At 47.0% G+C, this 123,359-nt stretch overlaps 1 protein-coding gene and 1 pseudogene across 1 annotated transcript; one reads left to right on the top strand and one right to left on the bottom strand.

Annotated features, from left to right (window-relative positions):
- Positions 1-2,366: 2,366 nt before the first annotated feature.
- Positions 2,367-58,384, top strand: ABCC12 (ATP binding cassette subfamily C member 12). The gene is made up of 29 exons (XM_032488184.1): positions 2,367-2,666; positions 3,164-3,319; positions 5,522-5,669; positions 5,960-6,193; positions 8,516-8,689; positions 9,125-9,272; positions 13,391-13,539; positions 15,951-16,058; positions 18,956-19,231; positions 23,103-23,174; positions 25,569-25,693; positions 28,710-28,782; positions 30,453-30,656; positions 33,997-34,131; positions 34,237-34,318; positions 34,393-34,467; positions 37,198-37,287; positions 37,976-38,079; positions 39,879-40,070; positions 40,698-40,924; positions 42,549-42,686; positions 45,856-46,012; positions 51,161-51,250; positions 52,973-53,162; positions 53,561-53,720; positions 54,702-54,780; positions 55,788-55,901; positions 58,019-58,183; positions 58,287-58,384. Exons 1-29 carry the CDS (start codon positions 2,548-2,550, stop codon positions 58,377-58,379), a joined length of 4,077 nt encoding a protein of 1,358 aa, XP_032344075.1. The 5' UTR covers positions 2,367-2,547; the 3' UTR covers positions 58,380-58,384.
- Positions 58,385-102,331: 43,947 nt separating this feature from the next.
- On the bottom strand, positions 102,332-103,381 carry LOC116666084 (annotated as a pseudogene).
- Between the last annotated feature and the right edge of the window lie 19,978 nt (positions 103,382-123,359).

Raw genomic sequence — 123,359 nt, 5'->3', positions numbered from 1 at the left:
TACTGTAGTTTTTGCTCTGTGGTTACCATAAGTTTACATAAAACATCTTATAATAGTCTGCTTTATGCTGATAACAACCTAACTTTTTACATACAAAACCATACCATTTTACTCCTTCCTTTTGTATTTTGATATAATAATTTACCTCCTTTATATTGTGTATTCATTAACAAATTATTTTAGCTATAGTTATTTTTAGTAATCTTGTCCTTTGCCTTTATACTAGAATTGAATGGTTAACATACTATCATATTATAGAATTAGCATATTCTGAATTTGACTATATACTTACCTTTAACAGTACTTTGTGTATTTTCATATGTTTTCAGATTACTAATTAGTATCTTTTACTTTCAGCCTGAAGAACTGCTTTTAGCATTTGTAAGGCAGGTCTAGTGGTGATAAAGTTCCTCAGCTTTTGTCAGGAAACTCTTTATCTCTTCTGCATTTCTGATTAGTATCTTTGCCAGATAGTGTATTCTTGGTTGGCAGTTTTTCCTTAATACTTTGAATATATCATCCCACTCTCCCCTGGCCTGTAAGATTTCTGCTGATAAATCTGCTCTTAGTCTAACAGGGATGCCCTCATAAATATCTAGCTTCTTTTCTCTTGTTGTTTTTAAGATTCTCTCTTTATTTGATTTTTGACAGTTTTATTCAAATATATTTTGGAGAGGCTCTCTTTAAGTTCCATTTGTTTGGTGACCTATGAACTTCATAAATTGGGATATCCAAATCTCTACTCAGATTTGGGAATTCCTCAGTCATTATTTCTTTAAATAAGTTTTCTACCCCATTCTCTCTCTCTTCTCCTTCTGGAACTCCAGTAATTTCAAAATTGTTTCTTTTGATGGTATTCCATAGATTACATAAGCTTTCTTCACTCCTTTTCATTCTTTTTCCTTTGTTCTCCTCTGTCTGGATAATTTCAAAGTTTTTGTTTTCCAACTCACAAATTCTTTCTCCTGTTGATACTCTCTATTACATCTTTCATTTCATTTGTTGTGTTCTTTAGATCCAGCATGTTTGTTTGGGCCTATTTAATGATTTCTGTCTCTTTGTTGAACTTCTCATTTTGTTTATGTATTGTTTTTCCTGATTTAATTGACTCTTCTTCCTGTTTTTTCTTGTAGCTCATTGAGTTTCCTCAAAACAGCTATTTTGAATTCTTTATCTTTTATCTTTACCTTTTGCAGATCTCTATGTCTTTGGAAATGGTTACTGGAAAATTACTGTTGTCTTCAGTGGTTTCATGGTGTCATGTTTCCTTGATTTCTCATATTCTTTGAAGTTTTGTGTTGCTATCTTCACATTTGAAGTAGGAGTCACCTCCTCCAGTCTTTACTAACTGCCATTGGGAGAGAAATATCTTCTGTCAGCCTTGCTAGGGGTTCTGAGGTTTTCTCAGATCTTCTATGGATTCACCTGCAAAATTGTTATTGTTGGACAGGAGGTAGGTAGGCAAAAATGAGGGATGCATTAGCCATGAAGTTGATGTCACTACTACATATATTCTTGAGTAAGTCTCTTCCCCTCTCTGGGCCTCTCTTCTGTACAATGAGGAGTTTGTAAAAGGTTACATCTGAGGATACTTCCAACCCTGCCATGCCATAGGTTTATTGGCCATTAAAACCTCAATGGGAATTGGTTTATTTTTTGTTTCTAGCTGTAAAAAAATCCAGAGAGAAACCATAGGATGGGAACTCATGTAATTATAATAGTGAGACTTCTCATTGCAAGTGACAGAAACCAACCCAGGATAGTTTAGTTTAAAAAGGAGAATTTATTTACAGGATATAGCAAGCAGAATGTCTTGGAACCCTAGGGCATAAAGCTATGTCTCAGGGAAGAACTGGAACTAGAATAGAAAATCTTTAGGAATTGTTCTCTATTTTTTGGGTTTAGTTTGAATGTAATGGTTGGTTTGTGGACTAGACAGGCACTTCAAAGAGTGTCCTCTCCACCTGGATTATTGGTTTCCCTTTGGGGCAGTGGTCACAGAAGTGGGTGTGGGTTTGTTCAGATGTGTATGGTCCTGAGAGGTGGCCTCATTGAAGTCCTCTGATCCTTGGGTGTGAAGATAGGGGAATGTGGATACACAAACTCCTGGGTATCTGAAAGGATCAAGGAGGAAAAGGGGATATATATGTGTGACAAACTTCATGCTGGGTCACACTAAGACAGATAATTGACCTTCTTGAGGTTCTTTTGCTAGGGCTAGGACTCAGATGTGGCCACGGGCTAGCTCCTGATAGAAAACCTGCAATAGGCTTTTCTGCTCCCAGTAAACCCAAAATGGGAAAGAAAAGGAACAGAATGTCCTTGCTAGTAAGAAAGGCTCATGGTGGAGTTGACAGATGCATAGGGCTTCTGGCCATACTCCCCTATAAATGTGGAAGGTAATTGGTGAAACCAGGTCTGAGTGGTTGGAGAAAGGGAGCTGGGTGAAGTAGGGGCTGCTTGATCCCATTCCAGAGTATCCTCATCTTTCTGCTGCAGAGTGAAGGTCCTTAAGCCAAGAGCCCAGGGTTCTAAACTGCCATCAAGATGGTGGGCGATGTCCCCTACCTTATCTCAGATCTGGATCGGCGAGGCCAGCGGAGATCCTTTGTAGAGAGATATGACCCCAGCCTGAAGACCATGATCCCAGTGAGACCCTATGCAAGGTAAACCATGAAAAGGATTGGAGGGAAGGAGGTAAATTCTTCTATCATGGCTGACTTCAAACTACCAGTGTGATGTCACTGAATGCAAAGTCAGGAAGAGATGCACAATAACAGAGTCTTACTCTATGTGGTATTTCTACCACATAGACTTACAGAATCTACAGATCATAGAAATTAGTAAAATCTAACAAAATAATCTAGCAAGCTATGAGTTTTGAGTGTTTAATGCTTTTATGTTTAACATAATTTATTTACATGTAATTTAATTTTTAATATTGGCTGTGTTCAAGAACTGACCTACAGAATTCCTAAAAATCTAACAGTCAGCTTTCTCAAGCTGGTAGGAGCTGGCCCAGCACACCACTGCTCATGGGACTGATGGATGTGAGTCACGGTCTGGAGGTGGCTGTGGTTGTTGCTGTATTCAAGAATTCCAGTCAGAGACTCGAGGCCATGACCCCAGCATCCTGGGACACTGAGCATCTCATTTGTCTCAGGTTGGCAACCAACCCCGTGGATGATGCAGGGCTGCTCTCCTTTGCCACATTCTCCTGGCTCACGCCAGTGATGGTGAGAGGCTACAAGCACACGCTGACTGTGGACAGCCTGCCCCCATTGTCACCGTATGACTCATCTGACGTCAACACCAAAAGGTACCAGTGTTTGTATGGGTCATGTCTAGAGAGGAGCCTACCTTGGGAAGGGTCCTGCGATCCCTTTCGTGTGCTTCCATTTCCCCGTGCGAAAATGGATGCCCCCGGGTCCTGGTGGCTCTTCTCAGTGGTTTATATCTCAGATGTGGGCTGGGCTGAACTTCCTGGCCCAATGTCTGTGGAGGTGAGGACTGGGGAGAGTTGGTGGGGAGAAAGAGCTGCTTGAGGGCTATGACTGGCGGCTTCAGGACCATTCTGGGCAGGGCTTTGTTTGTAGGAGCACTCCATCAGGACAGGAGTGGCCAGGATCTTACTCTGCTCTGTGCTGGTTGGACCCCACGGGGGCTGCTGCATGCAGTTCCAAGCATTGTGTTTTGTGTCACTTTAAACATTGTCCTTGGGCTTTCATATTAACAAGATGTTTAGGTTGAACTGAATGACAACTGCCGATATTTGACAATTTTGACTTGCAAAAACATAAATTTCATTGGTTCAACCTAATTCATATTCATGATAAAAAGGGAAAAGTGACAGAAGTGGAAGCAGTGGAAATATCCCTACCCTACTGCATCTCGACGCCCCAGAGATCAGCACTGTGACATGTTGGTGTGCATCTGGCCAGAATTTCCTCTTCTCTGATTAAACCCTCTGCTACCATCTTCTGCACATCAATGTTTCTTCCTCCTCCTCCCTACTGACAGGTCATGTTTTTTTCTCTGAAGAAAAAAATAAAGCACACTAACTATTGATTACCATTTTGCTATTTTCAGTTTACAAAGATTTTTCCCACAGCACAAACCCAGCAACTTCATTCTTTCTAACAGCTGCATTGAACTTTGAGGTTCTTGTCCTCAACAACAGGGAAGTGCTCCAAGCCCCTCTCTGTTTGTTCCTTCTGGAGCTCTCCTTCTCTTTGGCCTCATAAGCTTTAAGGGCTGGAAGTGCTAATCATGGCCTTGCAATTGCTTCTGCAATTGTGCGTCCCTTCATCTATGCCCTGCAGAAATCTCAGGCAGTGGGGTTTTCCAAAATCTACAGTCTGGAGACAGTTTCCAGGAAGCACAGGGAGCTCAGGGCTGGACCAGTTCTTGTGGAGTGCTGAGTTTTCCTTCTACCTCTGTCTGTTTTTAATGTTTCCTCCATCTACCCCACATCATCTTAGATCCCCGTTCCTTTCACACTACGTTCTTCTCCCAGGTGATCGTATCCACTCCGAAGGCTTACACACCAAACACACACTGACAACCTTAATAACACGCTACCTTCAGCCCATGCCTCTGAGTTCATACACCAAACATCCAACTGGACAGCTGAACTGGGATGAGTCACAAGCATCTTATATCTAAAGCTGCACTTGATCCTCAGCCCACAGGGTGACGTTTCCTCTTCCTCTTCTCCCATCTCTGCAAACTCCATTCCCACAGTTGGCCAAGCCAGAAAACTCGGATCCCTAATCCCCCTTCTCCTTTTCTCCCACAGCTAATTCATTAGTAAGTCCTGTGGTCTCCCCCTGTCCACCTTTCCTTAAACCCAGTGTCAAGTCACTGACACTTCCCACCTGGATGGTGACCATCTCCTGCTGTGTCCTCCTTGCTTTGTCTTGCTCCCCACCCCCAGAATCCACTGCTCTCATAGCAGCCAGATGTCCTTTTAGATGTATACAATGATCTTGCTACATCGGCTGAAAAACCTGCAGTGGCTTCCTTTGCACTCGGAATGAAATCTCAACTCCTTCCCGAGGACTGTGAGGTCCCATGGGGTCTGACCCTGCCTCGCCTTCTGGTGTCAGGCCAGCCCCTCTCTTGGGTTACCACATTCTTGTCGCACTGGCCTCCTTTCAGACCTCTGAAATTGACAAACTCCTCCCTGCCTTGGGGAAGATTTTTCTCTTGGTTCTTCTGTTGCCTCCATCTTTTTATCACAACTGGTATTCTGGGCAGGAGGAGGAGGAAATGAGGGCCTGGAACGTGCCTGGTGCCAGATACCAGCTGGTGCTGTGTCCAGGCTTTGCCTGCTGCTTCTCCCATGTCCCATCCACCCTGCAGAAGAAGAAGCGAGAACCCATGCTGTTCATCTGAAGCCACCACTCCTAGGCATGGGGGCTGTGCTAAGCATTCTTGCAAAGGTTTGTCCATCAGAGTAGATTCAAATAGCACGTAGAAATGTTAAGTCCCTTTCCTTCTTCCTGTTCTTCCATCACAGACTTCAAATCCTTTGGGATGAAGAGGTAGAAAAGGTGGGTCCTGAGAAAGCCTCTCTGGGCCGTGTGGTCTGGAAATTCCAGAGGACGCGTGTTTTGATGGATATCGTGGCCAACATCCTCTGCATTATCATGGCGGCCATAGGGCCGGTGAGTGGGGCGGCCCTTCCTCTGCCTTGTCTCCTGGGTCCCCAGACTGGCAAAGAATGTCATTAGTTACTTTCTCTACGAGCTGGTGGGTTTAGTACATTGTCATTATCCTTGAGTTCCTTAGGGGCGAATTTTCATAAAGCTAATCTTTGCCAAGCACAGCGGCAGCCCCTGAAATTAATTAAAAAGTTTGCCTCATAAAGTCAGCTTGCTGACATTATCCGAGACCACCTACACCAACCTCAGCCCCCAGTGGCCCTCTCCTCTCTCTCCATGACGCTGTTTTACAGACGGTTCTCATTCACCAAATCCTCCAGCAGACTGAGAGCATCTCCAGGAAGGTCTGGGTTGGCGTCGGCCTGTGCATGGCCCTTTTCACCACTGAGTTTACCAAAGTCCTCTTTTGGGCCCTTGCCTGGGCCATCAATTATCGCACGGCGATCCGGTTGAAGGTGGCTGTCTCCACCCTGGTTTTCGAAAACCTGGTGTCCTTCAAGACGCTGACGCACGTGTCTGTTGGTGAGGTAAGCTGGGCCAGAAGGAGCCCAATTTTAGAAAACTAAGCCCCAGGTTTCCTGAATATGCATGAGATGTGCTTCCTGAATGGAGCACCTGCCTCCCTTTTGTCTGTCAATGTCCTGCCCATCACGCCCCACCTCACTGCTAAAGGAGGTGGCGGGAGACTCAAAGCACCAGAAGAATTCAGAGAAAGGAGGGCTCCATTTAAGCTGGAGCAGTACGGAGCACACGCAGGCATTTAAGATTGATTGACTAATGGGTCTGATCACTCCAATTGTGTAGTGTTTGGGATGCCAAGGTCATAATAAAGACCACGCCATTTGGACTTCAGAGCTGACATTTTCTTAAGCCCTTAACCTTTAGCAGTAAATTCTTCACCCTTTACATGAGAACACTTCCCTGGCCAAGGGAACCCTAGGTGGTGTGAGATAAGGAAGAAGGCTTGCTTTTTTCTCACAGCTGGTCCTCCAGTTTGTTCAAAGCATCTGTATCAATTACGGTTAGGTTCAGTTGCATGCAGCAGAAAACCCCAAATAACAGTGGGTTAAACCAGATGCAGTTATTTCACTCTATAAAAGGAGTCTGGAAGAGGGAGATCCAGGGCTGAAGTGCGTGTTGCCGAAAGATCGGCCCCGTCCCTGATGAGCCATGTAACTCAGAGACCGGGTCTTGGAGCTTAGAAGAAAAGAGGCAGCTTTATTACTTTGCCAGGCAAAGGGGACTCATAGCAGGCTAGTGCCTTCAAAACTGGGAACTCACCTTGGGATTGGGGTGGGGTGGTTATGCAGCCATAGCCCAAACAATAAAGCTTCAGTAACAATCAACAGGATCATTTTCTCATCAGAAGACTTAGAATGGCATCACGATCCCTCCAGGCCACCAATTGTGTAGAGGCTAGCGGTTAGATCTCTTTACCTTGTAAGCACTCAAGGCGTGGTCTTGTCAGTAATTCAGGCTATTTTGTAAGGTTACAGTCCTGTGACCTCCTTGGAGAACTGACTCAGAGACCGAGCATGATTATTACTTTCAATTACTGGAATAAAGTAGAAACAGTTAGATCAATAGCTTTAGTTTTAGCATTAGGCTTGGAGCAGTAAGTAGCAACTGGTGGGTCAGGTTTGTTGACCGTTCTAAAGGCAAGCATAAGAATAAGCAATCTGTTAGCCTAAATGTGGCCATTTTATTATTCCTCCTACATGAGGACTTCCAGAACTTTCTCTCTTTCTTCTTCACTACCCTAGCACACGCTCCCATAATGGTTCAGGATGGAGGCTGGGGGTCTAGTGTTCCCACCCATGTTTCAGATAGCTGGGAGGAGGAAGGAGAGAAGAACAAAAAAAAGGGCTATGTCTTCCTCATTGAGTGGGTTCCCTTTAAGAATTCATCCCCAAAGTTCCAGTCAACACCTTGGCTTCTATCTCATTGCCCTTCACGTAGTCACGTGGCCACAGTCCTTCCACAAAGGAGGCTGGGAAATGTGGTCTTTTTTAGCAGGGCACACAGCTGCCCTGATTAAGCAGAGTTGAGCTAATAAGGAGAAAGGAGAGAGAGATACAGGGTGAGCTGCTGTCAACCTCGCCAGCATGGTCCTAAGGTGGTAATATTGCTCTTTAAGCCTTCCCTCATCTGGATTCTCAGTTCTAAAAGACCGGCCTCTCCAAAGTCATCCCAGAATGAGGCCCCGCAAAACTCACCATGTTGGTTCTTAGATGACCCCTGTGAATGAAAAATACCGCTAGCCACGTCAGTAGACAAAAAATGCTGAAGGCATCAAGTTATCAGCTGCTGCCGCCAGCCCCCAGTGAGGACAAGCCTGCAGCCCAGCCCAGCTTCTGCAGCCACTCACAATGGTGCCCTCTGACGGGACTCAGAACAAGAAAGGACAGGATACTGGCCCTAGATAGTAGGTGCTTGTCAAAGGAATGAATTCAATGAGCCCAATTATTTGCTCCCTCCTACACACAGAAGAGTGCTAAATTCTTTAACTAGAGATGTCTGGTTATCTTCAGTTAACAAGTAATCTTTTAATGTTCCAACTACTTGGTCTTTGTTGTAAAGCTCCTATATATCCCAGCTCCTCCCCTACCTCTTGGGAGCAGTTTCTCAGAGTGATCTGAGAGGCTGTCATCCCGGCTCGAGTCCTCCCACCAAATAAGACATAACTCTCAACTTTCAGGCTGTGCATTTATTTCACTTGACACCCCCGTCCCCCTTGAAGGCAGTTTTTCTCTTCCTTCCTCAGACCCCTCAGCCACTCTGAAAGCCTTCAGTTGAGGAAATGCTTGGGTGGCCCTTCCAAAGCCTGAACCCATGTGCTTTCTTTCCAGGTGCTCAATGTGCTATCAAGTGACAGTTATTCCTTGTTTGAAGCTGCCTTGTTCTGTCCCCTGCCAGCCACCATCCCTATCCTAATGGCAGTCTGCGCCGTCTATGCCTTCTTCATCCTGGGGCCCACAGCTCTCATTGGGATAGCCGTGTATGTGATATTCATCCCCATCCAGGTAATGGCCCGCCTTTGCAATTGACGCCTGTGTGTCACACACGCTCTCACCAAAGCGGACAGAAGGCTTCGTTCCCGGGGCTAGCCCGGAAGCCTTTGTGCTCACAGACTTGCTTTCTTTGTTGGCCCAGCATAGATTTTTTTAAAAAAACTTGAATTGGAATGCCCTGGGGGAGGGGGGCCATGCTTCTTCAATTTGTCAAAGTCCCCAGCACTTCCTTGCCTCCTGGTGATACATGCATTTGTATCACCTGCCCAGTCCCCAGGGGGTGTCCCCCAGAGCACCCTGGCCATGACTCAGGGGAAAGATTTGGCTAAGAATCTCGGGCCAACTCCCTTTAGAACTTTTCCTGGCACTTGTACACCAATCCCTGGATTTTTAGGCCAAATGCAACTCAGCAGTTCTCTCTGAACAGTGTTTGTACCTTGATTTCAGATGTTTATGGCTAAGCTCAATTCAGCTTTCCGAAGATCAGCAATTTTGGTGACAGACAAGCGAGTTCAGACAATGAATGAGTTTCTGACCTGCATCAAACTGATTAAAATGTACGCCTGGGAGAAATCTTTTACCAACACCATTCGAGGTAGGCTGAGCAGGTGCTTAAAGAACCACTTACCTCGTAGAATGTGCTTTCTAAGCGGTTCTTAAGGTTCCTGGGACCAGGCATTCTAGAAGTGGGCTGAAGGGACCCCAGAACTGGTCTGCAGGATTTTCAAAGGATTACAGAGATTTTATAATAGACCCAGACATCTGCTCTGGTGAACCCAGCAGGTGAGTGACATATGATTTCGCCTTACTGAAGCTGATGAATGCTTGTACTGTCCAGTTACCATCACAAAAATAACCCACTGAAGCATTATGAGCAGGAAAAGAGCCGTCTCAAGCTATTTCCTTGACTAGGCAGATGTCTGTGTGGACACGCGCATACGCTCACACTCACACATAAATCCCCTTCTGGCCTGCAGCAGCCTCGTCATGATGGGATGTCCCACTGACTTGACATGCTTTGGGCAGATACGAGAATGCGTATATAGCTGTTTTTTTCTTTTTTTAAAGATGATATTAAAGCTATTTCAATCAAATAAAAATGCAAATCTAATTGCAGGAGCATTTACATAATTGCTGACATAGACTCAGGTGGTTGGCCGGTTAATGATCTGAACCACTGTTACAACTCACTCTCTGGATCTACAATTACACTTTCAGACCAGCATGTAATTGGGTCCGAAGCTGTGCACCCACGTTGGAGGAAATGGCTTTAGAGCTTCTCCTTCTGAGCTTGCCAAAGGAAGTGGCCTAGGTTGGGACACTGGCAGCCCTCTTTGGAGACCCAGAAATACTTCCTCACGGAGTGAAGTCACCTCAGTACAATTGATTTGATGGGATTACATTTGATTATATTTGACTTAATTCAATTTAACTCAACTCAGTTGAATTCAAGCCAGTTTAATTCAATAAGTGTGTACCGAGTTCCTACTATGCGCAAGAGATGCAGGAAAAACAGATGTGGGGCGTGAGGAGGGCCGTGTCTCAGGCTTTGTTTGAGCCCCTGGGACAGGTCCCACCAAGTGTGGGTCCTTGGCTTCGCACAGGAAAGAATTCAAGAGTGAGCCACAGTTGAGTAAAGGTAGATTTATTTAGAGAGATACATCAAAAGGCAAGAGAAAGGGCATGAAGTGAGGGGGCTGGGTGCTCAGATTAGAGTAAAAGTAGGTACACACTCCACAGACAAAGTGTGGGACTTCTCTGAAGAAGTGGGAGAGAGAGAGGTGTTGCCAGTTTTTATGGGCTTGGGGGCTTCATATGCTAATAAGTGGAAGGACCAGTCTAACTAGCCTGGGGAAGGGGCTGGGATTCCCAGGAAGTTGGCCATTTCCCACTTTGACCTCTTGTGGCTAGCCTTGGGACTGCCATGGGCATGTTATTTACCATGTTAATATATTACAATGGGCATATAAGGAAGCTCAAGCTCTGCTAAAGTCAAATCTTGAGACTCAAGGTCTACTGGGGGTTGAATCTTCCACCATTTTGATGTTGATTGCTTTATCATTCCTTGAATGGCTGTGCCCTGCCCACTTCCTGTCTCACAAGGAAATGGGAACCACACAAAATAATGAGTAAAAGGGTCCCAATTTTTAAAAGTAAGGGACGCTGAGTTAACTAAGCTCAAAAATAGCTATAAGTTTGTTGGCGCTCCTTCTAAAATACATCTGAAATCTGTCTGCTTCCCTTCATTCCACCGCCACCCAGTCCAAGCCAGTATTGTCTCCCTGCTGGACCACGGCGAGAACTTCTACGTGCAACCCATGCTTTCCCACTTCCCCCTAAAATCCACCATGCACTCAGCAGCCAGAATGACTTTTTAAAAACGTCCATCAGATCCTTTCCCTCCCCCTGGCTTCTTGTCACACTTACATTATTCAAATTTAGGACTTGTGAATGAAATCCAGATTCCTCCCTATGGCCTCTTAGATCTATGCAGTGTGACCCCTGCTGTCCTTGCCGACCCCGTCACCTCCTGTCCTCACCCCTGAGCCCCACAGACCTGCTTTTTGAACAGCATCCATGCTCATTCACGCCCTGGGATCTGTGCACTGGCTGGTCCCTCTGGCCGGAATGTCTTCTGCTAGATGCTCATGGTGACTTTGTCTTCACTTCAGGTCTCCTAAAGCCAATGTCACTGACTCAGGAGGCCTTCTTGACCACAGTCCCAGGCAGGTCCACGCCCCACTCCTAATCACTTCACCCTGTTCATTTCTGTCCTATCACCCAGCACAACTTGTAATGATCTTATTTACTGGTTTGTCCATTTCTTTATTGTCTAGCTCCCCTACTGGACGAGCTGAGACCCTGTTTATACTTGTATTCCCCGGCCCCAAGCAGAGCACCTGAAGTACACTAGGCATCAGATTAAGATGGAGTGAGTGAGTGAACACATGAACTAATTATAGGATAAAGTGGAGAAACTGACCCAGGAGAAACTGAGAGGCACTCCTCAGGGGTGAGAAATCAGGAACAGCCTCCTGGCAGAGGTGGCATTTTAGACAGGCCCTGGAGGATAGCAGGGACGTGGACCCAGAGCTGGGGAAGCCCCCAAGGGGCAGGAGCCAAGGCCTAGAGGTGAAGATGTGGGCTGTGCTGGGGGAGTAGGGGGTGACCAATGTTCTCGAGGGGAAGGGCATCTGGAGAGCAAGCTCTGGATCCCAGTAGAACCGGGTTCTAATTCTGCCTCAACCACCTAAGAGGCAAGTCACTTAACCCGGTAAGACCTTCCTCCGCTGTCAAAAGGGCATAGTGATAGCTTCTCCCTTGTCATGCAGTGGTGAGAGCAGTCTGATGAGAGAGTGCAGTTCTCAGCGGGACACCTGGGCGAAGTCAGCACTCAGTGAGAATGGCTATGGTGCCGTTTTGCTAATGTGGCAGGGTTTTTGTGGAGGAGGCTGGAATTGCCGTTGAGCACTTTAAACACCAGGGGAGGGAAGCCTGAATTTTATTTGTGAACGGTGCAGAGTCAGGGGCCTCATATGGACTTACGGGTTTTTGTCTCTGTTCCTGAGATGCAGGACAGGGGCCTCAATCTGGCAGCATTCAGGCTGCCATATGTGTTTTGTTTGACCCCTACAGTACTTTAACTTTTCCAATTAGTTCCCAATGTTTAAAAGTAGGGAGATGGCTCACAAAATTCCAGATCTCAGACTTGAGAACCGTTGAGGCCCTAGGACATCCTCACTCTGGTCTTGCTCTCTGCCCCGTCCCTTCATTTACATGACTTGTTTGACCCCTGTGGGCATCTGAGAGTATGACTCTGGACACAGAGAATCAGATCAGAAGGCACCTTGGAAACCACCCAGCCACGGCAGTTGATGTGCCCTGAGCCCCCAGTACATGCTGACATACTGCTCGGGGCTGTCTGTGCATCCTCTCATTTAAACTTCACAACAGGGGCCCTTAGCACTCATTTGAAGGAGGATCTGGCAGGAGTAATATGTTTTTTGTGTTTTTAATTGAAGTTCAGTTGATTTACAATATTGTGTTAGTTTTAGATGTATAGCAAAGTGATTCATATATATATTCTTTTCAGATTCTTTTCCATTATAGTTTATTATGAGATATTGAACATAGTTCCCTGTGTTATATAGTAAATCTTTGTTGCTTATCTACTTTTCTAATCAAGATTTTTTTTAATTGAAGTGTAGTTGATATACAATGGTAGTTTCAGGTACAGCAAAGTGATTCAGTTATACATATACATACTTTTTTTCCAAATTCTTTTCCATTAAATGTTATTATAAGAAATTGAATATAGTTCCCTGTGCTATACAGTAAGTCCTTGTTGTTTATCTATTTTATTACTATATATAATATAATAGTGTGTATTTGTAATCCCAAACTCCTAATTTGTCCTTCCCTCGCCTTCCCCTTTGTTAAGCATAAGTTTGTTTTCTATGTTCATGGGTCTGTTTCTGTTTTGTGTATAGATTAATTTGTACTATTTTTTAGATTCCATATATAAGTGATATAATATTTGTCTTTCTCTGTCTGACTTACTTCACTTAGTAATCTCTAGGTCCAGCCATGTTGCTGCAAATATTTCATTCTTTTTTATGGCTGAGTAATATTCCATTGAAAATACTTTTTTTTTTTTAATGTTGGTACTTGCCACGCAAAATAAGACCAATGTGGGCTGTTTCTATTTCATAGGTATAAGGAAGAGGGAAAGGAAATTACTGGAAAAAGCTGGATTTGTCCAAAGTGGAAACTCAGCGCTGGCCCCCATTGCATCCACCATAGCCATTGTGCTGACATTCACCTGCCACATCCTCCTAAGACGCAAGCTAACCGCTCCAGTGGTAAGCACCTCTCCAGCACTCGCCTGCCCTGCACCCAGCTCTGGCCATACCAGGTGGGAAGCTCCTCCCCTCCTCTGCCCAGCACTGGCCTCAGAACACCTGTGCACAGTAGGCCGGGCAATGCCTGAGTTCCACCCCAACTTTTAGAACCAGTACTTGGGATTACAGGGAGCCAAGGAGAGCTTGGCACCACTTCCTATCCCATCTACAGCAGGGCCGGGGTGGTAGTGAACGTTGGAACACAATTTAAATTTGGCAAACCAAACTGATACCAAAGGAGCTCTTGGCTATTTTATTCATGTTTATTCATATAGAGGAGAGCCTGTGGACATTCTCTGGGTGGGAGGAGTTGTCAGCACTGGGAGAGGCAGTGTGGTGCCTGGATCAGAGTCCCCCTTGTTTAAGTCCTGACTCCACTACTGGCTAGTGATGACTTATGGCAAATTCAGTGAACCTCTCTTGCCTAGGTTTTATTATCTGTAAATGGGGTGATGACAGTCCCTGTGGTTGTGGGGACTGAAGGTCTTTTACACAAAGTACATGGGACAGCGCCTGGTACACAGTAAGTGCTGCGTAAGTGTTTGCTGTTTTCATTAGCCTGATGCTCACCCAGGCCAGGCATATTGGGGCTGAAAGACTCAGAGGGAGACTTGGGAGGAACATGAGGTGCTCAGGTTTTTTACAGAAACCTGAGTTAGAGGGGGAATGGCCCCTGACTGAAATAAAGCAAACAGCTCGGATATTAAGCCAGTGTCTGAGGGTAAGTGGTTGGAGGAAAGACAACAAAGGCAAGAAAAAAATGAGACAGAGAGAGGATGAAACAAACAAGGGGAGAAGTATGCTCACAGGAGAGGAATTACACCAAATATCAGGGACCTGGAGGGGAGTGGGGAGAAGTTTGAGAAGGCAGGATGTTCTTCTGGGGCATCCTTTGTGGGGCTGTCAATCCTGTTACTGCCCCGTGTTTCTTTGCGAGGTACTATTATTTTCTTAGTTTCTTCATACACAGTTTACTCTCTCACACTCTAGGGGCTTCAACCAAGCCACAAACCCAAAGCCAGAATGGATGGTAATGATCGAGGCACTGAAACCTGAACAGATGCTCCCCAATTTCCATGACTGCCGTCCATGATCCCAAACCCAAAACAAAAATTTTTCCCCAGAACACACCAAGCAAGTTAATTTGAAACCAAACTGAATGCACATGGTTAATATTTTCTAAAATGATGATTTAGAAGAAATCTAGACCAAGAACAAATTCCCTGACTGCAAGGCTTGTGTTTCATTAGCCTCAGCATCACTTGCGGTCTCCTCTTCTGCCAGAGCCATGTCAGTAGGAGGTCAGCCTTGAGGCACTGTCCCTTCAGGCAGCCCCAGGTGTTCTGCCAACCAAGGCCTGGGTTTCCTGAGCCAGGATAGTGCTTTGGGGGCTGGAGGAGCTGAGGTCTCTTTGGGAATCTGTTTAGGACCAGAGTGATGAAAGGAGCATCCTTCATCATCCTCTTAATGAACTAACTTGGATTAGTTGAAGCCTGGGGCCCTGTCCATGGGGCCCATTCAACAGCAGGAAGGGTCACTCTGGATTTGTCGATGGAAATTGTGTTATTAATTTCTCACATAGGTAATTAGGGAGAGGCCGCTAATTAAAAGTTGGACAGATAAGAAGATAAAATTTGAGAGACGAGATCATCCCCCCCTGGGGTATCCACAGAATGAGGAAACTTGTCTTCATTGAGGCTACATGATATTAGCCACCCATCAGGCCTGGCTCAGTGGGGCAGGCCCTAGGGAACGTGTGGGGGTGGGGTGTGATTTTTTGGAAATGGCAGTGGGACAAAGGCTCTCAAATCAGTCCCTTGTGTGTGTGTGGAGGCAGGGCATGGAGGCCAGACCCTGGGGGCAGGAGAACCAGCAGCCAGCCTGGGCCAGGCATGTCCTTCCTGGGAGCTTCCATCTGTAACCCTGGGCTGTGTGTGTTGTGGAGAAGGATACTCTGTCTCTGAAGGATCAGATGCCTCTGAAACAATGGAGGGAAAAGGATGATTTAGGGTAATCTACACAGGGTTTTGAGCAAATGATCTCAACCAAATAAGGATGTGGTATGGATGGAGATTTCCAAATGCACTCAATTTGAGGCCTTCTTCGGACCTTATCCCCTCTTGATTGACAGAACAGGGGGCTAAATTTCCTACCATTTTGGTGAAAGTCCAAAGGCAAAATAGATTAAGATGTTGATATCTTTAATTTGCCAACCCATGATTTCTGAGCCATGAAATGAGAAAATTGTTCCTCAGAGAATCCCAACTGTGCTACTGTTTCTCATCTCAGCAAGTTTAATCCCCATGGATTTAATGGTTCAAAGTTAAGACAACATCCCATCCTAAACTCTATACCTTTCTTTTGTTCTTCAGGCATTTAGTGTGATTGCCATGTTTAATGTAATGAAGTTTTCGATTGCAATCCTGCCTTTCTCGGTCAAAGCAGCGGCCGAAGCCAATGTTTCTCTAATGAGGATGAAGGTATAACTAACACTGGGTGAGTAGGGAAGAGAGATCTCCTTTTGGGGTGGGAAAATTCTCAGATAAGGGGAGGCTGTGCCAACCTATTGGAGGTCTGGGTCACTGGTTTGGTGAATGTTGGGAGCAGGCCCTCTGTTCAGTGTTGCTTACATAAAGCAGGATACAGGCCGAGTGTTATTAGGTGGTCTGCTCTATTAGTAAAAATGAGATGGAGTCTCCACTCGGGAAGAGGATGTTCCTGATTCTCAACCGTTTCTCCAATCTTAAGTTGGTCCAGGAGTGGGGTTTGGTTTGGTCTGCACGGAGCCATCCCCCCTTTGCTTACCTAGTTTATCCCAGGATGGGTGTGGTGATAGAAGGGATGGGTGTGGTGATAGAAGTGATGAGGAATATGGTGGGGGCGCCACGTTTATACACTCATTTAGTCACTTTATTCATTTATTCATTCATCAAAGATTTATTGTATGAGTCCCAAACAGGATCATCTGGAGGACTGCACCAAGGCACAATGTAATTAAAATGGCAAAAATTAAAGACAAAGAGAGAATATCAAAAACAACAAGTTACATACGAGGGAACTCCCATAAGGCTATCAGCTGACTTTTCAGCAGAAACTCCTCAGGCTAAAGGGAGTGGCACAATATATTTAGAGTGATGAAAGGGAAAAATCTATAAGCAGGAATACTCTATACAGCAAGGCTCTAATTCAGACTTGATGGAGAGATAAAAAGTTTTACAAGGGGAGAGGGTATAGCTCAAGTGGTAGAGCACATGCTTAGCATGCATGAAGTCCTGGGTTCATGCATTACCTAATTACCTCCCCTGCTTAAAAAATTTTTTTAAAAAGTTTTATAGACAAACAAAAGCTAAAACCATCAAACCAGCTTAACAAAAAAGGTTAAAGGTACTTCTCTAAGTGAAAAAGAAAAGGCCACAACTAGAAACATGAAAATTACAAAAGGAAAAAAACTCATTGGCAAGGGCAAATATACAGTAAAGGGTAAAGGTAGTAAATCAACCATGTACAAAGTTAGTAGGAAGATTAAAAAAGACAAAAGTCATAAAATCATCTATATCCACAATAAACAGTTAAAGGATACACAGAACAAATAGATGCAAGATGTATTTTCAAGAATCATGAAGGGAGGAGAGTAAAACTGCAGGGTTGTTAAGATGCATTTGAAATTAAGACATCAGCAACTTAAAATAATCACATATAAATATATAGATTGCTATATATAAACCTCATGGTAACCACAAACCAAACATCTGTAATAGATACATACACAAAGTGAAAGGAGTCCATACATAACACTAAAGAGAGTCATCAAATCACAAAGGAAGAGAGTAAAAGAAGAAAGGAACAAAAAAGAATTGCAAAACCAATCCCCAAACAATTTACAAAATGGCAATAAGTACATAACTACTCATAGTTACTTTAAATGTAAATGGACTAAATGCTCCAACCAAAAGACATTGGAGCAAATAAATGAATACAAAAACAAGACCCACATATATGCAGCCTACAAGAGACTCACTTCAGATCTAAAGACACACAAGACTAAAAGTGAGGTCATGGAAAAAGCCATCCTATGCAAATGAAAATCAAAAAAAGGGTGGGGTAGCAATACTTATATCAGACAAAACAGACTTTAAAACAAAACTGTTATAAGAGACAAAGGGCATTACAGAGTGATCAAGGTATCAATCGAAGAAGATATAACAACTATAAATACATATACACCCAACATAGAAGCATTTAAATACATAAAGCAAATATTAACAGGTTTAAAGGGAGAAATTGTCAGTAACACAATAACAGTAGGGGATGTTAACATCCCACTTACATCAATGGACCGACCACCCAGACAGAAAGTGAATAAGGAAACACAGGCCTTAAATGTCACATTAAACCAGATGATTTTATGTATGTGTGTGTGTGTGTGTGTGTGTGTATAAACATATAATGTTCCATCCAAAAGCAGCAGAATATACCTTCTTTCCAAGTGTGCGTGGAACAATCTCCATGATAGATCACATAGTAGGCTACAAAACAAACCTCAATAAATTTTTAAAAATTGAAATCATATCATCTTTTTTGACCACAAGGGTATGAGATTAGAAATCAACTACAAGATAAAAACTGTAAAAAACTCAAACACATGGAGGCTGAGCAGTACGCTACTGAGTAACAATGGATCACTGAAGAAATCAAAGAAGAAATTTAAAAATACCTGGAGATAAGTGAGAATGAAAACACAGTGATCCAAAATGTATGGCGCACAGCAAAAGTAAAAGCAGTTTGAAGAGGGAAGTTTATAGTGATACAAGCTTGCCCCAGGAAACAAACAAACAAACAAACAAATTGCAAACAAACAACCTAACTTGACACCTGAAAGAACTAGAAAAAGAACAGACAAAACCCAAAGTTAATAGGAGGAAAAAAATCATAAAGATCAGAGCAGAAGTAAATGAAATAGAGACTAAGAAAGAAAACAATAGAAAAGGTCAATGAAACTAAGAGCCGATGTTTGGAAAGGTAAACAAAATTAATAAGCCTTTAGCCAGATTCCTCAAGAAAAAAAAGAGAGAATCAATAATCAGAAATGAAAAAGGAGAAGTTACAACTGACACCACAGCACATGAGGGTAAAATGTAGCCGGGACCCGCATTCTCCGATGCGGGTGACCCAGATGGATCCTGTGGTTAAGGAGGCACCTGCCCTAGACAGTATAAGCAAGTACACTATTTTTGCTACAGCTTCTCCTGGGGGAGTATCTTCGGGATATCTTTCCTAGACGTCTCGGTAAATTTGCCGAGAGTTTGATTTGGGGTCACTGGAGGATTCTTGCAAATGGACGATGTCTGCCCAGTTAATTTTGTTTCTTTAATCTTAGAAAATTCTCATTGCTGAAAGCCCCCCATCTTACCTCACCCAACCAGAAGACCCAGATACTGTCTTGCTTTTAGCAAATGCCACCTTGACATGGGAGCAAGAAGTCAGCAGGAAAAGTGATCTAAACAAAGTGCAGAATCAGAAAAAGAATTTTCTCCAGAAACAAAGGCCAGAAGCATACAGTTTGAGTCCATCAGCCCAGGGAGTCACTGACCCAGAGGAGCAACATGGCAGCCCCAGATCGGTTCTGCACAATATAAGCTTTGTGGTGAGAAAGGTGGGTACGTGTCCTGAAGGTGTGGCCTCCATCCTTCCTCCTTGTGTCCCCTGGCCACAGCTTTCTCAAGGCTGAATGTTACTCAGTTTGAGCAGGAGGTGGTGGTGGGTTGTCTCTCACCAGGCTGCTTTTCTCTCCAAATCGTAAAACCCTGTGCATGAGCAATGGAGACCTGTCTTCAAGCTGAGAGAATGTGGTTGTCTCAGGGGTTGTACTCGTGCTGATCTTCAAATTCCAGGGGAGCTGAGAGCCAGGTGTGGTGCTGCATGGACAATCCGTTTCAGGTGGCTAAACCCAAACTGGGTAGCATTCATACATCTTCTCAGATTGGGTCTTAGTTTCACATCAGAGTCCTGTGATGGATTATAATAGCTGACAACGATGAACACTTTCCATTTTCCAGGCCCCTAATTAATTCATCTAACCACCCCGATAACTGTATGGGGGCATACTATAGTTATCCCACCTTATGCTTGAGGAAACTGGAGGTTAAATAACTCACCCAAGTCGCACAGCTCGCAAGTGGCAGAAGAGGGTTTCACACCCAGGGCGCCCGGCCCCAGACTCTGTGCTCCTAACTGCCATGCAACATTGCTCTTATAAACAGCAAAATAGGAGCAACAAGCAGCCCAGCAAAGGAAGCCAGCAGAGTCTGCTGAATGCTCCCCTCCCCTCGGGATCGGGGATCAGAGGACAGAGTCTTAGAGAAGCCCTGCCTTTGGGGAACGTTTGACCCTCTCTTGCACGTGGTTTTCTTGCCCTGGGAACTCGGCAGCAGCTTTCCGGGGGTGGCGGTGTTGATTTTGTTGCAGAGGGTTCAGCATTCATCTTGTGCCTAATATTTTAATCTCCCATCTTGTTGACTCACCCTTTCCCCATGCGAGTGAGCACTACAGGAGGAGAGGTGCTTGTGTGTTAATGTGATGCTAAGCTCAAGAGCTGGTGTAGAGCGATGCCTCTTGTAGCTAACAAGGCTGTCTGCACATATTCACTGGAAATGACATTCAGTCGGCTGAGTGCAGTTGAGCTCGGCTCTCGGTTCAGCCCCACTGCATGCAGCCAGCTTGCTTTCTCAACACTTTCCCCTGCCTGTGAGAAACAGCACCCGGGTTACTGCAACCATGCCTTCAGAGATGCTTCAGAGGGGCCTCAGTGAATGACTCTTGTGTTGTAAAGAAGCTGCCTGTTAGCCCTGCAATTGCCTTCCGCCTTTTCAGTACATTGGTGACTCCTGATTTATCATTAAGGACATGATCAATGTTCTGTAAAATAAGGTGAAGACATTGGGGACAGCATAGTGTCATGGGGATTAAGGCTCTGCCTCTGGAGCCTGGGGGACCTGGGTTCTGGTCCCAGCCACCCACTAGCTGCGTGACCTTGACAGTATTGTTTAACTTCTTGAATCTTGTTTCTTCACCTGCTCCATGGATACTTTAATAATAGTGCCCATTTCACAAGGTGGGTGTGAGGACTGAAAGAGACATCACACACAAATGCTAAGCCGTCGATAAGTCCCCGTGGAGGTGAGCTATTGTTGTGGCCTTTCCCTCTAACAGTCATGTCCAGCTTAAGTGCTGCCTTTAAATGTCCTGAATTCAAGGCATCCATGTTTTTCCAAATTGAGTACATGATTCCATTAGACTACAGCTTCCTTGAAGTCAGGGCACATATCCCTCTGGTTCACAGTTGTGGCTTTACATTAAGCCCAGAACCAGGCACAGAGTAGGTTCCCAGTAATGTTTTTGGAATGAGCAAATGAACAATGAGAAACTCAGAGGGGCAGGCCTTGTGGATTTCCGGCTGAAGACAAGGATGAATCTGGAAGGCTCAGATCCAGCCACAAGTAGTAGACAGGACGCAACAAAGTCCAAAGCCTTTCCCTGTATGGAGATAGGCTTGTTCTCCAAACACAAAAACTGTGTGTTCCCAACAAGTCGGATGAAGGAAATCTTCCACACACATTCAGACCCCAGAATGGAACATGTGCAGGAGGTTTCACTCAGCGAGGCTCAAGCTGAAGGGACTCTCTAACAACAATTTCCCCACATTTCACGGCATGTTTCCGAGAGCCAGTTTTAAGTTAAAGGCAGTTTGCATTGTAAAACCAAGTTTGGGCTGTGGCCTTTCCCTATATGGAGACGGGCTTGTTCCCGAACACAGAAACTCTATGCTCCCAGCAAGGCAGATGAGGCTGAGTCCATCCCTGTGGGTTCTTTGTCCCAAAGTCTCCATAATGCCCCTTTCCTTGTGGTCCTTTAGGTGGAGTTAAAATGGGTCAGCTTCACTTTCCCGCAGCTCCAGTGACAGTAAGGCAGGGACTGTGTCTGCCTTGATCACTGCTTTATCCCCAGGGCCCAGTGTGGCACCTGGTGTTCAGTAATGACTTATCCCAGGGACAGGCTGCAACCCTCATATGCTGGTGGTGGCAGGCAGGTGATGGGCCCTTCCGGCCTAGCTCATGGTGGGAAAGGAGCCATATTTGGCCCCATGCTGGGCATCTTTGCTCTAAGGGATCATTGGGAGCAGATCTTAATGAGAATGTTCTTAGATGTTCCAACAGCAGCATTGCAATATCTGCTTGAACACAAGAGTGGGCAGGTGGCCACCTCACAGTCAGCATGGACTGCTGGTCTGCTTGCAGTGGCTCCCCTACACGGCTCATTCCCTTGCCTCCTCCAGGGCTTACTTGAACATAACCTGTAGCAGATCTTGTTGGTGACCCATCCGTGTGTCCTGACCATCTTCCAACTGCCACATGAGCATCTATGTGCCCAAGGGTCCTTCCCCACTGTCCTCAAAGGGCTAAGATGTCAACAGCTGAGGGAACCACTCTCCAACACTGACTGTTGGCTATTTACCCCAACTCCTTTAGCCACTGGGAGGATAAAGGCACACTCAGTTTCCCAGATCCCTTGAATTTCCCAGGAGGGTCGAGCTTGCTTTGCCTCCTGCGGGAGCTGAGCTAACAGCACACCCGTGACGGGCTGCCTTCCCTGCCCTGTACCATCCCCCTCTCCCCAGCCAGCATCTCCTGCACCTCCCAAACATCTCTTCTCACTCAGTTCCTTGCTTCGGAGCCTCTTGCGGGAGAACTCAAGCTAAGGCATCCACTCTTCCAGTGAGACTCTTCATCCCCATCTCCTCTCTGCTTTATTTCCTGGCGTGCATCTGACATACTTTGTATTTTACTCACTTATCTTGTTTACTGTCTCCCCAAGTGAAACATAAGCCCCATGAGGACAGATCCAGTCTTGTGTCTGCCGTGCTCCTTGCTGGGTCGTGCTGTGGTTGGTGTTGAGAACAGCACCTGGCACAGAGCAGGCTCTAACGACGATTCGTTAGAATGTTAGAATGTCATTCACTCGTTAGAATGAACGAATACACCTGCCGCTGTAGAATAATCCGTGAACCCAACGTGGCGGAGCAGCATAGCTACTCAATCATTTCAGACCGAGCTGCTATGGCGGAAGGATGCTTTTAAAGTGACTTTTAAAAAGCACCCTGCCTCTGTTCTTCGAGGCTGTCATTATCCTCATTGTCCCTCTGGGTCGTGTGGCCTTTAACTTCCATTAGATTTGCTTTCCTGGAGTCCGGGCACAGACAGGACAAGCCTCATGTTCAGGGCCTGTGTGTCCCAGACCAGCTCAAGGCAGCTTCACGCCAGTGCTCAGACATGATTCCTAGAAGCCCTCCAGATGCTCCGCTGTGCTGCACAGGGGAAGGCACTTAATTAAGACTTGGGCTCCTGCATCCACCCGGGCTGTGTTTCGGGGCTGGGATCCGGTCCCTGCCTGGCTGGGCCAGCACAGTGTGGGGGCGACCCTCTAAGAACTGGGAGAACGACAGTGTCTTTTTTCTGTTTCCCTGGTAGGGGAAGGTCTTGGGAATCTGCGGGAACGTTGGCAGTGGGAAGAGCTCCCTCATTGCCGCTCTCCTAGGACAGGTAAGCTGTGAAGATGGAACCCGAACGTGACAATGGAGTGGCTCCCTGCCTGCCGTGTCTGGGGCCCTGGGCTCAGCCGCACTGGACGCTGTGCACACAGTTCACAGTGATTTCCAGGTCAGTGCGCTTGGCAGCTCCAGGCCCCTGGGCAGGCGGGGCTGGGCCTTTCACGCACCTCGGGTTTGCCTGCTGATGATGTGAGTTAAGTGGCGACAGTTCCCTTGCCCGGAGCTCCATCCTGGTCAAAGGAAAAGACGGGTCATTAAGTCCATGGCTTTCCCATGACATGCTTGGGCTGTGCTGATTAGAAGAGCCAGCCAGGCACCTTGATGGAGAAGGACCCAGGAGCCTGCAACTCGCAGTGACTTTAGATCCATCTCCTCATCCCCAGCGTCTGCCCACAGCAGCTGCTCAGGCAAGGCTTCCTCGAAGGAGGAGGGGCTGACTGAATGCATGAACCACAGCACACCTTGCAGTAGGAAGAGGGGAGACCTTGGGGTTCTCGTCCCTTGTCTGCTTCTTCTAGCCGCGTGCCCCCAGGAAAGTGGCAAAGCCGTTCACTGCATCCTCAGTAAATGAATTGTTCCCAGTTCACACGTCTTCTCATCCCAAATGAGTGAGAAATATTCTGGGAAAAAAACATTAAGTCCTCCTTCTCCCCACTCTATGTTCCCAAAGAGAGGGTTGGGCACCTGGGATCGCCTTTGCCTGCAGTAGAGAGAGGGGGATGCCAGGCTGAGAAGAGCCCCACCAGACCCAGGTGACTTCTGGCCTCAGTTGACTCATTTGTAGAAGGGGTGACAACTCCTTCTTTGTTTGAAGGCGGAGGTGGGGGCTGAGTCAGGTGAGCTGCTGGGATCCCTCATGCTCTAGGGGTGCCTCTGTGACAACCCTAGAGGCAGCAGGTGTGTTACAGGTGACCCAGCCCAATTCTCCACTCAATAACGTGAATCTGCTCCACCGCATCCTGTAAGAGATGAGCCAACGTCTGCTCAGATACCTCCAGTGATGGGAACTCATTATCTCATACCGGTTCCCTCTTTGGAGAGTTTTGATGTATATGGGAGCAAAATTTGTCTCTGTTTAACTTCTCCCCTTTGGCCTGCTCCTTTGGAACGTGCCCCAGCAAAAATAGAATTCATTTCCTATGTCAGGTGGTGGGATCGGGCCCCTCACGTGGTCACTGGGGAGGCAGGGTGGCAGGATGGGTAGGTGAGTGGGCTGTGGATTGCCTGGGCTCACCACCCGTCTCTGCCTCCTGCTCACTGTTTAACCTTGGACAAGTAACTTAACCTCTCTGAGCCCTGGCTTGCTCATCTGTAAAGTGGGGCTAAGGATGCTCGTGCTGAGGAATAAATGAGATAACGTATATAATGGTGGTTATAGGACAATTCCCGGCACCGGCCACAGTGACCAACATTTTATGTGCACTTAACCCAGTGCCTGACGCAGACCCGTTCATTTTAGCCGTCATCATTAGTATTACCGTTATTGTTAGGACTGTTCTCCCTTCTCCGAGTCTAATGCTCTCTGTCCCTTGGACCATTCCTGAAAAGAAATGGAGTCACATCTCTTGGCCACCGTGGCTATCCTCCTTCCCTGTCCCCAGCACACTGCCACTGCCTGATGAGCAGTCTCCCTGAGCACCACGGCCAGCCTCACACCGCCCCCCTCCCGTTAGCTACACACACAGCATCACTGCTAGCGTCTCCTGTTATCTGTTGAGGCTCACCGCGAAGGCCATCTGAAATGAACCTGTGTACTCCCGGTCACAGACTGGCGCCCGTGCATGTCTCCTAATCATATTCCTTGATGTTCTGAAAGTTCAGAAGTTCTGCAAGAAAGGAAATTTTCCACTCCTCTTGAAAAGTTAGAAACTCTGGCTGCATCAGGCCTGCATCCCTGCCTGGCACCAACTGTGCAATGAAATCAAGGTTGCTTCTTTAGGATGGGGCACGCTGGGGCCACCATCCCTGGGAAGGTGGAGGTGCCCCCTCCCGGGGGCCCAGCTGCAGAGGGCGGGGTCCAGCCACTGCACCTGGAGGCCTGGAGGGAAGGGAAGCTTTGTGACAGGTCCCCTCAGTGGACATCTTGTTCTAGCTGCACAAAGGCGTGTGGGCCAGTAGCAGCCCTGCAGACTGGGCCCTCCGGCAAGCAGGGCTCACCGTGGCCCCTTCTGTAATGTTCCTGCCCCACCTCTCACAGATATCTGACTTTGAGACCCCCAGGCTGCACAGCTGGTCTTTGCAGTAGGTGGACAAGACATCTCATCACCCTCTCACACCTTCACAATTAGTGCTCTTGGAATAAGTGGGTGGCAAGTGTGCAGTGGGCCCTCAAGGAGAAGCTGGTGGCGGTCTGGCTCCTGAAAGTTCTCTGGTGTCATTGCTTCAGATGCAGTTACAACAAGGGATTGTGGCCGTCCGCGGGACTCTGGCCTATGTTTCCCAGCAAGCGTGGATCTTTCATGGAAATGTGCGAGAAAACATATTATTTGGAGAAAAGTATGATCACCAAAGGTAATATTAACTTTGAAAGCGTGAGGCACTTTAGTATTTGGTACACTCTGCTACAGAGGCTGATGCCATTGGTCATGATAGCTCAGTGGGTTTCGTTAATGAGTCCTGAGGAAACATTCATCAGATCCAAACGGGTGTTGGTTTTCCCTGATCCAAGAGTTCAGGAGAGGTGCCTCCTGCAGACCTGCAATCACACTTGAAGAAATGAGTGGAATCGGCATTCAGCCCGAGTGCAGAGCTGCGTATGTTGTGAGCTTCTCTGTTATGGGGCATATGTTGTCTGAAAAGATGAATCAGGCAATTTTACTTTAGACCAAGTAACCAGAACTTTTGCTTGAAATCGTGAGCAGCAGGTATGCAATTAATCAGCCCTGAAAATTATTCATTGACGTCAGAGCTATCAGGATGTATCACTGCTGATGTCCCCAACATTATCTCATGGAATATAAACAAAGTTTGTTCTAATTTTTAAATACATTTGGATTGGTATCTCTATGTCTAGGCTGTAACAGCTTCCCATGGTTCTTTGCTGAATTTGGTGTGCTGCCATGTAGGTTTTCTCATTAGAATCTTGTAACCACCCATTTAGGGAGATCTTGGCCTCATGTTCCCATTTTACAGATGAAGAGGCTGAGGCCTAGAGGAGAGTCGACCTGCCCAAGGTCAAAGCTATTAAATGACTCCAGGTCAGCATCACTTGTTCCCTCAGGAACTACCTGACAGCTGAGTAACCCTGAAGACCCCCACCAAGTGCCACGATGCTAAAGCAAAGACCAATGAGTTGGTTTTACAAATCTGGCTGTCAGCTCTGGGCTTTCACATCTTATTGTCTGAGCCCACAGACTCTGTCCTTACTGGCTGGCATCAGACAGTGCATGGATTCCCAGCAGGCCTTTTACTCCCCCTCCTCGTCCCCGGCCACGACATCCTGTCCTCAGGAGGCTCAGGCAGGGAGTCCCTGGCACCAGCTGAACTGCTCTGTTCAGCATCTCCTGGCTTGCCTTTGCCTGGGCCTCCTCCCAGCCCTGCCTGGAACGGCTTCTCTTTCTGCAGAAGCAGACTAGAGGGAGGACATCAGAGAGCAAATATTTACCAAATAGCTGCAATACACAGGACTCTGCAGGACCACGGGGGACCCCAGGGTGGCTCGGATAGATCTTTGCCTTTGAGATGCTCAAGTCTGGAAGGGGTTGTAAGAGATGCACAGAAATGACCATGGGCCAAGGAGGAATGTGCCCAGGGTAAGAGGCTGTGCTAGAATGTCAGAGGCAGCAGAGATCACGAGAGGGAGTTGGGGTGGTGCTTGAACTGGGTCTTGAAGTATGGACTCATCACCCTTCATAAGTGGCATCTTGAGCAGAGGTGCCACTCCTAGGGTGGACACTGTGGCTCTTAAGGACACAGGAGGGTGGGAAGGAAGTTTAAGATGGGGGTGGAGGGCAAAGGGATGAAGACGTGCTGAGCATAGTGAAAGACTGGCAAAGGTAATAACATTAATTGTAACTACCACTGATGGAGAATTCGCATGCACCCAACCTTGTGCTCATGGCTTTGTGTATGTGTTCCCACTTCCTTCTCACAACCCAATGAGATCGATCAGCTTCATTGTATAGAGTGGAGAGTGAGGATCAGGGAGGTACAGTTCCTTGTCCAAGGTTACCCAGCTGGTTTCAAACCCAGGTTGTTCTGATTCCAAAGCTGTTGGCCTTCACCACCAGGCACACCGACCCTAAAGCCCATACAGGGGCACGATGCTCCGGGCATCTGCTGCCAGGACCTGGAGTGCCACCTGCAGGGCAGCTCCCCGTGATCCATCTGCTCACCCTCTTGCTGGTGCCCTCTTGGGAAGGTGTGTCTTGCAAAGCCTGAGGGGTGAGCCCGGCCCATTGTCATGCATCAAGGAGACAGGATCCCAGTGATGGCGATGATGGTGACCAGATCAGTTACTCTATCAGTCAGTCAACTATCAACCTGGTGAAGGCAGGCAGCCTGTCAAGGAAGATGGAAACCTGGGCCCCCAAGGCTGCTTGGCTGTGGCACAAGTTCAAACTGCTACCAGGTGCCCCAGGGAGTACAGAGCAGAAGCCAGTTCCCGAGGCGGCGGTGTGGGGAACCGCGATGACCTGTTTGTAGCGGAGGCTGTCTGAGTGGGATCGAGGTGCAGGGAAAACCAAGGAGGAGGGTGTGGGAGCCTCTCCTGTTCATCTCCCAGTTCCTACCCACTACTTATTGACTTCCTGGCTCCCTTGGTGTCATAAGTCCCCAAGGAGTGGCACTGGGGTCATGGCCAGTGCATCAGGGGACCCCCAGCTCTGCTGTCCTTTGCAGGACCCAGCAGCATAGCTGCTGAGAGTTGGTTGGGGCTTTGTCCGTCAGACTCCCCACAAACTGGCCTCCAGAGCTACACAGTGGGTGACGCTGAGGGGCAATACCGGGAGGCCGGGAGGTCCAAGGAGCTGAGATCCTGTTCCCGCTTGGTGTCTCCGCCCCTTAGGCGGCATGCACAGTGCCTTAGTGTCCTCAGCTGTCCCAGGGGAGAGAACCCTGTCCTCTCCAGCCTGATGGGAGGGACCAGAGGACAGAGGAGCACCCTGGAGCACATGCCAGAGTCACCATTCACAAGCACCAGCCCTCACCTGGTCCCTCCACCCACACACGTCTTCTCGTCCATTCATGGTGTGGCGTCTTCCAGGAAGCCTCCCCCAGTGACCCCGGCCCTCAGTGGTGACTTCCTGCTCTGACCCCTATGAGCAGTGGTAGCAGTTGGTGCCCCAGTTTTCCCTTCAGGGCTTTCATCTTTCTTGAATGGTGGGCAGCCTGTGAAGGGAGGGGCTGTCCGAGTCAACTCTGCATTAGGTGGGCAGAGGTCAAGGGGAAGCTGCCCTTGGACATCAAAGACGAAGCAATCAGCCACCTCCCTGCCTGCCCATGACACCAGAGAGCCTTTTGGACCACCCAGGGCCGCATGGTTGTGGGGTCTTTCTTGCCGTGCTGACTTCTAGCTTTGTGCCCACAGGTATCAGCACACAGTTCGTGTCTGTGCCCTCCAGGAGGACCTGAGGAGCCTCCCTTATGGAGACCTGACTGAGGTGAGCGGAGCCAGGAGCTCAGCCCCACTGCCGTGGATGGCAGCCCCACCGCCAGGTCCAACAGGCTGAAGCTCGGCAGGTCCCCGCTCCATCCACATCCAGGTGCCCCGGAGGACAGAAATTTCCCAGGAAATGTGGGAAAAGTCAGGCTCTACCACTCTGAATTCTCTACGTGGGTCCTTTCTTGGGTGGACATCATAATGGATGGGGCACTAATTCTACTTGTGTTGGGTTCAGCCTGGTGACTCCTGGGGTCACTCCCAATTTGCCTGTCATCTCGGAGAAGGTTTCTGGTGAGACCTGCTTCCTCACCTCGCTGGCCGGCTCTGTCTTCCCAAGACAGAGGTCAGGGGTGCAGCACTGTGGCTGGAGGCTCAGGAGCCCCTCTTGCCTCACTGGCTCTGCCTGCCCAGCAGTGTATGAGTCATCTGCAAACACTGCCCCTGGAGTGTTCTTTTAAAGAGCTGGCTGGGTCCTGGGCTGAGCTGGCCAGCTCAGGTGGCCCAGGGGAGTCACCAGGCCACCTTCTGTAGCTGCAGTCCAGGGCACCCTCTACAGTCTTCCCACCCTGCCCAGGACCCAGAGGAGCCCAGACAGCACAGGCCAGTTCAGAGCACTGTTGTTCTTTGCTGGTGCCTCAATGTGTCTGTGTCAAGGGAATGGCCACCACAGCCATGGCAGCCCTGGTCACCCTGCCAGGGTTTGCTTTCCCCACCCATACCCACCTGCCGAGGTGTGCACTCACCCTCCAGGCTCTAGACCTCTGCTCTTGCCAGTTACCACACTTCAGGTTCCAACTGTAAATCCACCCCCTTGAGGAAGACCTTCCTGAGTCCCACAGTCCTCAGTAATGTGCCCCAAAGTACTTGGTTTATGCTTCTCCATTGGCACTTGTTAAATTCTGCCTTGTGCCATTACTAGCTGTATATCTAACCACACACGCTCTGCTCACACGTGAGCTCCCAGTAGACAGGGATCTTTCTTGTCCAGCTTCGTGTGTCCTGCCCAGCGCTCAGCCCAACACCTGGCAGAACACAACGGAGGCTCACTCTGGGCTCAGCTGGATAGACTCACTTGAAGGAGGCAACCTAGGCTTTTCATCCTGTCAATAAATGCTTACTGAGCACCTGCTCTGGGCCAGGTGTGGTGACATGGCTTAGGGATGTGACGATGAACAAGGTAGATCTGTCTCTCATCTTCATGGAGCTTAGAGTTGCCTAGTGGGGGTGGGGAGTGGGTCCACAGGTCAATAAATAGAAAGCTCCCTTGCCCATCTGCTCCCAGCCACCTCTCCCTCCTGTTCCCTGTCCTCTCACCCAGTGCTTTCTGCTCAACAATGCCCTTTGGTGTTAGTGGTCAAGACGGAGCCCCTCCCTATGGGACTGCACTGGGATGGGGCTGTTGTGAGCCAGGTACCCCTCACTCAGCATTGGAAGGAGCTTTTCCCTAGTTGCCACCGCCCACCAAGCTTCCTGCAGAGGTGGAATCTTCCACTTTCCAGGGTACCTGGTGCGGCCAGGGGCGTCCAGCAAGGGGTGGAGGAGCTGGGATGTGGTAAAGAGCGGTCTTCAGAAGAATCTTGAGAAGCTTCAGGAAGTCCCTGTTCCCCAAGGGCTGCGGGGTGGGGGATGGGGCCTGGTGATGGACAGTAGCCCTGCCCCTTTCTGCAGATTGGGGAGCGGGGCCTCAACCTGTCTGGGGGGCAGAGGCAGAGGATCAGCCTGGCCCGAGCCGTCTACTCGAACCATGAGATCTACCTGCTGGATGACCCCTTGTCGGCCGTGGACGCCCACGTGGGGAAGCACGTCTTTGAGGAGTGCATTAAGAAGGCGCTCAGGGGGAAGACCGTCGTCCTGGTGACCCACCAGCTGCAGGTGACTGGGACCAGCAGGACCCATGAGGTCATTGGTGTGGCAACTGATGCTCACAGAGTCTTCTGTCTAAACCTGCTGTCCTCACCTGGACCAGGTCAGAGAAGGAGGAGGGTGTGCAGGAGACACAGTGATTGTCCCCCGCCACCCTGGCTTGCACGTAGCCCTGACTGCTCCTCTGTGTGCACAGCCCCCACTGTCCTACCTTTGGGCTCAGTGGGGCCAAGATGTTTCCTCCATCAGAGTGTAAATTCTCCAGAAGCAACTGACCCCTACTTGTAGGGTGGACACGAGGCACATCCTCCAGCTCTGGACCACTGATGGCCATGAGATGGGAAATCAGGTAGAAACATTCAACCCTTCCAACAGCAAGTGCTGGGCAGGTCTGAGACCAGGGGTGCCTGAGTGGGGGATGGCTGGGGATGACAGACCCTTTGATGAGGGGCCCAGATGCCCCTGGCATCACTCCCCAGGGAGAAGGGGCTGGAGGCCAGGACTTTGGGGCTAAGGCAAGAAGCTTCTCCCTGCTGAGAGCCAATCTCTCGGGCTTCGGAACACGAATCCTGCCCTGGAAAGGGACTGACTGAGCTTGCCCTGAATGAGCTTGAGAATCTGGCAGGGTGAGGACAGTTCTCACTGCATCAGTCTCACATAAAGGGTGCTGAATGCCTGGTCGGAATCCAAGTCTCTGATCCATCTTGAGATAAGCCAGGGTACCCCCATCCTATACAGTGAGTCCCAGAGGTGTGCATGTGTGTGTGAACATGCATGTGCACCTCCCGCCGGAGGAGACAGCCCACAGGGCTCACCTGTAATGAGAAGTCAGATAGAGCAGAGAGAGCAGAAGTCCTGTCTTCCCGCCTCTCCTGCCACCTGTGGGGAAAATGTTAAACAAGGGGTAAGAAGCAGGTCTCATGGTCTTGCAAAGGGTAAGTCAGTCTCGGGGAGGCAGGGAAGCCGGCAGCAAATGAAGTTGCCATGGCTACAGGATGCTATAGCCAGCATTGTTAGGATCCTCTGTCAGTGCCAGAAGGACCAGCTTAAAGAGGGAAAAGTTTCATCATGACTCAGGAAAATCAGGCTTTCCCATCGCTGTGGCTCTGTCCTCAGCCTCTGCCCCTCTTAGCTGAGGGCTTGAGTTCTCAGAATAAGCTCCAAGCATCTGGATTTCACATGCGGGGATTGCTTGGGTTTCCTCTGAGTGGGCACCATCACCTTGAGAAAGCATCAGATGGGCTGGTGCAGACAAGGGCTCCTGGTTCCTCAGCTGGTCAGGGGCCAGGGTGGAGGAGGAGGTTGGATTTCTTCTGGGCCCCCACGAGGTGACAGGGAACGGGCTCTCACCCAGCCAGGCCACTAAATGTGATGGCCACAGCTCTGCATCGCCTGGGGTCCAGTCCCTGGAGACCACGTGCAGGGGGGAGGCCTGTCCTCCTGGAGTCCTGTAGATGCAGAGGGAGACTCCTGGCACCTGACGGATGTGGGTCAGAGCTGTTCCATGCAGGAGTCCTCAAGGGGGAAAATGTGGTCTTGGCCCTGGTCCAACCTTTGAACCCTGCTCACCAGCAGTGTGACCTCAGGCAAGAACCCAGGAGGCCTCAGTCTCCTCAAAGACTACTTTTCACCAAGGTCATTTTATCTTACTTTTAGCATGTTGAAAAATGCAGGCAGCCACCAGATGGCGCTAGAATCTTAGTCCGGTTGTCCACTGTTGAGGAGGAGGGGCTCAGAGCCCCAGACCTGGAGCCCCTGGGCTTTTCCAGAGCATTTTTCTGGCTGCTTGTACTCCAGGGCCCACAGGCCATCTGAATGCTTCCCAGCGCTTGGGCTGGACGGCTGCTCTTCTATTACTGGAGGAAACAAATGCAATGAGGCTGGTAGCCGGCTGCTGAAATCCAATCCAGGGTCAGATTTTGTGAGTTTGCAGAACGAAGCTTCTCAGATCACACCTAGTCTCACTGGAGAGAACCGGGGCCTCCTCGGGAGCTTCTGGGGCTGGAATGCGAGCCCCCACACCCATGCCTCAGTTTCCCCAACTGGGAAATGGGCCGATGATAATGCTGCCTCCTTTCTTGACTGGCTTGTGGGAGATTGAGAAACAGGAGATGAGATCAGGCTTTAAAAGTTAGAAGATGCTGGGCAGAGGTGAGAGACGATTTTCAGGAAAAAGGCTCTCAGAAAGTGTCTCAACTGCACATAAAAGCCAGGCTGCTCCTGCATCGGCTGTTCAGGAAAGTGGACAGGAAACTGGGCAGCTTGGTCCAAAGGAGGCAGAAAGGCTGGAGCTGTCCAAAGCCAAGCAAGACTGCTAACATTTGGCTTTTGGGGCACCACCCTCTCCCTACCCAACACCCTACCAGATGCACAATGACCAAATGTAGCTACTTCTTTCCGGCTTTTAATCAAGAGCGTCAAAGGTAGATTTGACCTTGGGTGGACCCCAAAGCACAGGGGAAGACCTCTCAACTGTATTGCAAGGGTCAAGGCTGTCTAGGCTGAACTGTCTTAAATCTCAGAACAGCTTGTCCACCTCTAGGAAGGGCTTCCTGCCCTTAGATGGGCTGATCCTGTGGGGAGAGCTCAGTCTCATTCCAAAATGAAAGGAGATTCTTCTTAACAGCTCTTTGATCACAGGCGTGATATGGAAATGAAGGGGAATCAAATCAGAAAAACAGAAGTGCTTTGGGCAGAACGCAGGGTGCTATGGTTAAATGCAGCGATATTTTTATCATACAGACAAAGCTGGTGTGAACTCTTCAGGCCAGGTGGGGTGGCCTGGTGGCCGGGGAGCGTACCACGGGCTGGGTCTCCTGGGCTAGATGAGGATGACGAGGTGGGCTGGTAACGTCGTAACAGAGGGAGGCCGTCCCTGAGATCATACGTCCCCTCTCCGCCAAATCTCAGCTGCGGCGACTTGGTCAATTTCATCCTCCAAACCTCTGTGACCCGATTTCTCCACGAGGCAGCGCGTGCAGGGAGCAATAGCAGAGGAAGAGTCAGTGTGGTTCATAGTGGCAACCAAAGACCCCTTTGGTACTCATGAGACCTGTGGGCACTTCTCAGCTGGGGGCCGTGTGGCCTCCTGGCGGGCACTGGGCAATGTCTGGGGACACTTTTGCTTGTCACAACCTGGTGGGTGGAAGTGAGGGAGGCTGCTAAATATCCCACAGTGCACAGGCCAGCCCCCCACCGCCCCCCAACAAAGAATCATCTGGCCCTCAATGTCAACTGAAAACCCCTGGTCTAGATGAGCCTGGGACGCCACTGGATGGGGGGCTGGCATGGTGCTTCTCCCTCTTACCAGGGCAGAAGTTCATGGTGGATGGTTTTACTCTCTCTGCAGTTTTTGGAGTCTTGTGATGAAGTCATCTTGTTGGAAGACGGAGGGATTTGTGAAAAGGGAACCCACAAAGAGTTAATGGAGGAGAGAGGACGCTATGCAAAACTGATTCACAGCCTGCGAGGGTTGCAATTCAGGGTAACTCTTCCTACCTGGGTGCAGGACACTGGGAGACTTCCCCCATGATTTCTGGCCTGAAGTTCAGTCACCTGGCTTTCAGAAGAAATTTCATTTTGTCTCCAGGATCCTGAGCACATTTACAATGCAGCCATGGTGGAAGCCCTCAAGGAGAGCCCTGCCGAGAGAGAGGAAGATGCTGGTACAATCAGAGTTCGAATCACACCTCTCTTATTACCCATGGCTCACGTGTGGACACAGATCTCTCTTTATTTCTCACTCTAGTTGTGGCGCCAGGAGATGAGGAAAAGGAAGGAAAAGAACCTGAAACGGAATCAGAATTCGTAGACACAGAAGGTATTTACCGTTCATGCCTTCAATTACATACTTTTAAATATGTATTGAGCACCTACTTTTAGGGATAAAGAAGTGTAGGCATAGTTGTGTGTCCTTTCGGGCAGCTAGCATTATCTGGTTTCCTGTAATGTGAGCTTTGGGGTTCAACTCCCTGAGTCCAAATTCTGTTTCAACCACCAGTTTTATGACTTCAAAGCAAGACATTTGGCCACTCTGAACCTTATATTCTTAATCCATAAAATGGGGAAATAATAGTACCAATCTCATAGGTTCTTGCAATGATTTCGTGAGAAACTGTACATACAATGAATAGCACAATGCTTGACATACAGCAACCCTCGGTAGTCATCACTGTCATCATTAGTTGCAAAGATCAAGGCAATGCACAGAGATTAATCAGAGGCAAAAGCACACAGAAGAGATGTTCCCCACTCTTTCTGGGGGAGCACTGAGAAAGAATTGAGCAGTCGTGGGATAAGGTGGGATAAGTTCATTCATTCCTTCCACAAGTAAGGACTCAGCATTCTACTATGTGCCAGGCACGAAGCTGGGCTGGGGAGACTGGGGAGAGAAAGAAAATATGCCCCGTCCTCAGGATTTTTTCATCTGGTGGGGTCCATAGGCAAGTGGCTAATCATGGGAAACTAATAAGGCTAATGGGGAGCTGGGGTGGGAGTAACAAGGCAGGGAGGTCTTCACTGAGGAGGTGACCTTTGGACTGATCCTTTAAGTATATGTAAGAGTTTGCCAGAGACACTGTGGTGGAAAGATGGGGAAAGGAGAGGATATTGGGCCTGGAGCAAAGAGGATAGATGTGAGAGATGAGCCTAGCAAGGGTCAGACTAGTCAAGCTGCCTCTTCTCTGTATACACTGTTGCCTTCTGTCCCTTCATTCATTCAACATTTGTCGAGAGCCTACTGGGTGCACTGCCCCGCACTGGGCACTGAGAGGGCAGGGCTCAAAATGCACCTTCCTCCAAGTCCCCATAGCAAGGTCCCTCAGTCATGTGTAGCTGCAAAAACACCTTAGTATATTTCAACAACTTTAAGATGCCATCCACTTTAAGATCAGCATTATTTCATGTACTGCTTAGAAAGAATAGCCTCTGCCAATCAGACAATATGGCGTACTACCTAATGGGGCGCATCCTGATTTCAGAGATGTTAAAATGTGGAAAAAAAAAAGTGAGTCTTCCCATAGATGAAAGTTGGCACCATTAACGGTGCTTGTGACAAACGCATTTGGAAAGACAACATATTTTTATTGCTCTGGAGGTAGCCAAGGCTGGAGTGGGGAACCCAGCCGTCTCTTCCATGCTTTCTCAGGAAAGCTCCAGGCTGCCCAGAATTTGGGGCCCTGTGGAGAGAGTAAATCCTACTTGTCTGGAGAGAAGAGGGAACCTGGGAAATTAAATGCTTTGAGAGCTGTAGGAAAGGGAGGGTTGAAGGTGGCACTGCCCATAGGCCTGGCACCAGGGCACTTTCTAAAGTGGCTCAAGGGTGAACAGAGCATCAGCAGCACAACTGGCTGGGCTGGGCCCCAAGGCGGCCTGACAGTTCCTGTTGTGCCCCAGGGTGCCACTCTGCCCGCCTGAGGAGTCCTGTCGTGCTGCAGCCTGAGGGAGACACAATGAGTGACAGTCAGGCTGAACGTTTGCAAAGAAGCGCGTAGGTTCCCAGGCAGAGGGGCTAATGGCAGCTCTCTTCACCGAGGCACCTTTAAGGTCTGACAGCTTTCTCTGCCGGGGCAGGGTGCAGAGAGCCCGTGCACAGGGGTGCCTCTTTGTCTGGCTCTATTTATCTCTGTTTACAAGAGCCAGGTATAACCACAGCATGCTTCTCCAGGGAGGGGAGGGAAGAGATGTGCATTTGATCCTGGCTGCTGGGAGCTCCTAGCCAGCATCGCTGCACCTCCGAATGTGTTTCAATGAGAACTTGATGGCCATTGCCCCTTCCCCTTTGGAAAGTGGAGAGGACGGGGGACAGCCTTGTGGAGGGAATCAGGAGTCCACGCAGCAGCTGACTTGGGAGGATGCCCTGGGTTTCTTCTCACGGTGTGAGATCCCTAGTAGACGCCTTCTGGCTGGCCCCAGACTAGATGCTGTGGGTGCCCTTAGCACGTCTGCCCACATAGCCCAACTCCCAGCTTCCACACCTGTGTCTCTGGTAGCTGCCAGCCCTGGGTCAAGCTGGAAGTGCTGGGGAATTAACCACCCCGCCGCCCCGGGTGGAGCCCTCACCCAATGGCCAATGGGAGTTGGTGCAGAAATGTCCCAGATCCCACTGCATGTGAGAAAAACCTCTGATGTGTAGTCCTGCCCTGGCTGGAGATTTCTCTGTGCTGGGTTAGTCTCCTGTCGCCCAGTAGGGGGCGCTGCCTTGGTGAGCCACCTTTACTTTTAGTTCTGGCATAAACTTCATGTGTTCACACCCACCTTTTAGGATCTGCTTTTGGAGAACTAGACCAAGACAACTCCTGTCTCCCCAGGGATGAACACCTAGTAGGGCTTAATAAATATTTCTCAAAAGACTGAATGCCACCTGCCCCACAGGGCTGTAATGAGGACCAAAATAAATAAATAAATAAAATGAGCAAAAGTGTGTTGGGAATTTGAAAACATAGGGCGAGTGCAAGGAAGGATGGTAACTGCCCTGAGCGGGGGCAGGGGGTGTGCTGGAGGGGCTCCCGCCCCACCAGGGCTGCCTCAGGACTTCTGTTTGTCTCCACAGCTCCTCTGCACCAGCTCATCCAGACGGAGTCCCCCCGGGAAGGGACTGTGACCTGGAAAACGTATCACACGTACATTAAGGCTTCTGGAGGTTCGGTATAAAACAACGAGTTTCTTGATTTAATTTATGTTAAAAAATTCTTTTTTAAACAGTTGGGTTCACGTTTTATGGTTTCTGTAACAATTTCTCTATGCGAGGGTCCTTTCTTACAGCTTTTATTTTTTTTCCCCCTAAAAATCTAAAGTCTGATAATACAGCCTTTTAAATGGAATCATCCTTTATCTCCATTAAAGCTGCCAGACTCTTATTTATTGAAACTGAGCGAGCAGCAGCACGACCCAGCTCTGGTTCTGGTGAGACCTCGCACTCTAACCTCTGAGCACACAGCCTTCAGCTCGTTCCCCGCCTTCAACGCAAGAGTCCTGTCTCCCCGTGTGAAGCATACCTTGTAGTTTCATTCCCTGTCTCTCCCCAGCAAGGCTGGGTTTTTAGTTGCTTTTAAAGAACACCGAGTCACTTCTATTAAGTGCGTAACAGTGGTTCTTCTAATAGGTTGACAATTTGGACCCATTTCCCAAGCATGTGGAACAGACGTCCCTGTTAGGGGTTCAGGGATCCAACACCCAGATTTGTCGTGTCAGCCTCGAAGGTGGTTCCCAGGGGTGGGGGTCCTTTTCCTGCAGGCTTTGAGTTTCCCATCAGGGTTAGAGCCTGAGGAAGGAGAGCCCACTGCAGCCCCCTCGCCTCTGTAACCCCTGGACCTCTCCGTCCTCTGCAGGGTACCTCCTCTCTCTCTTCGTGGTGTCCCTTTTCCTCCTGATGATTGGCAGCTCCGCTTTCAGCAACTGGTGGCTGGGGCTCTGGCTGGACCAGGGCTCACAGGTGAGTTCCCCTTTGGCACTGGGAAATGTTGAGTCAGTCGCTGACGGAGAGTCTGAACATGCCCGACACCCCATGATGAGCCTCCCACAGCCCCCTTCCACAAGGCTGAGGTCAGCTGCTTACACTACACAGCTCAACTCCTGAAATCTCCTTTGATTTTGCAAGACAAGCAGGGCATGGGAATTTTTATGTGCCACCTTCAGATTTTAAAGAGTTGGCTAAACAGATTGTGCCAGGCAATCCGAGCGTGTCTGGAGTCACGCACGTGCAGGATAGGGTCAGTTTTGCAGCCTCTCTCTCTGAGGAGGAGCTGGGGAGGGAGAGGGCCAGGGAAGCCTAACACAGATTTCTGTCTTCTTGCCTCTGAAACTGGTATCTTGTCACAGACACTGTGTGGTGTCAGGGGGTTCCACCCAGCTCTGCTCCCCAGAGTCCCTCTGCAGGAACAGGATATGCAAAAGTCAGACTCAGTCCCTGGATGTGCTGCAGGGCCCTTCGGGGTCTTCTCTGCCTCCTAAGCTCTCATCTAGGCCAGGGCCGTCCTGAGAAGGACTGATAAGTCTTCTCTTGCACAAGCTTGCTGGAAGCTCTCCCAGCTTTTGGCCCATGGTTTCAAAGCTTTCCTGGAGCCCTGGGAAATGCTGTGGGGTTGCCTGCCCGTCCTCCAGGATTACATTTTGGCACAGTTCTGTTGCTATGACAACCAAAGCAAGGAGGCCCTGGGAAGACACAGGCAGGGGAGAGGCAGCTATAGCCCTCCTGGAGTTTGGCACACTTTCCCGAGGCCAGTCCCAAGGGGGGAGTCCAATAGGTGGTCTGCTCTGTGCAGAGAGAGAGCCATCTCTGGAAGGTCCCCCCCCCCCCCAGACCTGTGTTTGCTCATGAAGAGCCCTTTCCTTGGAGAGGCCAAGGTTTGAGCCAGAGGGGGGCCTCCCCCTACATATGGTGCTTCCCCAGAAGGCCCGTGCCTGGGGCGGCAGCAATGACAGCTGACCCATGCGCTTGCCCCACCCCCAGACACTGGGGGCGCAGCCCACAGCACAGCGATGCCTCCTCTTCAAGCTGGTCCTTTGGTCGATTAGCTCCCCAGGGATGCTTTTGCTTTTAGGAATGTTCATCCATCAGCCGCTGCCTCTGGTTTACATTTCCGCTATTGCTGTAATCAGCAAAATGGCATTTAGACGGAAGATGCTTGTTTGCTCCCCAAAGGCAATCTTGACTTTTAGCACACAGCTCAGGGAAACATGAAACTGCCAATGAAAACTCCCAGAGCCCTTGGTTCCCCAGGCTCCCTCCTCCCTGCAGGGGCTCCAGGCCTCTGCAAGGGGGCCCTGGGGCTGAGCCATTGTGCAGAAGAGCCCCCAAGTCTCCCCAAAGGCCCGGTGGCTTCTGCCAGCAGGTCCCTGATTCCCTGGCCTGTCTGGGCCGCCTGAGGGCTGCTCAGCCCACCTTTGGAATCCAGACTTTGTCGCTTCTGTGATGTTTCTGGCCCAGCATCACCTCTGGGCTCCCCAGCGGCTGCTCCACACAGGCCTGGCTTGTCTGCTTTGCTTCCCCCACTGACTGTGCAGAGCCTTGTGAGCTAGGGGCCCCTCGGGGCCACAGCTGCCCAGCAGGAGGACCCAGGCACAGCTCAGAAGCCCTCACAGAGACGTGATTTGGTTTTACCACCCAACTCACTCTTAACAATTATGCACCTGTTTTTAGTTTCTTCTCCCCGGAAAGACTCTCTGGAAAGTTTCCATTCTTTGGACAGTTGATCAACTCTTGGTTCTTCTTGTTTTCCTCCCAAAATGAAGTGTGGGCCTCAGGGCAACACAGGAACGTGCGAGGTCGGCACGGTGCCGGTGGACACCGGGCCGCGGGGGCACCAGTGGGTGTACATGGGGAGCATGGTGTCCGTGCTGCTGTTTGGTGTCACCAAAGGCTTCGCCTTCACCAAGACCACGCTGACGGCATCCTCCTCACTGCACGACCGAGTGTTTGACAAGGTACAGTCTCCCCCACCCCCACCCGCACTCTGGGGGCTGCCTGCACAGCCCGTTCATCAGTCAGTGGGGGTTACTGAGCACCTGCGATGCCTCAGACCCTGAGCTGGGCTAGCGGACAGACAGTGCTCATGGAGCTCACAGTCGAGTCTGGGAAAAGTCTTCCAGTAGCTAATTATCAACTATGAAGGCAAACTTCTGGGAGCTGTGGGGGTGTCACGGGCCCAGGCAGAGCTGGGAGTGAAGGTGAGGGTGGACAGGAAGGTCTCCCCGAGGACACTGCCCTGGAGCAGGCGTGTGCAGCCCCAGAGGGCTTCTCCTGCTCCAGAGAGCCCTGAGCACCTCAGGCCCCCTCTTCATTCTGCTGCTGCGTGCACACAGGTGCAGCCCACAAAGACACAGTGGAACTTGGCTTTTTATTGCCCTGGGGCACAAAATCTCTCCATCCTCCACGGAGGCTGAATCCCTCCCGCAGTCACTGGCATTCACGGAGGCCATGAGAGACGAGAGCATCCTCACTTCCCAGGGTCGCCCGGCACAAGTTGTTGGGCTCAGGATCCCAGCCCCACAGAGCGCTGCCTGTGGTCACTCAACACGCACTCAACCCTGATTCTCTGCTGTCGCCCGCAGGTCCTGGAGAGCCCGATGAGCTTCTTTGACAGGACTCCCACCGGCAGGCTAATGAACCGCTTTTCCAAGGACATGGACGAGCTAGACGTGAGGCTGCCGTTTCACGCCGAGAACTTTCTGCAGCAGTTTTTCATGGTGCTGTTTATTCTCGTGATATTGGCTGCTGTGTTTCCTGCTGTCCTTTTAGTCCTGGCCGGCCTTGCTGTAGGCTTCTTCATTCTTTTACGGTAGGTCCATGCACTATTTAAAAAGGAGCCCATGAAACCTATGCATATTTGGTTTTCCCTGCACAGTGACCGGGTCGTATCAGGTGGTACTGAGTGCTATGCTAAGTGGCAGACATCTGGCATTTCAGTCTCAACACAATGCTGAGTGGTGGCTAGGATTGGGAGATCCACTGGTCCCAGGCTGGGACACTTGCAACCACAGTTACTGTCTGGCTGCTGTTACGTTCTTAACCATGGGGCTCCATCATTCCCGCTGCAGGAGGAGAGAGGAGGCCAGTGTCAGTCTCTCTGACCTTTGGGAAATAGCCCCATCTGACCACTGATGCACTGAAAAGCCTCGGGCTGCATGGCACCAGGCAGTCCCCATGCCTGCTCCGCATGGGGAGAAGCAGAAGGGCAGCGTCGGTTCCAGGTTTCCAGGGAACCCGGCTCCTCCCTGTGCCTGGGTGGGCTGGGGTTCTCAGCAGGCAGCTGGGTGGACGACCTGGGTGATGTCAGAGAAATGCTGCAAGCTACAGTTTACTCGTCTCTAAAATGGAGATCATAGAAATATAGACTTCACATGTACCGGGGGGGTTCTTGTTAGGACCAATGAGGCTAGGCGACTGTAAGTGTCTTGTAAATGAACAATGGGACACAGTGTTATACAAGCTTTGAGCTTCCATAAAGCTCAGCAAAATGCTTATCATGCTCCCAGATGTTTCGAGCCCTGGTCTGGACACTGAGAGTCTTGAAGGAGGACCCCCATATTGCAAGGATTCAGCCAACAAATCCTGGACCCACCTCCACCTGTAAACCAGGTTGTTTTCACCCACTCAGAGCCGAGTTTTAGAAATATTGCTTTGGCCATAGTGTGGAGGGTGGATAGAGCCACAGAAAGATGAGGATGGAACTACAGGACAGGAGAATCTTAAAATGTAGAGTCTGAGTGAGAGATGAGAAATAGGCATAGCAGTCAGGGCAGCAAAGAGAGGTGGCTTTGGGAGCCATTTCCAAGATGGTCCACTGGGGCTGGGGGGGTGGGAGAGGCCAAGGATGAGTCCAAGATTGGGAGTGATGCGAAGACAGATGCGAGTGATCCAGGAGGAGGTGCAGTTGGGGTAATCAAGATGACAGGTTTGGTTTTGGTTGTTTCCAGTTTGTGGATCAAGTCTGTGGCTGATGCCAGCAGACAGTGGGACTGGTGGGCATAGGGACCCATGGGCAGAGAGGCAGACTCCGCATCCTTGGCTGAGGTTGGAGTCACCTTGGGAACACGCATGTGTGCCCTGGGAGCTGGGGGGCTGGGCTGTCACTCCAGGCTCCCATTTTCCCTTCGGTTGGACGCGTAAACATGGTTGGCTTATATTTAGGGCCAGCACTGTGGAGAGTCACTTCTCACGCGGTGAGGCACTCATGCCATGAGAAGCACTCAGAACTGAGACCACAGGGAGGAATGGCTCATACGAGACCCCATATCCAGAGGAGAGTGGTGCGCCAACCCCTCCTCCCTAGTGAGATGAGTTAGATGGCACCGTCCACCTTAGATTTTGTCTTGAGTGTGTCATTGGATCTGCATGTGCCGAGGGGAGCCCTGGGAGACCCCCCTTTGGGGCCCTCCTGGCCGCTCTTGGTTTCCCTGCAGCATTTTCCACCGAGGAGTCCAAGAGCTCAAGAAGGTGGAGAACATCAGCCGGTCGCCCTGGTTCTCCCACGTCACCTCCACCATGCAGGGCCTGGGAACCATCCATGCCTATGACAAGAGGGAAGACTGCGTCGACAAGTGAGTCCTGGGTGGGGCCTGCCCCGGGGCTTCCACTCCCTGCTGGCCCCCAGCGGGAGGTGCCGACTGAGGAGGGGAGTCTGGGCCTCCGATGGACTGTGGAAGGAGAGCTGGCAGAACCGAGGTGGAGCCCCCTTAGACACGAGGCCTTTCTCCTCAGTGTCTGCGGCTCCCAAAGGTTCCAGCTCATCCAATGACAACCTCACAATGGGGTTTTATTCATTTTGTTTTTTCGCTCTAAAAGTAAAATGTATTCAATTCAGGAAAATAGGGAAAAAAAAAGTTACCCACAGGACCCCAACCCAAATCCTGTTAAGGTTTTCATATGTTTGCCTTCCAGTCATTTCTTTTTTTTTTTTCTATTTCTGAAATACTTATAATCATTTTTGTCTTGTTTTATTTTTAAATAGCATTTTCACATTATTATATATTCCTTGTATGGATAATTTTTAAAGGCCACATTACATCTCACTTCGTGGGTGGACCAGTTTTCTTCTCTTTAAAATGTGGGGACTAGATAAATACATTTCTCTGGCATCCTCCAGCTCCAAACTTCTGAAATACCACATAATCACATACAATCACTGTGTATCAATCACAGGAGGCTCACAGTGGTAACAAACAGCTCCAGATTTTAGGGACTTAACACAATACACGTTTATTCTTCCTCAAGTCCCAACTGAATGAGGACCCACGGGGCAGGGGTAGAGGGTTCTGTGCCACACTCAGGTACACGGCCTTTCTCCATCTCGAGCTTCTCCATCCTGGCTTCTCCAGGATCCACTGGTCTAATTGGGAGATAAATGGAACGATGTGGGTGGAGGACCTCAACCCTAGTGAAGTGACTCATCATTTCTGCACACTCATTGGCCAGATTTTGGTCATGTGGGCTCACCTAACTGCAAAGGAGCCTGGGAAATGTAGTCCAGCTGTGTCCAGAGGAGGAAAGGAAAATGGATTGTGGTGAATCTAAAGCAGTCTCTGCCACATTGATGTTCTTTTTCCACCCCCATTCTTTCCTTCCTTAAAAACCTAATACACACTTCAAAGTGCATCTCTCTCTCTCTCTCTCTCCCCGGCCCCTGCCACCCAGTCTCAGTGTGGACCAGGCATCCCAGCCTGTCTTCAGCTAGTCCTGCTACTGGTTTAACCCGAACGGCATCTGTCAAGAGTCCTGCATCGCACGTGACCCCCCAGGGTCCTGGTCAGGAGTCATTCATCGACTCACAACAAGCAGAACTGAGTCAAGCCTTGTCTTCCCACAGATTCTCCCCCAAGGTTTCCATGAGGATCTTATAGGAGAGCTGAGCCTTACATGACTGATGAGCTCTACCCTCTTTTAACACTTTTTTTTCCTGTCATGAACTTTCTGGAGGGCTTGGGCTTCTGACATATATTGCTTTTGCAACCAAAAATACTACAGGACTCAAAAAAAAAAAAGGTTGGAGGTCAAATTCCAATGTGATCCCAGCCAGTGACTCTGTTTCTGCACAACCTCACCAACCGCACAGGTAAGACCGCAGATGACTTCTAAGTCGCTTAAGCTGTCAGTTGAATTTGTAGGCTTTAGAGGTACATGATAGTGACACCACGGTATCTGGAAGAGTATTTTAACTAAGCTCTGGGGAAACTAAGTTAGAGTGGAAACAGAAAGGAAGAGGGTGCTGCAGGGCCCACCAGGGTGTCCAGAGGTGCTTCCAGACAGAATCTTTTGAGTTTTAGAAGAGTTGGAGCAGCAGTGGCCGAGGGCGAGCCAGGGGAGGAATCTCAACTCCTTAAGGGTTTAAACATCAAAAGGTTTTCATTATTTTCTAATAATTTCTACCAGTTGATCTGAGGAAGCCCCTTTCCCAGCAGGTTAGAGGAACCTTCTGTGGCAACTGTGTTTGATATCTCTTCTGGTCAATGGTTAGCTGAGTTCAGTTAAAATTTCAATCTTGAATGTATCTAAGCCATAGCCTCGCCGCCCCCATCCCCTCAAGACTTGGAGAGCTCATGCTAGGCTGTGTGTATGTATTGTAGGGGCAGGATCACTGTTGGGAAGCCCCTGGTCTGTTCTCTTAAACACCCTCTCCCTTTTCTCTGAGCTTGGGAGCCTGGTTCTCAGAGGCTGGTGCAGGGGGATGGAGGTGGGAAAGGACACACCCTCAGTGACCAGTCTGTCTGGGGTCACTCTCCTCTCTGCTGTTCATTTCTGCCAATCCAGCTCTTCGTGCGTGGCAGGGGAGAGCCCCCAACAGGATCCAAATCCCTAGCAGCTCTGCCAGGCCCTCCCAAAGGACAAGCTGTGCCTGGGTCGTGCAGTGAGCTCTGTCTGGCAGCCTCATACTGCGTTCCCGTGATGTGGAGCCTCTTACCTCACACCGATCAGTGTCACATCAAGACCGCAGCCCCACACGCCAAATTCCATGTGCGCCCCCAACTCTAGGAACTGTAGTAATGGGCAGGACCCACCTTCCATGCATCTGGGGAATGAGGGACTCCAGGGATGGGTCTTGCCCTCATCCCTTGGTGGTGTCATCTCTGTCACTCTGCCCTGTGCTCCGTCTCCTCTTTGGCTTGGTGGACACGTAGCAGGGATACAAGATGCCAGCTTCCTCTTCTTGAAGAGACCTACAGCTTTAAAAGCAATTGCCTTGATTCTTCTTTCTCTGAATTGGGGAGGAGAACCAATCCAGCACCCTCCCTTCCTTCCTCTATCAGCACAAACATTGATTCTCCTTAAAGGCAATCTCCTCCACCCCCTACTCTCTTTATAGATCAAAGGAGCCAACGGTCATTTCCACAGGACCTTTGGGGGGTGGCTGACTCCAAGGCAAGGATCCTTTGAAGGTAGAGTGTGAGGTACTTAGCCTTGTTTGTCCTCAGCTGTGGGTTCCAGTTGCCAGTTTCTGGGAAAGACAGAAAGAGCCCACTCAGCACCATACTCGACTGCCATGTGGGATTTTGCAAAATACATGCAAATCGGAGATGCCTATGGTGGCCGATGTTGAAGATTATGGATACATGCTCATCTTTGTAAGGCAATCCTATGTAGGAGTGCACTGGCCCTTGATTAAAAGCTCCCCTTGCCCTATTTCTCCAGTAGTCCTGAGTCTATGGAAGCTGATCTCCTATTTTGTTGATTTATTCATTTTAGGTTTAAGATGCTAAATGACGAAAACTGCAGCCACCTCCTGTACTTCAACTGTGCTCTCAGGTGGTTTGCTCTAAGAATGGATGTCCTCATGAACATCGTCACTTTCATTGTGGCCTTGTTGGTGACCCTGAGTTTTTCCTCAATCAGTGCTTCATCCAAAGGCTTGTCATTGTCTTACATCATCCAGGTAACACCTAGTGCAATGTTGGGCTGGGCCTGGAGGCTCTGGCATAGAGTGTATCCAGGAGGGTGGACAGAACAAAAAACCCAACTCAAATGGGTTTACACAAGAAAGAGAGCTTAGTGGCTCATATCACTAAAAGGTCTGGGGGCTGTGTGGGCTTCAGGCACAATTGGATCATGGCCCCTCTTTGTCCTCCTCCTGTGATGACTTCCTTCATAATTGTACAGTGGTAACTGGCAGCCTCTGGGGGCTATAGCAGGAAGAAAGCTTTTCCTGCCCCAGCCACTGAACAAAAGCCCTGTGCTTTACTCTTGCTGGATTAATTTAGGCATCCCAGAACTAACTGGTGGCTTGATGTGATTGGGATGATTGGCTTAGGCTGAAAGATGGAGCCACACCCATCGCACCCCAAAGTCACACAGAGAGAGCAAAAGGAATGCTGGAGAGGCAGCCACAGTGTCCATGGTGAATAATTACTGACTTTTCTTCTTTGTGGCTTGGGTGTTTTTCTTTCAAAAAATAACAAAAATAGGGAAATAATAATAGGGAAATACATGACATTTTAGTCACAGTTATAAATCCGTTACATACATTAACTCATTTATCCGCCACAACAACCCTATGAGGTAGGGATACCATAATCTCCATTCTACAGGTGAGGAGACTGAGGCCCAGAAAGACATGCCAGGACCACACACCTGCATGTGTGAGCATCAGGATTTGAACCACGTCATCTGGGTCTGATACCCACCTAAGACTGCCTCTGCTTCTTGATACAGGCGTCACGTTTCTCTCTTTGGAAGCTTTTCCAATGCAGTCTTTATCCTCAGGGCTCTGACACCCCAGGACAGTGTTTCTGAGTGTGGGTCTGTTTCCATTAGTTCTGTTCAAGGCTGGGAACAGAATAATCTCTCTTCAAGTTGGAAACATTTTTCCTTTCCCTCCACGGTTCCTTTTTCTCGTCTTGATAATTTCCTAGTCTCCTTTCCCTTTGTTTTCTTTTTCTGTGACTCCTATGGGTTGAATATTGGACTTCCTGCATCAATCTTCTATGTTTCCTTCCTTTCATCTCAAGGTTTCTATATTTTATCTTTATTCTGGGAGTTTTTCTTCACTTGGTCGTTCAGCCGCTATTTTGAATTTAAAGTTTGTCAGTCACATATTCTTACACTTAATTTCCACAAATTATTCCTTAGTCTCTGAGTTTTTAAAAGGCTCATTTTTAGATAGATGCAACATATTTTAAAATGTCTCTGAGAACATTAATTAGAGGTTCATGCCCCGCCACTTTCTTAAACTCTCCTCTCTTCTTTGACTGGTATCTGTTTTTTTCCAGGCTCTTTGTTTGCTTATTTATCTGTTTGTTTATCTGGTTCTTGCTCTTTTCACACCATTGGTTTTGTTCATATGTCTCTTGGTCCATTTGTATTTAAGGCTGAGGAACTAGATTGGGTTTTCAGGGTTTCCTCTGCCTTTGTCTATGTCCTGCCAGGTGTCTCCTGATGGGGGAGGTCTTATAACTACGAGTTGGGGAGGGGATTGGACTTTTCCACAGGCTGGCTTCACTTCAGGAGAGAGCCAGGGAGCTGGCCTTCAGGCACCCAAGTGCTAGGTTTAAAGGGATTTTATCTAGGATACTATCCTGGGAGCCCTATTTGTGTGTGTGTGTGTGTGTGTATGTGTGTGTGTGTGTGTGTGTGTGTGTGTGTGTGTGTTGGCTAGGGAGAGTGTCCAGCTACCTCTGGTTGGGAGAAAGGAAGGGAGCAGAGGATATGGGTCCAACAGGAGGAGACGGCTAAAGATGGCCTATCAGTTGATCTCTCTGTGGCCCCTTCTCACCCCGGAACCTCTCTGAGTCCTGTGTGGCAGAAGGCTCTGGAAGCCCCCACAGCACACTCTCCCTCCATTCTACTGAAAGAGACTTCCATCCTCTTTCCATCTTCCAGAATGTGTAACCCTCTCATTCAATGCTATCTCTCCCCCAGCCCCTTGCTGTCTCTTCCCAAGGCTATTCCTTTTTGAAATCTCTCTACTGGCATTTTAATGGTATTTTGGAAAGGAGGAGGAAAAAAAAATATATGACTAGGACCATATCTTAACTGAGAGAAATGAGTTTTCCTTGGATAGGCAGTTTCCCTCATTGATGGATGGTTTTATTTGCTGTCGCCTAGTCACATATATGATGTTAAATAGATCCCCTTGGGCCCCTATACTTAGTCCCAGTGAAACAGCTTTCCTCAACTGAGGTCATGCCCTTGGGCGATGTCACCAGCCTTCCGTGAGACTATTTTCGAACATTCCTGTAAGGCTGGGAAGCTGGCACACACTGAGGTCTAGGGGACGCTTCTCCTCCAGCTGGTTTTGGGGCTTTCTTGAGCGTTAACCCCCTTTGGAGAACACAGAATCCAAGTGACAGAGCTTCCCTTGAGAACAGAGGTGACCCCCTAGGTCGAGGAGAAATTTGTCTGAAGTCCCACAGAGCAGAAAGTGAGCACAAAGTAACATCACATAACATCACGGAGGAGAATGAGCACTTCCTGGGGTCAGCAGTGTGCTGACGAGGGAATTCTAAGCCGCTGGAGCTGATACCCTTGAACTTAACAAAACACGCACATGCCCTTCTCAAGGGCAGGGGTTCATTCATTCATTCACCAGATGTCCACTGAGCACCTCCCAGAGCCAGAATCTCGCTAGCTGCTGCGGGTTCAGCAGTGAACAAGACAGACAGGTCCCTGCCCTCACGGAACTTACACTCTAGTGGGATAGTGAGGGATAGACAGTGGGATGGAAGAAAGAAGTGCACAAGTAAACAAATAAGATGACTTCAGAAATCACTGAAGCGTGATGAAGATAATGAGGCAGGGTAACTGACTGTCAGCGGGGAAGCCACATTAGACCTGATAGTCAGGGGAGGCCTCTGCTGGGAGGTGACTTCCAAGGTGATACCTGAATGATAAAGAACGAGCCAGGGAAGGAGGGGCCAAGGGAGGCTGGGGCAGGCAGGAGCTTGGTACTGGCGGGGGACTCAAGCTCCTGTGGCCTGAGCAGAGTGGTGGAGAGTAAGCTCTGAGGACTTGGCAGGGCTCTGTCAGCCGTGGGCAGGGGTGTAGCCTGTATCCTAAGAAAGGCTTTCTCACCTGCAGTGCTGTGGACACTTGGGCAGGATCATCCTTTTGGGGAGGGGCTGTTCTGTGTGTTCTGGGAAGTTAGCAGCCTCCCTGATCTCTAACCAGGAGTCGCCAGTAAAACTTCCTGCCTCCAAGGTCATGACAAATTAGACATTGCCCAGTGTCCCCGGGGGGCATAATCACGCCAGCCGTGAGCCACTGCTCAAAGAGAAATGTGTGTGAAGCTGGAGGGCAGTAAGGGAGGCCTGCTGAAGGGAGCTCTCGGAGGGTCTGCACCCACACGGTTCTCCACCTTGTCCACCTGCTCTGCCCAGCCTGCCTCCTTCCTGTTAAGGCCACTTGCTGCTACCCAGAGCTTTCTGAACCTGAGTTTGCCTGGCAGACTTCTTATCATAAATGCTTTGACACACACAGTTTTCCTGAACCACTGACCCCCCTGCCCCACAAGGCAGGTAACTCCCCAGCTCAGCCACAGCCTTGCTTTCACAACATCCTGGGTAATTGACATTCTTATCATTCCTTGAAACTGCCTGTGTCTCGTCCTGCTGGCCCACTCGTAGGTAAGCCCCTTGAGTGTGGGGTCTTGGGTATCACATTTACCCTGGGAAACCAGCCCCTGAACAGTGCCAGCTCACAGTCACTGCTCAGCTAGTGAGGAAGACCTGGTCCGGCCTCTAGCCCACTAGCCCGGCTTGTGTCAAGGCAGGTGCTGTTGGTGCCCACCCTCCTCCCCCAGGGCAGGCCAGTTGGCCCCTCACAGCTGCGGGCAGATGCTCAGTTCCAGCCCGAGGTGGGCGGCAGGCGCGGGGAGTCCTCTCAGCAGGACCACCCCAGCGGTGATGCCTGCAGGGAGTTAGTGGCGATGGAGTCCAGCATCCTCGGGACAACTCAGGTGTGCTCCATGCGGATACTCAGGGCCCCCGACAGAGTCGAGCTTTGGTTGCCCGCAGTGAAGCCTCTCCGGACACCCCTTCTCTTCTGTGCCTCACTTCTCCCAGCCCCTCCTGGGACTTTTTGGGTCCTCCTGGAGTAGGTTCCCAGGGCTGCTGTAATAAATGGTCATAAACGACTGGCTTAAAACCAGAGAAATGTATTCTCTTGCAATTCTGGGGTCCCGAAGTCTAGAATCAAGGTGTCGGTAGGGCCATGTTCCCTCTGGAGGACCAAGGGGAGAATCTGTTCCTTGTCTCTCCAGCTTCTGGTGGCTGTGGGCTTTCTGGGGCGTTCCTGGGCTTGGAGCTGCATCCCTTGGACCTCTGTCCCCACCTTCATGTCTCCTCCTCCTCTTCTCTGTATCTCCTCCTCCTCTGTCTCTTACAGGGGTACTTGTTGGATTTAAGGCCCACCCAGGTAATCCAGGTTGGACTCAAGATCCTTAACTGCACCCGCAAAGATCCCTTTTCCAGTGAAGTAACATTCACAGGTCCCAGGGATTTGGCCATTCAACCTGCCCTAATACACTGCTTGCATCCCAACCTCAGAATTGGCCGCTGGGGGAGCCTGGCCTCAGGTGGGCAACCTCCACAAGCCCCAGTCTAAGCCTGGATTTTCTTATGTCCCAAGCGAGCAGATGGACTGGATGGTTTTTTTCCGTCCTGACGATCTGCGGTGATGATGATTGGATTTAACTGCTTCCGGGCTGCAGGTGGGGTAAAGCGGGGAGGGCATAGAGGGGCGGGACCCCTCCAGGTGGCTGCAAAGGATGAACACCATGCAGTTCTGGGGCCCCAGGAGAATTCCTGCTCCACAGCGGCGCCCCACCTCTCCAGCCAGGAAGCCAGTGCTGTGGCGGATGACTCTCACCATCTGGAGTGCCAGGCAAAATATAATTACCATTTGTTTCCAAATACAAAGGAAGTGTTTAAAGGCAGAAACACCCCAACAGGAGTGTCTTTACATCCGGGCGCTTGGCTGGGAATGCAGGCCTCCTTTCTGTGTGGTCCCGAGTGAGCGGGAAGGGGACTTCACAGGGGCCCCTGGAGGCGGGAAGGGCTCTAACCGCGGCGCTTGCCCTCCTGCGCAGCTGAGCGGACTGCTCCAGGTGTGCGTGCGCACCGGCGCCGAGACCCAGGCCAAGTTCACCTCCGTGGAGCTGCTCCGGCAGTACATTTCGGTAAGAAATCAGTGCCTGCGAAAGGAGGAACCAGCTAACCCTGGTAGAACTTACGCCAGCGTTTTATTTTTTTACACGTGAAAGGGATCTTTTTTAAAAACAAAACAAAACAAAACAAAACTGAAATTGGACTATAATCTCTTTTCTTAAAACCCGTATTTACAATACAGTCTGAAGTCCTTGATGTTGAGGGAGGGGTTCCGTTTTAGCAGAATTTCCTCAAGGGTAACTTCTGGACACAGAAAAGAGAATTCAGTGGCTTACTTTAGTTTCTCGAAAGTAATATTTGATGGACTAAAATTGCGAATTGAAAAAATAAAAAAGCCTATTTCTTTTTTAAAAGCTTTATTTTCAACCTATAGATCCTGCTGTTCTTTGAAGAGAAGTTGAGTCAATTCACTCTTAAGGGCCTTTGAATAGTATCTGGCCCCATTTACAAACTTCATTAAACACTTTAAAAGGTTTTAAACTGCATTTTAAAATTTAATGCATTCCATTTCCTTTTTAAGTACCTTGATCATCTGAGTTAACAAACTTTCCTGAGGTTATATAAATCTAATAAATTAAACTTCTATATGTGAGCATTAAGTTCTCGTAACAATACCAGTGCTGTATACAAACAGGAAGTTTTTAACTTAAAATCACATTTAAATAAGTTATCCAATTATACACTTTAAATTAGAAGCACAAGCCTGAATATTATTAACTTTATGAATACTTAAAACACCAAATATGCAGATTCCATAAACTAAAAATATTACTGTTATAATTTTGCTTCTCTTAAATACTGTTATCATTAATTCTAAATCTTCTAGGGGTTAAAAATACTATCTAGGAATACAGTTATTTTCTCAACTAATCGTGGTTGACTATTGACCAGAGATTTGGGCTGGTCAGCCTCCCTAATGGGGAACACGGCAGCGCTATTTCCCCTTGTTAACAGGGACTTTATAATTCAGAGGAGGAGTTAGTCCCGAAATGCAGTCGAGTTGCTCTACTCCTTAATTAGACTTTGCATTTCCTGGGCTCTTTGGAAACTTAATTCCTTTTCCATGTAACTCTGAATTTGACATCCTGCACTATTGTCATCTCCCTACTTCTAACACCATAGCAACTCTTGTAGATGATGAAATTGTATCTAATTGAATTCTGCAAATCTCAAATCTTGGTCTGGATTTGTCACACAGCTTCAAGGTCACATGACTGATGCTTGTCCAGGCTCACAAGGCCCAGTATGAGGTACTCCTTATAGTTATCTGTCCCACTACTCACTATGCCAGAGCCACATGAATTTCTTTCTATTCCTCAAAGTCTCTAAGCTTATTCTGGCCTCAGGGCCTTTGCACTAGCTGTCTGTTCTGCCTGGAACAAATCTTCTTGTCGCTGGCATCTTTGCAGCATTCCAGGTCACAGCTTGAATGGCACATCCTTATAGATGCCTTCCTCAACCCTTCAGTTATTTTTACTCCCTCTGCCCCTTCCACCACACATGTTCCATATTCCATTACAATACTGTTTTTACTGTCCTCATTTCTCATTTCTTCTCCTGTTTATTATCTGACTTCCCCACTGCGATGCGAACTTCTTGAGTGCAGTGTCCTTGTTGGTCTAGTTCACTGCCAAGAATGCGAGTACCTAGAACTATGAATAAATGAATGAATGAATTACATGAATGGAACAGCAAATGGCTATTAGCCTGCCGTTTGTTATTCTGTTTTTCAGACCTGTGTTCCTGAATGCACTCTCCCTCTCAAAGTGGGGACCTGTCCCCACGACTGGCCCAGCCATGGGGAGATAACGTTCAAAGACTATCAGATGCGATACAGAGACAATACCCCTCTTGTTCTCGACGGGCTGAACTTGAACATCCAAAGTGGGCAGACGGTTGGGATTGTCGGCAGAACGGGTTCTGGTGAGGACGAGCTCTGACTGTTTCTTTCAGGTTGTTTTCTTTGTATTTCCACTGGGTGTGCTAGCTAAACCACAACAGAGGGTGATGTGTAAGTGTGGCAGATTGGCTGTTTTCCCCCTGAAATCTCTTTACTGTAATTTTTTGAATTGATTAAATGAGACTCACTCTGGTGAAACGAGGCCCAGAGGATGAGTCAGGTGCCAACAGCCCCTGCAGGGATGGGCAGGTTGACAGTGTGAGGGCAGCCGATTGCCTCTGCAGAGTGAGGGGTTTCTGTCTGCACAGTCACTGCCGCAGAGCCATTTTCATTGCACTAAAAATTCCCTTGATTAGGTACTCAGATATGATGAAATACAAACTTAATTTTGATTTGCTGTTTTCACATTTATTGCCCCCAGGAAAGTCGTCATTGGGAATGGCTTTGTTTCGTCTGGTGGAGCCCGCCAGTGGCACGATCATCATTGATGGCGTGGATATCTGCACCGTCGGTTTGGAAGACCTCAGAACCAAGCTGACCGTGATACCCCAGGATCCTGCCCTGTTTGTAGGTACAGTAAGGTAGCTGTTTTTGATCGTTGTGCACTCCTATTTTTGGATAATGAAATCAAACCAACAACAGCTTTGTGAAGCTCCCACATCATGGCTGGTCCTTTATTAACTACGCTACAGATAAACAAGAAGCTATGCACAGGGGAAGCAGACATCCCAGTTGGCCCCAGAGAGCCCTGGTTTGTGCCTGTGTCCCAGCATCCTATCAGGTTTAGCAATGGCTGATCCCCAAAATACCCCAGTTTGCACATTAAAACAGATAGTTATTCCATGTATGTAGCCATCCTTTGGGAAGTATGTCAATTCATTCCCATTAAGGAGTGAACAGAAGCTGCTCAAGTCCAAGACCAGTAGGGTTGCCACTCCTACAGGGCTCAAGATCTGATGTCAAGGTGCAAGGAGAAAACCACAGTGTCTCACTTGGTGCAGTGTGGCGCCTGCTCCTCTAACAAGAGGGACATTTCCTGCATTGAGCACCGGATGAAGTTGGGGGCTGTATTTAGAGTTGTGTGAAAAGCCCACTCCGTGTCTGGGAATGCTAGACTCACACCCTGCACATGAGGTGCTCGCCCTCTGCAAGGCCCCAAAGCTGCCGATGGAGCTCTTGCCTCTGAAGGCAGAGTGAACGCACCAGCGGATGGAACTGCTCACTCCCTCTCTCTCTGCTAAGAAGTTGCACAAGGTCAGATCTGCTCTGCTGCACATGGCCCCCAGAGGACCAAATGTGTCTCCTGAGTGCGTTGTTCCATGCTATCTCTTGGCAGGATTGGTGGTCTGCCCGCCTTGGTCTCTGCTCCATCCCACTGTGGAGTGGTGGGTCCTCAGTCTCTTGGCTTGAGGTTGGTATTTCGTGGACTGTCGTCCTGGGCTCAGCACTGCTCTTGTTCCCGTGGCGTCATCGCACACTTCTCCCCAACATGCTGTGGAAAATGTGCTCTGCCATCCTCTTGTCCTCAGAAATTCAGCCCCCTCTCTTTTCCTTCACTGCAGGTACAACCTGGATCCCTTTGAGAGTCACAGTGATGAGATGCTCTGGCAGGTTCTGGAGAGAACATTCATGAGAGACACAGTAGGTCTCTGGGGCTGTCCGGGATGAGTTCGTTTCCCAGCCCCAGTGCCCCAGATACCTGGCCCAGGTTTAAATTTGGCCAGCGGTTTATTGGCACCATGCATATCAGTAGAATGTAATCCTAACTTACCCCTTATTAAAAGCAACAATGGAGAATATTCCTTAGGCCACTGCCATGATTCAGTTGAGAGCTCTACATGCATTCTCTCAGTTGGTCCTGATTACAACCCTCTGAGGTGCGTACTCCTACCTCCACTTTTAGAGATGCAGAAATTAAGACTCAGAGATGTAACACGTGAGTAACAGAATGGAGGCTTGACCCCAAGTCCATCTGACTCTAGAGCAGATGAAGTGCCCTACTGCTCCGCCAACAGCCTCATTTACTTACTGAAACAGTCAAGCCCCGAGGAGGTGAGGGGGCGTGGCATGCTCCAGGGATGGCAGGTGTGGCTGGTTTGAGTGGACTGAACCAGCTGTGAGATGGGACCCTGTCCTATGAGAGTTGCAGCTGGGGTCAGCAAGTGAGCGTGGCCACCTCTACAACCCAGGGGGGATTTTTTTCCCCCAGGACTTGGTACTAAGATGAGCATCTCCCAAAGCCACTTGGACTTGTCGTGCTGGACAAATCAGACCCTGACTTACCTTTCCTTGTTGACCAGAAAACTCTTTCATCTCATTTCTATTTTGTCCATGGAAATAGGAATCCTGAAAGCCATGTACACATGTTTGTGATTCTCTCCAGCCATACGCACATCATTTGTACTCTTTTGGCAAGGTGTCTGCGGGGGTCTATGAATCACTGTGATTTAAAATTATTAATGACTGCCTGCTCCTTGGTCTCTCCCTGGTGGCTGTTGGCGATATTGAAATGACTGTTGTTCTGCACTTTCTTTTCCATATTAAAATATAGCCAGCTGATAAATGCAAGAGGAGGGGGCAATCAATACAGACGACGCAGGACAACTTTATAGATCGTCAGCGCGAATACGGCATTCTCTGTTTTATAGATAATGAAGCTCCCGGAAAAATTACAGGCAGAAGTCACAGAAAATGGAGAAAACTTCTCAGTAGGGGAGCGCCAGCTGCTTTGTATGGCCCGAGCGCTTCTCCGTAATTCAAAAGTAAGGAAACAGCACGAAAAAGTGGATTGGTCGAATTTTGGATATTTCCTGCAGCACCACTCAATCTGGGAGCTAGAGCCAGGCGTTTGTCTTTCAGCAAACAGAGAGCAATTGAGCCGTTTAAAAACTGAACACTTTCTCTTAAGACAAAGTTGTGAAGGGTAAAAATTGAAAAATAACACCCATTTACAGCAACAGCACCTGCCTCCTCTGGGCCTTTCCCCGGGAGGTCTTGTTTAGGTATTCTCTGTCCTGCTAAGTGGTCTGGGTTTGAGAAATCTGCTTCTTAACTTTTTCCCTTTGTCCTGAACAATTCTGAGGCCTGATAAACAGTACCCAGGATCTCAGAGAAGGCCTTCAGAATGCCAGGACGTGGGGACTGTAAAATTTATACTCATTTTTCTTAGTGACTTAGCCATCCTTGCTTACTGATTTCAAGGAAGAGGTTGCTGTTGCTTTAGAAATCCCATTCTATGAACCCTGATCAAAATGTAACCCATCGTATGGTGTTGCCAAAAAACTGGCCTCTATACCTCAATAGCCAAATTGAGACTTGGAGACAGAGTTTTGGGAGAATTAGGAGAGAACAGCTTTACTGCTTTGCCAAGCAGAGGGGAGTCACAGCAGGCTAATGCCTTAGAGACTGCATCCAGCTTGGGGTTGGTATCCCAAGGTCTTATGGAAAAACCACATGGAACTGAAAGGCGACAATAATCAGGGCATTTTCCGGGGCACTGTGTTCTTCTTAATCTTGATGAACCCACCTGGCATCACAGAGAAACTCTAGAGGGTCTGTTCTTCTGATGCTTTCAGCCTGTGACCACCTTCCTGGAACACACCTTCTGGGTTAAAGGATAAGCTATTCTGGGTAGAGAATGTATACTGAGTGGAGAGTGTCATGGAAAGGTTGGGGGCTGTTTAGCACAGATGCAAGTAGGCAAGTGAAGCAGAGGTCGGGGTTTGTCAGAGGAAAGAGAAAAGCAAGGGGCAAGAATTTTCAGTTAGAATGACTCAGCAGACAGCTTTAGCATCAGGGAAGCCATTTTGTTAGTTTCTACACTTGCAGCGCGTTCTCTGGATGCGCTAACGGCAGGGAAGGGAGCCAGCATGCATTTAGTGCTGACTGTGGCGCCCCACACTGCTAAGTGGTCTATGTGCTGCCCTTGCATTTCATACTCATAGTAAGATATAACCTTCTTTTACAGACGAGGAAACAGCCTTGGAGAAGTTAAGTAATTTAGCCAAGGGCAAGCAGAGTTAGAGCTGAGCTCAAGCCCTCTGACTGGCAAACCGGCACCGCAGCAGAAGGAATAATATCCCCCTCCCACCCCCATCCCGCAAAGATGCCCACGTCCTCATATCTGGAATCTCGAATGTGTTACTTTACTTGGGAAAAGGGGGCTTTGCACATGTGATTAGGTTATGGATCTTGAGATGGGGAGGTTATCCTGGATTACCTTGGTAGGTCCAGTGTAACCACAAGTCTTTATAAGAGGGAGGCAAGAGGGTCAGAAAGAGAGAAGATGTGATGATGGAAGTAGAAGTTAGAGTGATGCCAGGAAGGGGCCATGAGCCAAGGAAGGCAGGCAGCCTCTAGAAGCTGGAAAAGGCAAGAAAATCATTTCTTCTCTTGAGCCTTCAAAAGGAGTGCAGTCCTGACAATGCCATGCCTTTAGGACTACTGCCCTCCAGAACTGCAAGGTGATAAGTTTGTGTTGTTTTGAGCCTCTAAGTTGTACTAATTTGTTACAGCAGCAATAGGAAACTAACACAAGTGCTGTTATTGTACCTCATGCTGACTCATGTCAGCACATGATAGCACTAGATAAAGCCCATGAGGTGTGTCTTCCTACTAGTTTGTAGGATTAGAATAAACCGCTTATAAAAAGAAGAGTAAAGAACACACAACCTTGTTTCTCCAGCAAGTCCCTCTGCAGAAGATGAAGACGGTGTGATGTGACTTTCATTCTGTTGTTCTTTTTCTAACTTTTTGAGGTGGATACTTAGCTCATTACTTTTCAGCCCTTCTTCTTTAATGAATAGAGCTAAGACTATAAGTTTCCCTCTAGGCACAGCTTTGGTTTAGTGTGGCTTTCACAGTGTTCTTTCCTCCACAGATCATTCTCCTTGATGAAGCCACTGCCTCCATGGACTCTAAGACTGACACCCTTGTTCAGAGCACCATCAAAGACGCCTTCAAAGACTGCACAGTGTTGACCATCGCCCACCGCCTCAACACAGTCCTCAACTGTGACCTCGTCCTGGTCATGGAAAACGGGAAGGTGCAGGACGTTGGTGTCACCTCTCCAGAGGCTTCAGGGGTTTTGGGCTCTATGGTGGGTGCATATTGTCTGGCAATTTCAGTTCTTCTTCTCTGACTTTCAGGTGGTCGAGTTTGACAAGCCTGAAGTCCTTGCTGAGAAGCCAGATTCTGCATTTGCTATGTTACTGGCAGCAGAAAATAAACTCCGACTGTAAACATCCCTGCTGGGGCCACGTCAGCTGCTTTTAGAAGAGGAGGAGGCTATGTGAGATGGGTCAGTGCGCCTGCAGTGGGGAGGCCGTCATCTGGGCAGGGTGGAGGGCAGCCCTGGTCCACCATCCCTCCCATGCCAGGAGCACGGGCTGAGCCTGGGCGGAGCTGCTTCCCTGCCTTGCCCAGCGCACGCCTCCTGACCTCACTTGGAGGGCTTGGCTTTGTTCTGGGTGATAAACAGAGGCAGGTGAAGCTAGTAGATTAAAAAACTGCCCCCACGTCCTAAAACCCCAAAGGTCCCTCATACGTTCTCAAGAATACCACTTTAGTGCATGGGAGTGAAAACATTATAACTTTCAGTTAAAAATTGGTTAAACAGAATGGGAAAATTCCTAAGGTTGGCCTTTATAAAGGTTCCCTGCCTTGTTATCAAAAGGGAAGAGAACAGAGTTTTCTTCCCTCTTAACTCCTATTCTTGTGTATTTGGAGTGTGTGACAAGCCCTAACTACAGAGATCTGTAGCATGAAAGATTGATTGCAGTGTCTGGTGAAAATTTTTTTTAAAAAATCATATTGTATGTCCCATTTGATCTATTAGAATAACCAGGAAAACAAAATGTTGGAGTTTCTCTATAAATGACATTTTTATATCTTCTATATTGGTCATTAAAATGCAGTAGGAAATTAAACTACCCTGAAATGTTGCCTTGCAATTATTTTGCTGAAGATACTCTAATTTCTGTACTGTTTTCTGTCACAGAGCCTTGTTGCTTTCGCCATTGACTCAGTAATAAACCCCTACAGCGTTTCCCAAATATAAGTCTTTCTTTCCCACCTCAAGGTTTACTATGACGGAGGCAGTAAACACACAGTCCCAGCAGCTGAGGGGTGAGTGCTGCTGATTCATGGTGACATTTGGAAAAAAAAAAAAAAAAGAAAGAAAATTCAAAGGGCTTTTGTGCAGTGGTTGCCACAATCTGGCTGTTTCTCATTCCTTGGGATTGGAAGCACTACTGATGTTTCAATGAGGTGTCCTAGACCCGCCTCCAGGCTGAGCTCCGGACGTGGCTCAGGGCAGTGATGGCCAGTGAACCTTCCCCCCCTTCCCCTCCTCAGTCTTGGTCCCATGCCATCCTTCCAACCTTCCAAACATGGAGGAAGGCAAGCCTGGCACACAGCACTCAAGAATGAGCGACATGAGTGCAATGAGTGCATGACACCCTGACACCCTGATGAACTCATCTGGCAGGTCCCCCTCCATCCTCCTATCCCCAAGATAGATTTGCATGTTAAGGGTTTAATCTGGAAAGGCTGAAATTGAGGGCAGACATGCCATTGGCTAGCATCTCAAAGACTGGGCTCGTGGACTTTGCCTCCAACAAATCATTCTCCAGCCCTCCTCTGGCCAGGCCCTGGCAGGTGTGTCCTGGACCAGAGGGGAAGCAGGAACAGCTGGCTGCAGGTAGGTCTCCCATCTGATGAGCGTTAAGGCCCTGGCTAAGGCAATTCGACCATCAGCAGAGCACAGCAAGAAGGATGTGGTTGAAATGCCACGAGTGAGAGGGCTCCTTTCACGGGTGGCTCCCTGCCATGTTCAGATCTCTCCATGAAGGGACGCAGTGCGTCTTTGAACCGTCCACTGTCCTGACCTCCCGACTTGAGCCTTCTCCTATCACAGGGTATGACCCTGATCTGAAGTCACTGGGCTCCAGAACAGCTGCCCAGGCTGAGTGTGGCCTTCACCTTGATGGATATCCAGTGACTCACCCATGGGGCAAGCAGACCAGGCGCTCTGTGCTGGCCGTGGGAATCCACACGAGCTGTGTGTTCGGCTGCCAGCTCAGCACCAGCCAGCCAATCAGTCTATGATTTCAGGAAGGTGTTTCCATGAAGGCAGTGGGGAGCCAAGGCTACACAGATCCCTGTGGCTCATTCACATGCACTGAAAGATGACTCACCTTCTGATAATTGTTTCTGCCCGTGCTGCCATTGGCCTGTCCTGTGCAGAAGAGAAGACCGACCCTGACACCTGGTGAGCCCCTGCACTGTGCCTGGCACCGTGATGAGCACTTTTACATGAATAAGTTCATTGAATCTTCACCTCACCCCATGAAATGGACACTTTTATTATTCCCATCTTCCAGAGGTGGAAACTGAGGCTCAAAGTGGTTAGTAACTTAGCTATAGATGTATAAGAAGGAAGGAACAGAGGTGGGATTTGAATCCTAAGCAGTCTGACTCTTACGCCTCTCATGCCCCTCCCCCTCAGCCTGTAGCAAGGACAGGGACAGTGATGGTTGTCAGCATGGCTCACTGCAGAGTGGCTTTTGGAGGGACGTTGATTGTTTGCATGTGCTAGGACATGGAATAGTCTCCCTAACCCTACCCCTAACTGTAACCCTAACCCTCAGTGAGCCCTCACCTCCCTCCTCTTACTGTCGCTGAAATGTCAGCCAGGGAGAGAGTATGTTGAATATAATAACCAGTGTTGAGCTGCTGTAGGCAGACCTCGGAGATATCGCAGGTTTGGTTCCAGACCACAGCAATAAAGAAACAATGCAATAAAGTGAGTCACGCAATATTTTTTGATTTCCCAGTGCACATTAAAGTTGTATTTGCACGATACTGTAGTCCACGAAGTGTGCAATAGCATTCTGTCTAAAAAAAACAATGTACATGTCTTAATAAAAAAATACTTTATTGCTAAAAAATGCTAATCATCCTCTGAGCCTCTTCAGTGAATCTTAGTAGTAACATCAAAGTCCACTGATCACCATAACAAATACAATAATAAAGAAAAATTTGAAATATTGTAAGAATTGCCAAAATGTGACAAAGAGACACAAAATGAGCATATGCAGTTGGACAAATGGTGCCAATAGGCGTGCTCGGTGCAGGGTTGCTACAAACCTCCGATTTGTAATTGCTTGTGAAATCCAAACCCAGGCAGGCTGACACTACAATGCGTGCTCCTCAGTCCCATGCAGCCCTGCTGAGACTATCTAGGTGAGAAAGATCCCGGTGCTCAGAGTTATAAAGCCTATGCACTGGTCAGGATCAGGCTCAGTTATGCTGTGGTAACAAACAGCCTCGCATCTCAGTGGTTTATTTCCTGCTAACATGACACGTCCATCATAGGTCAGCTGTGCCATTGCTGCTTCTCTCCTTCACTCTGCAGCCCGGGGTTGGCAAAACAATCAGAAGTGCCACATGCCACTTCACCACATTTCCTGGGTAACAAATCACCTGGCTACCCCCAAGTTCAACAGGGAGGTAGGGTATGTACTCCACCTTCAGAGACAGGCACTGTGAGGCCCATGGTTCCTGCGGGGAGTTGTATAATCCACTTCTTGGGAGGGGCAGCAGATACTTTGAACCACATTACAACCTACCACAGCCTGGGTTTGGGTCTTAATTTTGGCACTGAGTGGCTATGTGATCTGGGGAAAGTAGTTTGCCCTCTCTGAGCCTCCATTCACTCATCTGTAAAATTTAGGGGTTTGGACTGAGTGCTAAGGTTCTTTTTAGTCTTGACTTTCAAGAGAGGAGAAATAAAAAGGAGATATGAAAATAGTTTCAAAAGAGTGGGATTTGGAGCTTCAAGGGGATTATAGTGAACTCTAACTAAACATTTTTGTAACGTTCAGTTTGTAAAGTAAGTCGAACAAGATTTAACCAAGTTCTGTGTCTTCCCTTAGTGTCTACTCTGATGCTCATTAGGACATAAAAACTTCTTTGCAATTTTCTTCTCATTTTATTTGGTGTCCCAGTTTTGCTGTGTTCTGTCAATCTGCCTGTCTCTTGGGTGATCATATGTTCAATGCTGCGAGTCAGAAACCTTCGAAGATCCTTGTTAGATGCCAGCAGAGAGTAGAATATGCCACTCACAAGCACTGTTATTATAAATTACAAATTATCTGTGGTGTGTTTCAGGACAGCTGATCTAGAGCAGGGATGGGCCAAATCCAGCCTGCCTGTTTTTTTTTTTTTTTTTTTTTAAATAAAGTTTTACTGGAATGTGGCCACTCTCGTTTGTTAGTACATTACCTCTGGCTGCTTCTTGGCAAAAGCTGAGTAGTTGCAATGAAACGTATGTCCTCAAAGCCAAAACGATTTACTGTCCTGGCCCTTTACAGAAAAAGCTTGCTGACTCCTGGTTTGGGCATTGGTATGCAAAGCAATTCAGGTCAATGAGATGGGAGAGGGAACTTGGCTGAGGGTTGAGGGGTGGGTTCTGGAAAGCATTCTATCCCATGGCCTGTGTGTGGCCTTTTGACCGCGCGCAGGAAGTGGAGAGATGGATGGAGCACAAGGCCTTGCTTATGACATTGAACTGCCGACCCTGCAGTCACCCCACCTCTTGTCATGTGAGAGGATGCATTTTCCTTATTGTTCAGACCAGCTGGAGGTGATCTGCTGTTATTTGCAGCCAAACACATCACAAATGATGCAGAAGACAATGACGTCCTCCCTCCTGGGAAGATGCCGACCCTGACCTGAGGAAAAGTGGTCCCTGCTCTGGACTTACACCCATCTTCCTCTACCTTAGAAGTGATAAGAATTGGAAATTCTTATCTCCTGACAAAGATTGGTGCCACTTATGAATATTTCCTTCACCTTCCCTCCCTGCTGCCTGAGATCAGAAGGACCCAAAAAGAACTCACAGACTTTATTCTTGCTATTCAAGTGAACAGATCTGAAATTGGCCCAGAATTGTTGGTAGAAATGTGAAATATTCTCTGCTAGGAGTTAGAATCACTTTGGCCAGAACAGCATGATTTAAAATGAATTGAAAAGCACAAGAGGTCAGTTTGGGGTCAGATGGACGATCAAAGATTTCACTTTTCTTTTGGCCCTGTGAAGAAGGTCACCTCTGGGTGAAGCTAAATCGGGCACTAAAACCTTCAAATAAATGCTGATTTCCACAGAGAGGGTCTGCCTGACTCCACGATGTGCACGTTCACCGCTCCCGCCCAAGCACTTTCCCTCTGGTGGGACTGGCATTAAAGGGCCAGAGACGGGCTGTTTCTACAGTTTCAGCACAAAGCAGGGCGACACCCAGGTTGATGTTTATCTGCAGCTCTAGGAGCCTCTGGCAAAAACCACACCCAAAGAAACCTAAATTTAAATTGGTCTATGGCAATTGTTTTACATTTCTTAAAAAACATTTTATTATGTTAAAATATGCATAACATAAAATTTTACCATTTTAACCATTTTCAAGTGTACAGCTCAGTGCCATTAAGTACATTCATGTTGTTGAGCACCCATCACCATCACCCATGGCCAAAAGCTTTTCATTACCCCAAACTGACTACTCTGAGTCCCTCATATAAGTGGAATTATACACTGTTTGTCTTTTAGTGACTGCGTCATTTCTCTTACCTTAATGTCTTCAAGGTATGTGTCAGAAATTCCTCCTTTTTCACAACTATCCTAATAAGTGTGAAGCCGTATCTCATTGTAGTTTTGATTTGTCCCTGTTGTTTAGTGACATAGAGCATCTTTTCATGTGCTGATTGGCCTTGCATTTCTTTTAAAGAGAAATTTGCACAGCATGTAAGAATCTTAACAGAAGAAACAGTGTTCCACTGCCTTGCAAATTCCTTCTCTGATACAGTGCCTTGAACATTCTCACTGTGTCAGAATGCAGACAGGAATTTAGAGACTACAATTATTAGCTATGGACTAAGCACCTGACGTGACCTACGGCGTGTTATGAAGTCTTTAAAACAACCCATGAATTAGAAATGGTCCTTCCTGTTTGTCCAAGGAGGTGATGGAATCTGCCCAAGTTTACCCAGATGGTAGGTAGAGGAAACTGGATTTGTACCCCAAAGCCCACCCTCTCAGTCCAATCACTTCACTTTAAAGTTGAGGGAGCTGAAGCTGGAAAGTCTAAAACTGGTCCCGGTTTATCCAAAGAGTGATGGGGGAAGACTAGGTCCTGAATTCCAACTTGGTGCTACATCCGAGATGCCACACTGACTGATGCACAGACTGTTCTAGAAAAGATGGACAGTGGCCCAGTTCTGCGACCCGATCCATAAAACAAATAAAAAAATAATAGTTCTTTTTTCAGGAAGCTTATGATATTGCTGGGGAAATTGACTTAAAAGTGCCAAAGAACATACATTAAAATGCAGGAGGATGGAGCGGAAAGTTAGATGTGAGCTCATTCATTCATTCTTTCATTCATTGATACATTCACTCATTCAGTATTTTACCTGATCATTCACTCTTTTAATCCTTCCTCCCATTTGAAAAAAAAGAAGAGGTGAATGAATTTTGGAAGAGGTGAGAATGATTCTGGAAAAAACCAACAGTCCCTGTTGGAGAAGTGGGGGCCACAAAGGCGGGGGCCTGGGAAGGGGAATCATCCGAAGACCTGAGGTGAGGAGGACCTGGTGGAGAGAGGCAGCAGGTCACAGCCTAACTCGGGCTGAGCTCTGTTTGGAAGATTGTCAGCTACTTCACTGTCTGCGTCTCCAAGCACAGTTGGAGACCACCAACAGCTTGGACAGAATTGGTGACAGAACAGTTTGTTGTGGAAAAATTAGGGCAGGTGCTGGGAAGAGCCCACGAGCAATCAAGGGAGTCTGGCCAAGGAGAGCAGGGCCTCCGACAGTCCCACTGCCAACAAGCTCCAGGGGACAGAAACGGGTTGGTTCTGCCACATCATATCCCCCTCATCCCCAGCGCAGGCAGAATGGTGTCCTGAGGACAAACTGCCAGAGACATGCAAGGGTCACGCTGGCTAGCCTGTAAGGAGCACACTGCCCACCAGCAGGAAGCTCTCTCCTGGGCACGCAGATGAAGGGAAGCCTGGTTCCCTCTGGGGCATCTGTTTCAACGGTGCGCCTCTTTGCTTCTGCAACGGGTAAGACTGAGATTATCTGCGCAGCAATCACCCCTGGCTCATTTAAGATCATTTAGGAAATGACAAGGCCACTCTGTGCAGAGAGCACATTTGGCTTGACAACCCGAGGGCTTCTTTGCTAAGTGGTCGTAATGGTGCTACAACACTAATCAGATTCTTCCGGCTTCTCCGACTTGGGGATTTCTGAGCCAAGTGTTCTCACTCTAAGCAACGGCAACCTGTTAATATCCACACTGACAAACTAGAGGACAGAGACATGTGTTGTGGAGGAACTAGCCTGGCCCTGGGGTACTGGGAAACGCTGTGGCTCTGTCCAGATCCCTGTGGTCATGGGATGTTTCCGCTTCCTCCTGTTCCCAGAGATCTCTCTCTACCTGGACCCCTTCTTCCCAGGACCACCTTGGGCTACAGGAGCTGCTCAGTGCACACACGAAAAGACAGAAGAGCCTAGAAGTTTACATTCCTCCAGGGCAGCTCTGAGCTGAGAGGCCCAGCTCCCTGGTCTCAGGGTGGGACTGTTTGGAAGTGTAACTCGCACTTGCAGGTTCTCGTGTGGGATCAGGCTGGAGGGAGCCCATTAAGGATTTCCCCAAAATGTGGACCTCTCCCCTTCCTCGTCTTGCTCTCCCCTGGTCCTTGTAGATTTCCTTGGTAAATTACTAGCATATAAATCCCTGTGTCTGGGTCTATTTCTAGGAAAGCCTACTTAAGGCAGAAGTTCAAAGAAATCTCAGCTCAAACCCAAACCCATCATTTCCAAGATCTCAGTGCCTCTTGGGGGACCAGTACCCACTCTCTTCTTAGCCCAGGACCCAAGCATTTCAGATGATGTTGACCCACCAACTGTCCCTGGGGGTGGGCCTGGGAAAGAGACGGGGCCTATCAGAGAGTCACACCTCTGTGGTGTTGTGAGAGGTTTGGGATGGGCATGTACCCAAGTCAGAGCCAAACTCAGAGCTTTAGCTGGAACTAAGGGGGAAACGGGGAATTCTCCTCCTTGGATGGGGAGGGGGGAACCACAGACCTCTTTAGCTTCACGCTTTCAGGTGCCGTTTTTGATACTCTGAGGAGAGCGTCTGCCTGAGAAGGGAGACAGCACAGAAGAACGCAGATCCGAGAGATGGGCAAGATGTTACCGTGTGTCCTGGGCATTCCTCATCTGTGAGATAGCGTGGTCCCTGCTGGTGGATTTGCTGCTGACTCCTGGTGACCTCAGAGCTTCCTAATCCTCAGAGTACCCACGTGTCCCCACCATGCCAGAGCCACAAGGTGCTGTGCCCTGGATGGGAAGGAGGACCCTCACCAGAAGCCCACGCAGCCCACCGGGCCAGACTGGGAACCGGGTGCTCTCTCAGGCCCAGGCATCCCTGCGCAGAATCTCCTGCTACAGATCAGCCCCGGGGGGCCCCGTGCTGTTACACTGTCCTACCAGCAACTTGAAGCCCAGAAAGAATAACCCATTTATTCAGTGCGTGCCCCGTGCCACACACTGTTTTACGAGCTTTGCAGGATGACCTCATTCGCTTCTTGCAAGAGCGTGGTTGGGATCCGCGTCTCACTTGCTCAAGGACCTGAATTTTAAAAGTACCGTTAAGCTTTTTCAGTGATTTTACATCTTTAATCTCCTTTTATCATCACAACAGTTTCCTGAACACGGATTATTAGCCCTCGTTCAGAATTTAAAAAAAAAAAGCCCAAAGCATAAAAAGTTGAAATAAATTACCTATGGTCAGGCAAGGGCTCTCAAGTCAGCATTCATTCACAAAAGCACGGAAGCTCAGAGTTGGAGGGAACATTGGAAACCATGCAGTTCCAATTGCTTATCAAACTAGGGGGAGGTGGAAGCGCAAAGGAGAGAAGGGTCTGCCTAAAAGCAAGTTGGGGTCTGGAGTCTTAATCTTCTCAGATCTTTTATTCTACCGTGTTCCTCGGAGAGATGTGACTGTCTCTCTCTGCCTTTGTCTCTCTGCATCTCTCTCTCTCACAAACAGACACACACTCACACCACACCTGCCCACTGTCTCAGAAACTGCTCATCTCCACCCTCACCCTCCAACCCCCACCCCAGGATGGTCTTCCTGTAAGTTCAGAAGGAGCAGAGGGTCTGTGCTAGCCATGGTCCCTTTGATGAGCTAGGTAATGTTTCAGCTCAAACCTAGATGACTTTATTTCCCCCCAGGAAGTGTCCTCAGTGTCCAAGGGAGTTTAAATTTTTTCTCTGAACTGTTTCTGAGCTGAGGGGAAGGCAAGCTCATGATGAAGGGATCAGCATCCCAGGGAACGGTCAGAGCTCCCCTGTGGGACAGGGCTGCTGTGAGGACTCTGCCTTCCTCCACCCCATAGAGTGTGAGCGTCTGGGAAAGCAAACGGGAGGAAGATGGGCGTGGAGTGCTGGACCACCCGGACACTAGCGCAGAGACGACACGCAAGGTGGCTGCAGCCAAGGGAGTCCCTAATCAGAAAGAGAAACTCACACAAATGAAAACTGTCACCTGCACATGGGAGGTAATAAAGAAAGCAAATCAGCAGAGGTAATGCAGACTCCAACCAAGAATTTCCCCTCTCTCTTCTGAAGAGCTATCCTGTGCGGATTGCTGTCTATCTCCTCTGAGTCGAAGTCGGCAGCGCGGGTAGAATTAATGAGGGCAATTGCATGGAAATGTATTGTATTAATAGACCCAAGCAGAAAACAAATTAAAATGACTTTCATAAATAAGTCCAAGCTAGGAACAGAAAGAAGATGCAGAGGCCAATAGGATATGGTGTTGGGAGAAAGGGGTGTGGGGAACCAGTGGGAAGACATTAAAAATGATTGCCAAAAGTTATTTGTTGAAAGTCCTTGGTGACAGCAGCCAAAGAGATGAGCTATCTGATTAAACTGAAGCAGGAAAACATGGCAGTAGTCAAGGGATTGGCACCAGAGGGGAGAATGAGGATGAGAACAGAGGAAAAGCTGAACATTGAGACAGTAAAGAACATGATGCTACAAAATTGCATTTTGCAACTGTGTGCAAAGTGGGGTCCCTGGGGGCAGAGATCCACTGGAAGAAGATGTGGGACACTGATGGATGCAGCGTCAGAAGCACTGCTCAGTGGGCTCCTGGCACCTGCCTGAAGATGGAGCTCTCCTGGTGGTAAGTGCAACAGGGAAGGAGCCCGGGGACCAGTGAGATCTGGGCAATGGGTAGCATTTCCAAGGAAAGATGGACATAACATGAATATTTCCTAAGGCTTCCGGCTTCACAACTTCCCATGCATTAATTGGAGCCAGGGCAAGGGGATCTCAGGCTGGGCAGTGTGAGTTGGTGACTTTTCCCCAGTGGCGCCTATTTTCCTCATCTGGTGATGAAACGGCAGTGGGAATTTTAGCTTCTACCTGCAGCAGAGTCTCACCAAACATTCCATCTTCTCCTCCCGCATCCCCACCATTCCCAGTCCCCTCGCTGTGAGGGGAGGGATTTTTGCAATTCTCTTGTAATTTTGGTTAATAGGCTTGGAAGGAAGGGACACATATCAACACAGACTCATGCATGGAAAAACCAGTGCACCTGCCATTGTCTCTTCCACTGTTTTGGCCCCATCCTGGATGCCATTCCAAATGGTGGAGCCGCCATCATCGCGGGTTCCTGAATGAGTACGTGAAGAAGAATCCCCCTTCCCTGCCCTACTCTTATCACCAGCTGACCTGAACAGAACACATGGTATGAGTGAGAAATAGACTTCTGGCACGTTAAGCAAAAGATAAATCTTTGTTCGGTTGAGATTTTGTTACGGTCACATGGCCTAGAATCCTCTGACTAATACGCTACTTACTAAGCCACCATCCAAACTGACACTTGCAAAATCACTTTGACATCGATAAGCTGTCTAAGTTTCCATCATATAAATTCAACAAGCATTTAATCAGGTACCTATTAAGTTCCAGGCATTGTGCTAAGCCCCGTGGCTGCTGAGATGAACAAGACCCAGGGTCTTTCCATCTATCTGAGGGTTCATGGGTACATACGAAGATGCAATGGAAGACGTTTTTATTATACTGGGTTCAAAAGAACCAGGGGGAAACCAAAAAGCTGAGTCCCAGAAGCTCAGGTGGGATGGGGAAAGTCAGGAAGACCCTACAGAGATGGTGTCGTTTGTACTAGGCTTTACCAGATGTACCGGGTAAAGAAGGTTTCAAGGGCAGGTAAGTCTAAGATTGAGGGAGATTGGAACACCTGCCTTTGGTTTCTCTATTGGACTAACTTACCTGCTACATATCCTCTAAAATCTCAGACATTGCCCCCTCCTGAAAGCCTTTCTCACCTCTACCATCCTCCATCCTCACCCTCCACCCCACACAGAACTCCAGCCCCAGGGTGGCCTTCCTCTCTGCCTCTGCAACACACCAGCCCTGTCACAACAGCATTTTGCAATTCTCCACTGTCTTGCCTGTCTTCCCCATTGTGTTGGAACCCCTTAATGTCAGGACTGTCACTGTGTTCCCAGAGCACTTGATCCATAGTAGATACTCAAACAATTTTGCAAGAAGTAAGTAAAAACAGGAAAACATTCAGAACATCAAGATTTCATCACAGACCTATAGAAATCTGGGTTCTATCTGGTTCCAGACTCTAGGTGTAATGAGGATGCGAAGGAGGGAGGGGAGAGTTATATAGGGCAGGAGTCTAGGGGCCTAGAGAAAGTGCTGTGCAGCTGGGAAAATCAGCTGAGCCAGGAAAGGACCGACCTTTAAAAGCAGATAGACCTAACCCTGGGTAATGAACTCAAGTGTACCCATTCTTGAAATAATGCCATTTGCAGCAACATGGATGAACCTAGAGATGATCATACTAAGTGAAGTAACGCAGACAGAGAAAGATAAATATATGATATCACTTAGACATGGATCAAAAACAATGATACAAACATACTTATTTACAAAAACAGACACAGACTCACAGACATAGAAAATAAACTTACGGTTACCAAAAGGGGAGGCGGAAGGAGGGATAAATAAGGAATTTGGGATAGACAGATACACACTACTGTATCTAGAATAGATAAACAACAAGGACCTACTGTTTAGCACAGGAAAGTATATTCAATATTTTATAATAACTTATAATGGAAAAGAATCTGAAAGAGTATATATATATATGTATGTATAAGTGTACACTTTGTACAACCTGAAACACTGTAAATCAACTATACTTCAATAAAATAAAATTAATTTAAAATTAAAAAACAAAAATGTAAATCTCACTGTTTTAACAGTGTCAGTTCTCTCTTTAAGTAATAGATAATTTCAATGAAATCTTAATGGATTTTTTTTTCAATGGATTATTTTGATATTTAAAAAAAAAAAAAAGCAAATGGAGGTCAATTCAATGTGGGGAGGTCATGAAGGGGCCATGAGCTACTGATTTTGTTAAATCAGTAATGGTTGGCTATTGGCCAGAAAATAGTATCTCTCTTTCCTAATGATTTCTAATTTATCCAGGAGCCTCTCTGGCATTCTGGAATTTCTGTTAACTCATATAAGTTTCTTCACAGTAAATTCCAAGTGTTGCTGTTCTTGTTGACATTTCTCCCAGGCTGAGACCTACAGGCGATCCTGTGTCTGGGAATCAGCAAACACTTGCTGAGCCCTTGCTTTGGACGAGATGCAGGGCTGGCAGTGGGGAGGACACCACAGTAGACAGGATATCACTGGGTTCAGGGTGGGTGGGGGACAGACATTCTACACCATCCAATGACCCCTCAAGGTGGTGGTAGGGTGCAGAGCCAGCCCAGCTAACACCAGGCATCGGGGTGGTCCAGGGACTGGAGGCAGCCTGGGCTGGTGCTCATGCTGGAGGTTTACGATAGGAGAGAGCCAGAAGGAGGAAAAAGCTGTTTTCTAAGGACAGCAAGGATCAATATCAGGGCTGTCAATGTCTGTGCTCAAGTTCAAGGAGCAAGCACAGGGCCAAAAAATGGGAGAGCTATCGAGAAGTCAGAAGTCAAGAAAAGACTGGAGTGAACAGTAAGGAACAGGGTGGAAGGAAAGAGACGATCCCAGATACTTGGCTGTGGGCTGGAGGTCCCAATGCCCATTTATATTGATTATTAGCCATATCTTTGGTGGGTGGGTGGATTTGTTTAAAGGCTCAGGGTCTGGATGTGCATTTGTGTCGTGCTGTAAGCCATGACCCACAGACCCCAGTCCCAAGGTGAGTTTGAGGTCAAGAGGATCAGCAATCAAGAGTCATTTCAAGGAAGGCACTCCTGTCCTTGGTTTATATTTTTCAGACACCCAGGAGGGCACATGTCGACCTCAGTCATTCTTCACACATTCCTGTTTTCTCTCTCATCCACTTTGCTCATGTGCTGCAGTCGCTCTGAATTTACTTTTCCCAAACCTCCCTGAAGAACTTCACAATCTAAGCCCTGCCTCCCAGACCTCTTGTTTCCCTTTCCCTCTTCCTTTCTCCAGATTCTCTGCTACCAAGTCTAAGGAGCTGCTCTGCTGAGCAGTGCCCGTCTCTCTGGGTGGAGAGCAGTGCCAGCCAGAGTGTCCACTAGTGTGTAGAGGATCAAGAAAGATGGGGAACACTCATCTTCTAAACACCATATCCTATCACATATACAACAGACCACCAATGAATGTGGGGTAAACGCCAAGTGAAGACCTGAGGATCTGTGTGCAGGCTCAGATAGAATTTTGTCTGCTGCAGAACATTACAGAGATTTCCTGGGACAGTGCTGTGGGGTGTCCCAGGGAGAACATTCCATGTCCTTCTGGGGCAAGATAAAATTTCCCAGTCTATAATGAAATTTGGAGGATGGAATGTGTCTCTGTGATGGTCTGGACTCCGAACATAGGTTTGACCCAGCATTTCATGGTTGGTCTCCCTCCTCACTGCTTCCACATCCTTGACCAACATTATTAAATGCCTGTGTTTTGATGGTAGGGCACACCTTAGATTTTCCAACTATAAAATGATCCTATTTTATAACACTGCAGGCGCTGCATCGCTTGAATGCTTCTCAGTCCCAGAATCAATCCTGCTCAAGCCAAGTTGTTGAGGGAAAAAAACCTCCCCAGCCATTTTCCATTCATCTTAAATGTTGAGTTTCCTGACATAATTGCCCAGTCCTGGGGTGCCTCTGCCTCTTCGTCTCACAGCTGGAGGAGATTGGTACCATTTCCTTACAGCTAGAAGCAGAGCACGATAGTTATTTCCCTCACAGGCAGCAAAAATATTCTTTTTTTGTGAAGTGTGAATCCTTTAGGAATTAGCCTAATCCACACACTGCACTTGAAATGTGCGAACGGGAAATGAAAGCAGGTCCTATACCAGCAGACGGACCAGTTTAACACGCAGGTCAGCCCTTCCTGGCAGCCGGCGCCTTTGAAAAGGCTCTGTCCCTGACGAGTCCTAACCCCAGGTATTTCTAGGTGGCTGAATATTCCCTAGCCAGCATCCTTCCTGCCTCACATCCTGATCATCCCTCCCAACCCTGACTTCTTCCTTCGCCACATCTCTGAGACAGGTGTGCATCTGACCTGGGAGTTAGCATAGTGCTTCCCAAAGAGGGTTCCTAGTCCTTCAATAGGAACTGCGAGAGAAGGGCTCCCCCACCAGATACACCTGGGGAAGGCTTCAGACTATGGCCCTTACTTGGAGATTTACAGTGCAAGTTGGCTGTGTCTTAGTTTCCCAAGAGCATTTACTGAGATAGTTTCCTGATTGCTGACGGTGGGGTATGAGTGGGGCAGTGAGACAGGGAAGGATGAATTATAGGGCCAGTTCCCCCCTGTGAACTGAGGCATGATCCCCCGGGGAACTCTGCAAGGACACCAGCCTGCCGTCCCACCAGAGGGCAGTGTTGGGGAGCTGGGTAGTCACACACCACCTCACCTTGGCCACTCTTTGGTTGAGGACTGCTCTCCAGGAATGTTCATGCCTTGGCCCTTCTTGCTTGTCTTGGGTGGGCGGAATGGGCTCCAAGGGTCAAAGAAAGCCCCCAGAAACAGAAATGCATGAGCTGACCGTGGAAGCAGAGCCGCGTGTGCTGAAGAGGGAGGAGCCAGGGTGTGGGGGGATGCTGACAGCGACTGCCCAACTTTATTCGCCAGCATTTTCAAAACATACTTGACCACAGAACATTTCTTTTTTTTTTTTTTTTTTCTGTTTTCTCCAAGGAATATCAATTCATACGCTGTGACACATTCTGGATAAACCCGGCTCAGATTGTTAGGCGGCAGACATATAAAATCCAAAGCTGAATGTGGCGCTTCTGTTATGAGAATAATGGGCTTTCTGTTGGGGTGGATATAGCTGAGTGGTACAGTGCGTGCCTAGCATGCACAAGGTCCCAGGTTCAATCCCCAGTACCTCCATCAAAATAAATAAATGAATCTAATTACCTCCCCCAAAACAAAACAAAAAGAATAATGGGCTTTTTAGCCAAGAGAGAAGATATCTGAGAGATAGGAGGAGGGCTGAGGGGTCAGCTGGGGGCAGACTGAGCCTTTCCCCCGTTGGGAGCCAGTGGCAGGAAGAAGTGTAGCCCTTGGGCCAGCAGCTAAGGGGACGGAAGAACAGTGAGCTCCCCGGCACTGGGTCCTGTGTGTGTGTGTGTGTGTGAGTGTGTGTGTTGTGGATGGGTATTTAGGGAGGGGACATTTGTTAGAAGGCAGACGTTCTGACTCTGAGACTGTCATTTCAATGTCTTCATTTGGATGCTTGCTCCAGGATCAGAGGGCAGGAAGAGGGGAAAAGCCAGGGTGTTCCTCTTCAATCTCTCTGCTTAACTGGGATCTCTTAGCACTAGCTGGGTCTCTCAGCGCCCCCTGGGCAGCCTCTGCCATGATTTAGTTTCTGCCAGAAGCCCCAGCTTGTGAACTTTGGACAAAGGATGGAAGACTTCTGCTCACAGCAGAAGCCTCTCCCAATTACACATTTACCCACGGGCTGAGGGGAAATCTGCCCTTTTCACACAACTGGCGTGGGAGGAAGGTAAGGGAGAGCGATGCCCAAGGTCCTAAAGTCCTCACCCAGTGTAGCAAAAGCAGTCCTCTTTCTTCCTTCCTTTTCTTCTGGGTTAACAATCTACTAAGAAACTCAGCCTGCGCTTAGATCCCCAGACAAGCCTCAAACCTCCAGATTGCCAGGGAGGCAGGGAACTTCTCAGGCTTTTACCTCAAACAGCTGTGCTTTTCTGTAGATAAGAAATAATAGTTCTCCTTTGTTCAAAGAGTCAGAAAAATGGATTAGCCCCTTGGGAACCTACAGATTTGGTTTAAATTAATCTTCCAAAGATGTATGGAGAACATGAAAGAAAAATTCCAGATTAATAATAAAAAGAACTGAGGCACTTGCCAGAAAATAAATTAGAGAAAACAAGCAAGTGTAACTGCTCCCAACCCCGGCAGCATTTCCCTCTCTGCTCTCTTCAGTATTCCGCGTCCCAGCAGGGCAGCCCCGGGTGTGCAGTGTGGTTTCAGGACCCTTCTAACATGTACCCAGTGCCTTCTGATACTTCCCAGATGACAAATGCCCCTTTGCATTTTGATTCACTCAAGACACAAAATTCTGTGCTGCCCCCAAGGGAGACAACGCATTAGAACTGGGAAAGGAGGCTATGCCTGTCGACTAACTGGTATCTCTTAGATCCATCGCCTGCATTCTCCATCCCACTTGGTATCATAGGAAACTACATTTCCCAGACGCCCTTGCTCACTGGATGGGATGGGAGGAGGAGAAAAGCTAGGGTATTTCTTCCAGTCTCCCTCTGCTTACTATGGTGTCTCTGGCAGTGGCTGTCCCCTCCATGGCTTCAGCTTCCATCAGATAGTCCCTCCCTCCATTGTCCCAGGTACTTCTCAGCAGCCCCTTATGGTTTTAGCTCCTACCCAGAAGCCTGGCTTCTGTACCCAAGACCCACATTTTCCCATTGTCTTTCCAGCCTTCAGATGATAGTGATTTCTTGCCATTGCTCATTTTGGGCTCACCTAACTGTCCTTTGCTTGGCTTCTTGGCTCTTGGCATTACCTGTGTTACCAGTTCCCCATATTAAACGGCTTCTGTTTGGAAGACTTGGAGTGATTTCTGCTTTTCTGGCTGGGTCCTGGTTAAAATCTGGTCCATCCTAGGGGTTGGGGATCAAAAAGACTTCCATTGGCCATTGAGATGAGAAGCTGATTCCCCAGATTGAGGAGTGAGAAGCCAGGCTGCACGGAGCAGGGATTTGGGTCAACCTCATTATCACACAATAGCCACGGAGGCCCCTCAGTGCTTTACTTCCCACGATTTCCTTCTGCCCTGACCCAGAACATTCCAGGGTTGTTACCATTACTTACTATAATTATCCTGTTTTATGAATAGAGAAACCGAAGCCTAGAGAGGTAAAGTCAATTACCAAAGGTCAGTGTGGGGTTTGAACCCAGGTAGGCTGATTCCGGGGCTTGCTTCTGACCACGATACTTCTCTGATCCCCTGACCAGCTCTCCACATGTGCCCTAAATAAGCAGTGCCCTCTGTTTCAGACATGCTCAAGCTGTCTTAGTTTCTTTGGCTTTAAATGGAAGCTGGACTAAGGAAGAAGAAAATGTATGCCTAATTTTTGCATCTTAGATCTCATTTGACTTCTAAACAAGGTAAGTCCTTAATCAGTTAAGCTATGAAATGGCATGAATGGCCCCCAGGTCCTGAATGCTTAGCTATATCTGTAGGGGCTGCCTCATGGATAAAGATGTTGTCTCCAACCCAGCAGTAATGAGCCATCCTCCACACCCACTTCCCACCGATTTGAATGCTCTGAGGACATTTGTAAGATGCTGGGTGAAGTTAAGGGTGTGCTCCACTCACAGGACAAGCAAAGCTCATTACGCCATGTGGGGATGGAGCCCTGACCCTAGCCTCGTTAGCAAAGGTCTCTAATCAACTGGCGACGACCATTGACACAAACTCCTTTTCTGCCAAGAACATTTTAGTCCACAGGCTAAAAGGCTGTGTCCCTGCCCATTCCCTGGGAACCAGGCCTTATTAAGAAAAGAACTTAGTTGTGTTCCTCAGAATGACAAATTAACTAAGCTTTTTCTAAACTGTGGCCTTGGGGACGAGGATGAACTAGGTTAGTCCCAGTGAGTCTGCTCCGCTGAAGCAGGAAGCCTGTCGTCTTGCAAAGAGTCCAGTATGGAGTGGCCAGGGAAGGCACAGAAGAAAAGAATTTGCAGAGATCAAACTGGGGCTGACCTGATTTCTTACTGGGGAACCGTTGTCTGGTGCTGAGACTAGAAACACAAGAGTGAATATGTTTCGGGTTTTTATCACCACCACCATTATCATTGTCATCATCAACATTACCATTCTCAACCCCAGACAATATTTATTAAGGGTGCTGGGCTAGGCACCTTGCGATGATAGCCAAACAAAGCTGGAGTAACTAATTATGAAATCTGGGTCCCCGTCTGGACTCAAGTCAATCGGGCAAATATCCATTGATCGTTTTCTGGGTATCTGTGATGTGCTGAACCACCACTTCTCAAGCCTGGCGGTGGAGTAGAATCACCTGGAAAGCTTTACAGTGAAACCTGGGCTTGGGCTCACATATTAGTTAAATCCAAATCTCTGGTCATGGGATGCAGCATTTGTATTTTTTACAAAGCTCCACTGGAGACTCTAAAGTAAAGCCAACACTGAGAAGAGCTGTAATTAGAAATGTGCTAGGAACTGTGGAGAGGTTAAAAGAAAACAAGAACTCTGACTTCTAGATATTTACTGCCTAGTTAGAGAAATAAGACTCAGTTTAAAAATGATCTATGTGTTAACTTATAAAATAAGACAAGACTCAAAAGATGTTTCAAAGTAGCATGTAACCGAGAGAGAAAGAAAGAACTTTCCAGATGAGTGGAAGGAAAAAAACAGTTCAGGAGATGTGGAGATGATAGTAAGTTCAAGTATTCAGGAGTGCTTCATGGAAGAATTGGAGATTGAAAAGGGACTTAGGGAGAGTCAGATAGCAGTTGGATCATGCCAAGCTGAAGTGGTCTCAATAGTTCAAGAAAAGCAGATTAAATTTGTTATTTTCTGGAAGAAGTCACTAAACCAAGACTGTATTAAATTATGGGTCAGTAAGAGAGAGAAGATGAAAAAAGGAGGTCATGGGCTGGATTAAAGATGGCCTTAGAAAATAAATTTATGGTTACCAAAGGGGAAGGGGGCGTAGGGATAAATTGAGAGTGTGAGATTAACAGATGCACACTACCATAAAAAAAAAAAAAGGTGGCCTTGACTAAGTTGCACAGCACATTTCTAGAGCTTATTCACCTTGTATAACTGAAACTATATACCCATTGGATGTAGTGGCTATAGTTAACAGCACTGTGCTGTGCACTTAAATTTTTAAAATTTGTTCAGAGGGTACCTCTAATGTTAAATATTTTTACCCCACACATACCAAAGGACACAAGGAAACTTTTGGAGGTGACGGATATGTCTGTTACCTTGATTGGGGTGATGCTTTCTTGTGTGTATGCATTAAACGAGTATGGGTTTTTGTTTTTGTTTTTGTTTTTGTTTTTTTGTATACCAATTATATCTCAATAAAGCTGTTAAAAAAAAGAATGAAAAGAAAATGGCCTTGACTGCAAGCTAAGGCGTTTGACTTTCATCCTATAGGTAATGGAGGAATTGTTGTTTTCTGGACAGAGAAGTGTCAAGATGCAGTTTTAAAAATTTTTATTCTCTGGAGTTTTGGCTTTATAAAATGAAATGTAGTATGGACTGGAGTGGAAGGGAAGGACCTGGGGAAAGAGGGCATTCAGAAGGCTGACTTTGACCAAGGCAAATGCTGAGTGTAGAGAGGAAGATGGCAGAGATGCTCTGGAAGAAGAGTCAGTGGGCCCTAGGGACCAATAGGCTATTGGAGTTGCTCACTTAGGTGACTGATTGGATGGGGATGCTCTTAACCGAACAGGAAGGCATCCAGCGTGGCATAGCAGAGTCAAAGGCAGCCAGCAAGGATTGGGGACAGCTGGCCTGAAGTTAAACTGTGGCTCAGTCACTTACTAATCAAATGAGCGTAGACGCTTTGAGATTCAGTTTCTTCAGCCGTATGGTGAGGCTTATAGTGTCTGCCTTGCATGTTAGTCGGGAAGATTGCAAATAACATGTGTATATTGCCTACTATAGTGCTTTGCACAGAGTAATCGCTCCTTTGGTGTTATTACTTGTAGTAGTATTAAGAAACAGGAGATGTTTGGAGGGATAAGTTTCCATAACAAGCTGAGTTTTAGACACAGGATATCGCAAGTAGAAGCATAGGTAATATGCATCCAGTGTTAAAGGTAAGGCCTGAAATAAAGATGTCACCTGTGTAGAGGTGACAGCAGAAACTCATGGAGGTAGATGAGATGCCAGGGAAAGTATGCAGAGTAAAGAGAAAGAGGGTTCAAGAATGGGTTTGAGTTTTGTATCAGTCAGTCAGGACTCTGGTTACAAGTGACAGAACCCCAACTCAATTGGATTAAGGAAAAAAATAGTGAAGGCAGGAATGTTTATCGGCTCCAGTAACCAAAGGTACAAGGGGAGGTATATATGGCTTCCCACATGGTTGCATGGTTGAATCTAAGTGCTCAAAGATGCCGTTGGTGTCGTGAGGATCCTTCCTTCTGCCCTCCTTCAGGATAGCTTCATTCTCAGGCATGATCTCTCTGTGTTATGGCAAAGATGACCCTGAGGCTTTCCTCTGTTTGCTTAGAAATCCCAATAGTAAGGGAATATGTATTTTCCAGCATTTACAGAGAAAGAACCAAGGCTGCATCTCATCAGCCCATTGGTCTTGGGCCCATCCCTGAGCTCTCTATGACTCTGTCCGAGCCTGCATCACATGACCACCCTTAGGCCTGAGGAGTGGGCTCAGACCCAGTCAAACATGAGCTGAAAGTCAAGAAGGGTGTCTGCCCAGAGAACAACTGGAGGTGCTGTCACTCCACTAAAACTGGGGTCCACGGACCAAATCCCTCCCTTCTACAACCCACTTTGTAAATAAATTTTACTGGAACATAGCCACGTGTGTTGGTTGAGGCATTGCCTTGTAGCTGCTTTTGAACTATAGTAACAGAGCTGAGGAGTGATTCCAGAGATTATCTGTCCTGCAAAACCTGAAATATTTACTCTCTGGTCCTTTATAGAAAAAGTGTGCCAGCCCCTGTACGAGAATCCAAGTCCCAGGGACTTTGTCTCTTGCAGTCACTGTTGTACCCCCATTGTTGGAAGAGTGCCTGACAGATGGTCGGCACTGAGTGAATATGGAGGGATGAATGGATGAAGGGGAAGCGGGGTCTGGGTTGGTGTAAAGACTGGATGTCCACTATCAAATCACAGGGAGCATTACCAAGGTCGGCCAGAGGGGCGCGAGGAAGGACAGGGCAGGAGAGGAGAACCCCGTGGGAGCCTGTCTTGGGGGCCCCATGAGGTGAACAGCCCAGAGAGGCAGGCCAGCTGCAGGAAGGCTGGGAGGAGGCCCGTGGATGTGGACGGGAAGCGGGCACTCGACATGGTGGGCTTCCCCAAAGCCCTTTCAGTGACGCAGCCTGCTGAAGGCTGGGTGGCCAGGTAGGAACAGTTCTTGTGTGCCACATCTGGCGCTTGGGAGAGGCAAACAGATGGTCAGCCACCACATGTCACCTGCAGGTGGGGTGAGGACAGGTTCCTTTGATGAGGAGGAGGCTCAGGTTCTTAAAATGCCTGGGTCCCTTGGGAAGGTCTCCTTCTCTCCTGGTCTTGGCTTAGAAGTCAGCCCCTGCATGCCCAGTAAGCCTGCTCTGACATCCATCCTTCCATCAGTCAAGAAGCAGGCCACACCAAGTCCAAGATTACACACGGCTGAAAGGATCTTCTGTCCCCTGACTCTCATTTCTCTCCAAGATCCAGAGCTCTGAGCTTTGCTCGTGGGTTTAACATCTTCTGAGACTTTGAAATAAGCCCTGGGGAAATTGCCCTGTATGCACTATTTTCATTTCAAGCAGGAAGTATAAGGGCTGTTTTTTTTTTTTCTTTTTTCTTCTTCTGTTTTTTTTTTTTTTTCTTGAGCTTAATTCAAAGACCCCCTCTGCCAGCTTTATATTATATTAATTGATGTCAAACTCACCAACTCAGTTTCAGTTGTATTTTAATCCATTTAAACACGTGCAGGGTCCATGAAAGGCAGCATCACGGGGTACAGTTCTGTTGCTCCGAGTGTCATTTCCCTCCCGGAGGAATTCTTCACATGCTGATTTCTCTGCGCAGTCTGACGTGAGCTAAGGTCGTGAAGGAAGCATCCAGCAGAGTCTCAGCGCTAGCAGGCGTCCACAAACCCATCTCCTCCCTTCCTGGCCCCTCCAAAATGGGCCTGGGAGGAGCCTGGTGCTTCCCGGTAATCTCTGATTCCAGGAAGGGGGGGATTGTGGAGGGACTTTAGTATTTAGACTCTCTTAAGGGGAAGCAGTCTTTGCATCAATTCATCTCCTGGGCTAAGTATCCAAGGACTCCCTTGGGACGCTGTTTCAAATAAACTTTTTCATGTAGGTTTTCTTTAAGAAAAGTTGTTTAGGCTGTCATCCAAGGTAGAAGTTGGAGGTTTTATTAAGTCATTCCCCGGGAAGAGAGAAGACATTCTGCTGCTTAATGAAGAGCTCCTTCTCTAGGGTTCCATTCTGCTTTTCTCACTTTGCCTGGCGGGAGCTGCTTGTCAGGGTGTGAGGACAAGTGAAGGATAGTGAGCCCCTGCGGGAGGCTTGGACTGCCCACCCCCAACTCTTTGACAGCTGATTCTTCTGAACAAATGTCAAGTCAGAGCCAGGCCCCAGTTTCCTGGGACACGCTGGACGGGTGAACACGGGAGTTGGTTGAGACGCCCTCCCTCTCCTCACCAGTCTCCAGCTGGGCACCCACTCCCGACTCCCAAGGCTCCTTGACCCTGGTGCCTCCAGCCCCGACAGAATCAGTGCGAGTGAACACTTTGTGTGCCTTTGTCTGTATGGAAAACCCAAAAGGCTAACCTCAGCCCCTAAAATATAAAAAATAGATCAATGAAGGTGAGGAGGTGGGGTGGGGTCTGGAGACAAATTTGGAAGTTTGGGGTCCTTCGGCAGTGCCGCTTGCTGCCACTAGGGGCTGCTGTGGTCAGGGAGCAGAACGAGAACAGAGCGCTGTTTACGAAGAGGGCCGAAGAGGAAAAAGACAAAGCCGTGATTATTTCAGCTCGTGAATATCCTTGCGATATCCGAGCATTTGGGTAGAGTGCGTCCCCCCTGCCCCCAGTTTGCAAGTATGTGACTCCTTTCTGACAGAGCGGTCCCCTGCCGCTGATCCGTGGACCTGTGTTGGCAGGTGCAGGCTTCGGTGGCTGACACGACATGGGCTGGGCTCCGGCCTTGATGTCCAACACACTCCTGGGGGAGTAAGAGCTGAGCCTCCCAGGGTGCAGAGCGGAGTTGGACTCTCAGTGTCAAACGGCGAGTAAAGAAAACGGAAGAGAGCAAACTAGACTGGGGAGGCAAGGTGCCTTTCCCCTGGGTTCTGTAATTCTCCATCGGGTTGAGAGCCTGATAAGGAACTATCAGGGCTTTAGTTTAATCCAGCGCAGCATCTATTGAGCACCTACTACGTGCAAAATACCTTACTCTTATTTAACAGTATTTATATAATATGCTCTTTTTGGAGAAGCTGAGTTAGAAATTTGAAGGGAGAGGTAGGGGAAGAGTTGAGAAGCTTTTGAAAACAGAGCTCACAGGAACAAGGAAATAAGAAAAGCCTGTAAATTGCCTCTATTTAATTTACCAGGAACTAGAAACTGGACAGGGGAAACAGTGAATTAAAGGGTAGGGTGTGGTGCTTTCTTTATCTCCTGTGGCTAAAAAAACCAAAACCCATGAAAGCTGGAAAAGTGATTCCCTGCTGAAGAATGATTTCCTTCATGTGCTCAGAGGTCAAGGTGGCTTTGTTATTATTGTTGTCATTCTTATAGGACATTTTTTTTTGCCAGTGTGAGCAATTGTCCATAAAGGACACCCATCGTTGCTTATCAGTTTAGCCCTTTTCAATCTGGAAAAAACAAAAACAAAAAACAAAAACAAAAGGCAAACTCATTCTTCCCCTATTAGAAATAGACCTGAAAGCAGCAGCCTTGAAAATGAGGTGTTCTCGCCACAGCATTTTGGTCTGGGCTCTCTGCACACTCTAGTTTGGCACTTTAGGCTCCAGGAAAGGATCTGGAATTTTTGTGAGGGCAGAATCTGGGCAAGACTTCTGCATTTGCTATCTGCAGCCTCCCCTGGGAGCAGACAACATGGTGGGGAAATAACAACAGCTTGGAGCCATCATCACCAGATGCTTCTTGTGCAGCCAGGCAGCCTTGATCTGGGCATGATTTGGTAGCTGTCCTGGCCCCCTAGAGACAGTGGGAGATTTCTGGACGTAGTCAAATTTGGGAGCTGTGTGTGGAGGGACAGGAGAGCAGTCTTGGAGATGTTGACTCATTGGTGATGCCCATGCATAATTGGGAAATTTCTTCTCTCTGTCCCTCCATTGCCCTCTAATGATGGTGCCGTGAGCATTCAGGAAAATGTGTGGAGTGAGGTGATCCCTCCTGCACAACAGTGTGATTCTCCCCTCCTTTTCTGCCTTCCCTATTGACTTGCCACCCCTCTCCAAGCAGAAGCTGTCAACCCAGTGATCTCTGGTGAGGAAGGAGTGGTCAGTGGTTCAGGATTGGCCAGTGTGGTCAGCTAAGGGGGAAATTTCCTTGTGTTCTCCAAGCTCAAGTGGAGAAGCAGCATCAGAGTGAAAATCTGGATAAAAAGCTGATAACTCACAGAAACAGTCTCAGTGGAGACACTGTGGGAGTATGAGAGACCTCATTTTGCTGAGAGTAACAGCAAGGGGCTTTAACTGTTCTATGGGTTCTGTATGAGTTATGTATTTTCTGCTTCTAAAGCATTTGACAGGTTTTAAATGCATCAAACCAAGCAGATTTGTTGTGAAGTGCGGCACACATATGCTGAGTATTTTAGTATAATCATTGCCACCAGGAATGCTTTTCTTCTGATGTGAAAATATAAAGACAAATACCTCTTCCTTCCTTTCATCACAGTCCCCAGCACAGAGATATCTGGATTCACATAAATAAAAAGATGAATTTGTGCATCTGGCAATCGCACCATACCAGATTTCTCAACTTGGTCTTTTGTATGTGTGTGTGTGGCAGGCTCAGAACTCAGGGACTCTTAGAGATGAAGTGACCTAAAACGATGATTCCCACTAACCACTCTGAGGAGTTTCATCTATATCCTTCCTGCCCAAATGGTGGTCCATGAACGGCAGCATCACGTGGAAGCTTGTTGACAATGCAGGATCTCAGCTCCACCCCACATCCAACCAATCAGTATCTGCATTTTAATAAGACCACCAGGTGAGTCAGGAGCACACTGACGTTTGAGAAGCTATTCTTCAGCTCTGTCAGATGCCACCCACTTCCCCCAAAGGCAGACAGCTCCTCGAAACTTTTCAATTCACTAGCTGTCTTTGAGCTTTCTGAAGCAACATGTAGTAAGTCAGCCTCTTCAAAAGCTATTTACTGAATCGCTCTTAAAATTTGGCACTTATACAAGATCATATATTTCTTTTTTTCTTTTCTTCTTATTCTTAAACCAGATGATCCAGCAATACCAATTCTGGGTCTTTACCCAAAGGAATTGAAATCATGATCTTGAAGAGATACTAACCCTCTAATGTTCACTGCAGCACTATTCACAACAGCCAAGACGTGGAAACAACCTAAATATCCATTAGCAGATGAACGGATAAAGAAAACGTTGTATATACATACATAGAACACATAGAATATTATTCAGCCTTAAAAAAGGAGGGAAGTTCTACAACATGCAAAGACATGGATGAACCTTGAGCACATTATGCTACGTGAAATAAGCCAGTCTCAGCAGGACAAATGCTATGTGACTCAACTTACATAAAGTATCTAAAACAGTCAAATTCATAGAATCAAAGAGTAGAATGGTGTTTTCCAGGGCCTGGGGTGGGGGGAAGGGAAATGGGGAGTTACTGATCAACAGGCATAAAGTTTCAGTTATGCAAGATGAGTAAGTTCTAGAGATCTGCTGTACAACATAGTGCCTGTTGCTAACAGTACTGCGTTGTACATTTACCAGTTTGTTAAGAGGAGAGATATCATGTTCAATGTTCTTATCACAATACAACTAAATTTTAAAAATCACATATTTCTAATGTAGCCTGAAAAAAATAGTAATTTAGGGGGACATCTAGTTCTGTGGTATGGACAGAACTGCCTGGAGGTCTCTGGTTTGAGTTTGGCCCCTGCCACTAACTAGCTGTGTGACTCTGTGGGTGGGGAGAGGGGCAAATTCTTTTACTTCTTTGGGCATCTTCATCTAAAATGAGGCCATTGGAGTACATCGCTAAGGTCCCTGCATGTTCTGCATTTTATTTCAGATGCTATGGAAGGAAGGAAAAGGATGCCCCACCACACAGCACCACTGGTGTCCCCCCACTTCCTTTCCACCAGGCCCCTGGGTGTCAGGCTCATTCGAAGCCTCAGTGTAGGCCCTGGATTGCAGCAGAGACTAGAGAGCAAAGAGCCTCTGCCTTCATGGAGCTTCCACTCTAGGAAGGAAAGACTGGAAACGGAGGGGTCCTGACATGAGGTCTAGCAGGTCTCTGGTCCACCTTCTGCAGCTCAGACGGGGGAGTCAGGAGAGAGGGATTTGCTGCTTCAGTCTATCAGTCGTTTTGCATCTAGGTTTTGCAAGCAGCTTCTTAAGAATGAGGGGATGAATAAAATGAAAGAAAAGCTTTTGTTTGGAGCCAAGCCCACTCGTTCATTTAACACCAACCCCCCAAATGAGCAACTATGTTGCTTTTCCTGGGCAGCAAGAGGAGGAAAGAGGAGAGAAGCTGAGGACCTGCAGCACCAGGGAAGCAGCGGCTTCCACCCTGCGGACAGCAGGAAGGAGCCTGAGGGAAGTGCGATTTACAGAGGTTCTGGCACCTTTTCACTCCATGAACACCCTGGAAACCAAGCTCTGCTCTAAATGGAAAATGTATGTTTAAGGGCAACTGGGGGAGTGGACGCTGCCCTGGTGCAGGGTCAGGGTGAGGGCTCCAGGCGTGACTCACTGATGTTTCCTGAGCAGGCTCTTTCAAGCATCTCTGCCACAACCAGCAGCCAGAATCAGAGGATATCTTTTCCGTAGGATGCCTGCCGTTCTGCTGGTGCAGGAAGCCAGCTGCAGGAGGAAATGACACTTTGTGCAAGCTCTGTGATGGAGAGGCACCCCTGGAATATTTCTGTGGAAAGCCTGTGTCCTTTCTTTCAGGCAACCCCAGCTTAATGCAGCCTTTAGTCCCAGGGTCCCCCTTGGAACAAAAACTCCTCTGTTTGGCCAGGAATCCAACCATCCTGGAGGTTCCAGGAGCTTCTCACTGTGACTCAACGATGCTGCTGACTGTCCGCCAAGCTCAGGACCTCCTCACTTGTAGCTGCCTGGCCCAAGGAGGGTCTAGTCCTCTATGCTCCCTTCCCAGTGTCTTGGCTGTCCACCTAGGTCCTCAGTGACCAAGGAGGAGGCTGGAGCTTTGGAAAGATTTTAAGCCTGCCAACCCTTTGCATCAGCTAGGGTTCTGGGCTGCCTGCAATAGCAAGCAACTTTGGTCTCTTTGTACAGAAGGAGATTTATGGGAAAGATACAAGATGGCAGGAGCTATTCTGTCTGAAGCATGGATGCCATCGCCTCCACCATGGCCACAATGAATGACCTCCAACCATTTGTACTTTTTTCAACACTTCTCAAGATTCAAGATCTAGGGAGAGAGCATGCCCTCACTATCCCATGGTGGGATTTGGCTCCCTTAGTTTTTGCGATGAAAAGTGATCACCTGGAATTATTTTTCACTAGGACTGTCTCCAGTTGGGAGGGGCAGAAGGTGGTTGCCCTTTATGAAAGTGGTGGACCTTAAGGAAAAGGGATGGATGGCAGGTAGCCAAAACTGATGGATGTCCTCCTAGCCTCCATCTTGCAAAAGACTATCCAAAAAATTACGATGAGAGGGGTCTAACGCTGCCAGTTTATTCCTCTTTGTCTTTTTTGTCTTGTTGCCTTTATATACCAGATAGAGGAGCTCCCCAACCTGGATTAGCACGTAGGGACCACTCCCAGCCCTGCCATCTCCCAGCTCAGTGTCCTTGCTGTCAAGTGGGCCTACTCCTGTCAACCTTGCAGGGTTGCTGTGAGCACTGGGTGAGGAAATGAGTGTGAACATCCTTGAAGAGCAGAGCTCACCCGGTAATTGAGATATTCAGCTTGCTCTGAATGGGCCAGCTGTGCCTGATCAGCAGCTTTTCATCCCCTCCTGTCCTCCCTCCCCTTTCACTTGCTTTTGCTCTGATGTAGTTAGTTTCACTCCGCTTTATTCCTCTGAGGGAGGGTTGGACTTTCAGGTGGCAGAATTTCCTCCTTCGTTCCCTGGCAGGCTCACATCTGGTCCTCTGTGTTTTCCTGGGGGCTTCTGCCTTCTTCATTTGGATTCCATGTGCAGCTGTGGGGGAAAACAGGATGAGGGTGGGGGGTCACCCTCTGATGGTGGTCTTCTCTTGGCACCTACAGAGGACCAGGTTATCTTCCCCTCATCCAGCTTGAGCAGAATCAATTCAACCCACTGTCACCCCAGCAAATTTCCCTCTTCCCCCTCCTTTTCCTCCTTCTTCTAAGCGTGACTGTGTTGGAACCACTGAGACCCAAGGGATGGAATGCAATGTTGCCTGCATCTCTGTCCAAGGCTTTGGATGTGACACACCTTTCTAGTCTATTCATCCTACTCTGACAAGATGTCCAAGATGTCATTCAGCTGTAATGGTAGCAGACTGAGATTTTCATTGGAAAGAACCATGTGAAAATCATACCTTAAGTCCTCAAAAAGAACACCCAACAACAAAATATTATTAAAAATTGATATAGATAGCTACAAATGACTTAAGCATTTTCCAGTTTTAATTATTGCTATGATTTTAATCTAAGAAGGTTCTTTTAGGAATAATAGCTCTAGTGGTATAGTAGTTTTTACTTGAAATTCATAAATTCTTTGAGTTTAATTCATTTTTTCCTACTAAATTCAAGTAAAATTAAAATTAAAAAAATAGCATGTGTTCATTTACTTCACAGAAATGTAGTGCAATTGATTAATCTGTATATATGCAAAAGAGAAGGAGGCATTTGGAATGACATTCTTGTAATTTTAAACATATTCACATTAGTTTGATGATATCTTTGGGGGTTAGATTTGGGATAATTCTTTTACTTTCTTCTCTGTAGATTTGTCATTGCTTACATTCTTTACAATAAACACAAACTGTTAAAAATAAAACAGGCCAATATAATCGTTGCTCTCAAAAACAGTGTCTTGAGGAAAAGGACTCTGGGTTAATTGGAGAATCCACTGTAGAGATGAATAATTTAATGTGGACTCTTCAGATAACATACATGATTATTGATGTTTACCTTGACTATCTGAGTATGTCTATAAATCCTACTGGTTTATAACTCAGATACATATTTTTTAAGCTTAGAGCCTTCCAATTTGGAAATTTCTCTGTATGTTAACATATGGCTATGTTGTCATTGAAGTATGACACCGTGATTTCTTTATCCATGTTGGGGCGCAGAGCTGGTGATAAGGTTGGGGCAGAGGGTGAGCTCTGGTGTTAAAGGCAAATGAATTTATTATGCTCAGTCCTACCAGAGCGAAGCAAAAAGTGAATATACAGTAAAGCAGTGATGTGTAGGAGAAGCTGAAAGTCTCCAATCTGTGGCACCAAGCTTAACCCTGGGACTTAAGGCTCTGTTTCTATGCCTCGACCACCTCCAGTTTTGGGCTTGATATCATGACAGCCCCATACTTTCAGATTCTCTCTTCTTCAAGTTATTTGGGGGGAAGGCATGGTGGCAGTTTTTTTACTCTCAATCGGGGAGTGTGGGCTAAGAGCAAGTGGGTTGTTGGGAGAGGCAAGCCTGGAAAAACAGCAGGGTAATAGGCTGCTCTTCCTAATCCCAGCCCCTGCGACCGAAATGCCCTGAGCAACATTGAGAAAGTAGTGCCCTCTATAAAAGTGGGTGGTTTTAAAATTTAATTGATTTGGGCAAATTACATTTCTCCAAATTTATGACTGCATTCTGACCCAAACCCAGACATTGCTGCCACCCAAAACACCAATGTTTAACCAGAGCTTTCTAAACTTATGCCAAAAAACAAAGAATAAATGACTCAAGTCCATTTCTACTGAAACTATGGGAAATCTTTGAAATTGCTTGCCATAAAGAAATCAAGGAATGCATGTCTTTTTTCTTTATTTTTTTAAGTTGAAGTATAGTTGATTTACAATGTTGTGTTAGTTTCTAGTGTGCAGCATGGTCTTTGTCATTATATGTTATTACAAGGTATTGAATATAGTTTCTTGTGCTATACAGTAGGACCTTGTTGTTAATCTATTTTATGCATAGTAATTAGTATCTGCAAATCCCAAACTCCCAATTTGTCCCTCCACACCCTTTCCCTCCCTGGTAAGTTTGTTTTCTGTATTTGTGAGTCTGTTTCTGTTTTATAAATAAGTTCATTTGTGTCATTTTTTAAAGATTCCACATATGAGTTATATCATATGGTATTTTTCTTTCTCTTTCTGGCTTACTTCACTTAGTATGACAATCTTCAGGTTCATCCATGTAGCTACAGATGGCATTATTTCATTCTTTTTTATGGCTGAGTAGTATTCCATTGTATATATACACCACATCTTCTTATCCAGTCATCTGCAGATGGACATTTAGGCTGCTTCCATGACTTGACTATTGTAAATAGTGCTGCTATGAACATTGGGGTGCATGTATCTTTTTGAACTAGAGTTTCCTCCAGATATATGCCCAGGAGTGGGATTCCTGGATCATAGAGTAAGTCTATTTTAAGTTTTTTATGGAATCTCCATACTGTTTTCCATAATGGCTGCACCAAACTACAGGAATGCATTTATTTTTATTTATACATATGTGTACATTTATGAGAATATTATGTATACATATGTGTATTTATTTCTCTTATTCATATGAGAAATATGTGGCATTTTTTGTGCATTTTAATATAAATTGTATACTACTGTATAGTTACAGAAATGCATCTAAAAAGGTCTGCAAATCTCATCTTATAACAATGGTGGCCTTCAGGGAGAAGGGAGGGGACCAAGGTTGAGCGTGGGGAGCAAAGGGACATCTGTGATGTTCTCTTCTCTCTTCCTCTCCCTCCTTTCTTTCCCTTTGTTTTTCCTTTTAAGAAGTAGGGTCATACTTTACTTCCAAAACTAAAAATTACTTCTAAAGATTTGGGAATAATACTCTCCTGAAAGACCAGTTATATACTTAATGATTACTTAGTCAGATTGCTTCTTTGGTTGTTTGAAAAACTGATATATGCAAAGTACCTATGCTTTTTGATGCAGCTGATTCCATAAGGTCACTAGGAGGAATTAAAATGTAAAAAGATGGTTTGTTGATCTGGTGCTTTTATCTGAATAAATATTATTTGCAGCTAGGAAGAACAATGAACCTGATCATGAGTGGCACACAGTATTCACTCAACAAAATGCTCTTTAAGTGGCAGGCTGGCTAGATGAGCTGAAGGATGAGTGGATGGATGGCTGACTAATTCGGTGTGAGAGATAATTGCTTGTTAGATTAAGGATAGCCTTGAGCAAAAGTTATAAATTATAAATTAAAAAATGAAGTTAAAACACATTCTCATTTACTTTTGGTCAAGAGCTGAATTTGATAAAGGCAGTATTTCTTGACTTAAAAAAATCAGCAAAATGAGAGGCTGGACAAGACAATCTAGGTCTAATAGCAGCTGAGGCTGAGACTTACTGGTATGCAACCAGGGAGAAATAAACTGTTTCTTCTCTCTCAGTGAAATGAGAGGAAAATGTACAAAGGAACACCAAAATCATTTAGGAACGTAGCAGAGTGATTACACAAGTTGCAGGGAGGACGGTAGTGCCCAGAGGTGCTGCAAAGCCGTCAGGAAAACCAAATTCACTGCACAAATATGGATTTTATTCCAAAAGGGACAACAGAAGGAGACAGTCACTGGCAGCTGAGTTTGCTGTCTACTCCATATATGATAATGGAACCAGTAATCCCAAAGGAAGCAAGAGTTGCATCTTCTCATGGACACTCAGAGAGAGGGGACTAGGAAGAGCCATTTTTGTCTGGCCAGTGTGATGTGATGCCTTTTCCTTAATGATCACCTCCTACTCCCTCACGTTCCACTCTCTAGCTCAGGGCTACTGCCCTCTCCTCCTCATATTTTTAGGGGAAAATGAAAACTGAGTATAAGGTATAAAACTTTCATCCTATGTTCCCACTATTAGCCATTTCTGCCCCAGCCCATCAGGGAAAACAAAATCTTTTCTCTCAACTCTAGAAGGCTTTCAGCAGGCATCTTGCCAGAAAATACCTCTTGGTTTATGCAGCAAAGAATCTCCGGTACCATAGTTTGAAAAGCGTAGTGCTGTACGATGCCTTAAGCTCTGTAGATTTCTAGGAGCTGCTAGCATCATCAAAAAGGGAGTGCTAAGCCAGAGCATGCCTTGGAAATTAGTGGAAACAAGAGGGAAATGGGTTTGCCTATTTCACACAACCATCTAAAGAGGGCACACTGAGGCTCTGAGTGAAGGAAAGAAAGGAGAGAGAAATGAAGTCCCCCTCCCTCCTGCCTCCCACCCCACACACAGGCTGGCAGTGATTGACTTTGGAAGTGCCACATACACATCTCTGCTTAAAGCACATGCTGTCAAACTTGTTTTTCTGTGCCTTGAAAAATTCCGTCAAATGCCATAAGCCATTCTGTCAAGAAAACTCTTGTTTTAAACTGCCAGATCCTTTGCCTTGCCTCTTTCTTCTTCAGAGCGTTAACCTTCTGCATGGGCTGTTGGCCAAAGATGTTGGAGGAAATGGATGCTCTAGTCAGTTAGCACTGTGAATGAATGTGCTATTTGGTGATACACTAAGTCACCTGTCTCAAATTCCAGTGCCTGCAGGGGGCCAGGCAGGCCACATAAATGAGCAAAGCAGGCTTGATGGCAGCTTTGGTGAAGTGAACTGTCCTCATCCCACCTGAGAGCCTGGTCCTCAGTTCCAGATGACTGTTGACCTGCAAGTCTGCTGTTGCCAGACCGGCTGATCAGTTCCATCCAACTCAGGAACAACAACAAAGCTCAGAGAAACATAAAGGTTAAGATGCCTGTTCCTGAAGCTGTTCAACTTGCAGTAATTATTCCAGTAGCCAAGCTGTGCTTTCTCCATCTTTTAGGGAATTGTTTTGTTTTTCCTTCCTATTCTGTGACTCTAAAATGTGATTTACCAGAAGGTGCTTTATCTTCCCTTACACAATAACTTCTCCAAGGACGGGCACCTAACCCAGCCTGAATGATCCTGGTGGATGAATGACCCACCCTACTGGCCACAGTGATTGGTCCAGGGCATGGGCATGTGACCCAAGTTGGCCAATCATTATCCTTTCCTGTTTCTTCTCTCTTTATTTATTTATTTATTTACTTATTACAGTTGGAGCTTAGGGGCAAGAAACTTCTTTTCATCGTGAATCTAGAAGGATGTCAGCTAAGAAATAATTGGTGGCCCTGACTCCAGCCTTGGGGAAGAAGCCAGCCTGAAGGAATGGAGTCCTGAGGGCAGTCAAATTGCCAGTCCCAGTTGTATCAGAGAGCAGCTCCATTCCTGTTCAGGGATTGGTTTTATGAGGAAGCAAACTCTCTTTTGCCTAGCTACTTTGAGTTGAGCTTCTGTCATTTGTAACTTGCAAGAAACCTGACAGATATGTGACCTCTGGGGCTAGACTACTTGGGTTCAGTCTGCATCTGACACTTGTTAGCTGTGTGATCTTGAGAAAGTTTATAAAGCTCTTTGCCTCAGTTTCCCCATCTGTAAAATAGGAGCACAGGGTTGTGGGAAGGATTAAAATGGTCAATAGATAGAAAGCATCCAGAACATGTGTTGTCATCAAGATGTGATTAAGTGGCAAAAAATGGTTGAAAACCCCAGAGGGAGGGACCCAATCTGTCTGCAGTCAGACCCAAGCTGTCTCTACGTCTTCTCTAAGAAAAATTTGAAAGCAGAAAAGTGACTCTTCTTTTATCAGGTTCTCACTCTTTGGAGAATAATAACAACACAAGAAAAATGTTTCTCTTTCCTTTTCACAAAGAGAAGGAAAAAACAACTTTATAAAATCAAATTCATGTTGCATCAAGAAATGAGAAGACACACTAGACAGGAACTCTAGAACAAGGTGGAATTCATTAACATTCCGAGAGGGGTGGAAAGTTGAAGAGATAGTACAGTCATTAGAAGACATTTAAACACCCACCACAGAGAGAAGTTACTAATGGGTGAGTGTAAGTATAATTTAATGCTTGCATTTATGAGAAAATCCAGGAAATGACAGGCCTGTAATTTTGACTTCAGTAGAGGAGGTAATGGAAGTGCCGTTCAGGCTTAGAGCAGCAGAGTGCTATGAAAGTTATTATTTGATTAGGAACTGTAAGTGCAGATTCAAACAAGGAACGCACTCTCGTTTTGCAGGCAGTGGGTTCACTGGCATCCTGAATGAATGAAGCAGAGAAGGGAGCTATCAACTTCTCCAAGAGGGCTTATCTGAAATGCAGCCCAGAGTCAGAATCCAGGGCCATGGGTCCGAGAAACCTTTCCTGCGAGCTGCCTTTACCTTTGACAGCCCTTGGCGCCGGTCTCAGCAGAAACTCATCTGGAAGCATATGAAGGAGAAGAACAAAGTTGAGCAGTAATTTTCATGTTTTAGGCATCAAGAAAGGAATTGATTAAACATTTTTGGTGGGGGGAGAGGGAGGAAATTAGGTTTATTTATTTATTTAAAAAATTTTTATTCATTCCTTTTTTTTTTTCTTTCTTCTTTTTTTTTTTTTTTTTTGAGGGGAGGAGATTGATATTTATTTATTTATTTATTTATTTATTTATTTATTTATTTATTTATTTTTGGAGGAGGTACTGGGGTTTGAACCAAGGACCTCGCACATGCTAAGCACGCACTCTACCACTGAGCTATCCCGTCCCCCATGAAAGGGCTGCAGTTTTGATCGGGGAATCAGCTTTGTGAAAGTCTAATGATAAAACATCAGGTTGAGGCTACAGGGTCAGGGCATGGGGCTGTCTTTTCTTGGAGACTTTCAGGAAGGCGTGTGGCTGCTATCTGAAGACAATGCCAGAAGAGTGAGTGAGGCGGGTCCATTTAGGGTGATTTTATGGCTGTTATGCTCACCTCCAGTGCCTCCACAACACAACATATCACCGTGAGTTATACTGACATTGACAGACTGTCATGGAAAGTTCCAGCATTAAATCTCCTTTAAAGACAAATGAAGATTTCATGCAGAGTTCATAACGCCTGGGGAGCCCTCTCTGTTAAAATGATGGGAGAAGGCAGGTTAGAAGACGAGGGAAGCTAATGGCTCTGCTTGACATCACTATTCTTCCAAGGGTAGATAGCGGCCTTAAAACTATGGAAGATCAGAAAAAGAATGGCTGGTCAGTCCCAACATTTATGTCATTCTCTCTTATTTGAAAAGATTGGAAAAAGAAAGTAAATCAGACACTGGCTTGAAGACTCCGTGGAGAGTGCACTCCAAGGTCAGTCTAATAATTGGCTCCAAGACAACTCGATCTGGTCACAAACCCCGGGGACCCATGACCAAAATCTATTTCTAGATTGTCTCAGGGGACACAGTCTCAATTCAGGGAGCATTGGGTCTCTTCTTAGTATCTGAAAGCTCATACTTTGTCAGTGTGATCCCCAGGTTACACCCTCAGGGGTAGCCAAGTGCAGAGAAGTAGACTTATTTGAGCCAGGTGACCACAGATTCTTGTCCCAACTCCAGCTCTCATTCAGGTGACCTTAATATTGACCAAGTTGGTGGCCAAGTCACCTTTTCCTGCCTAATCCAGTTTCCTTTACTATAAATTTGAGAGAATGAAGAGTGGTTGGCTTCTAACATCCCCTTCAGCATTAACATTCTATAAAATAAGTTCTTTCTATGATAAAAAGAGAAGCTGCAGTATGAATTATTTGCAAATGTGTTTTGGGAGAGGCAAATTTAATAATGAACGAGATGCTGACTGAGAAGGCCAGCCAGAGCAGGGCCAGCCTCAGAGTTGCTAGAAACCAGAAAGGAGAGCTAGAACATGTTTTAGGGGACATGGTGGCAGAGAGAACTGAGGATCCTTGAAAAGCAACGTGACAAAGAGGAATTAAGGAAAACTGGGAGCAGAGTCAGTGTGGAGAGCATGTAGCTTCTACACCAAGCTCTGCTCTGAGGTTCAGTCTTCAAAGTCAGCTTTTAGATTCACCTCCTTGGAGCTTTCCCAGGCTGGTAAGTCCTCTGGACAGGTCATGCCTCTCTCATAAACCATCAGTGGTTCTTCACAGCCTAGAAAGTAGAGTTTAAAATTCACATCCCATCTCCAAAGTTTTTTTCCCACCTACCTTTCCAGACCACCATCTAACTTGTCTCTAGCTAAATGTTTTCCAGAATATTCCTGAACATTCTTTCACTGTTTCCCTGAAGGGAAAGCCCTTCAGCCCCCTCTCTGCTGGTAGAAATACCCTCTTCTTTCAAGATCTATGACATCATTCCTGACCCCGGGAGTATTTTATCCATCAGGCCCTAAAGGATTTTCATGAGTCTGTGACAATATTTGAGATCCGCAGTGGGGGTTCATGTCAGAAAGAAATAACAATGTTCAAGATATGAAAGCTGAAGAATCAAAATAATATCTAAAAACAAATTTTGACAGCAAAATATTATATTTAATATGGGAACTGAGTGCATTTTAATATGATTGCCATGTCTTGGTTGGGGTCTTCAAAGGAAAGAGTGCTTGGATCTCCTAGATGTCTCACGGGGAGGACTCCTGAAACCCACACTCGGAGTGTGTTTCTCCTCCTCCTCTTCTCACCCAGCACAGGGTCCTGCATAGCACTGGGGTTTAATATGTATTTGCTGAGCAAATAAATGATCACAAGGCTTGGGACTCGATGTCATTGTTAAAATCAGACTTTGGGTTGCACAAAATAAACTTTATTCATTTGCTAATAATGTGACACTATTTCCCCTCTTCCAGCTGGTCAAGGGAGGGAATCTAATAATCAGCTATGCAGAGAATAATGGGATCATTTTACTGAAAGTGATCACAGCAGTAGCAAATTATATCTGTGTGGTAGATCTCTGGCATTACTGAATTTTTTTTTGTCAAATTTGCCAGCAAATTATTGCCTTAACTCCAAAATGATGTATCCAACTATTTGTTAATGCAAGAGTGTCAGATGCAATGGAAATTCGTAATGAAACATCAACTGAAAGCAAGATGAATGCCTACTATCTCGTGCTTTTATTTTTCATTTATCAAATAAAGTTAGTGTTCTCCCATAAATTGATTAAAAAAATACCCTTTACAAGATGAGAAATTCAGCCAAAAGGGATGCCAGAGAACCCTAAGCATTGCTGATCAGAGATTTAAAACCATCATTACAGAAAAAGGAAATTTTTTTTTTTGAAAATTTCAAATTTGCTTCAGAGATCCAAGCTACAAAGGTCAGGTTTGAGAAATGTGTTCAAAAGCATGCTATCCCATGGGCTCAGCTGTGGAATTTAAGGTGATATTGTCAGTGACATTTTGACCAGACCCACACGTACACTGCAGTACTGGCATGGCTGGCCTGTGTCAATACAGAGAACATGTCATCGTTACAAGCAGACCCTAAGCTTCTTGAGGGTAGGGACTGTCTCTTTCCACTCAGTCTGTCTTTACTCCCTTGCACAACTGGTGCCTACATATTTATGACTACTTGGCTAATAAACACACACGACCCATCTGCCATTAAAAAACACCAAACCTGCATGCAGTGCTCTTAGAAAAGTAGCAAGCTATAAAATCTGGGAAGGCCGTGGAAAAGTGAGTAGATTTATAAAGTAGCCTTTGTCTTTAGTAATTCATGCAGGCAGAAAACTACAGTTGGAGGGTAGTGCTCACTCCCAGTGCTCTGGGTAAGTTTCTCTATTATTGCAGTGGAAATGTTATCACCTTGGTAATGGAAAGTGGGATTTATGTATTGGCCGATTACATCAAATCAGATATAGCTGTTCAGTTTCAGAGATGGGATTTGACCTGTGGAATATTCACATCAAAGAAATGATGAGCCAGCATGTAATAGAAATCTGTTACATTATTTCACAAATCAAGAATATATCCAGCATTATCCTTGAAGCACAATGCATTTCTATTCCTTGACCAAATAGTCATTGAAATCAATAGTCACTGAAGCCCAGATTGATGAAGGGACACAGTAGATTAGACTATTCTTAAAAAATATTTTCACCCACCCACCTCAACAGAGCTCCATGGGAGGAGTGAATAGCCCTGTCCCTCGGCTTTGAGCTGGGCCATGTGACTTGCCTTGGCCCATGAGACATTACCAGATGGGATGACTTAGCAGAGGCTTGAAGTCTGTTTGCATGATTGGTATTACCCACTCATCTTCTGCTGTTGACATGAGAAGAACCCTGGGTGGTCAATGGCCCTTCGGTCTGGGCCCTGACCTGAGATCTGAGAAGCAGAAGGGCCCCGGAGATCTGCATACATTTCAGTGATTGCCCGTTTAGAGGAATTCTGTGACGCAGCAATAACTGACTGTGCAGGTTCTCCACGGGTCCAAGGTCAAACAGCCTGTGGCTGGTGGTTTATGTGTGTGCACCAGGAAGTGTGAAGATTCACAGCATCTCAGCTCTCCATCTCACAGAGGGAGGAGGGGCATGGGGAAGTGGGCAGTATTGCCCTCGAGGACTCAGAACGCCAGTGGTTGGATAGAGAAAGGAGTAGCTATGGGTGTTGATTCTAGAATTCTAGAGCTGGGCTCCTGTCCCGTAGCCGTGCTCTGAAGGAGAGGCCACCTATACTGTTTTGAATTCTATTATCAAAGAGCTACAGGAACTAACCAATGAATTACAGACTCTGTCTCCTTCCCCATCTCTTTTTCCCTCTTTCCCTCTCTTTCAATTTAGGGGTGGAGGCAGTGGGATGCAGTTGACAGAACACCAGAAAAAGAGTCAAGAAAGCTACACTCCAGGGCTGGATCTGCCACTGGCTCTCTGAGGGTCTGGCTAAGTGACTTCACCTCTTGCAGCTTTTCCTCATCAGTAAAGCAGAGCTGGTAACACTACCTGCCTCACAGAGGCACTGTGAAGGGATTTATGAAATAACAATTCTAAAGTGCTCCCAACAGCGTGTGGCTCAAGCTCTGGCTCCGGGGAGAGGCAGATATCTCTTCCTTTTACAACCTCCTGCGGCAGAAAAGGTTACACATTTCCCACTTCGGCCAGATGAAAATGTGCAGAGCCAGCACACACGAGCTTCTTCCTGTCAAGAAAATTGACACTTAACAACCTCCCTGTGGTTGAGCAGAGCAGGTCATCAGGTCCTGCACTCCTCCTGTAAGCGTCCCACACTCTCTGGAACCCTTCAGGGAGTGATTCTTAGTGGAGAGGTAACACCACATGTTCTCCATCAGATCTTCTGACTTTGCTTCCTGTTTCACACGTCAGGCTCCACTGGGTTTTGCCCTTGGAGCTTAAGTCAGGTTTGAGCCTCCTTAATCACCTTTGCTGTAGGAAACACTCGGTCTATATGAGATATGCCCATCCTCACTACCTGCAAGGCAGACAGAAGGGCCCCCGCCTCACCCTCCAGAAGCTTGTGATCTTTTTGGGGAACAGACCTCTAGTGGGAAGTGTGCCTGTATCCAACAAGCATTTATTGAGCCCCTACTATGTGCCTCACTCTGTGCAAGCCCTGGAAATGCTGCGGCAAATGAAATACAGCTCTGTCCAAAGAAACATAATGTGAGCCATGCAGGTAACTTCAAACTTCCTAGTAGCTAGATTTAAAAAATAACAACGGACTGGTGAAATTAATTTTAGTAATGTATTTATTTTATTTAACCCAATATACCCCAAATCTTATCATTTCAACCTGTCATTGAGATTTTTACATTCTTTTATTCACACTAACTCTTGCAAATCTGGTGTGTACTCTACACTTAGCACATCTCAGTTTGGATGTTCACAGTTCAAGTGCTAGGTAGCCATGTGGGGCTAGTGGCTCCTACCAAGGACGGCACAAGTCTAGAGAAATCAGAGAGCAGTGGGAGGTGATGGGCACATGTCTTTGAAGAGGAATGATGAGGACAGGAAGGCCACGGACATCAGCGATCCCCCAGGAGGAGGCAGGTAGAGCTGGGCCTCAGGGACGGGAGGATGAGAGAGATGGCAGAGGCACCAGCAGCAGAAGTCAGCTCAGCCGTGTGGATGGGGGAATATGGGAGGAGAGGGTAGATCAGAGGTGCTGGAGGAATTGTGACTCTGGAGCCACACAAATCATGCCAGCCACAGAAGCATTCTGAAGGGAGTAAACACAGTTGGGAATACCATAGGCCCAAATATATGGTTTGGCCTTTGACTGTGGATTCACTTTTTGTTCATGGACAAATATTTATTGAACACCTACTATGTGCCAGGGACTGTGAATACAGTGGTGAATAAGATGGTCCTTTCTGCATGGAAATCACATTATATTGGTGTGGAGGTAAACAAACAAACAAACAAATGAATGAATAAATAAATAAAATTATAAATTAAAAAATTAATAAAATAGACAATAAACAGGTAAATGAAGAAGACAGTTTCAGACAATGATAAATGCATGATGGGATGGGGAAGTAACGAGGTGAAATGATGGGCAGAGTTCAGGTGGGTGGTGAGCAGGACATTCTCCATTGGCCTGTGCAGACCCATTCTCCACCCTGCCCCGTGTGCCAAGAGGCTGACCTCTGTGAAGTGCAGCAGTGGGCACATCCTCTGGCTCCCTGTTGTTTCTGGACAATGGAGAACACCAACAGGACACTGAAGAGTGGGAGGAGAGGTTAATACACCCAGGGCCCACCTCTGTCCCAGCTGGGACCATGGCTTGGGCATTGGTTGAGTTCCTGTATCCCTGGCCCCAGCTCTTGCCAAGCACTGTTAACACCATTTCCTCCTCTTGGCCCTCTGAGTTGGGGATTGGTAATGGCTAGTCCCCAGGGCTTCCTCTTCCTGCTTGGTTCCCACAAGCCCATATGCACCTCTGTAAAATGCTTCTTCATCAAATTCTCTTCAGCCGCCCCTCCAAGTGGTCCCACCACTTCATATGTGGTCAGGGAGTGCTCTTTGAGCTTCGGCTTGAAGGACAAGGAGTCAGCCAAGGTGACATCTGGGCAAGGATGCTCCAGGCAGAGGGGACCCAGGAGCAAAGGGCTTACAGAGAATAAACTGGGTGTGTCACAGGAACAAGAAAAAAGCCAGAGGGAGCCGACATCAGCAAGAGACAAGAGAGTGGGAAAAAGGTCAGATCACACAGGGGCTCCTGTGCTGGCAGAGAATACTGATTTATTCTAAGTCCAGTGGGAACCATTGGAGGGTCTAGAGCTGAAGACTAACAAGTCTAATTGATACTTTTAAAATACATGGCCTGTGCCAAAAAGAAGAAACCAAACAGCAAAGCCAAACCAAAACCAAACCCCAAAAGGATGGGGACATATTAAGTCACAGAAGCCCACTTGAAAGAGCTCCCAATCGATGAACTAAAACATTTTCAGGGACATAATAAATAATAATGGTGTTAGATTTTAACCCAAAGAGGAAAATACATATTCATGAGTCCATACTGATGTAAATAAATGATGGCATAAATAAATAAATGGAGGGGAAAAGCTAACTCTTCCTTACAAAAGAATCCCAAATAATAAATGGAGAAGGAATGCAGGAAATAGAAAATTACCATTAGAGCACCACAATAATCATTGCTACAGGCAAAATCCACTGGTGAATGCTAAAATTAGTGGGGAAAATTTTAGGTGAAATGAGATATTTGCACAGCCCCGAAGTATCTCCCTTCAAATATTAATTACTGTGGTGGACTTCCTCCAAGAGGACAAGCTTATCTCCCATCCTCTTGAGTGTAGCCTGTATTCTGTGACTCACTTTTTTTTTTTAATTGAAGTATAGTCAGTTACAATGTGTCAATTTCTGGTGTACAGCATCATGTCCCAGTCATGCATATACATACATATATTCATTTTCATATTCTTTTTTATTAAAGGCTATTATAAGATATTGAATATAGTTCCCTGCACTGTTACAGCAGAGTGTTACAGCAACCAGGATCCTGGTGAGAGACCAAGGGGCACTTGGAGGGTTGGAGTACTCAGGTTTATTATGCCGGTAGGATCAGAGGAGTTAATACTCCAAGCTCTGGACCCCGTTTGTAGATTTACACAGGTTTTTATAGGTTACTAGTCAAGATTTTGCAAGATGAGGTGTTAGAATTGGACCAATCAGGAGTGAGCTTTATGCAAATGAGGTATTAGAAATGGACCAATCAGGAGTGAGTTTTGGGAACCAATAGACTCTTAGGAGTAAGTTCTGTTCTCCTAGAAGGAAGCCGTTTTACAAAAGCACAAAAGCAAAATAATGTCACCAGGCCAGGAAACTGGATGACACCAGGGGGAAGGCAGTGGCCCTGCCTGGAGGTCCTGCCAGTCTTTTCATGGGGCTTCCCACCTCAGAACTATACAGAAGAAATTTATCTGTTTTCATATATAGTGATTAACATCTGCAAATTTCAAACACCCAAATTTATCCCTTCCCACCCTCTTTCTCCCGGTAACCATAAGATTGTTTACTATATTCTGTGATTCTGTTTCTGTTTTGTAGATGAGTTCATTAGTGTCCTCTTTTTTCTTTTTCTTTTTTTTAAGATTCCACATATGAATGGTATCAGATGGTATTTTTCTTTCTCTTTCTGATTTACTTCACTTAGAATGACAATCTCCAGGCCCATTCATCTTGCTGCAAATGGCATTATTTTATTTTTTTATTGCTGAGTAGTATTCCATTGTATAAATATACCACAACTCACACCAGTCAGGATGGCCATCATTAAAACGTCCACAAATGATAAATCCTGGAGAGGGTGTGGAGAAAAGGGAACCCTCCTACACTGTTCGTAGGAATGCAGTTTGGTGCAGCCATTATGGAAAACAGTATGGAGATTCCTTAAAAAACTAGAAATAGACTTACCATATAATCCAGCAATCCCACTCCTGGGCATATATCTGGAGGAAACTCTAATTCAAAAAGATACATGTACCCAATGTTCATAGCAGCACTATTTACAATAGCCAAGACATGGAAAGAACCTAAATGTCCATCAACAGATGACTGAATAAAGAAGTTGTGACTTACTTCTAATACATAGAATATGGAAAGGGATAAACAGTAACTTTAGGGTGGAGAAACACAACTGACATGACGTTAACCAAGTGATGAAAGTTAGCATCACCAGCAAGGCTGGTCTCACGTACCCCCCTGAGATGATGAGGTTAGAAGGGCTCCTTGTCTTTGTGGTGCACTCCCTCAAATCTGTGACCTCAATACAGCACAAGAAATCATCAGCCAAATTCAAACAGCCTGCAAAATAACTGGCCCGTACTCTTCAAAAATGACATGGTCATGCAGGACAAGAAAAGGCTGAGGAACTGTCACAGATTACAAAGCTGGAGGAGACATGGTGAGTATACGCCATGGGATGGTCCTGGACTGGACTCTGGAACAGAGAAAGGAAGTCTGTAGTTTAGTTAATAGTATTACATCCATGTTAATTGATTAGTTTTTGTTTATTTGTTTGTTTTTGTTTTGTTTGTTGCAAAAAGCTTTATTGTTTCCATTTGGTCCAAAGCTTGGGAGAGGGTTCCAGGACGGTTAAAAATCTGTCTAGTGACAGCAGGGAGAGGCTTTAGGCAAAAGTCCTAACACCAGGGGGGCTCCACAAAGGCCACTGGGTTGCAGAGGCTCCTAGTTGTGCTTGAGGGTGGGCCTTTCCAAGAGGTACTCGCCCAGCCCAGCCTGGGGACCATCCAGCCTGCGGAGGTGAGTCAGGTGATTGCCCATCTTTATGATGAGTTTCACCTCCTCATCCAGGGAGTGGTTCTCCAGGAAGTCACAGAGATGTGAGTCTGCGTGGGCAGAGCCCAGGGTATGCAGATCCAAAAGGGCCTGGTTTAGGTTCTTCTCCATGACAGTGGCAGCTTCCATAGCATCCTGGTTTTTACCCGACTCATCTCGAGATGGCACCTGCATGTCCTGGAAGAGAGCACAGCCGCTGCGCTGGTTTCACATTTTCAAGAGACGCTAGGTGTCCTCAAGCTTCTCCAAGCGCTCCAGAGCCACATTGTCGCGGTGGAAATAGAAGCCCAGAGACAGGTAGGTGTCAGAATCCTGCAGAAGTATGTTGACATGCAGTTGACGGTGGTGGAATAATTCTGACAAATCTGGGAGCTCACGGCAGGTGGGTAATAAGGAGTTAAGCTCAAAAAATCGTGTTGGCTGGTCCCAGAGGCTGAGGATAGCAGAGTGGCTGGTTCTGAAGGTTGCAATTAGAAAAAAGTTGAGGGTGGTCAGAGGCTGGAGCAAGGGGCGTCCCTGGGTCTGTTCCAGCCAAACAGTGTTGAAGCAACAGACAGATCCACGGGATCGCCGAACACACTGCCAGTTTCTTAGTTTTGATTACTGTACTGTGGTTATGTAAGACATTAATATTAGTTGAGGCTGGATGAAAGGTATATGAAAACTTTGTGCTATCTTTGAATTCTTCTCTAAATCTAAAATTATTTAAAATTAAAAAAATTAAATGCATGGTTGTGTATATACACATGGTTATACATATGTGTGTATATACATACATCATTTATACCACAAGTTATAGTAGAAATCAAGTTAGCACATCCTCAGTGCTTTCCTTTCTACCCACACTTCAGCACAGGAGCAGAGGAATGACTGTCTACACGCACCTTCCTCACTCTCTATATTCTCAGGTTTGGCCTCTCTGGGCCTCAGTGACTCCATCTGTAAAGTGGGAGGTTAGGTTGTGGATCTGTAAGTCCTTCTCAGATTGAGATATCAAACTCTGAGGATGCTGTCCTCATTTGTTGGATGATAATCGTATCTCAAGCCACTGAGGCCAACTTAACACTTGTTCTGCTTCCTGCATGGTAGGATCGCAGAGTAGGAGACAGTCCTAACAACTATAAAAACAGCTAACTCTTTGCTGTGTGCTGGGCACTATTCTGAGCCCTGACTAAACCCTCAGCACAACTATCGGTATCAGCATCCCCTCTTTACAGATGAGAAAGCTGAGGCCCTGAGAGGTGAAGGGTGCTGCTCGGGGGTATGCTGCTCAGGAGGGGCACAGCACTTGAGCTCTGTATGATCCTACAAGTGGTCCCATGCTGGAAGGAGCAGGATGGAGGCCCTGGAGATGTTGATGAAGCCCGGATAAAGGCAGGGACAGAGCCTGCCTCCTCTCCCCAATTGGGAACAGTGCTGCTGGCTGGTGCCTGCCCCTCTGTACCCAGGCCCCCCAGGGGCCACGTTCTCAGCCCCAGGCCCAGGTCCTGGCACAGGAAATTGGGGGAGGGAACACTTTAGTGACTTGCTGACTCCAGAATCGATTTCCTTTCAGCTGCCTCCCCGGGAACAAGGGGACTATCTCTCTCTCTACCTCCTCTCTAACTCCTCCCAGCCCGGCTCTTTATGGATGGTGTGGGCTCACGGGTGCCTGTATTTCACTTATTTTGTTTCCTCTATTGGTTTTACAAAATTTACCAAGTGGTAAATACTCATCATAAAAATATTCAAAGAGCACAGACATATAATGGAAGAAGTGAAGCACCCACTTCCTCCTTCCCCCAGGCCTCCGTAGCCTTCCCCTAATCCCACTCCCTGGGGGCAGTTGCCATGAGCTGGCATTTTCTGAAGATGTGGCACTAAACTTTGTTTACACTAAAAATAGGCCCCATGAGAACCAGGACTGTGTCTGTCTTGCTCCTTGTTGTTCTGTGGACTTAAAGCCGACTGTCTGATACTTCTCCAGCGAAGATGGGTTTTACTCGGGATCAGCAAAGCATTGCAATTCAGGGTCTGCAACCATGGTGAGTCATGCACAGGTCCTCGAGTGGCAAGGGAACGTGCACACTTTTATAGAGAGGAAAGGAAGCTGGGAGGGCTAAACAAAGAGTCCATGGCTTTTCATTGGTGGAGTCCTTGCCAAGAAAGAAAAAGAGTCTTCCTTCTTCCTACTGGACTCTGCTATGGCTGCAAGGCATCAGAGCTCCCCTCTTTGGTCTCCCAACTCTATTTAAATGGAGTTTCTGTCTATTAATTTTTTTACAGTTCCCAGAAGAGGGCTTGGGTAGGTGGCCAGTCATATTTGTTGAATGCTAGATGAATAAATGATTGGTTTCATAACTTTTTCCCCCTAAGAAACAGAGCTATTGACCTACTTCATTCTTCTTTAGGGATCACTGGGCAGTCCATGATCCATAAGTACCATAAGGTATTTAACCATCTCCTTATTAATAAACACTTGTGTATTTTTGTAGCGTTCCTCTTACAAACATGATGCAGTGAGCCCTCTTTGACAGGTATCTTATTAGGCACGAGTGGCTACTTCATAAGGGAGATTCTCTGGTGTGGAAGTGCTGCATCAAAGGGTATGTTTAAAATCTGCCCTAGAGATATGAAAGGGTCTGTGGGAGCTGGACAGAGGGTGTGGGGCTGTTGCTGGGGGAGAGTAGCCACAGGTTCTGTGAGGCCACAAGTGCTTTCTGATGGGATTAAATTGGCATCTCCTGCTCAGGCTTTGGTTGGGCTTATAAGGAGAGCAATTTCCTTTTTTAGGGTCTTGACCAATGAAACTCACTCTGGCGACCTGCAGGTGGCTTGAGGTGGCAGACAAGGGTGTCTCTACCCGGGCATTTAGGACTCTTTATTGGAACTCTTACTTTAAGTGCTTGGTTTTCAAAATACCTTTACTAGATCGGCTTCTCTGGACCTTCCAATTCCCATGATGCAGTCTGGAAAGCTAACTCTACCCTCATTTCACAGAAGAGGTAAATGACAGCCTGAGTCACATGCTCCCCAGCAGGAGTAAAGGCAACTGTGTTTACCGACTACTGAGAGGACAATCGGAAATTATTGTTTTCCTGGGGTGATTTTTTAAAGGGGGAGGATGTCCTTAAGTATTTAGTAGGTGCCTTGTCTTGGGAGGAAAATAGAGTGAAACCAATCTGGTGTCAAATCTGTAATGAGGTCTGTTGGCCCCCAAATGAGAATCTCCAAATAGCTCCTCTGAAGAGAGCACACAGATGGAGAAGAGATTTCAGAAAATAGAAACCAGGCTGCAGAGATACCAGTAAGAAATGAATGTCCTCTGAGTCTTTTCAGCTTGGATCTTAGGGCAGTTAAAGTATTGTCTCATGTAAAGAGATGGCTGATGATTTTTAAAGTATTTAATTTTGTCAGGGTTGGTTCACAGTTCAGTTAACTGTCCTCATCAGAGGGTTTGATAACAAGGTCAACATCAATGGCAACAAAACGGCCTGAAATGGACACCATTTTTGACTGAAGTCCCTGGGGAGCCCCTCCCACTCCTTTCATTCAAGAGGAACTCCTCAGAGTTGACCAGGGCTTTTACAGGAGTGATCAGCAAAGATCACCGCTCGCTGAGCTGGTAGCTGCTTAGTCTGGAGCTGCTGACAGCCTTCTAGCCACTGTACAGGGACAGGCTCCTTGAGGATGAAGTCAGTGTGCTAAGAAACTGGCTGAGAGATGAAGGAACATAGCCCCTGGATCCAGCTGTTCCTGAAGCAAATCAGTCTTGGACTTTCCAACTAACAGAGTGAATAATTCCCCTTTTTGTTCTATCTAGTTTGGTCTCCATCACTGAAGGACTCATTAAGATTTATCTTAGGACACAAACTGTTAAGCACAAGTATTATAATAATTACTAATTATTATTTTACCAATAATTTTTAAATGAGGGTGTAATTTATACACAGTAAAATTCAAGTCCTAAGTTCCTGGGTCATTGAGTGTTGACAAATGCGTGCACACCCCTATTAAGACATAGAACAATTTCATCACCCCTGGAAGATCCCTTGCGTCCCTTCCTGGTCCATCCGTCTTCATCTCCCACCTCAGGGACAACAGCTATTTGGAAGTCTTTCACTGTAGATTCATCCTGCCCGTTTTAGACCTTCCTCTCAATGAAATCAGCAGTATGTGCTCGTTCGTGTCTGGCTTCTCACTCAACGTGAAGCTTTCAGATTCATCTACAATCTTGCAAATAACACCCAAAGTATTTGCACCCTCCTGCTATGCCAAGCTCTGTGTTCAGCGCTTTCTGTTCTTTATCATAATATCTTTGCATAATCTCACAGTGTGTGTTTATCATCCCCATTTTGCAGCTGAGGAAACTGAGGCTTAGGTTCAGTTACGTGCTCGGATCTTAATGTGGGTCAGCAGATCAGTCACAATTTGATCTCTGGTGCCTGGCTGCAGAGCAGGAGGCGCAGAGATCCTGGCGCTGTGTCTCCTGCCCAAGGCCGGTCACATGCCGCTGGAAACAGGTCATTAACCATCTCGCCCACGTCCCTCTTTGGCCTCCCAGCTGCTCCTTCCCATTCTGTGCTTGCTCTCCTTGGCCTTGGCTGAGACCTCATCTTCTGCTCCACTCGCGGGGGAGGGGTCACCTTCACCCACCCTGATGTGAGTGAGCTTTGGGGAGGGAGAGCCCAGGGTGCGGAGGGCTCTGCTGTCCCGGTGAATTACTGCGCCGTCTGCGTCCTCTGAGTGATGAGTGTGTGCGAAGCCTGACCCATAAATACGGTTACATTTCTGGGCCTGTCCACGGAAAGATTATCTACGGCTATAAAAAGGGGAAGGTGAAGTTGGAAAGAAACAACTGCCACCCAGATAACCCAAATTAAACAAAAGCCTTTCCATCTAAGGTGACACCCGATTCAGAATGGAATTTTTTGGAAGTGTGCAGAGCTGTTAGTCATGACTCACAGAAACGCCCCAGAGCTGTGAGGGCTACTTCCGGGGCCCCGCGCACCAGCCGAGCATCCCTCCGAGCCGCCAAGGGTTTGCTGGGAGGCCGGGTGTTACTCAGCCCGCACAACTGCAACAAAACCGCGGCTCCTGGTCCTGCCCGCTTCCTGCCACCCTCTCCAGACCCTTCAGCCTAGACTCCTTGAGATCAGGGACCTGAAAGGATCATTCGGGTTCTCTGGGAAGGGGGTGGGTTAGAGAAGAGAGCAGGCAGCTGTGGGCAGGTTGACCACCTGGCTCTGAGGGCACGTGGATTGGCTATCCTGTGGGGCGAGGGCAGAGACAAGGAACTGGCATGCAGCTTCCGGTCTGCACGTAACGATTTGCAGGACCAACTGGGCTATTTCTGCAGGTTCACCGGCAATTTCGGTTGCTCAGTAAACACAGCCTGTGAGTCAGGAGTCAGTGAACCATGGGCTCAGACCCGTATTAAGATCATGCTTGGACAGTAGCTGGCAGTCAGGAAACCAACTGTATCACTTTTGATTAGCACACCACAAAGCTTCCAAGTTTGCCGGGGCCACTGCATTCTTTTCCAGAATTCATGCTGCAACTGATTGTGGTCTAAAAACAAATAAGCCCTGGGCTTTTGCAAAGAAAGAAAAATATTCTGTATTTGAGGATATCCCCCACCCCAACACACACACCCAGCCCAGCCTTGGATCCCCCTTCCAATCCATATGAAGGTCTCCCCACCTTGCTCCCTGCCCTCTGCCCTCCCCTTTTCTTGCTTCACTAGGGCTCATCCTCCTCTTTCTGAGCCTGGCTTCATTTCCACAGCCGCTTTCTCCAGGCTTGAACTCCCAAGTGCCGACACCGGTGCACACGCTTCCTTCTACATTCTTTAAAAGCAGCAACAACCATGATAGTAGCAACAATAATAACGATGATACTTACCATTCAGCAGCCACTTGCTACACCATGTTAAGCACTGTGTTAAGTACCTTATAAGCACGATTTCACGTAATTCCAAACCAGTTCTTGGGGTCTGGTGCTACAAACATTACTCCCACCTTGCTAGTAAGGAAATGAGGATTTGAGAAGCACACTCACTTGGCTGAATTCTCCACGGCAGTGACTGGTAATCTTGAGCTTGGACCGAGGGTATCTGGCTCCAGAATCCAGGTTCTTTACATCTGTGCATTACTGTTTTAAAGAGTAACATGTGATCTTCAACAGCATTTTTCAAATCTTGGCTTGTGACCCAGAAAGTCATTTTAGTGAGTCATACACTCTTAAAAACAGTCAACACTAGTCTCCAGTTGGGAACCTCAAAATACGTCATCCATATTAAGGACAAGTATGACTTCTTGACACTTTATTTCAATTCCACACGAACATGTATGCACATACCTGTTTACAGTGTAAATTGTACTTAAGTTTGGTCACAACTGAAAACAGTCTGGGCTATGAGGTCCCTCTGGGAACACGCTGGTTGGGTTTTGTCCTCTCTTTTTCCTATTTTTCCTAATTATAATCATTTTTAACGGTAGTGATTTCTCCTGACTCTGATGGATGCGAAATTGCTTAGCAAATTCTAAAATGCAACACATCAGCAACATCCAGGTTAATTTTTACTCTTGCTGAGTGGTTTTGTTCACGTATCCAGGGGCAGGGGGAGGGGGAGGGGTCATGGGACCGTCATCACAGGCTCCGAGGGAGTTTCTCATCTCACTGCCTGTGGCTGCTGCCACCTGTCAGCCCTCAGGGCACCATTTCCTCCAATGAGAAGCTCCATGCCCAGAGGTTAGTGCTTAGGTGACAGGGATAGAAAAGCTCCTGGTCCTTTGGGAAGCGTTTCCAGGAGGATTTGGCCCTGTCAGCCTTTTCCCAGACATCCGAGGGCTAGCCTGGGCTGGAGCAAAGGTGCCCATCCCAGCAGCTGGCTCTCAGCTCCCTGGGGAGACTGGGGCAGAGTCCGCTGGCTCACCACCCCTCCAAGTTCCCTTTCCACTGCCCCTCAGGCCAGGCCTTTGCTCAGCTGTCCTTTCACAGGTCAGAGAAGAGATTTGGGACTTGATTCCCCACAGCAATCTCTACCATCAGTGCAAGAGTCACAACAATCCTATAGGTTTACGTGGGGTCTTGCTTCTAACAAGCTCAAAGCAATTTCTTGAATGTTGGGCTCATTTCTTCCAAGGTCTTTGTGGAAGGTGTGGTTTCCCTGCCAGCTTTTGACACCTGGGTAACATGAAAGGACGATGATTTGGAAGTTCCGGCCTTGATAACCAGTTGGAGAGTGTGGGCTGGGGTTGGATTTGGCTCAGTTTAGTTTCCCAAACCTTCCCATCTCTGATTTCTGATTCTGATTTCTCAACCGTGTTCCATTATCACCTTCCTAAAAGTCCCTTTTAGACATTTTTCCCTCTTTGCCTTCAACCCACCTGTGAAATGTCAGTACCACAGATAAACACACTGCATGTCTGTTTATGTACTGTATGTAACTCTGCTTACACATAAAAAGAGTAAGTTTTTTTCACCCCCCACTCACCCAGGAGCCAATTTTTACCCCCTTGGGTATGCTTCTGCTCCATAGAGAATGCAGGCTCTAGAGAGATGGAGAGGACAGGCTTGGCCTCGCAAGGCCTGGGCTCCGGGTCTGTGCACTAGTGCAGGGTAGCAACATCACCCTCTCTGGGGTTACTGTAAGGACTAAAGGCCATTCTGCAAGTAAAGCACTTAGCACATGCTTCGCACCAGTGAAACCCTCATAGGTACTATGGCATCATTACTAGTGATGATCATAAGAGTGAATGTGTCCTGGGGAATTATTGTCTGATGGCATTTAGAGCTCTTCATAAACTCGGTGACTTAGCTCTCATGGCAACCCTGTGAGGCAGGGACTGCCATTATCATCTTACAGAGAAGAAAACTGAGGTGCAGACATGTTGATTTATCCAAGGTCACATAGCTGGTGAGTGACAGAGCCAGCATTTGATTCCAGAGCATCTGGACCCTGAGCCTACTCTTAACTGTGAGACCATGTACATTAGTCATGTAAGTACAATGCTAGTGGAAACGTTAGGATGAATACTTTAACTTCTTCAACAATGGCAAGTGGCCTCACCGGTGCGTTGGCTTCAAATGGTTCTGGCCCCTATGGTCCTCTCAGGACTTGAAATGAACTTTCCTGATTCTATCTTTGCAAGCAGAGCTGCCTAAATTTGCTGATAAGGATTAGTTATTTGAGTTCCCACTTGGCAGCCAACTCAGGGGAACCACTCAGGCATCCCCTCTGACCACTCTTCCCACTTTGGAATGAAGATGGCACCGAGTGTGGGCCGCTGCTGTGGAGATGTGTGTTGCTATGGCAGCAGCTCCTGCCTCCTTCCTACCCTCTCAGAGGTGCTCTGACACAGGCAGCAGTTTCCATGGTAACAAGCTGAGTGGAGGGTCCATGAAGAAAGGACTGTGTGTTCTGACATGAGGGGATGGAAAATGAATCCTGGGCATTTGGAAGGCTACCCTGCCACATGGCCAAGGCAAATGGCATCATCACTGCAGGAATGGTCCCAGCAAGTGGAGTATTAGAGACATCAGAGTTTCTTAGCTTATTCTCCCCCAAAAGTTCACCTTTTGTCTTTTGTCTTTTGTCTTTTTTTTTGTAAGGACAATTTAAGACTTCAGAAAATAAAATGAAGAGGAGGCAACTTTAGTTAGAGTGTATAATTCAGGGGTGTATAATTCAATTACTATGCATGCAATAGATTCAGAAATAAACTTTTAAACATGGTTCCAAGCCCCTGGGAGAAGTTTCAGAGGATGAAAGGACCGATGCTCTGTCCTATTTGAAACTGTTCAATGTCCAGTTGAAAACCCTTCCTGCAGACTGCCAGCCCACAGCTGTTATGCCCCTTCAGAGCCCACGCTTTTTCTGCTGCCAGGAAGGCTGGGCTGCTCTGCTCTCCTCCCCAGGGCCATGGCTGGCTGCACCCTGGGATCTGGTCCCACACATCAACACTCTGCCCTTTGCAGGCTTTCAAGGTAACAGGAGGTGTGGGAGGAAAGTCCAGTATTGTAAGCAGAGGCTCAGCAAGGAGAGACCACGTGACAGTGGCAAAGGATTTGCATCTCTTGCTGTGTCAGCCTATGGGATAAGGGAGGGGATGAGCTGGCTACTGCTGATTGAGAGCTTACTACGTGCTAGGCTTCATTCTAAACAATTGACACCTATTGACGCATTTAATTTTGTCAGCAACCTGATGAGACAAATACTATTATCCCCATTTTACAGATGAGGAAGTAAGCACTGAGAGCTTGAGAAGATTACTCAGGGTCTCACACATAGTAAATAGTAGAGCTGGCATTCAGATCACACATCAGGATGCTAGATTTGGGCTGTAGCTGTCTAAAGAAGCCAAATGAGTGTAATCAGAGAAGGCTGGGGAGAAGGTGAGCTTGCTGCCAGAAGAGGTTTGTTAGTGTGATTGTCCAGTTTGGGTCCGATGTCAACACCCAAACTGATTATTGAATCATAATGTTTTATTCACATTGGCCAAATCTGGCTCATGTGCCCAAATTTGGCACCATGTAATGGTGGGAAGAAGCTAAGCGTTGGTAAGGAAAGTCCCCAAATGAAACCCAGGGGCCATGAGCAGAAGAGGGGGTGGGTGCTGGAGAGGAAAAACGCCGCTATTCTTAACCCTCCCCTCTGGGATATGCAGAGAAACAGCGACCAGCCACTCACAGCCAAATCCTGCACCACTTCGAGAGCCCAGCTTTATAAGGCATGGATGTGACTCAGTCTCTCCTCTCCCCAACGGGGAAGCAGCCAGCCAGTGGCAGCTGTGCCAAACTGGTCGCAGCCGGGTCCCCATCTGCACCACTGGGTGGGACACATGGCTGTTTTGATACCTGCTTTCCTCCTGACCCGCCCTCGCACTGCCGCATTCCCTCCGCTCTCCGTGTCTCTTGTCCACTTCTCCTCACAGTCGCCTTACTCAGGCTCTTTCATCAGAAGGGCTTCAAATCTTTCATCTTCCCGGTCTGCCCACCCTTCTCCCGGCATTTTCCCACCGTCACTAAAAACCAAAGCCCCGCATCTCCACCACTTTCTGTGCTCTCCTTACGGCCCCAGCCCAGGTAGGTAAGAGCCCAGAGGCTTTTCTGGGCAGGTCTTTGAGCATCTTGAAGCATGTGATTCAGGGAACTGAGAGTCAGGGAGGCAAAGCATATCTCATTCAGTTTTTTTGTCGCAGAGGGATGGCAGCTTCAGAGAGGTCTCTGATGCCAGACCTCTTTCCTCTCACACCTCTGACTCTAAGCCTAGAGGAAGAGCTCAGTGCTTCCCTCCATAGGTATTTACTTCATCCCTCATGGACCCACCCTTTTCTGAATTTCCATGTAATCTCAGGGGTACTTTGGCTCCTAGGACCTATCTCCCTCTGTGGCTCCTAGAGTCCTAAGGAAATAGAAATTCAGGCACATTTGCTTGGCTGCAGAATTTTTAGAGATTTCATTGCCTACAGTATCCTACATTTCAGGGGAATTAGAGAGCGTTCAGATAGAAAGATGGCTCTGAAAAGCCACATGACAGGCAGGGACTATGACGGACTCATGTCTCCCCTTCAGATTCTCATGTTGAAGCCCTGACCCTCAATGGGATGGTATTTGGAGGCTGTGCCTTTAAGAGGCCATTAGGTTTAGATGAGTGCGTGAGGGTGGTGCTGTCACGATGTGATTATCTCCTCTTACAAGAAGACTAGGAGACAGAGCTCCTTCTCTCTCCATGAGCACTTACCGAGGAAAGGCCATGTGAGCACATAGCCAGAATGCGGCCGTCTACAAACCAGGACCTTGAACTTCCCGGCCTCCAGGACCGGAAGAAATAAGTTTCTGGTGTTTACACCTCCCAGTGTGTGGTAGTCTGTGACAGCAGCCTGAGCAGGCTGAGACAGGGATGCTAATAGCAGAAGCCAGCTTTGCTCCTTTGTTCAGAGAGCTCGAGGACACCCTGCCAAACTTCCTGGCGCTCACTGACCAACTTCCAAAGCTTAAATTCTTGATTTCATGTATCAGGTAAGGGAGAAATGTAAATTCACTACTTTTCCACATGAGGTGGTCATTAGTACTGTTCAGAAAACATTTCTGTTCTCCTGACACAATGCAGGATTGCATGGCACTGCCCCCTTAGAGTTAGGTGTGCACCTGAGACACTCTTTGGGCAACAAAATGTGTCTGGCCTCTTCAGGGGAAGGCTGTGAGGGCCAGTGTGTGATTGATCACGTTCCCTCCTCCTCTCTTGCCCTCTGCCATGAGAACCAGCATTAAGAAGCAGGCTACTCCATCAGCCTCAGTCCTGGGGTCAGGAAACATGACCAGACCACCTCCCCTCCTATCTGCTATGGATGTGTGCCAGGAGTACCGTGTAAGTCTCTGCTCTGACGGAGCAGCCCGCTCCAGTCCATCCTGACTGATGGTCAAGTCCTTTTATGGAGGGGCTGTAAGTGGATCAAGGCCTGAAGGCACATTTGTTTAATGGATATTTCCCACTCCATTAGCCTAAAAGATTCTCTCCTCCACCCACCAACCCTTCCTATGGCTCCATCCTTACCTTCCAGGTCTCAGCTCAAACATCACCAGGGGACTTCCTTGTCACCAAGCTCCTCCCAGTCACGTCACGCCTTCATCCTTCATCCATCATATCACTTGTCAAAGGCTGATATAATCCTGGTTATTTGCTTCCCCACCAGAATAAAAGCTCCCAGAAGGCAAGGACTTTTTCTTGTGTACCACTGTATCCTCGGTCCTTAGAACCCTGCCTGGCACCTCCCACTTCAATATAGCTCTTTGAATGAAAGAGTAATTGGATGGGAAAGGAAGCAACAAAGAAAAACCTTCATGTATACACATGTCCTTCAGAGTCATTTCAGCTTACGATGCATCTTAGAAGCGAATGGGGGCTTGGCAAAGTTTGAAGCTCTTCTCCATCCTTCAGACTCACTCTTAGTACTAACATGTGTGCTAATTAGAACACCTCATGAGAATATCTCAGTAGCAGCTCATTGCCCCAGCTCTTCCCTGGGGAACTCACGCCTCCCACATCATCCTCTCTGAACCACTGCCTCGTCCTCCAGTTGCCTTGTCATTTGCTTCACTTGGGCAACCACGACTCTCCACTGCTTCAGCTTACCTGTCATGTGGAGAAGCCCTCAGACCAGGAGCCCCCAAGGACAGGGGCTGATACTTTATACCCGTGTTTCCCGGGGCTCCAGCAGCTCCAGTCATACGGGAGGAGTTTAGGAAATGCTGACAGAGAGGATGAACTGTCTTCAGTTGTCTGTGATTATATCCCACATGTTAGTCTGGTCACTCCGGGAAGACAAGAGCAAGGAGGCTGGAGGTCACGACTTTGTTTCTCCTTGTGTCTTTTTTGTGTCAAGCATGTAGTAAATGTTCAATAAATATTGACTGATTTTTTTTCCTTTCTCAGGACCCACTGTGTTTTGTCTTTCTCCCTCTACATGGAGACAGATGTTCACAGAAATAGCTGGTAAGCTTGCTGTAAACTCCATCATCAGGGTCTCTGGGCTTCTAGAGGAAGATTAAGTTGGGGAGGGAGGCCACTGCCACAGGTGAATAAATACAGTGGCTTTATTTCCAAAACGTCTAAACCCCACCTTACAACACTCTGTCTGCGTAAAGAGTTTTGTGTCGCGTTCAGGCACATGAGGTAATTTTGGAGTGGCAGTCCAGGCGCCCAATAAACATTAGCCAGATGAGTAAAGGAATGAATGGCAAAAACTAAGATGAGCTGCAAAATTAAAAGCTTCTGTCTGAGATGTAAATAACATAAGAAAATCAATTCTACCTGGAAAGAAATCTCATTTTCTAAAACTCTTCTGTAACATCAAAACTATTCTTTTTTTTTAATGACTCTTCAAAAGCAGTCTAGTTTTATTTTTTGGGGGGTGGGGGGGAAGTGGTAAGTAATTAGGCTTATTTATCTATCTATCTATCTATCTATCTATCTATCTATCTATCTATTTAATGGTGGTACTAGGGATTGAACCCAGGACCTTACGCATACTAGGCATGTGCTCTACCACTGAGCTCTACCCTAAAAATTATTCTTCAAAGGAACTCTGAAACAATCCGAGATTGATCTGAGATCTTGCTGGGAAGCCCTTAGAAGTTTCCATAAGATGCCAGAAAGGTCCCGGCCACTTCTATCATGATAGTACAGTCATGCCCTCAACGGTGACCCACAGATGGGTGCCTGGGGTCAGTAGCCACCCTGCGTCAGAGCTTTCCTCACAGGTGAGTGCCTCCATGCTCTGCACAGTGTGGACCCGGGGCCACAAGAGCATCTCTTGTCCGGTATAATCCCTGCTCTAATTGAGTTGGGAAGAGAAACCTGTAAATAAATAGCAGTTGTGAAGTTTGACGTTCTATCATAGGGGAATGCAAAGTAGAGTGGACACCATGGGGGAAATGGCTAACTGCCTGTTTACAGTCAAGGAAGGCTTTGTAAGGGATGCTTAACCTTGAGTGACGACTAGAAGAGGACAGTCCAGCTCATGGAGACATGGCTGCAAAAATGGAGGTGTGTGGAACAGCGTGGTGCCTTGGAGCCTTTCTGGGAACAGCAGGTGTTCAGCACTGCTGGGAAATGGGGTAATTCCATGCTGCCTTCAATCTGCTTTTCATCAAGTTTTTATAGTCTCTCCAGCACACACATACACACAGAAATGAGCACAAAAGCACACACATGCACAGATGTGAGTGCACAAGCACACTTGTTGGCATTGATGTATAACACACTTTGTGTGCTTCTCATTGCCCACCAACGTCTGTTCTGAAGGCTTGGACTCACCTACAAATGTGGGCACACACAAGGCTGGCGTGTGTTCCTCCAGTAACTGTGTAACCAAAGGAAACAGAGTTGGATCTTGGTCCGGAGAAATATTGGGGAATATCTCAACAAATAGAGCAGACATATAATTCCTTGAATAATTTGGGGGGTTTTGTTGTTGTTGTGTTAAATTTAACAATCTGCTCTCCTCCGCATCTTTGTGTTGTATCAAGTATTGTAGCAACGTCAGCTGCCGATCTCAGACCTTCCCAGCTACCTTGAAGACAGACAGGAGCCAACTCCATCATCCCCTTCTTGGATCTAGTGATTATAAGAACCGTCATAGCACCCACTTTACCTGACCAATGATCAGGGGTCATTTTGAATGACAGCTTTACATTTTTCATATAAACTCACACCCTTGAAAATGGTATCGATTGTCAATATAACAGAATCTATCTGTATGTCACCTCAGTATCAAAATGCATAGTCAGAACTTCTTTTCCTCAGCCTCATTCTGGTAGGCTAGCTCCACGCTGGCAAAATCTAGACACAGTAAGTGGGGAGATGGCAGGGGGACCCCACCAGCTGGGAGCCCTCTCGGTTGATAGGCCCTTTGTTCCTGCTCTCTGCTATCATTTTAGAGGTAATAATGCTTGCCTTGTTTAAATACCAGGCAATTACTTTTGTTTTCAGCAAACTCATGAGCAGAAAAGAGAATCACCATGGCCTGGAGAGAAGGCAGCAAGTCAAACATCAGGACTTAAGCCTAGTGGCAGGCCACAAACAGAGACAGTGCCACACCACCAGCGGCCTCCCAACTGCCCCCGGTCACTGGACACCTGCTGTGTTCTCCATCCCCTCTAAGATGCCCAACTGGACTGCAAGGACCTACTGAAAATTTATGTTCTAACTAAATTACAGACTTCTTCCCTTGAAAGTTAACTGAGTAGGGTTTGTTATCTGGTGACTAAACCATTATCACCTGTTACTCCCTAGAAATGAGAGGCCTCTGAGGGATGGAGAGAAGGTCCAGGGGTCAGAGAGTGCCTGGATGGGCTGCAGGGAAGTAAACTAGGATGGTCATAGGAGGGCAATGCCAACGGAGTTATGGGCTGAAGTGCCTGAGACATTCCTTGTCCATTTCATAACTTTGCTCATTTCCAGGATTTTATTAAAAAGCAGAAGATGGATTTCTGTCAATTTTTCTGAGCCTTCAGAAACTTCTTCCAGAGCAATTGGCTCGTCTGAAAAGGTGAATCACATTCTCCCAGAAGTAGTTACAGATGAACTCCAATGTATGTAGGTGTCCTTGAAATAGAAAAAAAAAAAAGAAAAAGAAAAAGAAGAAGAGGAGCAAGGCTGGGGTAGGGGCTGGTCACAGCACCGAGAGGAGTGCCAAGCAAACTTGACACCAGCGGGACAGTTGGTTCCGGCAGAGAGAGCCGGTGGTTCTACCACAGCATCCCAGCCCGGATGCTCAAAGGGAACTGCTGGCATTTTTTTTCACGCCGCACGCTCAAGATTCTCGCCTTCCCTCGAAGTCCAGCAGCCAGCGTTTGCAGGATGGTGATTTATTTCAATGCTGCTTTTTTTAATAGCATCTCATATTTGGTCAAATCAAATCATCTTGCTGCTGCCCAGAATGTTAAGAAACAGCACAGGCAGTGAGCTACCTCATCAGGACATTCACACACGCACACGTGCGTAGATTTAAAGCCAACGGACTTTAAAAATTTTACTTTGCACTTTAAAACTCCTTCTGCATTTCACTCAGAAATGTGTTTCAGTAGGCAGGTCTATTACCCCCACCCCCATTGCTTCTTCTATGTTTCTTAAGACTCAAAGTCACCTTCTCCACAATATATTTTATAAAAATCGTTTTCACCTCTTGGTGGGGGCAGGGTAGGCGTGGTTTTTCATCTCTACAAGTCAATTCCCTTTCAATGTTTTGAAGATTTTTATATCTTTAATAGCATATTTTGAAGAAGAAAGGGATCTCTCAGTTTGTGGATAAGAACATTATACACACAAATACACACCAAATATTTTGGTGTCTGGAAGACAAAGCTATGTATTTGTGATTGACAGGTCTTTTCAACACAGCAAAGGGAAATCAGCTCGAGTTTTCTGTATTGAAATCCTGTCTTTGTGGATTGCTTCACCTCCGGCTAAGCCCTTGGAGAGAAGCTCCCCAAAGTGAGACGATGCACTGGCCTATCTCCCTTACCACCCTCGCTCAGCTGACTTGTTCAGGAGACTGTGGCTGGACAGGGGACTAGAGTGTGTCGGTTAGAAGTCACTCCCCGCATCCAAACAAAAGGATTTTAAAATTGAGCTGTGATCAAAGCCTCCTTTTCTTGCTCTTTGTGAGACCCAGGTCCAGACTGAAGCGCCCCCCCCCCGCCACATGTGTGCACCTTATTAGGTGACTGTTGGTTATCTGTGCTCGTGGACGGTGGCAGCAAGGCTGCGGGAGGACCCCCTGTGGTTTCTACACGGCTTTGGAAGAAATAGAATGAACGTGGTTCTGAGCGAGCCAAGGTATTTTCCAAATTACTTGTTCGAGCTTGGCCTAATAAGACCTCATGTTGTTAAAATGAGGTCACACAAAGCAGGGGTGACCAGCGATGGGACCTAGAGTCAGACTGGGGTGAAGAGTTTCAAGCTCAACCACAAAGCTGATATCAAGAAAAGAACTGATTTTGAGGAGATGTGTTCTGTTCTTCTCAAGGCCATAAAAAAAATGGTGGTAAGAGACACACAGCAAAATGTACCTTTCCAGCCATTTTTAAGTGCAGACTTCAGTAGTAATAAGTACATTCACATGGTCGTGCAACCAATCTCCAGAACTCTTTTCATCTTGTAAAGCTGAAACTCTGTACCATTAGCCTTTTAGCCATAAGAAACAGGAGCCACTGGCACCTGCCAAAGCAATGAAGGAAATTTATAGGCTCGAAGGAATCCAAGGAAAGGTTGGGCAGTCAGCCACAGAAAGTCAGGGATGGACCTCGGGACCAGATGGAGGCCAGGCCTCAAATGCAACCAAACTCCTGCATCCCTGCTCCCTTCTACACCTCAGCTTCACTCCCGCTCTTTGCAAAGGGGAGACAGGTAAATGGCTGAGAAAGAGGCTACCAGCAGCTCCACATCAAGTTCACCCACCAGAGAGACACTGGACTTCTGTGGTTCTAATGTACATTCCTAGGGAAGAGGCTTATTGAATCAGGGACCAAAGACTCATTCCTGGACCAATCAGCCGTGGCCAGGAAGGTAGGGACACTATCATTGGCCCAGCTTAGTTCAGTTGCCCTCCTCTGACCAATCAGCTCTGGCTAGAGGAGGGGCATGTAAGATCAAGACAGAGCCCATGGGTAAAGAGCTCAAGGAGTCCCCTGCAGAAAGGGCCAGTGATGCTGGGCAGGTAGAGCAGAGGTATTTACCAGCATGCCGTTTGCTTCCTCTTCCTCCACCAGATGTCCACGTAGCCAGTGAGGCACTGTTTTGCTCCCACCCACTCACTGCGACGAGTCTTTCCAGGAAGCACCCCCTTCTCTAGAGCTTCCTTTTTCACTAGCGACAAGAGATAATGACATAACCATCTGCACGGTATCAGGCACACGTATCCTCTCTCCGTCTCACTCTCTCTCTCACTTTCCAACAAAAGATTATTCAAGTGTGATTCTTCCCAATGGTGTTTTTATATTAAAAAAAAAAAAAAAAAAGCTAAAGACCAAAATCTTTTAAAGGCCCGCCACCCCAGATTCACCCCTGATGGAGGAATCCAAGGCACCTGGTCACCTGCTCCCCTGCCCTGAGCAGGCCAGCTCAGCTGACTGCCTATCTGGAACAGCCTTGGAGCTGCTGGCAAGGAGACGGAGGTTTTCTCCTCATTCTTGTTCTTATCCTAATTCCCCAGTTTCGTGACATTTAACCAGGCGGGCTCCATCTGTGTTATTATATTGGTCAGATTATCTTGCCTTTAAAGAATTGTCTCGGCATTTGGGCTGAGCAGATTTACAGGCAGGCAAACACTTCTTTTCCACAGCATATTATCTGAAGAGCAAAACTCAACTATGTCCTGAGAGGTTTACACCCCAGGTTGGCCAGGGCCATAAATCCACTGCAGCAGTGTCCTCACAGGGGTCCCCAGAGAAATTTACATGGTGTCCACATAAAGCTCTATTTAAACTAACAGCACTGGGCCAGTTCTGTCTCCCATGTATTTAAAAGCTCTATCTGGATTTCCAAAGACATCTTGGGGTCTGCTGCTCAAAGTCTGAGTCTAAGGCTACTGAACACCATTCACAACTTTGAATAAAGTCAGAGAAAGGTTTTTAAGTGCTTATGCTATATTTCTGATCATAAGATATTTCTGCCTTGAATCATAACATTGAGAATCAGAGTTTTCTTTATTAATCAGGCTTGCTAATAGCCAGGATAAAGGGAAAGTTACTTATTGAGCACCTTCTGTGTGCTCACAGTGCATAAGATTGTGCTTAGAAATGCATGATCTGTGATCTCCAACCTCAGGAGACTCACAGTCCACCACAGGGGAGCTGTGTCCATTTTCCTTTATGCTACTCAAGGAAACTTGATTTCCTTTGAAGAACAACCCTTCCTCCACTCTCAGATTGTGTTGATTCTTAGCACTGCCCCTTCTTAAAGCTCATAGATGGTCACCTGACTCAAGGCCAAACATTCAGACTGTTTCATTCCTCTGACTGATTCATAAAAGGGCATATGACTCCAGAATGGCCCATCACACTCATTTCTGAGACTTTTATTCAAATTATGGGGGAAAAGCCTTTCTGTTTGTTCTTTAGCTGGTAAGATGGTGGTCTAGAGCATCTGGTGGTTATAGGCATCCCCATTTTACAGATGAGGGAACCAGACCACAGAGAAGGTAAGAAAATTGTGTAAGGTTATAGAGTCAGTTTGAGGACAAGCTGGAATCCAAATTCAGACAGCCTGCTTCTAGAATCCATGCTCTGCAAGGGTGCCTCGCATACAGTCCAGATGGCTCTCATTCCCTGCCAACAAGGAACTCCTTACACTCCCCATGGTTCCTTCTTCCAGGAGCAGGCCCCTTCCAGAACATTCTTCCATAAGCAATGATCCCTGGCTTTGTTTCATACTGTGGGTTTGTAGGGCTGATCTCTGGGTGAAGAACCCAAGGACCAAAAACACAGGAGCAAGATAAGGCAAATAGCCCACCAGAGTCTAGAAAAGGGATCCCTAACCTGCCTTGGGCCTCTGGCCCTTTGAGAAATGTGATTCCCCAAAATAGTTTGTATACATTTGAAGGGTTGTACGTGACAATGTTCTGATTGCAAGTGACAGAGTCATCCTGGTTCAGAAGAGGGGAGTACTGGTTCATGCTGCTCTGTTAAGAGCAAGGGAGTGGCCAGGTTAAGGGACAACTGGAACCAAGGATAAGACTTTTGTTTTTTGTTTTTTATCTTTTTTCTTGGCCTCCTTCTCTGTGTTAGTTTCATTCTTTCTGATCTGTGGTAAACAACATGGTTGAAATTGAGTCCCCTTTCATATTGAAAAGCCACATTTTTACTTCAGCTCCAGTTCAAAATTATCCCAGGGAAGAACTCCAAATGGCCCTGGGGTGTGGACCCACCCCTGTAGCCATGGAAGCAGAGAACTGGGGTCAGCCTTGGTTATTAATGCAGGATAAAGGGCAATATACTCAGAAAGAGGATGTGGGGCAGACAGAACGAAGATGACCTCAATAAAGAACCCAGTGGAGCATTGGGTCTAAAGCTATGTCTGAAAAATAGAGAACTGAGGATCTTATATGAGTAATTCAGAGAAACACTTACCCCAGGTCCAGTTATCTAAATCATTCAAGGGAAATTCTTTGACCAAGATTACCCAGAATGTGGCCTCCAAATTTTTCCTTCTTTGCCAAAGAACTTATAGCACAGTGAAAATTACTTTAGAAAACATAAAGAAGATATAGATTTCCTACTGGAAAACATAGTGTTCTGTGAGCTTGAAGCTTCTTGTTTCTGCATCTTAAAAGAGAAATAAGATACATTAGATCAGATTGGTCTTGTCTAGGATGTCTGTATCCAATATTAATTGTGCAAAATCCTTAGGAAATACTCAAGTGGGCTTTTAATTTTTTTAATTTAATTTAATTTTATTATATTATTTGCAGGTGTACAGCACAGTCATTCAATGTTTTTTATAGATTATACTTCATTTAAAGTTATTATAAAATATTGGCTACATTGCCTGTGCTGTATAATATATCCTTGTTCCTTATTTATTTTATATGTAGTAGTTTGTAACTCTTAATCCCCTGTCCCTATCTTACTCCTCCCCACTTCTGTCTCCCCAGTGGTAACCAGTAGTTTGTTCTCTATATCTGAAAGTCTGCTTCTTTTTAGTTATATTAGTTTGTTTCTTTTATTTTTAGATTTCACATATAAGTGATAATATATAGTATCTGGCTTTCTCTGTCTGACTTATTTCACTAAGCATAATACCCTCAAGGTCTATCCATGTTGTTGCCAATGGCAAAATTTCATTCTTTTTTATGGCTGAGTAATATTCCGTCATGTATATATACTACATCTTCTTTATCCATTAATCTGCTGCCCAACTTCTATCTTGACTATGGTAAATAATGCTGCTATGAACATTGGGGTGCATGTATCTTTTTCAATTGATGTTTTTGTTTTCTTCAGATATATACCCAGGAGTCGAAATGCTGGATCATATGGTGGTTCTATTTTTAGTTTTTTGAGGAACCTTCATACTGTTTTCCATTGTTGGTTGTTCTCACAAATGGTGTACTAGGGTTCCCTTTCTCCACATTCTTGTCAAAATTAGCCATTTGTGGTCTTTTTGATGATAGCCATTCTGACAGGTGTGAAGTGATGTCCCACTGTGGTTTTGAATTGCATTTCTCTGATGATTAGTGATGTTGAGCATCTTTTCATGTGACTGTTGGCTATCTGTGTATCTCCTTTGGAAAAATGTCTATTCAGGTCCTGTGCTCATTTTTGTCAGGTTGTTTGTTTTTTTGTTATTGAGTTGTATGAGCTGTTTACATATTTTGGATATTAACCACTTATTGGTCATATCATTTGCAAATATTTTCTCTCATTCTGTATG

The sequence above is a fragment of the Camelus ferus genome, chromosome 9 (genome assembly GCF_009834535.1).
Source record: "Camelus ferus isolate YT-003-E chromosome 9, BCGSAC_Cfer_1.0, whole genome shotgun sequence".
Taxonomy (NCBI): Eukaryota; Metazoa; Chordata; class Mammalia; order Artiodactyla; family Camelidae; genus Camelus; species Camelus ferus.
Note: the sequence above shows the minus strand (reverse complement) of the source record. Positions and strands in the feature narration are given on the sequence as shown.

Excerpts from the sequence above, each read along its gene's own strand:
- ABCC12 (XM_032488184.1), top strand. The coding sequence starts at position 2,548 with ATGGTGGGCGATGTCCCCTACCTTATCTCAGATCTGGATCGGCGAGGC. Across the intron at positions 19,232-23,102 it reads TAAGCTTTGTGGTGAGAAAG|GGGAAGGTCTTGGGAATCTG; the intron begins GTGGGTACGTGT and ends TTTCCCTGGTAG. Across the intron at positions 53,721-54,701 it reads CTGTTTGTAGGTACAGTAAG|GTACAACCTGGATCCCTTTG; the intron begins GTAGCTGTTTTT and ends CCTTCACTGCAG.